The 144,179-nt window shown below is 36.7% G+C and overlaps 1 protein-coding gene across 3 annotated transcripts; it reads right to left on the bottom strand.

Annotated features, from left to right (window-relative positions):
- Window positions 1-24,734: 24,734 nt before the first annotated feature.
- GABRB2 (gamma-aminobutyric acid type A receptor subunit beta2) lies at window positions 24,735-140,734 on the bottom strand (the record flags this gene model as incomplete). Of its 3 annotated transcripts, none has more annotated exons than XM_083351328.1 (10): window positions 24,735-25,082; window positions 40,185-40,295; window positions 47,100-47,344; window positions 52,806-52,958; window positions 57,735-57,872; window positions 87,522-87,604; window positions 105,155-105,375; window positions 139,425-139,492; window positions 140,401-140,492; window positions 140,658-140,734. In XM_083351328.1, the coding sequence occupies 10 exons, from the start codon at window positions 140,732-140,734 to the stop codon at window positions 24,735-24,737; spliced, it is 1,536 nt and encodes a 511-aa protein (XP_083207454.1). The 3 variants fall into 3 exon arrangements, with proteins under 3 accessions (XP_083207454.1, XP_083207455.1, XP_083207456.1); XM_083351329.1 differs by lacking the exon at window positions 40,185-40,295 and adding an exon at window positions 29,534-29,584; XM_083351330.1 differs by lacking the exon at window positions 40,185-40,295.
- Window positions 140,735-144,179: the final 3,445 nt, after the last annotated feature.

The raw sequence follows: 144,179 nt of genomic DNA, 5'->3' as shown, positions 1-144,179 counted from the left end.
TACTTATACAGAGACATACAACAAGAAAATTAAATGTTAATAAGATGTGCCTTGAGCAGTATAATTAAAACTTCAGAGCATTTTAAAGTCTGCAAACTGTCAAGCAGCTCTGTTGTAAGCAGCTCTGCTGGTAACATTTGGGCTTTAAAGAATATATTCCAAGGGGATTCAAAGGTCCCTTGTGCTCTATAAGCATAATTCATGACAGGAATAAAATAAAGCAAGCCGTGCACTGAGCTAAAATAAATATGCCACTTGTAAGTACAAGAGAATTACACTAAGTAAAATTTGGTGAGTAATTAATGCACACTCTTTCTAAGCAAGACCTTTTTCAATATATAAATTGAGAAAGACTTATATAAAAATGCATGCATTGCAGACAGTTGCTGGGCATATCCCTTGCTTGCTAATGAGGCCAAAGACACCAGTGTGATAGGTGTTGTCAAGGAAAATGTTGCTCGCAAGAGATGGCAGTTCTGGATTGCTTCTAGGGAGGCAGCAGAGAGAATGATTGTTTGAAATAGCAAGCTAGAATTCCAGAGGCTAACTTGAAGCCAAAGTGATCACAGGGCTAATTTTAATAACAGAGACTTCTAGGGCAGATCAAGAGAGAGGACATCTCAGCACTTGTTGATGCCTGAATGCTGCTGCCGTGCATTGACACAGAGACCCTCACTCAATTGCACTGAGTTTTACTTACTGCTAATAATTTAGAAAACCTGTCACAAATGTGGGGAAAATGGCTGCCTGCCCAAAATTTATCAGTAAAATGTTTAGTTGATTTCATTTCTTCTCACGGGAAGTAATGTGATTTAAGAAGAGGAAAACCAAAATTCGCAGACTAAGAACTGAGTCCCATCATTTAGTAACTGTTTTCTTTTCTACTAGACCTTTAATATTTGTCAGCAGCAAATTCACATACTACAAGGGTACAGCTTGTGAACTAATCTATCTTCCTTCTTTCCTTCTTTCCTTCTTTCTTTCCTTCCTTCCTCCCCAACCTTACCCCCAAGCAGGGCTTTAAGCTGACAGATTGCTGGAGACATGGCAAAGGTGTCAAATTCTGCCGATGGAAGATGTAGCCTAATTTAAAACAGCGTTTTTCAAATTGAACTTCATCTCCCAGAATCCCACAGCCAGCATGAGGGATGGGGAATTCTGGGACTTTTAGTCCACAGGTCTTAAAATTGCCCAATCTGCAAAAGACTGAGTTAAAGGTTTCAAATGACCTAAATAGGAAACCAGATGCCATCAAGCTGATCGAAGTGACTCATTCCTGCTGTAGGGAGTGAGAACTGAAGTTTCAAGAATGACAGGCAGATTTATATAGATTAATGCAACCTTAATTTAACAGCAACACTTAAACTGGATTTCCAGACACTGGATTGCCCTGAATCAGTGTTGGTTTTGAGCATCTCCTATTTTTTAGAATTCCCCGGGTTTTCTTAGGAGAATAAGGTAACCTTGATTACACCAAAAGAAAAAGCAGTAAGCAGTAGAAGAAAGATTATATTGATAAAATAATTGTTCTGGATTACATAAATCCAAAAATAAGTCCATCAGTAAAACTCCTGCATCTCTGCAAAAGTCCTTACATAACAGTTCCACACAAGGGAACTGATTGCTTTGTGTGCACAGAACAGTTTGTGCATTTCATAATCTACAAAAAGTGCTTTGGTTAAAGAAGTTGATGTCCCCATTTATACAACTGATCAAAAATGAAAAGAGGAAAAAAACACAATCCTAATTAAATATTTTCCATATTGAAATAACTTAGAGTATGTATTTGAAATCACATACACATGTTTGAACTGCAAGCAAGTCAAGCAACAAAGAGCCTTGGTGGAGCAGTGGGCTAATGCCTCCTTAAGTAACACCAGCTGCCTGCAATTAGTGCAGGTTCGCATCCCACCAGGCTCAAGGTTGACTCAGCCTTCCATCCTTCCGAGGTAGGTAAAATGAGGACCCAGATTGTTGGGGGCAATTAAGCTGACTTTGTAATAATGCCGCTTGGGGTGTGTGTGTGAAAGCCCTAATAAACAGGCATATACATAGAATGAAGGCTACTGCTAAGCTTGTAAGCCACCTTGAGTCTTCGGAGAAGGGCGGGATATAAATGGAATTTTAAAAAAATCATTGTTTATATCATATTCTTGATGGTTGGGTTCCTATGGCAACAACAACAACAAAGCAACCTGGGGATAAAAGGCTGGGGAAAATATTCTGAAAAAAGGGACTAATAAATAGTTCCATGGACTGCCAAAACAATGGGCTTTAAACATAAGTAGAGCCATGGCAGTCCTACACAGTCTGAAACATATCAAGCTGAATGCAGCCCATTAGCCATACAAGAGGCTTGGAGAGACTGATGCACTGAAGTTATTGGAGCAGAGAAATAACATGTTGGGGGGTGGTGGTGGATTCCTTCAGACTGTTATAATGGCCTGATTCCTACTGAATATCAAATTTTTTTGCCAGATGGTTGGAGGCTGTCATATCTAACACTTAATTTGAACCAGCTGGACAGGACAGCTGGGTGAGTTGAAACCACTCTTATTTATAAGACCAGACTTCCTCATCAGTTAGAATCCCAAATGCATCCCACCCCTGAAGCATCTTTGTAAGAAGTATAGTTATTAATCTTAGAGAACCCCAGGTTGAATGCTGTATATCAGATTGCACAGGGGCTCCATAGGATTCAGCTTTTGAGACCATGGTCTTATGTAGACCTCCCTGATAACACGGCCCTGGAAGTCAATAGGATTGTTTCTAATAGACAGGTATAGATTGTCTTGTGCATTGCTTTCCCTTCTAAGATTTACCCTCTGTGTTGCTGGAAAATAGGGCTGTGCAGGCTTCAAATAAGATTAAGAAGAAGTGCTCTGGACCTTTGCACAGGCATGAGCAGTTCTCTATTATTTATTAAAGCACACACACTTCATCTTTTAGGCTTCCACATGAGTCTGAAAAAGAGGCTCTTTTTTAATTAATCAAATCATTAAATCAACACATCCTTAATTCAACTGTTGAAAGAATAGTATCTTTGGGCTTGTGCTGAAGAGTAATATCGATAATAACAATGAGAGGGGCTGTTTGAATGAATCACAGAATGGTGCCATGCAGAGGGACCTCTTCCAAAAAAATGTTTGAAATATACACAGTCCTATGGGAGAATACATTTTCCTTGCTAAAACAGCCTACTTCCCTTATTCCTTAAGCAGTAAAAGGAATTTGCTTCTTTCAGAATGCTGTCTATATTATATACATTGTATTAAGTTCTATTATCTTGGATAGAATGAATGGTACTGTACACCATCTTTAGTCAGTATAGCAGAATAACAGTATAACAGAGTTGGAAGGGACCTTGGAGGTCTCCTAGTCCAACTCCCCTGCTCAAGGAAGAAACACTATACTATTTCAGACAAATGGTTGGCCAATCTCTTCTTAAAAACCTCCAGTGTTGGAGGACCCACAACCTCTTGACGCAAATCGTTCCACTGATTAATTATTCCAGCTGTCAGGAAATTTCTCCTTAGTTCTAGGTTGGTTGTCTCCTTGATTAGTTTCCATCCATTCTTCTTGTCCTGCCTTGAGGCACTTTGGAGAATAGGTTAATCCCTTCTTTGTGACAGCCCCTTAGATATTGGAACACTGCTATCATGTCACCCCTACTCAGTGGTGGGATTCAAATATGTGAACAACTGGTTCTCTGTGTGGATGCCACTTCTGAAAGTCCATTCTGGGCCTGGGCAAAAAAAAATAGCTACCAGTTCTGCTGAAGTGGTGCGGACTGGCTGAATCCCACCACTACCCCTACTCCTTTTTTTCATTAAACTAGACATACCAAATTCCTGTAACCATTGTTCATATGTTTTAATCTCCAGCAAACCCAGAAGTTTTAATTCAACACATCTGGAGGGCCCAGAAATGTAAAATGATGAAATGCCAGAATAATTCATTTCATGAGGTAGATTAGAATGAGGCTGAAAAATAAGACTGAACTTTCTCAAGGGTCATTCACACTGATGTATAGTACTTTGCAAATTGTTAGGCAGTTGTACAAAATGCTGTAAATTAAGAATGCTTTCAGAAATAGAAGTGATAATAGTGTATTTTTTATCAATTAACAAAATGGAAAGTAAATGAACAGAAGAGAAATCCAAATCAAATCAATATTTGGTGTGACTATCTTTTGCCTTCAAAACAGCATCAGTTCTTCTAGGTACACTTGCACATAGCCTAATCCAAAATAGAGGAAAAATTACCAGTTTAAAGAATGTAAAGAATCTAAAATAAATGACAAAAAGCTAAATAAGAATGTAATTCAAGAAAGTTATAAATGAATTAAGGGACCAAACGAATTTGGAATATTAGAATTTTTGCTAAGACCTTTGAAATAATTAAGCAAACAAATTATTTTGTGGGAACATACATGATTTAATCTATCAGGAAAGAGATGATTGGTTAAAATTTGAAAATAAAGAATCAAAGAAACTGGAAACTTCATGATTAAAGAAATAGAACACTAGAATCCCAAATAGATTGAGATGGGCAGCTAGAGCAATAAATAAATAAAATAAAATGAAGTTCCAAGCAGAAAAAAAGGAAACATGCCCTTTATTCTTGAACTGAAAAAAGAACAGTGAAATTTGTAAAATGACAGAGCCAAGGTATGACACTTGAGACACTTCAAAGAATTTTTAAAAAATTGAGAGAGAAGCTTATATCTAAATTGACTGCATGTGTTTTTTTAAAGTAGATTCTAAAGAAGAAGAAAAAAGATGAGAAAGAGAACAATGTAGAAGAATTTATAGGCCAACAAGATGAAGAGGGGAAACAAACTCCAGTGATGTAGAAATATTGGAAAATAAAAAAAAATGTGGATTATAAGGCAGAGATGACAGAGAGTGGAAACACAAATGGTAAGCCAGGAAATGAAATTTGACCTGGGTGAGGATTTACTCCTGGGTTTATAAAAGAGGGTTTCTATGGCCTTGAAGCAATTTTTGAGATGGGAGAAAGTTTGAATGGATTTTCAATCTTGCAACACCAACAGGATGCAATAAAGATCAAGATTGTTAGAAACAAACAAGCAAAAAGGAATATAAAGTCTGATCAGTGTTAAAATAAGAAATATTTCTATAAAATGCACTTTTTGTCAGCTCTTGGACAAAAATGATGATTTTTGGAGACTGCATGGATGATGGGTATAGGAAGAGATGAGGTCTATACTTGTTGCAAGGAAAATTGAGAGTCACTTCTTTAAAAATTCTTTATTCTGTACTATTTATTTTCTTCTCACAGAAGCGTTGTTTGAACAGGGTCCGTAAGATTATCTGGAACACTACTCATCCTCTTCACCACCTGTTTTCCTTGTTGCCTTCTGGGAGGAGGCTTCATGGTATCTGTAGCAGAACATCCAGATTCAGCCATAGTTTCATTCCATACAGCATTAACCTTGTGAACTCTCAAGCTTCCTCCTTCCGTTATTTATTCAAGATGGACAACATTTAATATTTATTTGTTATGTATATGTAGGGGTGTGGGTCTATACATATGTTGTATATACGGTAGTATATTTAAGTGTGTGTCGTGTATGTGTTTCACTTTGAGAGTGGGCAACTACAGTAAATTTCATTTTTGATGTGTGCCATTGTGCCCACAGTAAAAAAATGACAATAAAGGTTATCTCATTTCATCTCATCTTAACTCATCTTATCTCATCTCATCTTCTTTTTTGCAGTTATTTATTTATATCCTGCTTTTATTGTTTTTATAAACAAACTCCATGCAACAAACATTTCTCATACTCCTTCCTCTTATTTTTCCTGCAATAGGAACCCTTTGAAGTGGATTGGGCTAAGAGAGAGTGACTGACCCAAAGTCCGTCAGTTGGCTTTCCATCCACTTGGTCTTGGCAGGATTATGTCTGTTCCTCCATATCCAGACCCACATAGACACTAGGGTAGGATATTGACCGCATTATATGGTGAGCCCTGAGTTGAGACATACAACAGGGTATTATTCAAGAAAGGATTGAGGAAGATTTCATTATTGTATAAGTGAACAGAATTGTGCTTGAGTGATTTGGGGAACAAGCTCATCTAGTCACAACAGAAGTTTACTGTTCACGGAACAGCTTTAGTTCTGCAGTTCATTCTTCTGAAGGAAAAGAGGACAACAATAATCTGTTTTCCCACTGTTCCTGAAGAGTTAGTCCAGAAGCTTGGGAGATATCTAGAACAATATAATAGTGCAGCGTTTATCAACCTTGGCAACTTTAAGATGTGTGGACTTCAATTTCCAGGAGTTGAAGTCTGTGTATCTTAAAGTTGCCAAGATTGAGAAATGTAGTAGTGACTAAAGACGTTGCAGAGGGAAGAGGAACTGGCATGTCTTCTTCTCTTTTAGGAAGTATTCCCTAGCAGTGTATAAGTGAATTCTGTGAATGGCATTCATTTATTGTCATTTCCATTTCCAGCATATTCTATGTCTACACCAACTCTTCTTGCAATTCAGGATATTCTTTATGCTGTGTAGATTTACCTATGCTCCTTTGGATGTTATGAGACCTGTTCTCATAAACATGCTGTCATTTACAATTGTTCAGCTTCGTGGGGAGTCAAAATGGCAAGTTCTGATTTCTACCACTTGTAAAACCTGAAATGGATGCTGTCAGTGTGAAGTAAGGGGGGGAGGCTCCCTACTTGTTTAAACATACATGCCTCAGCTAGTCCCATCCTATGCTACTACTGTGCAAGAGTTTAAGCAGTCTTGGGTCTTGAGCCTAATAGAAGGAAATGTTCCCAGTTTAACATTTTCTCATTTTTTGTAATTGCCTGAAAGGGAAGTACCAATTTGTGAAGTAAACTATGCATCGGATTCTAAATTTCCAAAATGATTAATACTGTCTGCCTAGAAAGTTACCCAAGGCAATGCTCAGTTTAGTAACACCCTCTCCAAAAGATCATAAATAGGTAACAATGGCATGCCAATAATATAAGAGCAGCAGCTTACTCTGTTATATCTGAGAATACAAAGTTTTACAATGAACAAAAGTGAACAAAAAATATTGCCTACTGTTCCTCACCAAGAAGTTCAAAGTTCTGCAACATCTTCTGGTGTACATCTCCAGAAATGGGGAAGTTCTTGCATATATCCTCAGCTGCATAATGTCCAAAAAGGTCAAAACATTGATATGAATCTAGAATCATATAGGAAGCTAATTTGGAAAAAAATGCAAAGCATATTGACTATTTGTAGACCTCCAGGTAACACTGAACTACAATTTCCAGCTGCCCTATTCAGGCTGCCCAGTGGTAAAGGTTACTGGTGGGAATTGTAGTTCAAATCATATTTGGTGGATCAAAGTTTCGCACCGATGCTCAAGGGGACATTGCATTCTGCATTAGGTGGAACCTCTGGGATATCTTCAAGGTTAACCTCACAGAGAGCCTTGTTCTCTTTTTAATTCAGTATTCATCTAAAAGAGAGGTTTTTTAGCAGTTGTCAGGCTGGCAGATATATTCTAAAATGACGAACATCACCATGGTCACCTTTATTTCCTTTATTGTTCTTTTGACATCACCATATTATGTTTAAAATGAAGATGCAGCCTGTAATAGAAACCTATTCTGCTGGGCTTAATTGTTTTATACTTAGTTGCGTATTCTTTTTGGATGAGGAAAAGTGAATTGGGGAATGTATTCTCTTCAGATTAACCTTGTGGGAGGAAAGTCAGTTTCTTTCTCCCTTCATTTGGCAAGCTAAAACATAGCACTTGGTTTTCAAAATATGATCAAGCAAAATATTTGGTAAAATGTTATGCAATAGCTGTTGCTTAGGCAACCACCACCTTGATACATGCAATGCAGTCTCAGCATGTTTATTTTACTTTAGTTTTATCTTATATGCTGAAAAAAGAAAATCCTATCTTTTAATAGGAAAAAAAGCAAAGAATTATTTATCATTTGTTAATGTAAGTCCCCATTAAGTTCAATGTGTCTATGGGACCAACATTGCAATGAGAAATTGTATTCTTTATCGTAAACATCTGCAGAGCTCAGCCACATATGCTGAATGAATGGAACTACAAATAAAGGTACAAGCAAACCATAATGGAGCCTGCCCATCAAGGTTATATCTTGTGACAATTGTAAGGGTTGGTCACATGATTGACCTGATTTTACAACTTTCCCTTTTTATATTGCAGCTTAAATCTAGGGAATACTTCCTCTAAGAGAAGAAGAGATGCTGGTTCCACTTTCCTCTGCAACCTCTTGAATCACTACTACATTAAGTAAATCACCTTTTTTTTTATAAAAGTTGGTATGTCTGGAGAAACATATTGGTAAGTTGACTGCAGTGGGAATGAGGTAGTTAAGAACGGTGAATGCTGAAACAATGAGGAGGTAAGATAATTTAAGAAAGAAAGGAAATAAAAAGAAAAAAAGGCAGTTGAATGAATCCAAGGAGAGTGACTAGATCAGGTGTCTTCAAACTTGGCCCTTTTATGACTTGTGGACTTCAACTCCCAGAATTCCTCAACCAGGCATGCTGGCCGAGGAATTCTGGGAGTTGAAGTCCACAGGTCATAAAAGGGCCAAGTTTGAAGACCCCTGGACTAGATGAGTAAGGATAAACAGTTGCAAAAGAAACATATAAAGGAAAGGAAAAATAGGTTTAATGGAAGGGGAGGGAAAACCCCAAGGAGTTTCTGTGAGAGGTGTGTTAATCTAAAGATGGCTCTGCAAAAGTGGACCCTTAAACTGGAGCAAAGAACAAAGGAGCTGGTTAATAGATTGGTTTCTTGGAGTCTCTTTGGATATGGAGGCAATGGTACATTATCCACATATGTTCTGGGTTGCTGCCCTCTGTGAGGAGATTGAAGAACAGCAGATTGGTGGGCAGGGCACCAGGAGATGATGGGATTAGCTATCTTGCTTGCAACCACAGAAGAGAATTTGTCTTGCCTTGGTTTTCCAAAAAGTCTAATATGATGGGTACATATAACATATACAATGACAATAACATTTACTTTTTTATTCACTCAGGCTGGAAATTATTTTTATACTTTGATTTAGGGAATACTTCTTTTCTTCCAGTAAGTAGAAAATAGCACACTGGAGTTCATTTACTCCCCCTTCCCCCTCCTACCCCAAATTATAAGACTTGGTCATACAAATATCACAGGGTGTTTTTTTTGCTAGTAGCTTCAAAACAAGAAAAGCAAAAATCTAGATCTCAGAAAGGATAGAAGCCGACCAGATAGCTTGTTGCCAGGGAAACAAGGCAGTGTCATATTTGTGATAGATAAATAGATATCCACCTAGGTCTTTAAGAGATCATTGTTCCACAATTTCAAGATTATAAATTATTGCAACTTGCCAAAGTCCATTAGGAATGGGGCAGGCTATAAATATTATAAAAACAAAGTAACAAACCAGTTTGTTTTTTACACTTATTCTTCTGGATGTATATTTCATTTAGGGACCAGATCTCATACTAGTATGAGACGTTCTTTCATTTTTGCAATGAAACAGTAGCTAGTTGCTCCATAGAATACAGGTAGTGGGTGAGTTACCTACTGATAAGGAAGGCAGACATAAAGTTAAGAGGACTTTGAGAAGAGAAAAGAAACAGGAGGCGAGTGAGGGAAGAGTGGCTTTTGAAGGAAGATATAAAGCTATATCATCATTAGATATGTGCAAATCCCTGTCAACTTCAAAAGAACTGATGTAACTCATCACAAGAGGAAGACCAGATTTTGACCTAATCTGTCCATCCTATGAAAGCATCACCACCATTACCTCTTAAGCCAAAGGGCATGGAAAAGCATCTTGAAAGGAACAGAGATCTTGGAATTAGTAGGCTGTTCCTCTTGAGTATCCCAGTTTCTTGTAATTGTAAGTTAATAAACATAGAGATACTGTATAGCAATGATATGCAAAACCAGAGGATTCAGCTTTCTGACTAAAAAGATTTTCTCCTTCTGAATATACAATTTTCTTCTCAGTTAGACTCTGGAAAAACTTCCAGTTTGCTTAATATCATTCCAGCTATCTCACTGGTTATAACAATTGATAAAATCTTCTAAACTTTTCATGTCCAATCTTAACCTGTAGAAGTCCAGATTTTCACCAAACGTCAGCTTGAGAAAGCTATCATTACTTCATATCCCTCTTGTTTGGATGTCCATTGGATTTTTGAAGAGATTCTCATTTACATCATGTTAAAATTACTAGGAAGAATGAAGGCTGAAATATCATAAAAGGCAATCGACACATTTTCTACAAGCTCCTGAAATTTTCCATAATGTAATTCACGGCCATGTAATTTGCACGGTATGTCTTGGAGTCACATTTGGTTATTCCTTCAGAGTCTGAGTCTTAGACAGGAATATGCTAATGTGCATTCACTGAAACAGGCAGAAATATCTTCCCAATAATGCATTTAATAGTTTGGTTGCGTGCTTGATTCATTTAATTAAAAATGTGTCTAAAATGCAGGCAATCTAATGTTGTGGAATCAGTGTTTTTTTTTTGTAAAAGAAAAAGGTGCCGGAACTCACACATGTCATACAACCTGCCTTGCCTATCCTACAAGGTTCCATCCAAAAAAGGTGCCGGAACTCCGTTCTGAGCGTTCTATGACAAAAAAAGCCCTGTCTGGAATACAGTTAATTATATGATATAAAAGCAACACAAGGAAAGAAATGTCCTAGGTTCCTATAGTTAGGAAACAGGAATGTAGAGATACTTGGATTTGCTGTAAGAAAAACTCCAAATTCCATATTAAATGTGGTTCTACAAGTTCTATGAGTTCTAAAAAATTCTTCATTTTTTAGAGGAGAGGAGAGGGAGGAGGGAGGGAGTTCCATGTACAGTCCAAACAATGGAGTAGAGCTTTCAGGAATTCAAATTAGTTGTTGCAAGGACAGTAAACATATAACTGTTTTTGTGGTTTCCAGCATCTAAAAGTAATCAGTTGGTCTTTCTCTTTTGTGCTATCCAATTGCCTTATTGAATACCACTACTGAGTTTTTTTGACTTTAGAATCAGCTAGGGATATTTCATGTTGCAGGCCAACAAAAGATGGAAAAAAAATCACGATAAACTAAGCAAATTCCAGTTAAGAGTTGAATTCATTTATACCAGTGAACTTATAAATGATTGATTTATGCTATTGACTGTAGCATATGTGTATGGGTGGATGTTTGTAATACCAGGCAGCATATTGTAAATTTGTGGGTTGTGTTACCTGGATACATGCGCTGCATATGCTTATAGCTGTTTTAGTTAGCCGGGCAGATTATAAAATCTTGTCTTCAGTATATAATATTTCCTGACAAGTTGCAGTTTGGTATAGAGGAGTCCAAATTTAATGAAAACTCAGATCTAAGTATCAGTTTTAATAAATACTGATCTCTAACAGTAGTCATCTAAAAAGTGTTCTTAATTAGTAAGATAGATAGTTTATAGATAACACAGTATAATAATTAAATCTATAGACAACTGCGGTGAGCCATAAAAACAGCATACCAAAAAAGTGCCTGCAAACCCAAAAGAAAAAAGCCAGATGAAATCTATAATGACAGTGGAATTATTCAGGGGCAAAAAAACCTATGCTGAAATGGGGGATAAATGTCAATCTAATGACATTTTCCTGTAACAACGTTAATGCTGAATTTGTCTCCTATATTAATATTTCTGTGTTTCATGTTTCACTTGTTTTTGAGCATCTAATCACTTGAAATTACTCATAGTTCTGAAGCAAATTTGAGTTTTTATAAACATGGATATAAACAGCACCTGTTTGTCTTCTGCACTTTACCCTGGAAATGACAATGAGAACATGGAAATCATAATGAACTCAGAGGCTCTCCTTTCCTTTGGAATAATATCATAGTGCAAGAAATTGTTCCACTGATATCTACTGGTGCAGAAGCTCCTTACTAATTTATAAGCTCCCAAAGACAATCTGCTATCATCTAATTATATATTTCTAGAAACTTTATATAGCTGCCATAGAAAACAGCCCACTGCCTTGTTTGTCTCAAGAAGTGCAAAGTAGAGGAGACTTGATTCCATTTTTATAATGTTTGTGACAATCATAGCAATGGACTGAATAAAAAGTTTGAATTAACAAGACATAGGAGAGCCTAGTTAAAAAAAGAATATTTTTAAATATTTTTAAAGATCCATTTATATACTAAAATTCAATATAAAGTGTATGTAAATGCAGAATTTTGGTGTCATGTCAGTTTTAGATCAGGTCTTTTGAGATAACTGTGATTTTAACAATGGACCAATTGGAATAAATGGAATTTTGATTGTCAGTGCGATATTTTATATAAGGAAATATCTTTATCTCATTATAGAATACCTAGTGTGGAGAAATGAAATTAATTGAATCTGAATTTGTCTACAAGACATTTTGGTGTACTCTCTCCATCCTGCTTCAATCATTCCTCCTCCTCCTCTTCCTCCTCCTCCTCCTCCTCCTCCTCCTCCTCCTCCTCCTCCTCCTCCTCCTCCTCCTCCTCCTAACTTTGGTTACACTGCTACTTCAGGGTTGAATGAATTCCTCTTTTTCCATCTAGCTCATTCTTACATTTATTCTTGCATTTCTTATTTTCATTTCTTTTTAATAGTCCTACTATCAGGTTTGATCTGATCTAGGCAGCCACATTTTATTTTTTAATTCAGTTGTGACAAAGGAGAGGGGTGACAGCACAAAAGGAGAGCAGAAAATATAAAGAGGGAAATTTAGAAGCTCCAGTTCAATTATATCACTAGATGAACACAGTATTTAAAATTAATTTTCATCCAGTGTTATCTAATTCAGACTTTGTACTTTATAAACCATAGTTTGTAGTAAACAAACAGACTTGTGTGTAAATGTTGCTTGGGTGTGTAAACGTTGTTATACAAATAGTCCTTGTCTTACGACCTGTCGCTTAGCAACCATTCAAAATTACAATAGACCCAAAAAAGGGGACTTACGACCTAGATTTGAAGTTCTGACAGTTGGGCACTTGGCATATTGGCCACATTTACAGCTGTTTACAGCATCCCACATCATGTGACCACATTTTTTGACACTTTTGCAAAAATCAGCACTTTTGGCAAAACCTCACCCATAACAAACAATTGGTTTGCTGTATGATCAGACTGTTCACTTAATGACTACTGCAAAAAAGTCATAAAATCAGGTGAGTCACATTACTGAACCATTTTTTGGACTGTTATGATATATGGCTGTAATGAGCAGGCTCCTACATCACGGACTACCTGCATAATATTCTCTATACTATTACTAATATGCATCAATGTTTGTTTCTTAGCTTGTCAGTGTCAGGGAAGTAACTTAATACTTTCCTATCAGAGGGCGATGGACCATGGTTCATACAACACATGGTAAACATCAGGTAAAAATAAACAGAACTGAGGCATATTCTACTGTATATAAAACTTTAATCAGAAAGCAAAGAAAAACCTAACTGACTACATCTTCTCATCAGATTGAATACAAAGAGAAAAAAAAGTAAAGTGAGAAAACTTTTGTAGACCTGCACACTTAACAGCAGTGCTAGGCATGAAACCACAACATGGCTGGACATGTGACAATCACCTTGGTTACATTGATAAGATTACTATGCAGCTGGCAGAGAAACAGAGTGAGATGTGCGGAGCTGACAAACACTTAAAAAATGCAGTGACATCCCCTTCTTTTGTTAGTAACGCAGATCTCAGATAAGGCACATCTTGTTGCGCAGATGCTCGTGCTGAGCGGTAGGAAGTGGTTTGTTCAGCATATCAGCAATCTGATCATGTGTAGGCACATACTGCAATTTAACAAAACCCTGTTTAACAGCTTGTCTTATATTTTGGTGACGGATGTCAATGTGTCTAGACCTTGAACCTGTAAAGCGATTCTCAGATATATAAACCACAGATTCGTTGTCTTCCAACACAGTGATCGGTCGAATCGGGTGTGTCCAGATATCTGTGACTAAAGCATCAAACCACGTTAGAGAATTACATGTATCTGAAACAGAAGCATATTCAGCTTCAGTAGAAGAACAAGAAACAAAATTCTGTTTACGCACATGCCAGTAAACAGGACATCCATTTAAAAACATCATGTAACCTGAAGTGCTTTTATGTGATTTCTTATCACTCGCCCAATCGGAATCTGCATAACAACATAACTCTGCATAGTCAGTATGTGTGGGTTCAGCTTCCTACTGCTCCTACACCTGTGTCAAGATCGCTGTTTGATTGGCAACTCTGCCTGCTGAGGGAAAGGCTCAGATGGGAGGGAAAGAAGGTAGCACAGGTGCCTGCAATTGTGCCAAGCACCTGCTCTTCCACATTTCCCCTTCCTTTTCCATCCTGCCTTCTCACTTCATTTTATGTCTCCTTCTGGTAATGTCTTCATTCATTTTCTTTTTCTGTTTTTTCCCTATTTTATGCTTTCCTTCTTTTTTAGAACTGGAAAACAGTTGGACGTGCAGAGGTTGAGTACTTTCTTGTATGGATGGAAAAAAAAAACTTCAAATCAATTGTGCCGTTCAAAACTTCTTTCTGTTCTGGTGGTCTAGGTGCCTTTTCTGTTTTGAAATACTTTGTAAATAGAGGGAGTGAAAGGGAATGAGCGGGAAAACAACTTTCATATGCCATTTCTGAAGAATACTGGCTGATGTACCAAGGGCGGTTTCTGTCTCTTAGAGCTATCCCTTAAATCTACCACCAGGGCTGCAAAATAGGAAAGATCAGTACAGGGGATTCAAACTGCCAGCCCGCAGGCCAGATGCATCATGCTGAAACCATGCCCACCCCCATTGCTGGCAATGGGAAAAAAGTCGCGATACATTGCGAGTTTGACACCCCTGGATCAGTAGATGGCAGCAAAGAAATATCAAGAATTCCAATTATTTGCTGCCATCTAGTGATCACCTGGAGTGTTGTCTGGTGCTTTAAATTCAACATTGCCCTAATGTTCTTTGTCTGGCTGTCTCAAATATGTATCAGCTACCATTCTCAATCTGAAGGTATTGAACATACATGCCCAAATATATCCTATATTCTATATATCCTATAAAGCAGGGGTCTCCAACCACCAGGATTGGGCTGCACAGTTGTAGGTGAGTGGTGGGTGAGACAGCGAAACTGAAATCATTCCTTCCCAGTTTGTGGAAAAATGGTCTTCTACAAAACTGGTCCCTAGTGCCAAAAAGGTTGGGAACCACTGCTGTAAAGCAGAATATATTCCACAATCAGTTTTGGAATAGATATTGTAGGACAAACTATTGGCCATGTAATCCAGGCAGGTCTTAGCATGAATTCTCATATGTAAATCCAAAAGGGAAAAGTTAGATTGATATTTAATGTCCCACCATTTTTCCCTGGAGTAAAAAAGAGATTTTTAAAATTATATGCTGTTGTTTGTAATTTAATAGAAAGTAGGTTTAATTATAATATGTAATGCTGGTTGGCTTTATAGCCCACCAGATGGTAGTGTCAGTTGTTTAAAGCATAAGATTCCCACCCACTGCTTTTAATGTTCTCATAGGTCTCATAACCTGGTCTGGCATTACTTAAGACTGGTTTTTTTTAGTCCCCAGATGTTCAGCAGTATATAAAATACTTAAGACCAAATCTTGCTGATGAGACAACAGGTGGCAGAGCTGGGAATATGTAACCTGTGGTTTTTAAACATAGCTGCACTACAATTACCAGCATCTTTCCCATTGACCATAATAAATAACATTGCTGCAAAATGGTATATCAACAATCATCTGGAGAGTCACAAGTTTCTAATCCAAATCTTGCCCTACATTAGGAAGGTTTTCCAGGGTTGTAACATCCAGTTCCTTTAATAAATTTAATATTAATTTCATATTGATGAAGAAAATAGACAGTATTAAAGACTAGTCATGCCAAATGGGTGTTACAATAAAAGACTGGTTTTATGTTACAGAATGAAATGTTAGATTTAAACTGGTGGCAGAGATCAGTGCTTTGGCTGATCTCAGAAAAAACTAGACACAGTCAGACCTGATTAGTACCTTGATGGGAGACTTCAAAAAATCATAGTACCATGGACTAGACTGGGAAGTCAAAGCATTCCAAGAGACGACAGTGGCACATCTTGCCACAACATTACACAAACATGTCCATATAGTCATCAGGAATCAAGCTTGACTGAAAAGGAAATCTTTCAAAGGAAGCACTTCCCTGTCCTTTGCTGTAGACCATACCATTAAATAGACACCATGTCTGCCTAAAACTACTTTTATAGAGATAGCCTATAGTAACAGAATCTTACAAAGCCATTAGGGGGAATCCTTGCTCATTTTCATCACCCTCCTCCATTATCTGGGCTTCTGCCATGTTTGCTAAGTCAATGCCTTTCCTCTTTCTGTCCCCATCAAGATAATTTTCTTTATTCTCTGTAACAATGATCTCAAGAAAAATTCAGCAGAGTCATGTTGGATTAGTATTGGATGGCTTAGTAATATAGGCTAGTCTGGGAAAGAAAGAAAAAGTGCAAACATCCTAATTTACAGGAATCCACCTCAGCATTGTTGCAAGAAAAGTCCATGGATCTGCCTATGAAGTCACCAGGAGTTGAATCCAATTTGAGAGTTTTAACTTTTTGGATTATTGTTAAATGTTATCATGGAAATAAGACCCCCAAAACTTGTGGAACTTCTTGTCAAAGGCAAGTGTAGAAGCTATTATGTTATTGTATAAGCATTATGGGTTATACTAATAACTGTTTCTTATTTTTCTGTGGTTATAACCCATTAATCTCCCATTTCTTTGACACTATTACTTCTTTTTCACTAGATTCAATATTTGTCATTCTTTCTTTGATATTCATTAGCATGAGAGTAAATTCACCTGAGATGCATGATTGGCTGTAATTTAATATTATGCTTAATTTTTCTTAATGTGATAATCTCTTTTTCTAAAAAAAAAAGATAAGTAGATTCCTTTTGGTTTATTCTTAAGCCATGGTAGTTAGCAGATATACACTTACATAATTTTCATATGGAGAGAAAAGAAAGAAAAGCAATATGGAATATGCACCAATTATTTATTTGTATTTTGTGATGTGACATTTGATTTGGAAATCTGATTTTATATGGAGCTCGGACACTTTTGCCAATCCTTGCGCATGTTATTTCTTTCCTATCCTAGTTTATTTTTCCATATGATTAAATTTCAAATGATAAATAATTCTGGGCTTCTATTCAAGTTGACATTACTCTGTGTCACATGTTAGGACTCTGGGAACCAGACAAAAATCCAATTTTGATTTAATTGTGAATCAAACTTATTTCAAAATGATCCAGTTTAGATTTCATATCAGGAAAGAAAGTGATAGGCCAGAGTTTGATTTTTTTCTTATGAGGAAATCCATCCAATTTTCCTTACATTAGAGTCAGTCACCTTGTGTACCTACCTACAGTTCTGTGAAAAAGTATTTATTCTTTTTGAATTTTCTGGATTTCTGCATATCTGTGCCACCAAGCTACAAATGATGAATAAGGGAAGTCCCACCAGAGTTTGATGCTTGTTTCATTTATTTCATAAACAAAGTTATCCAACAGGTAATATGCCAATGTGAAAAAAAAACCTAATGGTTTTTCATATCAGATTCTTTCTGTGGTTGTTCTATTTTTATTCTAATTTCTTTCACTTCTTTCTTCTCCATGTCCATTCCCTTCCCTCCAATATCCACTATTAAAAAAAACATATGGCTCATATTCAAAAACTTTCATCATCCTTCTTTTCTACATGGATTGTGTCTTTCTTCATATGGAACCAAATCAATCATACTTTTAGATTTATATTCATCCCTTTAGCATATGCATTTATGAATACACATGTTTGAGTACATATTTGAAACAGATCTTTGTGTAAGCACATACCATCACCAGTCTCATTTACTCCAGGGTTTCCAAATGGCCCAGTTCTTACGTTTATATTCACTCATCTCATTCCTTTCCACCTCTTCGTCTTGCAGAATATTTTTTCCATGGGTCACATTAATTCAAAATGTGCATTTTTCTCAAAAATAATTTCTATTTTTTCCATTATCATTCTGGCAGTAACCTATGGAATTCTGCTTTCATACTCACCCATATGTCATGGTCATCATGATCTGATGGCGATAGAAACATGTATCTGCTCCTCCTCATGGCTTTGGTCAGTTAAGGTTTTCACATAACACTTTTTATAACACAGAGAAGATACACAGCAAGTTACCACTTTTAGTCATGCCACATGCAGCAGTCCTTACTCATGATAAGGACTATCAATCAGTTTGGGTACATTTGCACCACTTTGCCATAAGGGCAGCCAAAATCTTTTCAAGCATGCCTACACAATTCTACACAAACCAGACTCACTCCTGTTATCCTTAAATGTATATGCATGGGTAAAATCTTCATGAAAGCTGCATTGCATGACATTGCATATACAGAAGAGAATTGACAAATGTACTATTTTGGCCTTTTACTTGTGTGGGGAAAAAAATAAAAAAAGCAAGTTCTTCCCCCCCCCCCAAAAACAGACCCAACTCTCCACTTTCGATTTTGCAGCAATAGAGTGATTTTTCCCCCTAGCCGTCATGTAAAGATTATATCTTATAAAATATAAATAATAATAAAAATAAATAGATTCTTTTATATTTCCTTTATTTATATTTTTTTAGTTTAAGAATTACACACTAGCCAACATTATTATATATTTACATGCTGAAACTGGCTGTAGTAAGTTTAGTTTCAAGAAAATATCTCTTATGTGCTATTCAATTTACAATAATCGTTTGACTACCTCTATTATTCCAGAGGTTAGCAGTCCTTCTGAGAAAAACATGAAAATCTGATGCAATGTTATCCACTAATATTTTGCATTTTCTAGCCATTGGAAAATGTGCATTATGTGCATATTAGAAAGGCTATAAGGTCATTAGTAAGTCTCATGGTTACTACATTATGGAGTAAATAGTACTAGGTTAAAAAAAAGAGGAAGAGGATGCAAAGACAGTACTAACAGAATCATTTAAACACCCATGCAAATTAAAATTGTGAAATCTCAAAACATGGTAAACTATGATAGAGTTCTTAGATGTCTTAAATGCTTGCATGAACTAAAACTATATGGTGGATCTTAAATGTATTCCCTGGTGAATGTTTCAATGGCACTATCAATGCAAACATATATAATGCTGCTAAATTTGAATTAGAGAACTTTGGTGATGAGCAAAACATTTAGAAGAAGTTGAATTTAACTGTAGGTAAATTGGAGTTAAGACTTAAAATAATAACCTTAATATAGATTCATTAGCAAAATACTTAAATAATTTGACACATAAAATGTGTTGCATATAACCTGCAAAGTTAATCTACTCCACTTTATCATGAATTAATTAACTTGGATTATAAATACCATTGGCAAAAGCTATAACATGGTAAGTACTTACTAACATTTTAGTCATTCCTCAAAGATTCTCTTGAACATTCTCTAGTGCATTTTTGTTAAACTTTACCTTTGGTGTTAAGCAATATCTTGATAGAGTTCCCTTTAAATATATTTCTTAAGTAATGATTCTTTGGCACTGGGTGGATTGGGTTGGGCTGGAAAGGAACAGAATGCTAAACAATGACAGACAAATCTCTTTGTACCAGACAGTCTCTAAAAGACAAGGGATGTGCATGATGTCTTTCTGAGAATAATATTACACTTATGAGAAAACCATAGTTCCTTTAACTCCTTAAATCTATATTATTATCCCTTTCACTTCCTGGAAGAGGAAATCATCAGTATTATTACTGTGTCTGGATAAAAGGCTGCCACTGTGGCCCAAACTATAGAAAATTTCTTTGTTTCTCAACCTAAACAACTTTTAAGATGGGGGCTTTCAGCTTCCAGAATTTCCCAGCCAGCATGGGTGGCTGAGGAATTCTGGAAGTTAAAGTCACGTATCTTAAAAGTTGCTGAGGCTAAGTAGCAATATTTTATTAAGGACTCATGGTACACAAGACAGACTACTCTCTAATTAGAAGTATGGTCTCTTTAAGTCACTTGATAACTTTCTCCAGGAATTCCTTTAGGTCACATTCCCTAGTTAATGGCAATTCTGAAGTCGTTTCAGAATTGCAGATTTAGTATTAATGGAAATCAAAATAGGCTCATGAAAAACCAGGGCCACAATTCTGAAGCTGCATGTAGCTCCAATTTTCCCAAGAAGCTCTGCAGAATTAGCAATTGCTTTATTCATTTCAATATCAGACACCCTCCCCAACAAAAACATGGAGTTGACTCCCTCTAACTTGCAGTGCTTCAGAGTTGCTAGTGTAAAAAACACACCTGCACATCTATTCTGAAGTATCCACATGTTCCTGAATCTCCATGTGCACCAGAGCCAATGAATAATGGCACTCATTAAGGATTTTTATTGGTTCTTTCTCCTCCCCACTTAGAGATGAAATGGTTACATTGATACTGATTGAATAATATGCCAATCTTATTAAGTATTTGTATATTTTGATATTGTCCTCTGAAATCCAAGTCTTATGCAAAAGGGTGTTTAAATTGTTCTGCTAGAAAACTGCAATTACTGTACTTAGTTTTAAAAAAAATCACTGAACAATTACTCTTTCTATTGACATTTCATTTACAGCTTATTTAAATATTTACATTTTAGGACACTAACCTAAACCATAAATAGAATCAACTTTTTGCCTTACATTAAAGTACAAATTAGAAGTTAAAAATGTTAAGAAATCTGATAATATTTACAGTTTTGTTTTTTAAATTATGATTGCTCACATTGTATGACCTGTGTACAGATAGCAAAATGTTATGATCACTATTTTTAATCTATTGTACCTGAACCCTCTTGTCTTTTTTCTCCCCAGAGAAATATGTCATAGTTTTGCTTTTTCTATCTAGGTGTTAGGACTTTTTAAAAAATTAGTAGAGATGTTTTCATTGAAAAATAAAAGAAATAGGCAAACAATGTGAGAGTTAGTCTCTGCTGAGATGGTAGAAGATACAGTACTATCGCAATATCCAGTGTGAAATGCTTCATAAGAATTATATGCATTGATCTGCTGATATAGAAATGCCCAGTTACCCTGTATAGTAAGATTTTAAGTACATTAATAGTTTGTTCTCAAAAAATATTCACATATTGGTTGACTATAGAAACAAATCTGTTATTAGCTTATTCCTTTTGAAATACCAATTGAAGATTCTAGCTCAAACCCAAACAATTATGAGCAGTGCAGAGGCTGCAGGTCTGCAATGCTAATTAAAAAGGAAGTTGGACTGAACAGGATGGCAATGTCTTTAGCTCAGCCCTGATCTTTCACTCAGGAGGATAAAATAGAGGCCATTTCTCTAACAACCCAGTCCTTATGTCTTTTCCTTTCCTTTCATCTGCTGGTGGCATCTGAAATTACCTCTCATCTTTCAAGTGTGGTCATCCTGTTAAGAATGGGCAAGGGGGACCTTCACTCATATACTGCTTCTTTAAAATCCCTCCATAGCACCAAACAGATGTAACAGAAAATGTGAATGTGGTCCTGTAGTTTTATTGTGGCTGCAAACACTTGCAGGAAATTAGAATTTGAAATGTCCCATCAACATAAAAGAGACACCAGTGTCAGAAGCTGCAAATATCGGGACAATCTTCTCCCCCACCTTACTCAGCAACCTGCCCACCTGGTTTACAATGTGCTCATATCCATTTCTATGCACAAACTGGTTTCATTAGATTAAAAGACTGTAAAAATGCATATATATGTGTGTGCATGTCTATGCATGTGTAGTTACACATGCATAAGATATAAACACATATATGTGTACACATTCAAGAATATATATAAACATGTGGAAATATGTCTTTATTTGTATCATATATGTAGATAATGGTCTGAGTTTGGCTTACTTAAATTAATTTCACTAAGTGGGAAATTGAAATCTAAGCTTAATTTTTTTTAAAAGAAAATGAATATTTTACCTAGCAGGATCATTTTCCTAGATATATTTAGCTTGCTAGCAATATGTATTTGCTTTCATGTTATCTATGCATTGTGCTTTTGTCTGGCTAATTTTATATATTAGAATGTAAAATTTCCCAGGTGTGTCTTTCCATACTATTATTCAAACTTTGCTGAAAGTATTCAGAATGAAATTACTTGGTTCTTTCTTTCTAGTCATTTAAACTACCATGTCTATAAAAACATAGCTTTCCTTAGACAAACATAAATATGGCACATGAGTTTTAGTTGGAAAATGCATATTAAACTTAGTAGCAGTCATATACAGAACATATTTACATAGCATTAATCTGAAAGATATGGTTAAAACTGTGCCATATTATATTGTTGTAATTTTGCGGTGAACTTAATATATGAAGAAAAAACACCTTAATTGCTGGCTAGTATGCATCCAAAACCTGAAAAAAAGTAATAATTAAAGGAATAATTATTAGGCAAAACATGGCTCTAAACAAAACAAAATCAGAGTATATTTCAGATAAATACAATGCTAATAGCTTATTTCAGTGTCCTTTGTGAAGTAAACTGTATAATGTTTTTTTTGTCTTTACCACATGCTGGTATTGAAGGAGATAAATCTTTTTTTGTGTTATCTTAGATCTCCATTTGCCAACCTCACTTTAAACCTCATTTTAATAAGTTCCTCATATGTCTGAGTTAATTTATTCAGAAATGTGATTTCTCATTTACTCCTGAAAGCATCTTCTACTTAATAACATAAATGACCTCATGGAGGTGAATATGCACTTTCTTTGTTAGCCCCCAGGGTAAAATTCACCCTCTCCTTGGAAAGGTTAGAAAATATTATGGCTTGTACTATAAACTTCCAGCTATGGTAAAGTGCAGTTTTAGGAGCTGATTCAGTAGTTTTTCTAAGGGTGGCCTGTTGAACCAATCTGAGAAGGAAAAAAAAGGATAGAAGGGATTCTCTTTTTTAATGTCTAAAAATCCCCAGGTTGATAGTTTTTACATTTTGGTTTTTATAAAATTAATGGGCAATTTCAGCAAAAGAAAAAAAATAACATAACATATGAATGTAGCAAAACCCATCTTATTTGTTCCAAAAGATGCTTTAGAAGGGGTCTTCTGAAACATTGTCCATCTGATGGAAAAAAAAACATGACAACAATAAGTGTGCTCAGTGCTGTTGTGCCTGAGTCACAAGACCAGCCTTTTCACAAACTGTGAAGTTCATAATTCAACCAAGTATGCTTGCAGAGAGCCTAGGAAGCTTGGTTTTAAAGTATATTACAGAGAAATGAAGAGTCCTTTGTGCTACTGAAACCATTAGCTGGAGGAAATATAAACATACATACAAAAAAGAAATATGATAAAAAGAATATGGAACATCTCTAGTTCCAAAGGATACTCATCCCCAACTATGATAATGCATTTATTTCCTGAAACAGGTGGATCTTCTGTTCCAGGAGGACACGGCTACTTATATGAATTTCATGTAAATTCTACTGAATTGATTGGACAATATACATGAACAAAGAGAGCCATATAATTGTAAAATAATTATATGAGGGGGAAAAAGGTGGAGAAGTATTTCTTGAACTGATGATGAAAATCATTCAGTCCCTTCAGCTGGAAAATACATGAGTAGCTCTCTCCCATTCATTGTCCTCTCTTTAAAAAAATTCTAAAACTGAATGGAAAGTATTGAGTGAAGAAGATAATCCAGTTCCTTACAATAAGCTTACTCTTTTGAGGTCTCTGTGTGCATATCTAAATAAATATCTGAACTATAAAATGTATGTTCTACTCAATTGCTTTCAAATAAGAAATACAACCCAAAATTATAATTTAGGAAATATTTTGTTGATCAAGATTTGTAATTTGCATGATATTTGATCTTGTGTTTGACAACATTTGGCACGGCTTTCTCTGTTCCAGAAGAAAGTACAAAGCACTGAGAAAAAACTACCTATTAAGTAATTGCCAGCCCACTCTCATTTGGCATTTATACATAGAAGGCTCCTAGATATTATATTTAATGGTGTACTGTTGGACATATTGGCCATCTCCAAAATAGCTCTATGGTTCACACAATGGTAATCAATATGATGACTTTACAATATCTCAGTTAAACACTTCCCAATTATGTGTAATTTGCTTTCATATTTTCCAAAAAGAATTCTTAATTCAGTCAACAGCTTGATACATGACTTCATAGTATGATGGCAGGCATTATGACTCACTGTAGCTTCAAATTTAAATAAAAAGGTAAAATATGAACATGATGTTGATTTTGATATAATATGACCGTACTCTTTTCATTCAAATAATGCTCTTTAACTCAGATGAGCCTAGAAGAAGAAGAAGTTCAAATCTAACTTTTTAGCTTCCCCTTTCAGTATCATCCAAAAATGAAGAGACCACATTTCAGGTCTGCCTCCAAACATCTAATGCAATTATATCTTTAAAAGCCAGATTGTATACACTTGTACTGTAACTTGATAGGCTTCACAGTTGTGCAAAATAAATCCAAACATTACTGAACAGGTTATAGAGTGGGCCAGCAAATAAGGTGTTTTAAAATAACTTGTCCTGAATAGATTTTGTTCTCCCGAAGTCCCACATTTGGCTGTACAATCAATTTTGAAGAGAAATCCAGTTCTTGATATTTGTGTGACTTTCTTTGTTTTTAGTTCACATAGTAAAGCCAATAGACAATATTGAAGAAAGAAAAAACAACTGGGAAGAATATGCGTGACCATCGATCTATGGCATTTACATCAGTCAAGTCAGGGATAGTAATTTTCAACTGAGAAGCACGTCTCCTTAACCGGCTTTTCTTTTGGGCCACGTGCCGTTCCAGAGCATTACGGCCAAAGCTGTGTCTTGGTAAGCCAGCCTTCCGATACTGGATACTTGAGGTATCATAGGCCAACATCGTGCTTCTAGGGTCCCCGAGCCCTATAACAGCTTCAGAGGCAGCCATCTCATTTTTAATTTCAAGTGTGCTCAACAAAATGTTCTCATGTGGGTCCATCTGGAAAACAGAAAAAAATGTCTTAATGTGTGAAATCAGCTACCAAACTCCACCAATTAATAAAAGACTGGATCTAAGCCATCAAACAGTGCTGATAAAAAGAGAAGCATATATAGCAGGGCTATGTGGTGCTTCAGATTTGAAGTCCACTAATGCTTTGGTGCATAAAACATTCACTTTCTATTTTTTTTAAATAGCTACATCCTTTCTTGAGACAGCAGAATTGCCATACAATTCCAGGAAAAGATGTGCTCCATTTAAGAGGTTTTAGAGAAGACAAAATGTGTGTCTCATAGTTTCCAAAGTCCCTTTTGCTTTCAAATCAGAAGCACTGCATAGTCCAAATGTGAACACAGGCTGGTAAATTATTATTTTTTGATAGCTCAGGCAAATAGATTATATGACACATTTCAGTACCTTTATCTGGTTACTGAATCTCAGAAATTTATAGTTTTGCTACTTTTAGCTAAATTTAGTTCTGAACATCTTAACAGTATTTTTAATGAGCTAAGGAATAATGTAGCATGACGTAATAATGCCGCTTGGGGGGTGTGTGAAAGCCCTAATAAGCAGGCATATACATAGAATGAAGGCTACTGCTAAGCTTGTAAGCCGCCCTGAGTCTTCGGAGAAGGGCGGGATATAAATGGAATTAAAATAAAAATAAAATAAATAGTGCAGGTATTCACCTAATTTCCTCAAGACATTTGTTATATTTATTCTGTTGTTTGGATGCAGGGCTAACTCTATTGAAAATAATTTTGAAACATGCATTTGGGTGGATGTGGGCTTACAATGCTCACTTTGGTATAAAAGACCATTAATTTTTCATTGTCAGAGAAACTCTTTTTTTGTTTAGACTGGTACCATCAAGTTATATTACTGTGGATATCATTGGGAAGAAAATAGAAAAAATCAATCCTGGATCATCTTATCTGACCAGGCATAGCATTTAGCTGTAATTCAAAAACCAAAATAACCAGGCATTTATTTTACAGTAAAATCATATTAAAATTTAATATTGCTTTTTTAAGTATTTTTAATTAAGAGACAAGCTAATCTGATGTAATGGTTAAGGCATCAGGCTAGAAATTAGGAGATCATGAGTTCTGGTCCTGGCTTACACAAATGCCAGCTGGGTGACCAGTCACTTTCCTTCAGCCCTAGGATGGAGGCAATGGCAAACCACTTCTGAAAAACCTTACCAAGAAAACTGCAGAGACTTGTCCAGGCAGTCTCTGAGAATCAGATACGATTAACGGGGGGGGGGGAGTGAGGACAGGATTATCAATGTTTCAAATGTCATGTTTCTTGCAAATGCTACTCTCAGCTATTCAGAACTAAATACAGGTTATGCAGGTTATACTCTCACTGTCTGTGAGTTATTGCTTAAAAATAGCATTAATCTTTATCCATGTTAGGAAAAATTGTATTCTTAGCATATAATCATTTGATTTACAGTTATCTGAGCTTTACATGTATTTTTTGAGTTAAGTTTATATTAAATTTAATGTTGATATGCTGTGTATCAGTTTAGGATATTATTTATGTTGTATTTGAAAAAAAAAGAACTTTAGAAAGATTTTTATTATATTTGCAAGTCAACTTAACAGATATCAAGCTGACTTATGTGGTATGCAACATTCTGGTTAGAGTGGAACAGTTCAATGCAATTTTCTCAAAACTACTGAATTTATTGCCTTTTAATAGGCTTGCTTTTTTTAAATACCCCAAGATTTAGAAAGAAAATGAAAATAGTTAAATTTTTTGAAGTACTGCCTTTCTCCAATGATTTTTTGCCAATAAAATCAACTCAGGCAGAAGTGGTACGCTCCAAGTCCTGTCTTTCAGCTAATGTCATTTTGTGGGACTCTGGAAACATGCCTTTTCTGTCATGTGATTTGCCCCTGGAAGATGCATATCCCCCCTCCCCCCCATACCCTTTGGCAACTCTCACTGTTGACCTTTCAGGAAAAACGTAAGGTTGTTTTCCCATGCATGGGGGAGGAGGGAGATCAGGAGATTTGACAAATCCATGATGTGCTGATTGACTGGTTTCCTTGTTTGTCATTTTAAGTTTTCAGTATTTATTTGTTATCTTGATATTATTTTGTATTATTTTAAGTTGTAAAAAAAACAACAGGCCCAGAGTTACATTCATGAGATGGGCAGTCATATAAATCAATTAAAATCAATAATCACATAAATTGTAGACAAAACACTGCTACTCTAGTAATTGGCTCTAGCAGCCCTGGTGACCCAACTGTGCTGAGTGGATCCACATATCTAAAAACAGTCACACACATCTCAATCAGTTATGCATCACAATGACAATGCTGTGCATCACCAGTGCTTTGTTTTTTAAAAGGAAGTACGTTGGGAAGACACATGGATGAAGGGACATAAGCTTGAAAAAAATATATATTCTGATCCATATTCCTGGCAAATTTGTAAACCATTTTTCAGAGTGCAACCTGAAAACTTGAGATCTGCAGTCGGTTTGGTAATAGATGAGTGTGTCAACCTGCCTACTGCCGTAGGAGACAGTGGCATAATTGCTTTATATCAGGGTCCACAAAACACATAAACATTGCACCAGTCTCTCAAAAATATTCAAACAAACAGTACTATGTATTGTGAATTTTACAGACATTGTTTCATGCATTTGCAGAGAATATGTACATTGTTATTGCATTAAATATGACATAGTCAATCATAGTCAACCCTGACTGCTCTTTAGAAGGCCAGATCCTGAAGCTAAAACTCAAATACTTTGGCCACCTAATGAGAAGGAAGGACTCACTGGAGAAGAGCCTAATGCTGGGAAAGATTGAGGGCAATAGAAGAAGGGGACGACAGAGAATGAGGTGGCTGGATGGAGTCACTGAAGCAGTAGGCGTGAGCTTAAATGGACTCCAGAAGATGGTAGAGGACAGGAAGGCCTGGAGGAACATTGTCCATAGGGTTGCGATGGGTCGGACACGACTTCGCAACTAACAACAACAAGTCAATTATTAAATTGAATTTGATAGTTCTGGTCAGAATGTCTGGGGCTGTTCCTTTATCATTTCCTATGAAACAAACATATTGATAACCAAGCATATCATGTCTGCATTCCCTTGAGAAATGTATATGCATAAGCATAGCCAAGTCATTTTTCAAGACATTACCACTTCATCCTTGAAACCAAAAGTCAGCTAGCCACTCCCCAAAAGAGGTAAATGGGTAGGGATGATAATATTTTCACAGTACAGACAAATGTGCCCAGTATTTCCATGTGCATTTCATGGAACTAAACACTGAAGAATTCACCATTTGCCAAATGGTAAATTATTTAAAATTTAAGTCATTATATTGAAACAGTTTAAAAGGAAGAAAGTTAACTCTGGGATACAGTTGTGAAACAAAAAAAACATATTCATTGATATCAGAAATCATAAAAGAGGAGCATTGGTTAATTCGGGGAAGAGTGGTTAGGTTGTATGGAGTGAATCATACAAGCAGGGTGGGCAAGCTTTCTAAAAGTTTATTTTTTATTTTTTAATTTCCAGTCAGCGTCCAAACCCTTTAACCAATCTTCAGCCTTCTTTAAATCTCATAGTTAATACAGTATGAATAATAAGCTGACATATATATTTAAATAATTTAGAAGACAAAGAAAATTGTTTTCAGAATATGTCATTTTGTATGATTCATATTTTATTCTTGTAATCAATTTTTTTTTGGTAATCAGACATTTGTCAGAAGACACTATTATTTGAGAAGGCTGGAGGTATCTGCTTCTTTTCTAAAAACACACTGGAAATCATTTACTAGCAGAAAATTAGTAATGGATGAGCCTCCACAGGGAGATAGAGATTTTGTATTTCTCTTTATAAACATTAAACAGATATCAGTTTTCTAAAATAAGAAGTAAATTCAGTTGATGAAAAGCAAATTGAACTAATTTTTGAAGTTGATCTGTGTTTTTGATTAGGAAAGAAATGCCGAGTTTCGGAACAACAGAATAGGTTCACCCATTTCTAATGAAAATATATGCTTGTAACAAAAGAAAAGCTTACAATACAACAGTGAAACACATTTATTCTGCAGGCGCTTTTCATCCAGAAGGATCCCAAAGCGTTTTACAGATTTTAGAAAGCAACATCACTTCACCAAGTGCAGTCATCTGAGGCAAAAATGTGGGAGCTATATAACATTGCCAAACAATACAGTGTAGTTCAATATAGGAAATGAAGAATGCATTGTCAGTTAGAACTAGGTAGTGATTGGGTAAATGATGTGGAGATGATTCAAAAGAATGAACACCCTTTGCAATTCAACCAAAGTTGGACAAGATTTTGGTATGAAGATGCCAGGTCACAAACAATGTGCCATTGGTCTGCAATGAGTTCAAGCCCTCAGTTTTACATCCCTAAGGATAAAACCATTAAGAAAGCAATAAAATATACCTTTGTTGAATACATTTCTGGACAATGATATGTGCCAATTATTCTTCTGTCCTGTAAGTTAATAAAATCAAAACCAGTTTCCTTAGAAAAAAATCAGTTGTTAGTTTTCATTAAAAATTAATGCACTATAGGCTATTATTGTAAACTATGCACACTAATTAAAAGCACAGGGCAGTGTGAGCCAACAAGCAGCAGAAGTACTGTAGGTCCTTATTTTAGAAATGCTGTTGTTGTCTTAGCCCTGACACTGTGGACAACATGTATTTGTAATGGAAATAAATATAAGTGAGCATATATATGCATGTATACACATGCACACATATATATCCAAACTGGTAGGCATTGAAACTACCCCAGCCCTCTCCCGTCAACATATGAATTGAAATGATGTGAAAATAACATTAAGAAGGGGCTTAAGGATTATACAGCAATAAGACACAGACTTTAGATGTAGCATAGGATAATTCCATAGGAAGAAAGCTGAAAAGATAAACATGGATGAATGGGAAAAACAAAATATAAAATGAATACTGCATTAATACTCAAATTAGTAATCATGGAAGCACCTTATAATTACCTTAAATCATTATATGGCAAATAGCACAATGGAATTTATGCATAGACCAAAAATCAACTTGTAAAATTGTACAATACCCTGAGATACTGCTGATATTTTTCTTTAAATACTTACTTGGAAAGGCAATTCCAATGAGTTCCTAGAAACTCCAAAATGATGGCTATCTAAAGGAGTTGCATGTAACATTTTAATATATCAATGAGATGAGATCTAATATCCGAAACTATGTTCATTGATAACAAAGGGAAGTAATTACTTTTCTCTGGGAGTAATTTTACATAGACTATTATTTCCTGCCTGGCTGAAATTTCTGCACTGTTCACTTTCTTCTTTAATATCAAATATGCATTACATAACTAGCATGCTAAGATATGTGAGTTGTGCATTTTTGTTGCTTGCAAAGCATAGGCTGAAAAGTCAAACCATTCACAAAAGTTCATCCTGATTTTTATATTAAACGGAACAATAAAACATTTGTGTGGGAGATGGATGTAATATTTAAATTGTCTATCCTCTAATTCTGAGGTCCCCAACCTTTTGGGCACCAGTTACGTGGAGAGAGTTTTTTTCTGCAAACCGGAGAGGGTTTTGTATGTTCCCTGAATCCCACAGATGGGGCTTTGCTTGTTTGTGTGGCCCGGTTGCTGGCATGCCGCAGCCTGGTACCAGGCCATAGACTGGGCATTGGGGACCTCTGCTCTAATTCAAAGTAATAGAGGCCTTAACTCCCAAGTTGTTATAGAGTATAACTGAAGGTGTTAGTTAGTTGTAAAGTACTATGTAGCTCAAGGTGTCAGTATCTATAATGTTATCTATTACAGGGAATGCAAGCTAAGGATCTCTAGTCACTGAAAAATATAGCCAAAGGACCCCTACATTCTCTGTAGGAGTTCTCCTTCTGCGTAATATCTTGCCCTTCTAGCCTTGCAGAAGCTGTCTGCTCTAGAAGGCCTGGGGACCTGAATTACTATCACTAAATGTGGTAATAAGTTTTAGCATAATCTTATATAATACAAAAATTTTAATTATTATATTTATATGTATTCTATCATTTGAATTATTTCTTGCTGTTGCCTTTCTACCTTAAAAAAACCCCCAAAACTTCCTGCATGCTTTCTTTTCTTTCCTTTTTTTAAAAGATTCTAAACTCATTTACTAAAGACTATTTTGTTTCTCCTGGTTTTCTGAACAATTCTAGAACTGGCAGCTAGAGACCATTAGAATCAAAACAATTTTTGTATTCCTTTTTTTTTTTACATCAGCTCAGCCATTACTGTCACATAATTTATTGCAATATCCTTTTATGCATTACTTTACAGATTTTTGCCCTATCTTTTACATAATTTAAATACATTTTGAAATAAAACTTAAACATTTAAAGTCCAATTGTATCCCCAAATTTGCCTTCATAGATGTATTATCTAATTACCCTTTATTATTTGTAAAAAGATAGCTGAAAAATAAAGCTAGTTTTGATAAATAAGGCAGAGTGAATTAGCCCTGTCTGAATGTCTATCTTTTCCTTTTGATTGCAGAGCAGATGCAGATATAATGAATCATGTCAAAACCTCTATTTTGTTGGATTTCAGAACTATTTCACAATATCTTCCCTTTCCTTTTCTCTTCTTCTCCCCTTTCCTTACCTTTCTTTCCTTATTATCAAAAATGTAGCAATCTATTTATCACAGGAGATAGAAGGATTGTGATAAACACAATAGGCATCTACTTTAAACCAAAATAATGAAACAAAATGTATCCCATCAGCATAATGCAAGCCCTGGCTGTTTGTACTTGTGTCCTCACTTCAGAAACAAGTATAAAAGTCACAGGGCGTGTGTTGAAATGTAGTGCCACCTCTTTCCCACATGTCTTGTGCACAACTTACTAACATCATACACAACACTGCCTCTTTCATAGTATCCTTTCAACTTATATAATATTCTGTTAGGGTAACTATTTCTTTATTTGATTTATTAAAACTGCTCAACTCAAAAACAATTTGGGCAGCTTACAATGTGTCCAATATGTATGCTAAAACTCTATTAAAAACACATGACTGTTGAAACTAAAATAGCACTCCCTAACATGTAAAAAAGGACTTGACAGGGATTCTAGAGATCCTAAGCCTAGGTCTGGGAACTGAATCAAGTCTCAAGAGACTTGTGGAGAGTGGGATCTGTGTATATCTCCAGACAGATGCTATTCCAGAGGGTAGGACAATTTTTAGAATCATTCCCATTGGAAATATATTTATGTTCTTTCTAATAGGCATAATCAAAACAGCTTGGAGTGCAGCCAAGCAAACCGAATGACTATTCTATTCTCCTAACATTTGAATTGCTGTTCATGTATAATTGTATATGACTTGGCTTTGCAATAACAACTAAATTGATCACAGTTTCATAAGAGAAGGAGCTACACACACACACACACACACACACACACACACAAATGTGCATGCATGAACATACAGACACTGAAAGGTTTGTGCAAAAAACATTCTGGATGACACTGGATAAATTGAGTCCTATAGGCTGTCTTTCAGAAAGGCAATTGTATCTTATGATTCATTTCAAAGATCCTTCTGTAGATCACTATGCCACAATTCTACTAGAACAAATGCCAGAGGTGATCAAGTGCAGAAAGAGTTAAACAGGTACTTAGATATGGGTCCTGAAATTTGACCTTAGCCAAGAGATAGAAGATATTATTGACCTTATTCCCAAAGAGCCTGAAGCTCTAAATAGAACTTTACTATGTTTCCTGAACTTTTGAATTAGGAATACTTTTAAAATCAAATTATTTTGAATTTGAAACATGTTTTCAGCATGCACCCCTCTCTTACTTTAAGTATTTGGAGGGTGTAAAATTCTCAGAATAGCAACATTTTACACTTGAAGCATCTGTTTCCCACTCAAAACAGGCTGTTTTGAACTCAATGTTTTGATCCAAAACATTTGTATTTTGTATGTAAATGTAGGGTAAAAAAAAATCCTCAGAGATAAAATATGTTGCCTGAGAAGAGTGCTGCCATGGCAAGAAGTATTTTATTTTCCAAATGTACTGGAAGATAAACTTTCTGATTATGTAAAAGGACTGTTATAACCTTAGATACTGTATGTGAATATCCTAGAACAGTGTTTCTCAACCTTAGCAACTTTAAGAGAAGTGAACTTCAACTCCCAGAATTTCCCAGCCAGCCATACAGGCTGAGGAATTCTGGGAGTTGAAGTTCACCCCTCTTAACAGTTTCTGAGGTTGAGAAACAATGTCTTAGGATGAAGTGAAAATGGAATTCTGGGATCATTCTGATTCATAGAGTCTTGCACAGCTAATTTGACTTTTTGGGTGATGTCACCAGGATTACTGTTGCAGAAATACAGTGAAATTACCATCTACATTTTCTGGAACAGTCTACGGGTTGCTACTGTATCCATCACCCTATATATAGTTTTACCACATTCTTACATAAGGCTAAGGGGGAAAAAGCAAACAATGCTATTCAGGAAACTGATGCTTCAGAGCAAATTCTTACATAACAGTGATATGTAATGATCAATAATATTTTTAGGTTGGTTTTTTGCATTATTAAGACTGCAAATTCAGTGTCAGTAGCATGGAATAAATAAAATTCACTTATTGAATAATATTTTTACTTCTACAACCAAACTTAACTTCTGTGTTATTGTTTTGAACCACTTAGATCTGGGGTCTTCAAACTTGGCCCTTTTATGACTTGTGGACTTCAACCCCCAGAATTCCTCAGCCAGCATGAAGTTGAAGTCCCCAAGTCATAAAAGGGCCAAGTTTGAAGACCCATGACCTAGATCAATTTCTACCTGATGAAAAATTAAATTTTTTTCTTGGGAATTTATCTTTTTTTTTGGAGAATTGTTAAAAACAGAAGGAATCTGTTCTGGATAAGAAACAAATGCCATTTGGTTTTAGACTCAGTTGAATGTGTGTTATTCTGATGCTGTATGAGAGAACCAATGAAATGCAGTTCAACACAATGCAAGCATTGGATTAGAACTCCATAATATCATGGTTTATTTCCACCCTAAGCTAGATAAAGTTGGGGATAATTGATATTGGGGATAATTGATATTTTTTAGTCTAACCTACCTCATATTTTTTATGAAAAAAAGTGTGAGGAAGGTGTGCTGTGTACATTCTCTTAAGTTGCCACAGGTAAGATAGACCAGAAACAATCTACTGTTTTTATCAATTGAAATAATAGCTAAGTAACAGATTGCCCAAGGAAAAAAAATATTAATAAGGCTTTTGTGTATATTGCTCTGTGAAGTCTGCTCCTTTTCCTGCATTAAAATTCTCAATTGTTGAGGAGCTTCTCTTCTTTAAAATGCTCAGAACAAGCAGTTGCAAAAGGTTCGCCTGGTGCGCCAGTTGCGGCCCTATCTAAACCGGGATGCCCTGTGTACAGTCACTCATGCGCTCGTGACCTCTCGCCTTGACTACTGTAATGCTCTCTACATGGGGCTTCCCTTGAAGACCACTCGGAGGCTCCAACTGGTACAGAATGCGGCCGCGAGAGTTGTCTTGGGAGTTTCCCGGTACTCCCATGTTACACCTTTGCTCCGCGAGCTGCATTGGTTACCAGTTGTCTTTTGGGTGAGGTTCAAGGTGTTGGTTACGATCTTTAAGGCCCTACATGGCATGGGTCCGGGTTACCTCAGGGACCACCTGCTGCCGGCATCGACTCCCCTCCGCCCTGTGCGTTCCCACAGAGAGGGCCTCCTCAGGGTGCCGCCAGTCAGGGAGTGTCGACTGGTGGCCCCCAGGGGGAGGGCCTTCTCTGTGGGGGCCCCGGCTTTATGGAATCAATTGCCGGTGGAGCTCCGGATGGCACCAGACCTTCGAACTTTCCGTCGGGGCCTGAAGACCCATCTGTTCGAATTAGCTGGTCTGGCCTGATGGGGATTATGGGTTTTTTAATTGTTTTTAATCTGTATTACTGTTTTATTGGGCAAGGGTTTAATTCTTTTTTAATTTTTGTATAGTGTTTTTTGTTTTTTATATATGCCCTGTGAACCGCCCTGAGTCCTACCAAGGAGAAGGGCGGTATATAAATCAAATAAACTGAAACTGAAACTGAACTGAAATCACAGGAGGAAAAAGCATTTCCTTAATGGGATTTCCCCTTTGTATACTTTCTAATCCAAAGGAATTTTGGACAAAAAAGAAAAAGAAAAATAGTCTTCAGACACTGTTAATTTTTCTGAAAGCTGGATAAGTCTTCCAAACCAGAATAAGATGAGGCTAAATTTGGTGTAGTAATGGAAGCAAACAAAAGGAAAACTTGAATTGGAATGTGGGCTGAATTTAGCTGCAGAGGGAAAAAAACACCATATTTTTCATAATACAGTACAACATTATTGGAAATACAATTTCACAGCAGCTCAGAATTCAGCTGACTATTCCATTCTTAAATCCAGTTGCCTCCTAAAAAAGCACCCTTGGGACAACGATGACCTGGATGACTGAGAATCTCCATCGACATTTAGCTATGCACTTTGGGATGAACACCCTTCGAATGGTGCGGGATTATGAATGGACTTTCAGACAACATTATAGAGTACAAGAACAGGGCAGAAAACATCCTGCAGCCAGAAGGCTCCACATACATTTGCACTACTCAGAAGAAGAAACCTCTGAATGGCCCCAACAACTCTTTTGTTGTCTGCAAGGAGTATATAAATCCTTCCATTCCCCACCATCTGGTCAGAGTTGAAGAAGCTTCTTGGATAAGAAGCAAAATGCCTTCAAAGATAAACAAGAAAGTCCAGTTGCCTCCTAAAAAAAGCACTTTGGAACAACCATGACCTGGATGACTGAGAATCTCCACAGTCATTCCTGTTGTGATTCAGCGTCAGCCTGTGGTTTCGGCAGCTGAGTCAGACAATTCTGAAGAGGAGGAGGAGGAGGAGGGGTTTGGAGAGCCTTTGGTTGCAGAGGAAAGTTCTAATGCACCGCAGAGCTCTCAGCCAGGCCCCTCCCGTCTTGTTCCTCCTCAGACCCAGCTGTGTGAGCCTGAAAGATTGGAAGAATACGATCCACAGCTGGCTCTGTTCAGGGACGCTCGAAGCAGGAGGCAGACTAGCAGAAGTGAACAAAGAAAAGCAATGAGGCATCTCGGGAGAAGGCAAAGAGAAGCCATGCCTTGAGACTGTTGTTTAAAAGGGGAATGTGTGGGAGGTGCTGGTTGCTGAAGGCAACCATTTGAAGAGCTTCTGATATAGTCTCGATCTGTATTTGTTTAACTCTGTTTTGTTTAGTTTTTGCAAATAAATTTGGTTGGCTTAATTCCAGCCTATTGAATATAAAAAAGTGGTTGTCCCTGACATTCCAACAGGGCTGGTCATAGGCTGGAACAGAACAATTCCATTCTTAACCACTCTGCCCTCCCTTCCTGGAAGTATTAACTTCTATTAAGGCTTTTCCTTCCTTATTATCCTTTCCGAATTGATGAAATACTGAAAAGAAATTATGTAAAGGCAACTAAGATACTATCTGTCGGTATGTCCACCAGCATAATAATCCTCTAAAAATGAAGAGAACTGGACCAACTTTGGCATATAGGAAAAACAAGATCAAGCTTTAAAATGGTCCTACTCTGGTTGGGGACTATCACCCTTGTGAGGGAGTCCAAACAATAAACACGCCCAGAAGAATTAGCTCTACTTTTATTGTAAGGTTACATTAAAATAATTTTGCAAGTATATTTCTCCCTCATTGCCTTTATAGCCGAGCGAGAAAGGAAAGTCCCTTCTGTGATATTTGCCGTGTCTACATTCCTGTTGTGGGCTAAGCTATTGTTTATCTGACCATGGTCCTGATGTGGATCTTCCCCTTGTCTCCCAAGGTCATTTCCACAAACTGTTACATTGGGTGTGGGAACTTTTTTTAAAGAAATATATTTTCATTTTCATTTTATTAAATTTATATGCTGCCCTTCTCCCTGAGGACTATTCCCCACTGCATCCCTAAGGTAGAGGCTGTTGGGCATTGACTCAGAATATTACTGATTCCTCCGTTTGAAGTCCCATGCCTTCTTTCTTGCTGGTCACATAATCCTGACCTGTTCTTAAGAAGTGGGAAAGAATCCCATGATTCTTTTTATGAAAGATGTTCAGAAAATGCTTTCCTTATTTTATTTATTTATACACATCTTTGTGTTCTAAACATAAACAGTAAAACAAGATTAAACATATTATTTGGCCTCCTATCTAAAAGTAATTTATTTTATTTTTTATTTATTTTAATTCCATTTATATCCCGCCCTTCTCCGAAGACTCCTTCCCAGGTACTATGGTTTTTATTTATGTTGCACCCCTTGTCCCAAAAGTTTGGAAAAGTCAGTCTTACTGTTTTTTTAAAATGATTACAGGAACATGGCTGTCCTAATGTTAGTTGAGAGAGCAGGCTATTCCAAATAATTTTCATCCATACCTCTATTCTGAGTGGCCATTGGTCTTATTTTATAAAGAGGAGTCCCCTAATTTGAATTCCAATTAAATGTAATATTTAAGCTTATGACAAAATAAGGAAAGAACAAAATACTTGAATTTGCCCATCAATATAATACCTAAACAGCACACTCAGCAGAACAAGAGTCTATGGTCATACTCTCTATAACATGGGTGTCAAACTTGATCATTTCACGTGAAATATTGTGATTTATCATGATGTTTTTTGCCTTTAAGGAGCTGGAGTGGGCATGGCCTGTGCGTGATGCATCTGTCCCATGGGCTGCCAGTTTGACACCCCTGCTCTATAATGAGTTACATTGCATGCTTATTTCACTCAGAGATTGTTTGTTTCTATATCTGCACAAATGTTATGGGGATCTTTGCATCCCACCTTATCTTTCTATTTCTTGATAGAGTTACCCAAAATCATGTCTTCTTACTCTACTTTCTCTAAATCTTTTGGTGAATCTATTTGTTTCCCAGTGCATTCACAAAATCAAAATGGGCGGTTATGTATTATATCTAAAATAATTGTAAAATGATTTAGATAAAATGTCTTTATCTCTAAACCAGGGCTTTTCAACCTCTTTACTCATTGTACCACTTTTAGGATATGGCAATATCCAAGTACCACCAGTCGCCTAGCAAGGTGTCAAAAACTTGAATACCAAAAAACAAAAAAGGAAAAAAGTGATGAAGTACAGATAGTCTTCAACTTACAACAGTTCACTTAGTGACTGTTCAAAATTACAATGGCACTGAAAAAAGTGCCCCCCAAGCCACAGCCGAGCAGACACCTGCCTGCCCGCCCGGTGGCACTCTTCCTCCTGTCCGAGGTTTTCACTGTTGTGAGCATTTCTGTTGAGGATTGGCAGCAGGTGGGGTGGGTGTGGGTGTTTGGTTTTTATTCCACCCCCCCTGGTCTGCTGGGTGGTTGCAGCAGGTTTTGGTCACTTCACATGACCCTGGGACACTGTGACCATCATAAATATGAATCAGTTGCCAAGCATCTGAATGTAAATCACAAGACCCTGGAGATGCTGCAACATTCCAGCTGATTGGTGCTTCTTCAGGGCTCAGCAGAAGCACCAGGATCAGTGCCGAGCTCCAGCTGGAGTCTGGTGCTGATCTTGGCGCTTCCACTGAGCCCTGACAGCCCCGAAGTGCCAATCAGCTGGAAAGCGGCACTGATCCTGGTGCTTCCGCTGAGCCCTGACAGCCCTGCAGCTCCAGCCATCTCTCGCTTGGGTTTGTGCAGTGCTGCCACCAGTTCAGCTCATTCCCCTCCCCTGCTACCACTTTTCTAGGATGGTTGCGTACCAACTGCCAGGTGCCAATGTACCACAGGTGGTACCTGCACCACTGGATGAAAAGCCCTGCTCTAATCCATATAGCAGATAATAGATAAAAGAGAGGGGAGTTATAAATGAGTCTGGCTCACAAGTGAACCAATTTAAAATTGTTTCAGGTAACAAGTTAAACAATGTTTGCTTTCATATGATGAAATTTTGCAGCTCCTATGTATATCTGATAATCAAATCTAGTAGAAGAAATGAACACTATCTGCCACAGATTTCTATAGTGTTTTCATCTATTATTGCTTAATAAATTCTTTCATTAGCATATGTGTATTGTTTTTTCCTAGTCTATTACATATTTGATCATTATGACTGCAAATATGCTAGTAGCAGATTATGGCAGATTTACTAAATTATTTAGAGCAATATTAAGGAAAAAATTGTTGGTGCTCCCAAAACAGAAAATGAGGTGAATTTGTGCATGTCTCAGAGGCCACAAAGAAACTATCCATGAAAAAAGCAAAGCTAAGACATTATTGTTATAGAATTATACACCCTATATGGAGAATGAAGAGAAAAAAGTTCACTGAAGACAGCAGAGTTAAATGTAATCTGAAGCAAAGCAAATCTAAGATGGGAGGTATAAGAATATGAATTAAGATTACATGAACATTTTAAGTATAAATACATTAAAAGTGTAAAAAAAACCCACAGTATCAGTAGGAATGGGTGAACAAAGCTAAAACTCAGTATGGTGGGAAATAGGTTATACTAAACAATTACTTTAAAAACACACATACATAAACACACACAAAAAATATGACTTAAATTTAAGACAAACATAAATACACCTCTAAAAGGGACTTTTCAATCATCTATACTTGATGACAAAAACAGAGTTTAAATGAAGACATTTTTCCTGAAAGATTGAAATAAGATCATTCTGACTCTATTCTACAACCTTAGTTAACTCTTCTGTAATTATTAAACAAAAGAAGGCTATAGTTGATATAGAAAAATAGCACAAAAGGCTAAATCAACATGGCTTTAAAATGTATTCGGCTGAATCAGTTAATAAACTTTGGCATAGCAATATGTAATTTGTTAATTATTCTTTGTTTGTAAAAGTTACAATATAATACATAATGAAAATGTAATGGATACTTTATCTGGGTTTTAGTAAAGCATGCCATAGAGTACTATACAATATCTTATGGTTAGAAGGCCAACATAAGATGTCTTGGACAGTTAATACAATCAAATGGATCAAAAACTGGCTATCTAACCGTTTTAAGAGGGTAATCGTAAGTGGCAGTCCATCTAGTTGGGGAGAGATTTCCAGTGGGATCCAGGGATCGCAATTCGGTCCCATTTTGTTTTATATCTTTATAAAAGATCTGGAAGACAAAGTAGAGAATACGCTAAATAAATTTTTTAGATTTGACTACTTAGGGAATGGTGAGCAAAACTAGAACTAACAGTAGTGTAAATCATTTAATTCTATATGTCTCTGAAATTGGATGATAGATTTTACATTCCATTATTTCTAAACATAGAGACAGAAGAAGGTAACAGAACATGAGAAGCTTAACAGAAGGAAAAAGAAGGCGACTTTGCTACATAGATATGTTCCCTCCATCAAATATCTTTATGCTAATAGTACAGATCACATGACAAAATAGAAGAGGCTACACAATCTCACATGAAGCTTGATTATAGGTACTAAATATATAAAGAACTTGGGAAAAATGAAAACAAAGAACAGGAGAGTCAAGCACAGGAGATTCAAAGCCAAATGTGGAGGAATAAGTTCCATTAAAGCCAATGGTAAAACATGCTGAAATATTGAAGTGGCAATTCTTAACATAAAAAACCCTCTCTGACAAATACTCAGTATAATAGTCTTCAGACTATGTTTCCAAGTTATTTCAGTGCAGGGTTAGCGAAGAAAAATGGCATACTTAGAACAAAACAAAATGAAAATTCATAAAAAAAAAATGGAAGGAGATTTTCCACATGAAGACACTGAAAATTCAAAGTGTAAATTATAATTTAATTCAGCAGATCAATGCATGCATTTATTTGGTAAATTTATTTTGTTTTCAGAACTGAATTAAGAGGAGAGTTTTAATTGAAACAAACACAAAAACTGCATACTATTACACTGAAATTGTACAACATATAAGAGCAGAATGTGAGGTAAAATAAAACTCTGCTGTACTTGCCATCTTTTACTATGTTGTATTATTGATTTTATAGTAATTTGTTTGATTGTGTGAGACATCCAGAATTATTTTAATTTTATTTGGCATTCTTGGACTGTTTCCCAGTATTTCCCTTTTCTCGATATACGGTAGTTCTTTTAATATCAACAGATTTGATATCACTAATTTTAAAAGAGAATTTCTTGTTAGAAATCCATCATGTGTTCAAGACTCCAAGATTACTTTGCCATTCTTACATTTTAGGACTGAAAACAAAGTTTGTTAAATTGTGTGATTCTGCTCCTTAAATGTCATGAATTAACAAATGTTCCCTTTGTGCAAGACAATGCTTAATATGCTTAGGGACCACCAAGAATTTCACAATTCAACCCTGAGCTACAGATATTGCCTTCTATTGAAAGATCTGCTAGTTTTAGGAGTTCCTGATAGGTGCTAGATGTATGCCCATGCACACTGCGGAACACTTTTTCCGCTGTAAAACTGAAATACTACATAGCCCTTGTACTAATCTTCAACCACTAGGCTACTTCAGTTTATTAGATCTTTGCTTATGTCATACATCTTAGCAGACACTTCAGTAACATATATGCTGTTTTTAATGGTTTTCCTTTCATTCAAATAGTAGCATTCTCCCAACTGTCCAATCAAAAGAAAATAAAACAAAGGAAACTGTATTTTATACAGAGCACCACCATGTTGATGGAATGGAGACCAGCTCTCGAGATTAAGTTTGAAAATATCTTTCCTTTGGAAAAAGTCTGCTGCAATCACCATATAGTGTTGATGTTCTCAGTGTTTGCACATTCAGCTGAAAATTCTGGTTTGGATGTTTAAACTTGGGGTATTGTAGATACCAGATATGGCCAATGTATGAATACTAAGTCAATTAGGTTGCCTTAGAAGACTTTTGTGGCTCGCTGAGATGAGATTTTCCTCCAAAGTAATTTTAAAGAAGTTTAAATTATTGTAAGACTGAGATTTCAGAACTACTGAGCAGTTCGGAAAAGCATGAATCTTCTGAAAGCTTTTCCTTTGTTGAGATTTTGTTACACCACTGCATACCTGGATGGGGTGATGAGATTGGGGGCAGTAATGGAATGACTAAAATTTAGGGCTGTGCATGATCTGGAAATGCATCAGATCTCATGTGAGATCAGAACTGTTTTTCCGGTCTGTGTGATACTAAATCCCCCAAAATGCTACCTTTTAAGAGTCTCATTAATCTCTACAAAGGAAGATTTTGGAAGATATTTGCAAATCAAAATATTTACCATAGATCACTATCTGTTAAACATCCCTAGAACGCATATTTACTTATCAAGTAAAACTTCTGAATCTACCTTTGTGAAATTTGACATGATTTCTTTCCATAAAACAAATATTCAACATAATTTTTTGTAGACATTGCCCATCAAGAGAGAACAGTAATTAACATATTCTACAAAAAAATAGAATTTAGTTTAGAGATGCAAAACTTACATCAACAGGCATTTTGTACTTTGGATTACAAAGGAGGAAGTCAGAAATTAAATAATCTATATTATTTTTAGTTTTTTTCTTTTACTTTTTCTAAACATTTATAAATACCGGTAATAATATAGTGGAGATTTTAGAATTAAACTTGAGCTTTCTTTCTTTCTTTCTTTCTTTCTTTCTTTCTTTCTTTCTTTCTTTCTTTCTTTCTTTCTTTCTTTCTTCCTTCCTTCCTTCCTTCCTTCCTTCCTTCCTTCCTTCCTTCCATTTATATACTCTCTTATCTTACAAAAGCAATTCTGTGCAGCACATAACAATGAAAAAAAGGGACGCGGTGGCTCAGTGGGTTAGGACGCTGAGCTTGTCGATCAGAAGGTCGGCAGTTTGGCGGGTCGAATCCCGAGTGCCGCGTAGCAGAGTGAGCGCCTGTTACTCGTCCCAGCTTCTGCCAACCTAGCAGTTTGAAAGCACGTAAAAATGCAAGTAGAAAAATAGGGACCACTGCGGTGGGAAGGTAACAGCGTTCCGTGCGCCTTTGGCGTCTAGTCATGCCGGCCACATGACCACGGAGACGTCCTCAGACAAGCGCTGGCTCTTCGGCTTTGAAACGGAGATGAGCACCGGCCCCTAGAGTCGGAAACGACTAGCATGCATGTGCGGGGGAACCTTTACCTTTACCTTTAAAAATCCATATTTTCATATATTTATAAAAATATATCAAATAAATCATATATAAACATTATAAAAAATCATATACACAAATTCTAGGTAATGTGAAGGATAACAATAGTCACCTCAACAACAGAGGCATCTCAGTCTCCAGTGCTATGGGAGTCCCAGGCCTGATAACATAACCTGTCTTTGAGGGCCTTTTGGACTGTCAAAATGTATGAACATAATCTAATTTTGAGATGACGGATATTTCTTAAGGCAGGTGCCATTTAGAGAAGGCACATTTTCTAGGAACCACCAAAGCTAGGTTCCGAGTTGATGGGACCCACAACTTGCCCTCTCCCCTAGATCTAATGGGGATGACCTGATAAGAGTGGGGAGAGGCGGTCCCTCAGATATATACTTTCTTTTGATACTTCTTTTAATAGAAGTATTACTAGTTGTGATATTGAATAATAATTGTACAGCCTCAGTAATTATCTTTTTATTCATAAATCATTTTTCTAAAAAATATAACTTTGTTTTAGGTAAAATAAAAAGATTATAAGAAAACTAAATAATAATAATAAAATAAGCACAGACTACTGCTTATATATTTTTTAAAACAAGAAAATGAATATCTATCTACATTTTTATTTTTTATTTTTTTATTTTAATCCCATTTATATCCCGCCCTTCTCCGAAGACTCAGGGCGGCTTACAATTTAAGCACAAACCAATGTGCTTAGCAATAGCCTTCATTCTATGTATATGCCTGCTTATTAGGGCTTTCCCCCCCCCAAGCGGCATTTTTACAAAGTCAGCTTATTGCCCCCAACAATCTGGGTCCTCATTTTACCTACCTCGGAAGGATGGAAGGCTGAGTCAACCTTGAGCCTGGTGGGATGCGAACCTGCACTAATTGCAGGCAGCTGGTGTTACTTAAGGAGGCATTAGCCCACTGCTCCACCAAGGCTCTTTGTAGACCTCTATATGCTGTATCATTGTTAAACAAAATTAAAATTGTATTTTAGCTAATTTAGAAAATGTTCTACAAGTAGTCCTCAACTTATGATCAAACATAGTTACAATGGCCTCAGAAAGGATGCTTTATGGACTTTAAAGCACTTTTAAAGCACTGCTGTAAAATGTCACACTGCCCCTCTGTAGTCATGTGACTACATTTCAAGTGCTTAACTGTTGGCTTGCATTTATGACCAGTTGCAGCATCCTACAGTTACATGACTGTGATTTGCGATCACAGGTGGAGAGAATTAAATGATCTGTTTAATGCCATGTGATTTGCATAACGACTGCCATGAAAATGGTTGAAAAATCAAGTCTAATCACATGAGTTACTGATGAGCAACTTATGGCTGAAATTTTGGTGTCAGTTATGATTGTAAGTCGAGGACTGACTGTATTCCATAAAATCCCAAGCATAAATCTAATAGACATAAGACCTGATGTAAATGGAACACTGCAATTAATTTTTTAAAAGATGCATTCATTTTTAAGTTTGTAAAGGAGCCAAGTTCCCAAATAAAAGAATGTTATTCTTTTAAAGTTAGGCAGTTTTCATTCCGTTCTTTTTATACTTCCTTCTTCATTGTTTTATTTCAGAATTTACATACTATTTTTCCACCCTGAGACCCTCACATTATATTGTTTTGTAAGAATGTTGTATAGAAGGTATCTCTGGGTAATTTCTCAACTTAGTGGCTTACATATTGCAGAACACTATTTTTGCCCTTTCTGCTGCATAACTCCTCTTTTCCAACTTCCACTGGGAAAAATAATGACCAAGCCAGCCACAATTTTAAAATGTTAATTAGGGCAGAAGACTATTGTCTCTCCAGCAATTGCCCCCCCCCACTTGCTGTAAAACACTAGACAAAAAAACACACAACTATAACTCAAACTCATTTGCGAGAACATATGGCGCTCTGAACATCCCTAGTAATAAAAAATTAGATGTGAACTGTAATTAGGATTTTAATTTTTATGTGTATTTTTGGGAGTCTGACTCACTGGAGGAAATAGAATTTTCCTCAGAGTTAATATTTGTAGCATATGCTGAATATTGTGGAAAATATTTTTCAGTAGGTTCAGTATTGTTACTGAAATACATGAAATGAGCTAGATATCCAAAGGGATACAGATATAGATCTATCCATAAGTTATTTAAAGTTGCATTAATTTCAGTTTAATTCAATTTAAGGGTACCAAGTTAAATCAGATCAACAGATCATCCCTCCAAACTCCATGAAACTTAGCTTTTTAAGTAAACATGATTATGTTGTGTAGTATATCTTAATTAATGTAATTTATCAATGTTTTCTATTTTCTTTTCTTGTGAAATGCCACTAATGAAAGCAATATATCACCTATACTGAAAATTGATGAATAGCAGCATATCTTTCTCTTCCCTGCCTCTCTATACTGCATAATTTATTTTAATAAAACTATAGAAGCTAGATAAGGCTAGCCAGCTTTATGCAGATTACCTTGGTCTGCTTGCAACTTATAAATAAAATGATCACAGCACTACTATTATAATACTGGGGCTGGAAAAAAAGGAATTTAAAAATATCTGGAATTATACAATCTTCAGTTATATTTCTGATCTCCTTTCCTTAATTTTCATGCAAATATACTGATAAACAGTTTGGATTTAAAACATTGTTTATAAATTCTAGTTTTATATACACACAATTTTACAAAAATGTATATTGTCTGGATTTATTCTTTACTTCAGTGGAACTAGATTTTCACTGATATCTTTGTTGTAAAAATATATTGTTAACATGCTAGCCTATAAAATAAATAAATGAAAACACACACACACACATACACACACGCATGCAAACATTGTTTGTTTTTCTCATAAGATTTCATGCAGCTCTTTAGCAGTTTTAGCCATCATTTTGGATTGTAAAAGTCCTTAAACATCACCCTGAAATATGATAAAAAATTGAATGTGCAATGTATATAGATCTTGCAAATCAACCTTGAGAAAAAAAAGTTCCATTAAAATGACAATGTAGGCTCCTAATGCATTAAAAGATGATTTTTCGAGATGATTACTTATTTTGTCATCAGAATAGACACTTTCTTACAATACTACTTTTTTTGCCTAACATAATGGAACTCTTGAACATTTCTGATTCAGAGTACTAACTAGAATCTTGTGAATTGAATGGTTCCATTAAGAAGCAAAACTATCAGGAGCACTTCCAAGAAATAAATTTATTCTTATTATAAATTGCTTATGTGTGTATGTGTGTGTGTGTATCTTATTTACCTACTGCAAATGGTTTTTTTTGTTACTTTTGCTATTGGTTATTATCTGTACTGTGTCTCTATCTTGTAAACCACCTAAAGAACAATGTAATTAGATAACATAAAAACGGTAAACAATTTAAAATCTATATATATTCATATGCAAAAGTTGAGCACATCAGAAGTGTGAAAAAAGGGAAAAAACAATTCTAACTAAATTGTTTGCCTTGCTTTAAAAAAAAAGAATAAACTTCAGCATGTCTTATTCATTTTAATGCTTTGAAATGGGCTTATTTGACCTCTCTGTAATGAAAAGCTGTAGATCAGTTTTCATTTATATTTTCATTAGACTGGATAATTCTCCAGCTGTAAATAAGGGTAAATTTTCATTGCATTGGAGCTTCTGATCATCTGGAAAACCCTATCTTAAAAGCCAAGCCGTTACTCTCTTATTCCTATGTGACTTGTTTGGCAGAGGGTATCGCTTCTGAAAGGCCTGTTAGGAAGAAATGAATTATCTAATACTGCAACTGGGAGAGGGTACTCTATAAACTTCCCATTTCAATTTACCTTATTGACATCCATTCGTAATTTCTCATTGTTAGCACTGGCAGCTTTTTCTGCTGCTTTCTTCTGGCGCTGTGGTCCCCGGCCAAAAAAGATGTAGTTCACCAAGGCATATTCCAGGAGAGCCATGAACACAAAGACAAAGCAGCCCATCAGATACATGTCGATGGCTTTCACATAGGGAATTTTGGGTAGTGTTTCTCGTAGATGGGTATTAATGGTTGTCATGGTCAGCACCGTGGTAATCCCTGTAAAAAATCACAAAACTCCAATTTAGTATGCATTTATGTTTCCTCTGTTTTTCTGTGTGTATGCATGCATGTGTGTGTGTGTGTGTGTGTTTCTTGTCAATGTGCAGAGGTCATTGTGGTATAGGGTGCAATATGGGGTAGATCTAGAAAATGAGAGAGGGGTAAAAAGAAAGTACATCCCTACATTTTATTACTGCTTTCCTTGCTGTTGGTTTTATTCTGGCGGTGCTGAGAAAAATTTGAGTATTATTAATTATGCAAACCAACATCAAGGAAATGCAGTAAAAATTTTGGTTTAGTGGTTCAGTTACAATGAATGAATTTACTGCCATTTAATAGACTAATGCTTGGTAAACTTAGGGTGTGTCAATTAAATTGAAGTTTTACTGCAAATGACAGCATTTATATCAATTATGGACACAAATGATGCAAATTTGGGTTTAATTGACTTCTGTTAAAGTGCAAGGAAATTTTCCTCTCCTGATGATTCGTTAAACAGAGATGTTACCACAAGCAGGATGGAAGCGGATGTTTTTCTACTTCATGTTCTTTATAGTTAAGATGTTTGTATGTGTTGCTTTCTGATTTGAAACATTTGGTTTGGTTGTCAGAAAAAAATATCTTGCTTAGAGTTCAGGAGCTTGAAATGGAGCTCATGGATTCTTACATTGAGGGAACAGTCAACAGTACATTTAACACATATTACATTATAATAATATTTCTTCTTATAAGCTATTTAAACATACACAATTGGTGAATTTGTATCTTTGATGCACTGGAAAATGCATAACAAAAGCCAATTCTAATAAAATTAAAGGGTTCATTACAAAATAAACTGACAAATTTACATATAGTACTTTCTAACTACAAAACTGCAACATATATTAAAGCTGTGTAAGAAATCAGAACTTTCTTTAAAACGTTTTGTTGGAAAGAGTTCACTCTAATGTCTGATTTGTGTGCAGTGATGCAATATCTCGAGCAGTGATCAGAGAGATGGTCGGCTTAAGTTCAAACGGTTTATTTACTTCAGCCCGGACAGCTGACAAACAGTAAAACGAGCCTTTATATAGGCAATGGTCAAAACACATCAACAAATCAGGGACGGGTGCTTTCCCACCGAGGGATTCATGTCCAATGGCCAGCTGGCAGCTTTTGACAGTTCCCCGGTGATAGCGCATGCGCAGCTGGGCCGGGGGAATCAGCTGGCTGGCGCTCCGGCTGGGAAACAGTGTGTATCCCTGGCCGGCATTCTGACAGCTCGCAGCTGTCAGTCGGCTGGGGGGTTCTGCGCCTGCGTGGCTTTTGATAGCTCGCGGCTGGCGCTTTTCTGGGAGCTACGCACGCGCAGCCTTTTGACAGCTGTCAGTGTCAGCGGCTGTGGCGCGCATGCGTGTTGGGATCGGCAGCCTTTTGACAGGTGTCAGTGCGGCCGCGTGGAGCGGCCTTTTGACAGCTGTCACTGTCAGTGCGGCCGCGTGGAGTATAGTACAAGTGATATGACTGCAATGGTTAGATTAGGATCTGGGAAATACAACTCAGGACAAAGCACAGCGTTGATTTCAGGAAGTTTGCTATCTCTTAAAATATTATGAACTGAAATTGAAGGATGAGTACTGTGTGCACCATCTCATGATCTTGAAATAGAAATGGAATCAATAAATAACAAATATTTTTATTTATTTTTTAATTTTTAAATGGTACCTTAACCCCAAAGAACCTCAAGGTTGCATATTAAGTATAGTAAAATACTCTAAAATTGAAATGCAGATCAAGTGAAACAAAAAAACAAATAACATTAAATACAATTAGATTTAAAATATCTGGGCAAATAAGTAGCTGGAAAAAAAAAATCCCTATAAAACAAAACTTCGTCTATTCTGATCTGAGATACAGTATAATCTAGCTACATTTTTATGTCTCTAGAAAATAGTAGAGAGCATTAAATCTATGAACAGAGGAAAAAGTCCTAGGTCAGACAATTATTTATTTACTGGTAAAGGTAAAAGGTAAAGGTTCCCTCGCACATGCGTGCTACTTGTTTCCAACTCTAGGGTCCGGTGCTCCGTTTCAAAGCCGAAGAGCCAGCGCTTGTCCGAGGACATCTCCGTGGTCATGTGGCCGGCATGACTAGATGTCAAAGGTGCACAGAACACTGTTACCTTCCCACTGTAGTGGTCCCTATTTTTCTACTTGCATTTTTACATGCTTTCGAACTGCTAGGTTGACAGAAGCTGGGACGAGTAACAGGCGCTCACTCTGTTATGCAGCACTCGGGATTCAACCCGCCAAATTGCCGACCTTCTGATTGACAAGCTCAGCATCCTAACCCACTGAGGCACCGCGTCACTTATTTACTGGTATAAGATATAAATTCCCAACTCATCCCTATGGGTGGTATGTGTTTTCCTCAATCTCAGATCTTCTACTAGAGACCAACCCAACAATTAGTTTCAGATATTTATTTATTTATTATTGGGACTTATATGCCGCCCTATCTCCCGAAGGACTAAGGGCGGCTAACAACAATAACATATAATAAATACAGAAGTTAAGATAAAATTAAAATTAAAGGCCTCTGTACAATAAATTAAAATTAAAATTAAAATAAATTAAAAATTAGAGTTAAAAATTAAAAACATAATTAAAATCCTTGTCAGTCCAGGTCAGCCAGGTGGAAAAGGAGTTTTTTGAGGCCATGGTGAAAGGACTGGAGATCTTGGGCCATCTGAAGCTCATGGGGGAGCTGGTTCCACAGGGCTGGTGCTCCCACAGAGAAGGCCCTCCCCCTGGGGGTCGCCAGCTGACATTGTCTAGCCGATGGTACCCTGAGGAGGCCTTCTCTGTGTGAGCGTACTGGGCGATGGGAATTCGTTCCTGGCAGCAGATGATCCTGCAAGTATCCCGGTCCTAAGCCATGTAGGGCTTTAAAGGTAAGTACCAGCATCTTAAATCTCACCCGGAGGGCAACCGGTAACCAATGCAGCTCACGCAGGAGGGGTGTAATATGGGAGTATCGTGGTGCTCCCATCACTACCCGTGCAGCCGCATTCTGCACCAGCTGAAGCCTCCGGGTGGTCTTTAAGGGCAGCCCCATGTAGAGAGCATTGCAGTAATCTATACGGGAGGTAACAAGTGCGTGGGTGACTGTGCGTAGGGCATCTCGGTCCAGAAAGGGGCGTAACTGGCATACCAGGCGAATCTGGGCAAATGCCCCCCTAGCCACGACTCCAATATGATCTTCAAAACTGAGTCATGAATCCAGGAGGACGCCCAGATTGCATGCTCTATCAGCGGGAGGTAACATCTCTCCTCCTATAACCAAGGATGGAACCTCTTGGACTAAATGAGATGCCGGTACGTAAAGCCACTCAGTCTTGGCCGGGTTGAGCCAGAGCCTGTTCTTTCCCATCCAAATCTGTACCGCTTCCAGGCAACGGGACATCACATCGAGGGCATCACTGGGTTGGTTCGGGGTAGAGATGAAAAGCTGGGTATCATCAGCATATTGATGATACCTCACCCCGAAGCCACGGATGATCTCTCCCAGCGGTTTCATATAGATGTTGAACAGGAGAGGCGAGAGTACCGACCCCTGAGGCACCCCACAACTAAGGGGCCTAGGGGTTGACCTCTGCCCCCCTGCCAACACCGTCTGCGAACAGCCTGAGAGGTAGGAGAACCACCGCAGAACGGTGCCTCCCACTCCCAACCCCTCAAGACGACGAAGCAAAATACCGTGGTTGATGGTATCAAAAGCCGCTGAGAGATATAATAGGACCAGGACAGAGGAATAACCCCTATCTCGGGCCTGCCAGAGATCATTCACCAGCGCGACCAATGCCGCCTCCGTGCTATACCCGGGCCTGAAACCCGATTGGTACGGATCCAGATACTCAGTTTCCTCTAGAACCAAAGGGAGTTGCCGTGCCACCACGCTCTCAACGACGTTCGCAAGAAAGCGAAGGTTGGAGACAGGACGGAAGTTATTTAAAATAGCTGGGTCCAATGCAGGTTTCTTAAGGAGGGGCCTTACCACCGCCTCTTTCAAGATATTATGGACAATGCATCCTGCAGTCTATATTAAATATAGTTGCCCTCAGTCCTGACTGATTCAAAATAACAGGAAGCATCTGTGAGTTTCCTTGCCTGTGTAACAAGTTGTTATTCATAGGTAACAAACCTGAAATAGCAGCAGGACAATAATACATAACTGTATAACTCCTGGCAACTACTTTTTATAGCATTATTTTGGGCAAATTTCATAACTTGTAGAATTTGAAACTAGCTAATTTGAAATTAGCAGAAGACAACTTAATCCTACTAGGTAAAGCAGGGGTCTTCAAACTTGGCCCTTTTATGACTTGTGGACTTCAACTCCCAGAATTCCTCAGCCAGTGTGCCTGGCTGAGGAATTCTGGGAGTTGAAGTCCACAAGTCATAAAAGGGCCAGGTTTGAAGACTCCCAAGGTAGAGTATTGTCTTATGCTCATCTGATAATTAAAGTAAGAGAAGGACAACTGAATCTTATAATATTCTTGGGTAAGAAATTCTAGAAACTGCCTTCTATTGAATCAGAATCCACCTTCTATTGAAACAGCATATAGGTCTAATTCAGTATTATTTATCCTGATGAGCACCAGCACCTCAGGGTTTTAGGTGGGTGGGAAGGAATATTTATTATATCTGCAACTCAAATTATCTTTAACTCTCACACCATTCACAGCAGTTTTAAGGTGAGGAGAGGCTGCCTTCAGATATATAGCAAATAGACAAGACACACAAGGGTTGAGGGATGGAAGGAAAAGGAAGGGCAGATAGACCAATTCTTTAAGGAGGTATCTTATGTCCAATTCAAACCTGCTGAGTTTGCTTGGCAATTGGTGGTTTCTCTAACAATAATTCTTGTTCTTTTGTCCCATAGCTGGCAGTTGAATTTGAATAGGAGTTTTTCCCAGCCTTATTAATGGTATTAGTCAGGTACTGAATCTAGGCCTTTTTATCTGAAAGTGATGTTTCCCTCCCTGAAATATGCAAATTTCCTTTGCAATTTAAGTGGTAAAATCAGATGAGGAATCCGATAATTTTTTTTTCACATCAGTAACATAAAGCAATACTGTAAAAGTCATTCAGTGATCAGGATTAGAACAAAAAGTTTAATTTTGTTTAAACACGTTTAATTTTTCAGCTGAAATATAATTAGTCAAACATGGAATCTTAGACTGGAGTGGCAATGAGACTACGTAATAATGCTGCATCACACCAGAACATATTTCATATAGTCCAGATGAGTTCACATTTCAGTTAACTTAACTACTTTAGATAACATGGAACGAATTACTTAAGTACAAATGCCGGCCAATAGAAAATGTTCCACTCATACAATCATGCGATCTAAGTATATATGTTTGTATAGGTAACATATTCATTGTGAAGAAATTAAAAAAAAAATACCTACCTAAAGCCACCCTTGCAGCTGATGCATCATAATTAATCCAGAAAGATACCCAAGACAGAATAGTAATCAGAATGGAAGGCATATAAGTCTGCAGAATGAAATAGCCAATGTTTCTCTTAAGTTTAAAACTTAGGGACAACCTGGGATAGGAACCTAGAACAAAAACACAAAAAAAGTTTTCAAATACTGTTTAAGAACAAGTATCATATAAACAGACAATTCCAGACTATTATGGCTATTAAGATGAAAATTCCATTAACTTAATAAAAGAACAAAGAACTTACACATCTTAACTTATACCCAAAAAAAGTTTTCAAAAGGCAATGAACAGATACAGCGGATTTGCATCTTGAGTGTGTGTCAGTACACTGCCAGCTTATCCAAATGGGTGAGATATGGCAACAGTATATAGTCATAGCTTTCATAGAACACTTTTCAGTAATATAGAAAAAGTGAAGACTACTATCTGTGTTACCTGTAGCATTACTTATTTGGTCACATGTGTAATAATCAACACCCAGTTTTATCCCAGCATGCTTATGTTCTTTTTACAGGCTAAGATCCTTAATCTAGAACTACCTTGGTAACTGAAAGCCTTGACTGTCCAAAGCCAAGAAGTGTATCAGAGGTCAATCTCTATGGGTTCATCTGTTGATGACTATAAAATATGGAAAATAATGACTTGAAATGTGAAGGAAGTGAATGGGAAAGAGCTTGAATTTACAAATGAAAGGAAGAAAAATTTAAGTTGTATAGTTGTAAAACTAAAAGAATGTGGAAGGATTAGAAAATCTGAAAGAAATGGTGCCATGCCATAGACTAGATTAGATGCATACATGTGGTAAAGTGAAGGTGTGGGCTTAATTATGAATAAAAAGTTAGAATATATATGTTAGAAAATATTTTGACATCCAAATTGTTACAAAATGTTTATGAGGAATAGGAATCCATAGATTGGTGATACTGCAGTGAATAATTATAATGGAAGAAGGAGGATGATCACTGAAATTTAATTAAATTTAATGAAAGTTTGATAGAACTGATGAATGGTACTGGTGGTACTTACTCAATGAGGGAAAGACTATTTTTTGGTAAATTTATTGAGGAAAAAAATGGACATTTAAAGAAGAAAGAATCTTTCATGCAAGTAGAATGACTGCAGGAAAAGAAAATACAAGTCCTGTTGGAAATTAAATTAAATTTCCTAACAGAATGGATATGAGGTAGAAGTGATGAAAATGGATATGGGCGCTACTTGGAACAGTCTAAAAAGAATTATGTTGCCTAATGGCATAGAACTGTGTGTGGAGATATGCTAATGAGAAAAGTTATGCTAAAAAGAAGAATGACTGGTAAAATGATGAAATGCTGTAAATGAAAAAAAGTAAGATTTTTACTAAAATGAAAACAACACAAAGAAATTGAGGAGCTGCCACAAAGAAGAGGGGGTCAAATTATTCACCAAAGCACCAGAGGGAAGAACAAGAAACAATGATTGGAAACTGATCAAAGAGAGAAGCACCCTGGAATTAAGGAGAAACTTCCTGATAGTGAGGACAGTTAACCAGTGGAACAGCTTGCCTCCAGAAATCATGGGCACTCCATCACTGGAGATTTTTAAGAAGAGGCTAGACAGTCATTTGTCTCAGATGGTATAGGTTCTTCTGCTTGAGCAGGGGGCTGGACTAGAAGACCTAAAAGGTCCCTTCCAGCTCTATTCTATTCTAAATTATATAATATCTGCATAGAGAAAAAAAGAAATTTATAAGAAACATAAAGACTAAAAGAGGCAGAGAAAATACAGATAATAAAGGAGATGGCCAGGTTGAGCCCAAGGGGGGGGGTCAAACTCATCATCTCCTACAGGTAAATTTTGACGAACAAAATTGTGTGTGGGGGGGATGATTCTTTTTCTTTGGTGGGTCAGTGAAAAAGGCTACATAAGATAAGTAAATATCAGAGTGAATAGAATCAAAAATTAAAGTAATGAAATTACTTGAGATAAAACTATGATGATGGAAACTTATACAGAAAGGTAATTGCAGCTGAGTACAGAACTGAAAATGCTTTCACAAGGCTTAAGGTTTAAATAATGTAACTAAAAATTATTAAAATACAAATGTGGTTAGTTTACTGAGTGGTTATGACTTCTTTAACATAAATGTGAAGATTATGTATATGCCTGACAATTGTAAAAAAAACACCCTCTTGCTGCTCCTATATAACGGTGCTCTAGTGGTCCAGTGGTTAGAATGAAATACTGCAGGTTAACTATGCCCACAGTCTGGAGTTTGATCATGATGGGTTGAAAGTTGATTCAGACTTCCATTCTTCCGAGGTTGGTAAAATAAGGACCCAGATTACTGGGAGCAATATATTGCCATTGTAAACTGCCCAGACAGTGCTGTATAAGTCTAAGTGCTATTGCTATTACTATTTCTACACTAATGTAAAAATTGAAAATGAATACAAAAAAATATAGGGTGCTTTGTGTAACAAGGGCATTTGGGGATAGGTTTAATAGTTTTCTAATTAAAAGAGTACAAAAACTAAAATCAAACCTTTGAAAGAATAATGTGTTTGTATGCTGGGCAATGAGTTTTCAGATCTCTTCAACAATCACACACACATACACATGCACACACGTATATGTATATCTTATATGCCCTGTGAACCGCCCTGAGTCCCCAGGGAGAAGGGCGGTATATAAATTAAATAAAACAAACAAAACAAACAATATGTATATGTATATCTTTTAACTCTTTCCTCTGGCTCTGCCAGTCCTTCTCCTACAAAACTGAAGTTTATTTTATACTACACAACCTATGATTGACTGGGTTATCCTTTCAGAGATATTTCCTTATTTAAACAGAGAAACAGAATGATCATGGCTGAGCAAAAAAGCAGCAGGAGTAGGAATGACTTCTAACTTCCTGCTGGCTTCTCCATTGATTTTCCTCATGGGAAGCTTACAGGGAGGGTGGGAAGCATGTGAAATCTCCCTCCCTTCCACCCTTCCAATGGATGTACACTTCTGTATGCAGGTGATGCCATGTCATTGGTTGTAACCCCCAATGATTTGCAGCAAGTATAATTTAGAGTGTATAAAACAACAAGGAATACAGTTCTGAAAACGAAGTCAAGAATCTAGGGCTGTTGAATGAATGTAGACAGAAAACGAAAGAGAATAAAGGACAAAAAAAATACACTGAGATGGTTTGATCACATAAAAGAGTGAATGACAATCTATTTGCAGAACAGATCCAGTATATGAAGCAAAAGTGAACGGTTAAGAGAAAAGGGAAGATGAAGGAAGTTGTGGCTGTATGAAGCTAGGGGAGACCTTAAAAATGTGAAATTTGAAGAGACAATAAATGAATCAGAATATGGACATAGTGGAAATCAGGACATTTTGCCAGGATGGGAAAATATGGAAAGATATTATGAAAACTATGCATAAATCAGATTTATTTACTTTCTTATTCTTAAATCATGGCTTTAATTTCTTTGGTTTATTATTTTTAATTCTCTTTCTGCACTTCACTTAACAGTACTTACCTTGAAAGGGAGTAGCATGATGCATTTGTCTATGTCACATACAAATATGCATGCAAACACACAAGCACACACTGCTAGCACATGAATAACATGTGCAACAGCCATGGTTCAACACAGGTGCAGGAACGATATGGCAGAAATATGTCATGTTCACATCCCTATGTGCTCTGGAGTATTTTTCAGTATCAAATCTAAAGCACTGCACAGTTATAATTAATAGACTCTGCATAGTCATATGAAAAAGTAAAGAAATCTGTAGGAAAACGTAGAAAGGCATGGCAAGTGAAAACATCTTGAAGTATCTCATAAATTGTCTGGATCTAAACTTTCTTCAAGAGTTCAACTCAGGTCTCAAATGGAGATTCTAATCCTGCCACGTCCAAAGATTTGTGCTCTGTTTTAAGAACAAACCAAAGCTGTATTCTACAGATTTGCAATATATAAAAATAATACTTATGATTTGGTTTGATTGGCAATCTGGAAAGGTATTTCTCAACCAAATATTACATAAAGTAATTTCTTGCTCTGCCAAGGACTGCTTGCCAAAATAAAAAAAAAAATAACCCAACTCAATTAGATTTAGATGTTTGAATAATAGAATAGAGGGCAGCTAATGACTACTCTATAGGGAGCCATTAAAGATTGGAAAGAGATAGTATATTTTTCAATAATGAAAATGACTGGATAAAGTTGATGGTTTTTTTTTACTTAGCTTTGAGAGGAGAGTACCTCCAGAAATCAGAAAATAATTTCTTAGCTTTGCTTGTTAACTGTTCTTTAGAAAGTGCTGAATAAGGCATATAAAGTTATCTAATTTCAAGAAACTCTTCAGAACTCTAAGAGATGTGAACCAAGCATAATTCACAACATTTTAAAGCAACTGCATCTTTTGTCTCAGCTGCATGGTTGCTGTATATAGCTGCTGCATTGTCCCGGAAAAAGACACAGTTGCTTTAAAGAGTTGCCAACAAATACTAGATCCTTGCCCTGGCGCATCTTTATATAACTATTGAAAAACTTCAAGATTTATTATTTACACAAGCCAACCCTATTAATGTTTACTCAGAAATAAATCTGTTGTATTCAGTAAAATTAATCCCTGGGTAAACTTGCAGAGAATTGCAACTTCAATCTGCTTACCACCTCATAGTTATATTCAGAGAACAACTGCTATTGTTCATATTGGATAGAAGTGATGGAAGTTTCAATCCATAACTATTGGATGTAATGCAACAATCCACTAAATTAACCTGTTGAAAGTTTATTGAAAGCCCAAATTATTTTGTAAACTATACCATTGTGTGATATTAAAACAGTTTTAAACAGTTTTATATTGGAGAAGCATTCTCTTTCTCAAATTTCCTCACAAACCTGTTGAGAAAACAACTTTCTTGGTGATAAGTTTGTAATCCACTATAGAGAACTGTGGCAGTTCAATCTTTGTCACTCCTGTAACCGCATTATCACCCCCACGCCAGTAAAATTCAATATCATCAGTTGTGTAGCCATCTGTTTAAAAAAGAAAAATAATAACGAGCAAAGATTTAGGATATACTTCTTTCACATTACTATAACTGTAATAAGAATAATGTGAACATTTTATTTGGAACCTTGTAAATATTTACAAAACAAAACCCTGTATTGCACATATCCTACATATTTTTCAGTCATGTTTAATTTAAATATCAGGCAACTGTAAGGTAGAATCCAATTAGAAATATAAATCAGAAGCAAGCTGGTAGAAAGAAGGAAGCATACCTCCTCTGTTGTGGCAGGAAAGATCCATAAATCCTTGCCTTGCGATAACTATCTACTCTCATGACTGTTTTTTTTTCTTGAGGTATGAGAGCCAGGCATCCTATTTTACAAAGCACAAAGTAGGCTCCCTGTATGATGGCATCCTGTATCTCAAGGATTTCTTAGTTCAAGTCAGTATATATGAAAGGTAAAGAACCATAAGGAGGAAAAACACCAGCTGAGGCCTTGAATGGTTGAATAGGCAGTATTATTACTGAGCCGTGGCGTGCAGTAGTTAGAATGCAATATTGCAGGCTGACTCTGCCCACAGCCCAGAGTTTGATCCTGATGGGCTCTAGATTGACTCAGTCTTCCATCCTTCTGAGGTCAGTAAAATGAATACCCAGGTTGTTGGGGGCAATATACTGCTAAGTTTGTAAGCCACCCTGAGTCTTCGGAGAAGGGCGGGATATAAATGGAATTAAAATAAAAAAAATATGACTATGTAAACCATCCACAGAGTGCTGTAAAGCACTATAGGGCAGTATATATATAGGGCAGTATATAGTCTAAGTGCTATTGCTATTGCTATGCCCAGGTACTGATTAATCAGCAGCTATTTCCTTAAACTGTCCCCCACTCAGCCTTAAAGCACATTCATATTTTGCCTTATTCTTTTTACTGGGAATGCAGTTTTTCCACATCATCTTTTGCAGCTTTTATTGTCTTTTCACTTGCCTTATCATTCATTCATTAGGAACATAGAGCTGAGAATATGAATACAAAAATGAGTTAAAATTCTGAACTAAATAAATACGTAGACTCAAATACCAATTTACCATCTGTAATGATTATCTAGAAAGTGGGCCAATCTGCCTGAGAAAAAAAAAAGAAGACAAGATAAAAGAAAAGCTAATGTGATGAGGAGCAGCCTGGGAATGCAAAGTGGAGTGGTTGAAAGCAACCACCACTAGCTGCATATTGCTAAATGAGTATTTTGTACTAGGCCATGTCCACTGGGGTAACTCTTTTATGAGGGTACCTGTACTTTGTGGCTTAATCTCCTTTTTATTTTTTGTTTGGCAAATTATTACAGTTTGAAAAACCAAGGCCATGTTGCCCCTCATGTTGCTGTGGCAACATGGGATAGTGCTTTAGGTCAGCTAGCCATGAATGCTTGTCATCCTTCCCCAAACTGATACATTAGTTTCTAGCCAGAATGAATATTGGTAATGTTGTTTGGTGGATGATAGGAAGGCACCACATTGGCAGGAAGATCATACCTTTAAATTTAGGATTACATTTTCAATCAGAACAAATTTCCCCCTCAAAAAAGTTAGGAAGAATCTCATAAAACAACTATGGATGTTGAGAAATGTTTATGACAGGTCTGCGGCACTGAAAATCAGATATTTCCTTTAGTTTTTCCATTAATGAGAACTGACATTTACCTCTTGAAGTCTTTTTTCTTCCCAGAATGTGCCACATTCTTATTACTGCTTTAGATATGATCATTACTAGGGATAATACAATACTTCACTCAATTAGACCAAGTTATCCCTATGCTTTACTGCATTTGATTCTTCTGGTGAATGAAAGGACTTCAGCTTCTGAAAAGGAGGTTCTCTCTCATACACTTTGGTTGGTACACCATCAAAAATACAGTGAATAAGCTGAGAACATGGTAAGTGACAATCAAGATTTTGTGAACATCTAATGCATTACGGCAAGAGAATATCATTCTCTAGTTAGGAAACACACAGGAGATATGAGTCATGCATTCAGCAGCTGTCAGCCCCAAAGGAAAGTGTTTAAATTGAAGTATTTAATTACACAAACATATTATTTAATCTCCCATAAATTCTAAAATAATCTTAAAAAGTAATAATAAGCACACACAATTCTTAAGATCTGTGTTATGTAGGTAAACAAAGCAACAAAAACAGAGCATTATGTTCTGTATCAATAGCTGTTTAGCAGTAATTTTATGCTATTGAACTAGCTTTAATTCTCTTTTAACAATTATTGGCTTAATTCTATACTGAAGATTCTTTAGTTCAGTTTTTTATATTTGATGTTTGTTTTCAATCTTGATCACATGTTAGTCTTTGGACATTTTTAAAAAATATTGAAATCGTTATTTAATGAAGAAGTGGTTCTTCAAGTGGTTCTTTATCATGTTTGGATTTTGTTTCTGATGAATTCTTTAACCTGGATTGACCTTGATTTAGACTCTTGCTCTTCCAGGCACAAATCTGCCTTAGTCCGCAATCTCCAAACACACAGATAGAACTAAGATCACTTTTAAAAGTTAATATATAAATGAATATGTGCATGTATTTAAAGATTCTGTGGCTGTCCACCTTATATAGCACAACCTACGGCAGCTCACAAAAAAGCAATGAAAACATAACAAACAATAAACCATTATCAGAAACTTCTGGTATCTCTGCCTCTTACATAAGGGTGATAGACAAAGCCAGCTTCATCCAGTCCATTCTCCTAAAGTGGAAAAAACAAAGGTACCCACTGGTCCAATTCTTATTTTGGTTGACAGTAGCCATGACGGAATCCATACCTATAAGCCCTGGGATCTCTATTAAAGATCTAGTGTCAGCCTATCCAAGTGTATAATCCCAGGAAGAAGATAGCGGAAACTGCCAAGATGGTTGCTGCATCATATGGGTGGCCAGGCAGCAGCCACAGGAGACCTGCTGGTTCTCCCACAACACTCCTGCTTTGTTTCTTCTCTTACTGCCATCACCTACCTAGGCATAAGTGTCCTCTGTTCCACTAAGGACTCCAGTTCTCATGATTTAGCCACTGCCACCTTGCCGTGCCAAACCAGCTCAATTATTAGAGGCCATTTTTGTCTCTACTGCTGTCCATAAAATGGGTGAAAACAGAACCATTGCTTTCCGGCCATTCTTCTAGGAAGCCACTGGAAGAGGGGCTCTTGGGCTTGGTTGTTTTCTTGCAGACATTTCATTACCCAAGCTAGGTAATATCATCAGCACCATCATCAGCACAACATCAGCAACCAAGCTCAGAAAGCACTCTGAGCTACAAATGTTCTTCTTTATTGGAAGCCACTGAATTTCAGGTGCTGTTTGTCAGCTGAGCTACAAGCAGCTGATGCTCAACTCCAATAACCCTCGATTGTGCTCTGCTTCCAGAAATAAACCTGCTGCCACTCTACTTGTTTGCCACGTGGATAAATTCAAGCGTGGTTCTGCTCTTCACCACTGTTTCCTCTATCTCTCCCACTGGCTCAAACTGTTTCCAAAAAACTGCTGGCAGCCTGCCACCATGGCGGTGACCATATCTGACACAGCATCCATAAAATACTCATTCTTTCAAAACCAATGAATATAGCATATTCATCACAGCACAACAAAATAGAAACCAGGTGAGTAGAAACAGCAATAGCACTTGAACCACCCCACAGTGTTTTACAGCACTCTCTGAGCAGTTTACAGTATCAGCCTATTGCCCCCAACAATCTGGGTCCTCATTTTACCAACCTCAGGAGAATGGAAAACTGAGTCAACATTGAGCCAGTCAGGACTGAAATCCTAGCAGTAGGCAGAGTTAATCTGCAATACTGCATTCTAACCATTGTGCCACCATTGCTCCTATGAGTTCTAGTACTACCATAGTTATGCATGAAAGCCAACTTTCTCACAGTCCAAGCCACTTTTACAGGATTGTCATTGTGGGAAAAACTACCTTACTTATTTATATATCAAACTTCTTAACCACCCATCTCCCTCACAGAGTGGCTCTACCTCTAAAGTTTTTAGTCAGCAAATAAATAAATGGCTCTGTGTTTTACTGTGACATTTTAGTGGATTTTGCCATTTCGGTTAGAAATAAATCACTGGCAATTTTCTTTCATATTACAACTTGTTTCCTTTATGTATCCTAATTCTCCCTCACTTCTATGCTTATTTTAAATAAGAACAATAACAGAAAATAATTTAAAACGATCCTTCCCTTCTTCCTATCCATTGTTGGTAACTGAACTTTATTTTGACATTTCTTTATGTTGATTATTCTCAGTTCCTAATAATTTAGAAAATCTGCCATAAATGTGGAGAAAATGGCTGGCTGCCCACTATATAAAACTTATGAGTAACACCTTTTGCATTTAATTGATTTCATTTCTTCTCAGGGGAAACAAGGGTGATTTAAGAAGGGGAAAACCAAGATTTCCAGACTAAGGACTGAATCCTATCATTTAGTTGCTATTTTCTTTTCTCCTGGATCTTTAAGATTTGTCAACAGCATATTCAGACCACAACATTGCAGCTCCTGAACCAATCTTCCTTCCTTCCCTCCCATCCATTGCCAGTAAGAGAACCTTATGTTGATGATATTTCTTAGGAAGACAGCCAGATTGGCATAGTGATTAAAATATCACACCAGAAACCAGGAGACTGTCAGTTCTAGTCCTGTCTCAGCTGTGTGACTGTGCCAGTCTCTCTCAGCCCAAGGAAAGATGCAATGGTAGATCACTTCTTAAAATTTTGAAGAAAAAAAAACCTATAGGGAGTAGTAGTCACCAGACATCAACGGCAATTTAAAGACACACACATATAAATTCCCAGGAACAGCCATTATATTTGAGCAAGAAGAATATATATGAATTACTAATTTAATTGACAAGCTTACCCTCCAAAGTTCAAATATCACTATACACAGTTGGAGTTTATATTTCAAAGGAAAACAAATATTCACAATATTTTTATAAAGTTAGATAAAGTTAATTGCTCTTATATCCAGTGGATGTTTATTGCATCCAGGCTGAGTTAAAAAGACAAAAGGAAACCAGCCTTCTACTGTCATAGCTACTTAGTAAACAATAAAAAGACTGCAATGTATTGCAGTCCCATGTTTTTCTGATTAGAGCATTCCATATGTTGTTTGCTGCCACTGTAATTGGGCATTATACTAGTAAATTGGGCTGACTAGATTTTTCTGTCTTTTTTTCTCCATCTGCACATCTGGCTGTTATATAGTAATTCATTCTTCTGCAAAATACGAACATTGTGCAAAGTAAAACATGTGATGCAATAGGGCCAAAGGAAAATATAAATAATTTCCATGACCTAGTTTGGACTATAACAACAGGAGAAATGTAGAGATGTTTGTAGTTGCTTCTTAAGATACCCTTTGAAATTTTATTTTTACCATTCTCAACACATTCTCTCATAGTATTGTTTTTTGTGATTAAAATGTAAGGTCCCTAATCCAGATTTGAAGCAGAAATACGATCTTCAGCCAGAAACTACAACATTTTTCATTACACATCAACTTCACAATTTGGAATATAAAAATTGAAATGTTTTTCCTTATAGACCTCATAAAAAGTTCAAAACTCTTTATGTAACCAGAAGGGTTCAATATAAAAATGTTAGGAATCATTATTCATTGCATTCTCCAAAAGGACTTCCTCATTTGACCTCACTATGGCAAATGTAGTTTAGGACTGCAGCAATTTCTGAATATGTAATGATTTTTGCAATGTGAGAACTTGAATATGTAACTACATCAAAATCAATCCAGGCAAACAGTATTTCTTTCTTCCATTAGTACATGTATATATAGCACACATAATAAATACAAAGAAATTATTTTACACCTATTTTACTCACTGGGCTATTTGCATAAACAACACTTTAGTTTTGTGTGGTAACAAAGGGACATGGGGGAAGGAGATTTAATTTTCCCTTTTCCCATACATGATAGCCTTATTCAAGAGAGCTTTGAGCCAGTCTTGACTTCTGCCAACAAGTCCCTGAAGTTTTCTTGGCAAGATTTATGGAAGTGGCTCGTCCTTGTCTTTTTCCTAGTGGTGAGAGAGAGAAACTGGCCCAAAGGCACTCTACTTGATTAATACCTAATGCAGAACTAGAATTCATGCTCTCCTAGTTTCAGTCTGGTACCTTAAACCACTATATCAATTATGCCAATCTAGTTCTTATTCTGCCAGTATAAAGAAAAGCTTAAAATTCTGCAGCTGTTGTTATTAATGAATTAGAATGTGAAAGAACAACTGTTAAACTATCTACAAAGAATATTAAAGTTATCAGGTAGCCGTCCCTCCAAAAGTATCTGGTATTTTGGATGAGAAAAGTAGGTAAAGAAATCACCAACATCAATCCGTATTCTTTTTTTAAACCTGTTTTCTTCAAATCAGGTAACAACACATGCTGTAGCCTAATGCAGGTTCTCAAAGTTTGTAAGTGAGGAAGGCAAATTTTCCAGCCATACCATCTGGAAAGCCTGAAGCAAAAATGTAATTATGTCACACTGAGTATTCTTATAAAGCTCTGCGAACATAGGAGCATAGGCTTGCCAGGATGCATAATTGCGTGGAGCTCTGTTAGTATCCAGCCGAAGAACTACATTTCTACTTTGAACATAGGCAATAAGGATGGGGCTCCAGATTATGTTCTCATTATGGTTCAGTTTTTAAAAGTCTGAAGATGTCTTGTACATATACCAAAACTTCTGGCTGCTTAATTTTCCTTATGAACATTTATCACATGCTACTATATTCTGTTTCATATAGCTCATTCCATATGGAAAATTATTATAGTCTTGGCCACATGTTAAATACAGGGACAACTGTGCTGAAGACAACTGAAATTAACTCCCCATCCCTCTTTGTACAAAATAAATTCCAAAGCAAAACTCTCTGGCTGAAAAAATAATAATGAATGGGAATAAAATAGCTGTAATTCATTGTGCCAAAGAACTGCACTAAAATATTACAATGAAATACACAAATTCCAAACTATTTTTTTCAAAAAAATAGTGCAGCATATAATAGAGAATGTAACCAGATATATTTACGAGAGCAAGTTTGGTGTAATGATAAAGGTACAGGCAAGATCGGCAGTTCCAATCTCACCTTAGGCACAAAATCAGGTGAGGGACCTCAGTCCAGGAAGGAGGAAATGGCAAACCACTTTTGAAAAACCTTGACAAGAAAACTGCTGGATGTCATTCAGGCAGTTGCCAGGAGTCAAGACTGACTTGAAGGCCCACACATAGAAAAAACAAAACAATAACAAAACCCAACAACACCTCCCCCAACCCTTACTAATTCAAGTTTTAAGGCTCAAAATGAACTAAGGCTTGCGACCAAAGTCAAAAATAACAAAAAAAAAAGCTTCTTTCAACATATAAGAAACAAGAAAAAAAGTTAAGGAAATGATTGGTCCATTAGTGGGGGAAAGTGGCAAGAAGGTGACAAGCAACAGGGAGAAAGCAAAACTATTTAACTCGTTTTTTGCATCTGTCTTTACACAAAGGGAAAAAACAGTCCAACCTACCAAAACCAGTGCCATAAAAAACAGAATAGAAACGCAAGTTAAGATAGGCAAGAAAATGGTAAGTGAGCACCCATCCAGCCTAGACGAGTTCAAATCACCAGGACCAGATGGATTACACCCCAAGGTTCTCAAGGAACTAGCAGACGTGATCTCAGAACCACTGAACTATATTTTTCAAAGATCCTGGAGCACTCGGGAACTACCAGAGGACTGGAAGAAAGCTGATGTAGTTCCCATCTTCAAAAAAGGGAAAAAAATAGATCCAGGAAACTACAGACCTATCAGCCTGACCTCAATACCTGGGAAGATTCTGGAAAAGATAATCAAACAACAAATCAGCGAACACCTTGATGCAAACAAAGTTATCACTAAAAGCCAACATGGGTTTGTCAAAAACAGATCATGCCAGACAAATTCATGGAGTTCATGGCTTCCATGACAGCCATGGGCCTGACCCAGGTTATTGAGGGCCCGACTCATGAGGGGGATCATACTCTCGACCTGGTGTTCCTGTCTGGACAGTGGTTGGATGATCTGGGAGGGGGTTCCCCGTCCATCACCCCTCTGTCATGGTCAGACCATCACCTCCTGAGGCTGGTTTTCCATCATGCCACCCCCCGCCGCTGGGCGGCGGAACCGACCAGGTGGTTCCGCCCCAGGCGCATAATGGACCCGGATCGGTTCGAGAGGGCGCTTGGGCCTATTCCTATCACCCTTACCCACAGCCCAGTCGATGCCCTGGTGGAGGCCTGGGAAACGGCTGCCACCAGGGCACTCGACTGCGTTGTACCCATGCGACCTCTGACTCGTCGCAGATCCCGTTGGGCCCCATGGTTCTCTGTGGAGCTCCGGGAGATGAAGCGTCGGAGACGAGGTCTAGAGAGCGGTTGGAGATCCAGCCGATCCGAATCCGACCGATTGCAGTTAAGAACCTTTATAAGGTCTTATCTTGCGGCGATAAGGACAGCGAAGTCTAACTACTTTGCCGCCCTTATCGCGTCCGCAGATAATCGCCCGGCCGCCCTGTTTAGGGTGACTCGCTCCCTCCTTAACCAGGAGGTGAGAGAGGACCCCTTGCAGGGATGAGCCAAGGAGTTTAGTCATCATCTGGTGGACAAAATCGCTCGGATCCGGACCGGCTTGGACTCTGACTGGGCAGAGTCTGATGTGGAGGAATCAGGCGGTCTTGAGCACGTTATCTGGACTGAGTTCGACCCTGTTTCCCCTGATGATGTGGACAGGATCATGGGGAGACTGAGCACCACCACCTGTCTGTTGGATCCGTGCCCCTCCTGGCTAGCTTATGCGGCTCGGGAGGGAACATGAGGCTGGTTCCATGCAGTAATAACTGCTTCCTTGAAGGAGGGTGTCTTTCCTGCCGCCTTGAAGGAGGCAGTGGTGAGACCCCTTCTCAAGAAGCCTGCTTTGGACCCGGCTGTTTTAAACAACTATCGTCCAGTCTCCAACCTTCGCTTTCTGGCGAAGGTTGTTGAGAGTGTGGTGGCGCACCAGCTCCCTCTGTTCCTGGAGGAAACTGATTATCTGGACCCGTACCAATCGGGCTTCAGGCCCGGACACAGCACGGAGACGGCATTGGTCGCGCTGGTGAATGATGTCTGGAGGGCTAGGGACAGGGGTTGCTCCTCTGTCCTGGTCCTATTAGATCTCTCAGCGGCGTTCGATACCATCGACCATGGTATCCTGCTGCGGCGTCTCAGGGGGTTGGGAGTGGGAGGCACCGTTCTACGGTGGTTCTCCTCCTACCTCCAGGGCCGCTCGCAGTCAGTGTTGACAGGAGGGCAGAGATCCGCCCCGAGGTCTCTCATTTGTGGAGTTCCTCAGGTGTCGGTTCTCTCGCCCCTCCTGTTCAACATCTATATGAAGCCGCTGGGCGAGATCATTCGTGGTTTTGGGGTGGGGTATCACCAGTACGCTGATGATACCCAACTTTTTCTTTCCACCCCGAACCAACCCAGTGATGCCCTCTACGTGATGTCCCGGTGCCTGGAGGCGGTTCAGGTCTGGATGGGGAGAAACAGGCTTCGTCTCAATCCCGCCAAGACTGAGTGGCTGTGCATATCGGCATCTCGGGTTAACCAAGTTATTCCATCCTTAATGATGGGGGGTGAGGTGTTACCCCCCGTTGATAGGTCTCGCAACCTGGGCGTCCTCCTGGATTCACGGCTCAATTTTGAAGACCATATAGGAGCCATGACCAGGGGGGCTTTTGCACAGGTTCGCCTGGTGCGCCAGTTGCGTCCCTATCTGGACCGAGACGCCCTACGCACAGTTACTCATGCGCTTGTGACCTCCCGTTTGGACTACTGTAACGCTCTCTACATGGGGCTGCCCTTGAAGACCACTCGGAGGCTTCAACTGGTGCAGAATGTGGCCGCGCGAGTTGTAATGGGGGTTTCCCGATACTCCCATGTAACACCTCTACTCCGCGAGCTGCATTGGCTTCCGGTTGCCCTCCGGGTGAAATTCAAGGTGCTGGTTATCACCTATAAAGCCCTACATGGCCTGGGTCCGGGTTATTTGAGGGAACACCTGCTGCCGGCATCAAATGCCCTTCGCCCAGTGCGCTCCCACAGGGAGGGTCTGCTCAGGGTTCCGCCGGTGAGAGATTGCCGGCGGGTGACACCCAGGGATAGGGCCTTCTCAGTGGGAGCGCCTGCCCTCTGGAACCAGCTGCCGGTGGAGCTGAGAACTGCCCCCAACCTCCGATCATTCCGCCGGGGCCTGAAGACCTGGCTCTTTGAGCTCTCGGGCCCAGGCTGAGGAGAAATTTTTAATTGGGGTTTTTAAGTGTACAGGGTCAATTTAATATTTTTTAATTTGGTTTTTAACTTTTGTATGTTGGATTTTTTAATTCCGTGTAAATCGCCCTGAGTCCTCAGGGAAAGGGCGGTATATAAATGTAACTAACTAACTAACTAAATAAATAAATCTTATTCCATTCTTTGACCAAGTGACAAAACTAGTGGACCAGAGGAATGCTGTAGATATAATTTACTTGGATTTCAGTAAGACATTTGATAAAGTAGATCACAACCTACTACTTGATATGATAGAAAAATGTGGGTTAGATAGCATCACCACCAGATGGATTCGTAGCTGGCTGACAGGCCGTACTCAGCGTGTGGTCCTCAATGGAACTGCATCTACATGGAAGGAAGTGTATAGTGGGGTGCCCCAGGGCTCTGTTCTGGGCCCAGTGCTCTTCAACATCTTCATCAACGATTTGGATGAGGGGATAGATGGGAAACTCATTAAATTTGCAGACAACACCAAGCTGGCAGGAATAACCAATACTCCAGAAGATAGGCTTAAGATACAGGAGGATCTGGACAGACCTGAACACTGGGCACTATCTAACAAAATGAAATTCAATTGTGAAAAAAGTAAGGTTCTACATTTAGGCAGGAAAAATCAAATGCACAGGTATAGTATAGGTGGTACCTTGCTCAATAGTAGTAACTGTGAGAGAGATCTTGGAGTCCTAGTGGACAATCACTTAAATATGAGCCAGCAGTGTGCTGCAGCTGCCAAAAAAGCCAACACAGTGCTAGGCTGCATTAACAGAGGGATAGAATCAAGATCATGTGAAGTACTAATACCACTTTACAATGCCTTGGTAAGGCCACACCTGGAATACTGCATCCAGTTTTGGTCACCACGATGTAAAAAAGATGTTGAGACTCTAGAAAGAGTACAGAAAAGAGCAACAAAGATTATTAGAGGTCTGGAGACTAAAACATATAAGGAACGACTGTTGGAATTGGGTATGTGTAGTTTAATGAAGAGAAGGATGAGGAGTGACATGATAGCAGTGTTCCAATATCTCAGGGGCTGCCACAAAGAAGAGGGAGTCAAGCTATTCTCCAAAGCACCTGAAAGCAGGACAAGAAGCAACGGATGGAAACTAGTCAAGGAGAGAAGCAACCTAGAACTAAGGAGAAACTTCCTGACAGTTAGAACAACTAACCAGTGGAACAACCTGCCTCCAGAAGTGGTGAATGCTCCAACACTGGAGGTTTTTAAGAAGAGACTGGCCAGCTATTTGTCTGAAATGGTATAGGGTTTCCTGCCTGAGCAGGGGGTTGGACTACAGTAGATGACCTCCAAGATCCCTTCCAGCTTCTTCTTCTTCTTCTTCTTCTTCTTCTTCTTCTTCTTCTTCTTCTTCTTCTTCTTCTTCTTCTTCTTCTTCTTCTTCTTCTTCTTCTTATTATTATTATTATTATTATTATTATTATTATTATTATTATTATTATTATACATTTTTTTCCAATTCCTTCCTCCCTCTTTGCTTTTATATTTGGATTTTAAAGGTAGGACTGAGAGCACATATCTGGACCCATTTCCACATTTAATTCCCCAAATGGTCTAAATCATATTATTAAAACTTTGAAAACAGCTAAATTTAAAGTATGAGTTTAAGCAATATTTTGAACAGCAGGATGAGGAAGGTTTAGGATAGATATAGGAGCAGATTTGCTTGTTTTGAAAATAAGTCTGGAATGCTGGGCTGACAATTACCTACCCTGAAATTGTGAGTATGAGGCATGTTGTTGTTGTTGTTGTTAGTTGCGAAGTCGTGTCCGACCCATCGCGACCCTATGGACAATGTTCCTCCAGGCTTTCCTGTCCTCTGCCATCTTCTGGGCTCCATTTAAGCTCACGCCTACTGCTTCAGTGACTCCATCCAGCCACCTCATTCTCTGTCGTCCCCTTCTTCTATTGCCCTCAATCTTTCCCAGCATTAGGCTCTTCTCCAGTGAGTCCTTCCTCCTCATTAGGTGGCCAAAGTATTTGAGTTTTAGCTTCAGGATCTGGCCTTCTAAAGAGCAGTCAGGGTTGATCTCCTCTAGGACTGACCGGTTTGATCGCCTTGCAGTCCAAGGGACTCGCAGGAGTCTTCTCCAGCACCAGAGTTCAAAGGCCTCAATTCTTTTGCGCTCAGCCTTTCTTATGGTCCAACTTTCACTGCCATACATTGCAACTGGGAAGACCATAGCCTTGACTATACGCACTTTTGTTGACAGGGTGATGTCTCTGCTTTTTAGTGTGCTGTCTAAATTTGCCATGGCTTTCCTCCCCAGGAGCAAGCGTCTTTTAATTTCTTGGCTGCAGTCCCCATCTGCAGTGATCTTGGAGCCCAGGAAAATAAAATCTGTCACTACCTCCATTTCTTCCCCATCTATTTGCCAGGAATTGAGAGGGCCAGATGCCATGATCTTGGTTTTCTTAATGTTTAGTTTCAACCCAACTTTTGCACTCTCCTTCTTCACTCGCAACAAGAGACTCTTCAGTTCCTCTTCACTTTCTGCCATTAGAGTGGTATCATCTGCGTATCTTAGGTTGTTGATATTTCTTCCAGCAATCTTAATTCCAACTTTTGATTCATCTAGCCCTGCCTTTCTCATGATGTGCTCTGCATATAAGTTAAATAGGCAAGGCGACAGTATACAGCCTTGCCGGACTCCTTTCCCAATTTGGAACCAATCAGTGGTTCCGTGTCCAGTTCTCACTGTTGCTTCTTGGCCCGCATATAGGTTTCTCAAGAGACAAATAAGATGTTCTGGTACTCCCATCTCTTTAAGAACTTGCCACAGTTTGTTATGATCCACACAATCAAAGGCTTTAGCATAGTCAATGAAGCAGAAGTAGATGTTTTTCTGGAACTCTCTAGATTTCTCCATGATCCAGCGTATGTTGGCTATTTGATCTCTAGTTCCTCTGCCTCTTCGAAATCCTGCCTGTACTTCTGGTAGTTCTCGATCCACATACTGCTGGAGTCTAGCTTGTAGGATTTTAAGCATAACTTTACTAGCATGAGAAATGAGTGCAATGGTGCGATAGTTTGAACATTCTTTGGCACTGCCTTTCTTTGGAATTGGAATGTAAACTGATCTTTTCCAATCCTGTGGCCACTGTTGAGTTTTCCAAATTTGCTGGCAAATTGAGTGTAGCACTTTTACTGCATCGTCTTTTAAGATTTTGAATAGCTCAGCTGGAATACTGTCACCTCCACTAGCTTTGTTGTTGCTCAGCTTTTCTAAGGCCCACTTCACTTCACATTCTAGGATGTCTGGCTCGAGGTCAGTGACCACCTCATTGTGATTATCAGGGACATTAAGCTCATTCTTGTATAGTTCTTCTGTGTAATTTTGCCATCTCTTCTTAATCTCTTCTGCCTCTGTTAGGTCCCTGCCATTTTGGTCCTTTATCATGCCCATTTTTGCATTGAACGTTCCCTTCATCTCTCCAATTTTCTTGAAAAGATCTCTGGTCCTCCCTATTCTATTGTTTTCTTCTATTTCTTTGCACTGTTCATTTAAGAAGGCATTCTTATCTCTTCTAGCTATTCTCTGGAATTCTGCATTCAATTGGGCGTATCTTTCTTTTTCTCCTTTGCCTTTTGCTTCCCTCCTTTCCTCAGCTATTTGCAAAGCTTCCTCAGACAGCCATTTTGCTTTCTTGCATTTCTTTTTCTTTGGGATGGTTTTGGTTGCTACCTCTTGTACAATGTTGCGAACCTCTGTCCATAGTTCTTCAGGCACTCTGTCTATCAGATCTAATTCCTTAAATCTATTTGTCACCTCTACTGTATATTCAACGGGGATATGATTTAATTCATACCTGACTGGCCTGGTGCTTTTCCCTACTTTCTTCAGTTTAAGCCTAAAGAGTATGAGGCATACATAAGCCAATAAACCAAAATAATTTTCTCATATAATCATTTCCTTGCCTCCGATGTTCTGCCCTGCCCAACGAATCTCTGCATTATTATATAAGAGTATGTTGCTATGGTGCACAGGCCCTTTGTTCTGATGACCAAATATTTTGCCAGACACCTCTATTTGCTTATTATAGCTCATCAAAGTCTCAGTGTGACAAAACAAGAGGCAAAGGTACTTCTTGATCTTGTGTGAAGGAGCTGTATTTTGTAAGGAGGTGTTTAACTCCCTTAGATCAATATATTATCTATATTTTTCTCAATTGTATGTGAATAAGTATAACATAACATGACCTCTTATAATGGAAAAAGAGATCTCTATTCAAACATTCATTTAAAGAACTCATATAGTACCTTTGTATTCCTTCATGCAAAAAAAGAATTTCAAAAGAATAAATCATTCTACAGTATATTAATGCAAAGAACACTATACTGATTTATACAGGGGTATGAGATCAAGGCTGCAACAATCTAGAAGACTGATAGATAGAAGCAAGATGTTATAAAAAATATTAACTCTACGTCTATGCTTATATACTTCCAGAGTTTTGCAGCCCAGATCTGGTACTGGTAAATCTGTTAAGCAGAACAAAGGAAAAAGAACAGCACGAAGGAGTTCAAAATTAGGGGTTATTTATTATGTCCTGATCTAAAAACTCTTGAGAGAAGAAACATGTGGAGTGTGTACCACTTTGATTCACACTAAGAACATCTGGATGGCTGTCTATTTATTTATTTATTTATTTATTTATTTATTTATTTATTTATTTATTTATTTTTATTTATATACCGCCCTTTTCCCGAAGGACTCAGGGCGGTGAACAGGGCAGATATATAAAAATACAAAAATACAAAAGTTAAAAAAGAATTAAACATGTGCCCAGCTAAAAACAATAAATACATATAATAAAATGAGAATAAAAAACCCAAACCATCCCCCCATCAGGCCAGGCCGGCTTGTTCAAATAAGAATGTCTTCAGATCGCGACGGAAGGAGCGAAGATCGGGCGCCATCCGGAGCTCAACCGGCAACCGATTCCATAGCTCCGGGGCACCCACAGAGAAGGACCTCCCCCTGGGGGCCACCAATCGACATTCTCTGATCGGTGGCACCCTGAGGAGGCCCTCTCTGTGGGAGCGCACAGGGCGGAGGGAAGTTGATGCTGGCAGCAGGTGCTCCCTAAGGTACTCTATGTCTATGTTCTGTAGATAATTATTTTTTCTTTCACCTTCATATCAAACCATCCTATGTAGCAGATTAATGATTCAAATTTCTTGATCTCTTTGATCTCTGAATTATCTTGTATGGGCAAAAGGTACAATGGTATAGATTTTCAACTAACGGGTATTTAAATCCTACATAGCCTTTTATTGTTAGATATAGCATTGCTGCTGGGACTTACTGTATTATAAAAGAAGACACATTACGGAGAGACAGTACCACATTTACTTAGGACTTGGAAGTGTTTTCCAAATAATGGGAATGTGTAAGGACATATGATATCTTCCTCCTTTTTTGCAGTCTGATTGGCCATCTATTTTTTCTTGCTTCTTTTCCTTTATTAAATACTATATTACATCATGTGATGTTTCCATGTCTTTATCCCCTCCTGCCTCTTTCCTTCTGTTTGTCTTTGTTTTTGAACTATGATTTAACTCAGATTGTTAGGACACCAGTTATGCCTACTACTTTCTTAACACACATTTTCCAATACAGTATATTTTGTGTTTTTAAATCCCAAGATTGTTGGAGAATTGGGTCTGTTAGCAGGAGACCTGGTTTTAGGCCCAGCTTACAAGTGTTAATCATGGTGAAGGAAGCATACTGACAGACGCATATAGGCAGACCTGAAGACACAAGAAAAAAAGATGAGGACAGAAAAGTCAAATCAATAAATAATATTGTCATTGCTCTGACTTACAAATGGTTTTCATCATCAGTCATCATTTTGAACTTATCAATGTGCTTTCTTTAAGCTGTATTCTCAAAAAATATGTCAGAACAGCAGTTTCAACTCATAAGAGAGCCTTTGGGGATAATTTGTGCTTTAAAAATGCCACATGTCTATGTATTGAAGACAATTTCCTTCCAGCTGTTTGCACACCTACAGCAATTGGACATTCTAGATGAACTCTCACTCAGCAAATTAAACTAATTATCTGCTCTCCCCAAATCCCTAATCTCTTGAATAATGGAACAATAAAATTCTTTTTCTTGTCAGTTACCATCAGTAACTTACCTGTTTCTGTAAAAGCACTCATTTAATTGTTTAGAACATTAGTTGTTTTCATGTTGTTAAATTGCTAAAAAGATTTAGCTCATTTTACTTTCCAGCACAGAGGTGGAAATACTGTTTTGGAGAATTATTATTTGGAATATGTAAGAATATTGGATGCGCGTTCAGTAGAAATATGGCTAAATCCTGAATCCAAAGTAGACTTGGCTAATTTTGAAAATCTATGGATTCCTGATTCTTTTCAGTATTCAGCAACGCAGAGATGCTTTGATGAGATGGGCAGCATGTAAATTTAATAAATACATAAATTTTCTTGAACATGTGCAAAGAGAATAGCAGTACACATGCAGTCCAACCCTCACCTGTCCCCAGCCTCCATATATTCAGGATGGACGCCTAAACAGCTAATTTAATATAAAGACAGCTCTCCATGTGTATTTATTTAAATGATTTATATGGATACCCATCTCATAATATTGCTTCTGGGCAAAATACCAGGATTAAAACAACAGCTACAAGCAGTGACTCTTGAGGTAAATAATACATCCAATAAGAAAAACTCTATCAGTACCACAACTTGCCTATCTTCCTGGCTAAACAGCTGGGGAAACAGCTCGGTCTTCAAAATCTTCCAAAAGGTGAACCATGTCACAGCTATCCAGATCTCTAAGGTGGTGCTATTCTACACAGCAGGTCCCAGAACCCGGCTTTATTTAGATTCCAGATCAGAAAAGAGCTGTACTTATATTCAATTCAGCCCTCGTATAGGGCTGTGTCCATGGCCTGATTCTGTACCCTTCACAGATTCACAAATGACTGGGCAGGCATTGAGTCCATCCCTGTAATAGTGTTGAAACTAAATCTTCAAAAGCTTTGTAAACAATTTAGCTTTTTGGAGGGCTGCAAAGGGGCAGATAAGATATCTACAGAAATTAACAGGTTTGCTTCTGACTTTCCTTATACGGAAGATTGGAGAGAGAAGTGTAAGTGGCTGAAAAATTACAGAGAATGATTCACCAAGAGGTCTAAAGGATGCTGAGTCTTATATAACAATGTGTTCATACGCGTTTTAAAGCCTTTGATAGTCCAATTGCATCTGAGAAGTATATTTGAAGAATTTTGGAATCAGAGAGATCAGAGGTCTGCTTATGTGTCACTTTATATACTTAATTTTTTTATATCTCCAAGGCTAGCCTTTCCTTTTCTATATGTTCGTTTACATCAGGACTGTGCAATAGTTTGCAGCCTGCTACACTCAGTTTTTTGTGCTTTCTTTGGGCTGCCCTTTCACATCTATCTTTGGAAGAGGTAGTTGAAAACTGATTTATGAACCTGGTGGTTTTCAGATGGTTGCTGTCAGTCTGTGGTAATCTTAGGACATCTGTTTTGTCCCCTAAAGTCCTCTAGGTTTACAAAAAGAGCATCATTGACCCTGTCAATTCCATGGGTACTCCAGACACTTCAAAAAGTTACTGGAGGGAGCTTAAGTGCCACAGAACTAGAGAAGTTAAGTTTCATTTACTGTATCTACTGTATAATGCCCTCTTGTTATGGATGAATAGTACTTCTCCAGTTCATTTTACCAAATTCTGATAAATTCTACAATTCCTTTTTAAAAGTCAGTGGTAATTTATTTATTATATATGGGCAGTTCCAACCTACACCACTGCTCTATTCTTAGATCTTTTGTGCAATTTGACTTTTACACAATATGCATACATGTGAGTAGCTGATCACCATTTGGCCCATGTACAAAAAAGCTAGCTACCATGTTTCATTTAGTTCATTGTTCCGATATGAGTGTCTTCACTTTCTATAATTTGTTCAGTGTTCATTTAATTTACAGTCAGTTTATCTCCAAATTGAGTTGTTACTCAGCTTTCCAGAATGACTGAATGAATTCTAGGCCCAGCGTTTGTTTTGTTAAAAAAAGCATACTTTGTACATATAGTCAGTATGAAAGCAATTAATGAGGAAAGCAACATATGAAAAGTCTTGGGGACTGGGGAGGACAGAGATAAGTTTCACTCTACAGAGAGATCTCCTCTGTTTCTAAGTAGAGCTGTCCATAGTAATTGCTTTCATACTGACTATAAAAATAAAGTATAAAGTATCCTTTTTTAAGAAAACAAACTCTTGCCACAGAATTCATTCATTCATTCTGCATAGTTTAGTAACAACTCAATTTGGAGATAAACTGACTGTAAATTAAATGAACACTAAACACATTACCTGTCAGAAACTGAAGACAGCAGAACAATTTTCACCTAGTTCTGAAGTGGATGCCTGCAGAAGCTCCTCCATCGCTTCTTCAAAGATGGCTCCTTGTAGAAGAGGCTGCAGGTCCCCTCATGGGAATTCTAATTTCAGTGTTTGAGAAGCAGGGCATTTTGCCAGGCACTGAAAATTCTGAATAACTCAGAATAGGAAAGGAATTCACTACAGCAGCTCTGCTGGAGAAAATTGCAGCAATCTTCCATTGGCTCCTTTTGATACCCCTACTCATATGGTAATAGAATAACTAATTTATACTTTAGACATTGGCTCTGAGCACATTCTTCATTTGAATGTTAGTAGGTTTACTTTACTGGAGCTACCCAGTGTCCTGTTTTGACACTGTTTTCTTAGCTCTCTTCAATTTCTGACCAGGGCCCAAAGTGCCAATTCCAAACTGGCTTAAGAACCATGCTGAATTCTATTCAGAGGATTGCCAGTCCTTGACCCAGAATACCAGAGACATTTTTGTTTCCATTTTTGTGCCTATGCAGAGAAAGGGAGAAGCAGGAAAGATACCTAGATATACACATTTTCAGTTTGAACTAAAAAATAGGAATATCTATTATCCTAATAAATTAACAAATATAGTAGTTTGGGGAAAACATGTTACATAAACTTCTCCATGAAGATATAATAGAATCAGCTTATATTTTAAGCTTCCATATGCCATCAGAGTACATGCTAAACTTGAATAAAAATTACATCACCATCTTCACAGAGGATTTCAATGGTTTAAACTGATTCATTCCTTTGTCCATCCCCTCCAAGCACTTTTTTGTGACATTTCGTTAAAACGTAACATTCTAAGGAATGACAGTTGACATCCTTTCCAAAGCTACTTCTAGCACACCTCAGCATATGCTACTAAACAAGAGATGCCTTCTAAATTTAGGTTTTTAGTTAGAAACAAGTGGAAATGCTGTGAGACAGTAACTGATGGATTCACCAATTGAATAATTATAGCCTATATTAAGAAAGCATTATTCAGTCTCTGTTCGGAAGTCATTCTGATCTCTTTGTATCATGTTGTTCTTACCGCCCACTGTATAAACTTCATATCATAGCTATTATTATTTATTAACCACCAGGCAGGATGAAGGCAAAGACAACCTACTTCTGTACTGGTTTCAAGAAAATTACATGGGTGCCTCTGTATAATTATCATAAGATGAGCTTGTCCTGAAGGCTTCTATTTTTTAAACAACAAGCACTTAAAACAGTTTTTACACTCCAGCTTTTATATTCACAAAGTATGGTTTTTAATCTACCATAGTAAAAATTATGATGAAAAGTACAGGTTCCAATATTTTCTCATCTCATTTGTGTGTGTGTGAGTGTGTGTGTGTACATATACAGTACATATATGTATACATTCTAAGTAGTAGTAATCAGCGCTTTGGTCCTGAAAATGTACTCTGTAATCTGGCATTTTTCCTACCTAAATCCTCAGGAAAGCAAATACATTTAAACTAATTTTAAATGCTTGGTACAATATGTGTAAACCTAGCAAACAACATAAATAAATGGGGCAAAAAGAATCAGCTATAAACACAGACAAAACAATATTTTCACACAAGAAATTCCCAGTACCAATGGAAAATTCCTTGCCAAGACAAATGACAGTTTCAAAGAAGCAATTTTTGGCAGGACCACAGTGGACTGCTTTTTCCTAAAACAATGTTTTCATTTATACTTTTCCCTAATATGAAGAATGTGAAAAGTAAGAGAGTGGAGATACAGAAAGTAATCCAGCGTATTAAAATCTTGTTGTTTAATTGTTTGATCTGGAAGTCATGGTATTTGATTTTTTCAATTCCAGCTAGAATCTCTCTAATGAGTTTTTTTTTTTAAAATAACTTTTAGCTACAAAGCTTCCTGCAAATGAACTGTATTTCTGGAAGAAAATATAAGGATTTAAATGTATACTATTGACTGTGTTCAGCCAAGTAGGTCTTTAAGAAGCTATTTACTAAAAGTTAGAATTGGGTTAACATTAGTTTTCAAGGAAGGTACACCTGGAATTTAAAGTAAAACAATAAATTCATTAAAGACAACTGTCAGGACCCACCCCAACCCACGTCTTAGGAAAACAAAAACTCTTGGAGTCCGTTCTAGTCCAAAAGGAATCTTTACTAGGACATGCTTGGTTGTGGGAATACAAGACAGGACTTAGTATTGTTTTACAAATTGAAATTTTATAAAGGGTACCCGGTTCAACCCCCCTTCCCTCAACCCCATTTGGTCAGCCCCCATCCTTCTACTTCGTGTCATCCCTTTCATGGGAAAAAAAGGAACTTTGAATCTTAATGGTTATTGCCTTCTTCCTCTCCAGAATTAAAAGAAGACACAAGCCAGATGCCTTCTTCTCTAAGCCTCCCTTTTGCTTCCCCCAGTTCAAAAGGTTCCCTTGGCCTTTGAAATAACCTAAGGCAGGCTGAATCCACATATGCTCCTCCTTCCTCGGGAGATGGCAGAATCCATAGTGGGGGGGATAATGTTTTAAACATACATTTATGAATGTGATATAAATGGCTTCTGACAAAAACATTGCTGCCCAACCCAAATTTAGTTTCTGGTTACTTAATATCTCAACCAATATTTATAGCCCCTTAAAATCAGTGACTTGGGACTTGGCCATAAATCTATTTGCTTGGTCAGATAATGGTTTATCAGATCTACTAATCTGAATACTTCTGGAGGAAGAGCAGTGCAAAACTAACATTATTATTATTATCAATAACAGTAATAATAATAAATACTATTGAATTTATAAATGTATAAAGACTTAATTGAGGATTAGGCTGGCTTTGGGCAGAGAAACTACATTTTTACTATATTGGTCTCCTTCTGAGATGTAAAACCAGCAGGAAATTATCTTGCACATTTTCTTGATCTATCTGTAGCTTTGTCTTCAACAGTAATATCCTTGACAGAGGCTGTCTTAGTTAGATGAGAAAAAGAATAATTTTATCTGGGTGGCTGTCTACAGAAGGTTTTCCTCACCAAATGGTATTTGGTAGGTTGCTACTGACTTTTATTTTATTCATTAATTCAATTTATACGGCAACCCAATTCAAAGCAACTCTGGATGACTTACAACAAATTCAAAATCAAGATTCATGATGCTGTTTAAGAGCTTTCTGAAAACATAGTAAGATAATTCAAAGATTAAGGGTGAAGTACAATCAGTATGGTTATAATATAAAGCTCTGCTTCTCCTTTTCATTAGGTCTAGGTGAGGCAGTAAAAGTACTTAATGTACATATAACTCTATTCATACACCAGATGAAAGTTAATAAATTGAAACTCAAGCCAGATGAGATAAATGTTCTATTATTTGCTGTGGAAATGTTTTCACTCCCTATAGAGTCACAGTTACAATTTGTGGGTGCATCTAAATTCATCTTTGTTGTAAAAGAGGGCAGAAACATTATTTTAGGTATGGCTATGCTATGCTTCAGAACTGAAAGGAGAAATATGATTTGTAGTATGCGGGGAAATACATGTACCACAGCTTGAAATATATTAAAGCAGTAGAATCTTTTCTGGTCTCATATGAGTGACATCCACAACTACCCTGTGATCCCAGGAAACCATGAGCTTGTTTAAGGTCTTTCCAACAGGTGCTGTATGCTATTCACATCTGAACCCTCCTCCTCTTCCTCCTCCTCCTCCTCCTCCTCAATTTATTGCATAGTTCTTACTTATTATTACTGTTATTATTTTAGTCTGTCAAGTTGGTGCTACAGCTAAAGTACTATAGAGACTGGCTCTGTCATTTAGTAATCCATATCTTTATGATCTCCTTTTTATTTTAATGTTTTATATCAGTCTGCATTTGAAGACGATCTGGAACCTAAAGTTATTGCAAAATATTACTTTTAGGATATAGATCTGGGGATTATGAATATATTACAACCTTTCTATTGATTTCTAGTTTATTCCTGATCTAATTTATTTCTGATGTGAGTTACTGATGTTATTTTTAATGAACTTCTTTATCACAGTTATCTGGAGGAATGGATTTTGCTGTCTGTTTATAGTAGACTTTTTAGACTATCCTATGACACCACAGTCCAAATGCCTCCTGTGTGAATTGTGGATTCCTGGCTCTGGAAAACCTTCCCCCATGAGATATACCAGCATTTAGGGGTTTTTTTTTAAAATTCAGGTGAAAAAACTCTTACAGGGCCTAAAACAATAAAATGTTTAAATCTGTATTGCAGCAGAGCTTTTAAAGTTACTTGTTTTTCTATTTTTTATTTATACGTTATATAGTTTGGTAGCTTTTAGTTTTAATTTAAATTTTAAATTTTTGGAGTGTCATAAACCAATATGGGATAGCCCTGTTTTCAAGAAGGCCTTGACAAAGCCAATACTTTGAAAGCATAACTATTTTATGTATAATATTCTAGAATTCAATATACTATAGGAGATCCTAGATAGGAGAGGGACTACTCAGAATCAATGACCAGGATATGACACTTAGTATTTCATGCTTTAGGTATCCAGAGAGCACTTAAGCAGGATATGGCAGGAAAACCTATTGTTAAGGTGTTCTGCTAAATGAATATGTACACTTAATGTGTCTTGCGTTTGAGAAGCTGATAGAAATATGGTCTCTGTGGTGGGAGAATGGTACACTTTGATTTGCCTGTTGCAGGTACAGTAAAAATTTGATCATCTAGCTAAAGAAAAATGTTATGGTTGTACAAGAAAAGGACAAAATATTATAATGTGTTTTTTAAAAATTGAATGGATTATATACCATTTCAGAATAATAAACTGAATTGTATCAGTTTTATACATTTGATATGGTCAAATGACTTGATAAAGATTCTATTCTATTCTATTCTATTCTATTCTATTCTATTCTATTCTATTCTATTCTATTCTATTCTATTCTATTCTATTCTATTCTATTCCATTCCATTCCATTCTATTTAATAAGCAATGGATTTGTGTGACTTTTTTGTTTGCTTTATTCCAACATTTTGTTAGTAATGTTTGATTTCTAATATTTCAGCTATATAAAATAGTTATTTCCCCTTCCAGAACAACCATCCTCCATGTTTAAGGCAAAACAATGGAGAAGTGAATATATATCTAATATTATTATTAATTCAGATATCAAATTGAGGAATAATCATTTTGCTATGATTACTTGAAATCATTTAGATTTAGTAATTCCAAACAACAGACTTGCCTATTTACAACATAGGGAAATTGTAGTTACAGCATTGACAACAATATTAGGTTTTCTCTTCAATGTGACTGCCCTTTAGAAAGCTGAGCCAGAGTGAAGCCATATACAGTTGCTTCATGACCACTCAAAGTTACAGTGGCCATGAAGTAGGTGCTCTATGTCCTGTAAAGCACCCTTGCCATATCACATGTTTGACAGCTCAGCTTTATGACCAATTGTAGTGTTTCATGGTGATATGACTGCAATTTGTGATGTTTTCAAATAAATAGGTTCACTTAATGACCATAGTGTTTACTTAACAGCTGCTGCAAAATAGGCTAGAAAATTACTTCTGGTCATGTGGGTGCCATGACCTATGGTCATAATAACTTGATAGGATTTCCAGTCCCAATTAAACTACTAAGTCAAGGACTACTTAAATTCTCCTCCTGCATATAAATCCTATTTGAATTTGTAAATAAGCCACAACTATCTCAATGCATTTTGCAAATACCCTGTGGCATCTAGGTAACCTTAAGAAAAGAACTTTGAATTGAAAAGCTTATTTTCTCAACCAAAATCTCAGGGAAAAGGGGATGATTACAATGGTAGCCCCTTTGGTCTATTATAGTGAACCAATCCTTGTTGCTTTTCAGGAAGAGGGAAGATATTTTAGCATGGTAGCATTCTGAAATTCCAGGGACAAACATATTTCTGAGTGCCTGGCAATGGGGCAGACTCGTTTGTTACATTTTGGAAAAAATGGGAAGTGAAGCTCTGCTCTGACTGTGTATGAGATACTTTTTGTAATAATGAGTTTATCTCATCTTAGGGAGGTAATGGTTTGATGCAGCATCAATTACACATTGTTAGTCTGCAGCATAACCCGATTTTATAATGTTTAGAATCCAAAAGTGTTTCCATGGTAACATAAAATATTACCAAACATGGATCTTGCAATACTGGCCAAGAAAGGTATATAATTCCTAGGCATCTCAAAAATTTTTCCTTAGGCTGGTCGATGCCAAATTTATGATTCTGCCTTTAACAACATTGACGTGGGAGATAGAGCTACTGAGTCATATCGTTGGGAATGAATGGCCTGAAAGATGTATGTCCTTGATTGTGTCAATTATTTGTTGAATCTGTAAGACTTCTGAACAAGCAATAATGAATAATTACTTGGAATAGCAGTTGCTATTTTCTAATCTCTTTTTCTGAGAGTAAGTTTGAAGATTTTTCAGATTCAGGTGTCCATTTACTTTCCCAGGACCAGAGAATTGAATCATGGATTGTTCTCCACTTCCCTGGTGTTGAAAGATTTGAAGGGCAGAGATTTGGGTAAAAGAACTGAGTTGGGCCAGGAATTTTGTTTTGCTATAATGGGAACCCGACAAGAGTCAATGGGCTTGCTTTAGCATACATGATGGCTGTACAAATAATAATAAATTGTCACTCAATTTAGAGAAAAGGAAGGAAGGAAGCCGAAGGAGAAAGGGAAGGGAAAGGTCTCAGTTAAGTGGGTTTACAAAATCTTGATAATAAACCTGCTGTGGCAGTAGAAAAGGAACTAAGAGGAATCAAGAGCTGTGTCTCATGACATGCATAGATATATTGCCAAAAGTCTTAGCTATGATATATTCCAGTAGGCCTGCACAAATGCAAACTCCTAAGTATGACATCATAAAGACTATGATGAAAAATAGATATGTTTATCAGAAGTTCAACAAGCTCTTTTCATGCAGAAAGAAAATCCATGATGGTTAATATACACGGCTTGGGAAAAGCTTTTGAGATGTAAGAATTATAACTATTAAAAGACGATTGAAATAAATAAATTTAACTTTTTTAAAAAAAGCTTTCATGATTTTCTGGTGTAATTTATAGCTCCTGTACTATGTTTTTACATGTAAATTATGTTATTTAAAAACCAGAATATTGTAGGCATGCATTAAAGTTTTTGCCTGCTCCAGTTTCTACTTTTAATAAGAAGATTCAGTATTTTGTGAACTGTGAGGGGAAAGAAGCTTGACTTTCCAACCTGTATCTAATAGGTTAAATTGGAAACTGAAAATAGGGATAATGAGAAAATAATAGTTTCTTAATGAGCAAAATATAGGGTAATGCCATTGTTTGTACCAAAGTTTTTCAGACAATAATTTAAAGAATTTGAACTACATGCATTAAAATAAAAGTTGGGGAAGACATAGGCAGAAATGTTGGGGAACATTTATAGGTCTTAGATGGAAAGCAAAACGGCAAGAAGTGGTTCATCAGAAGTGGATCTGATTTTGGTAGTGATTCCCAGGTTCTGAACTGCATGCAAGCCGTGTGATTTTGGATTGGAAGCTCATATACATTAAGTGAAATTCTGAGAAGACATGCATCCAATTGCACTAAACCATTAACATTAAGGACTTCAAAGCAAAACTATATGTTCATATAATCTTGTATTGTTCTTTTTAAAAATGCTTCCCAATGGTCTAAAAATCTGTTTTTTCTTTAATTGTACAATTTCTGTTTTACTTTTTTGTTTCACTAGGTTTATAATGTTACCCTCACTCTATTGGCCACCCACCTCACCCCCTTCCCATTTTTTGAAATTTTGAACAAACGTGAATATCCAGATGTCATGCTAGACATAAAAAATAGTGGTATTCTCTAAATATAATGTTCCTTGAATTCCCTGTTTCATTTTCATATATTTATTTTATTGAAACACTAAGAAAAATTTTAATATTTTTGCTTTGCCCTTTAAGTAGAGTTTTATTACAGAAGGCATTTTCAGAGCTTCTTTATGACCTAATTTATCTGTTTGGGAAGGTATTGCATTTCCTTTGCTCAGTGATACTTAGTACTGAGCTAAATGAAATCTAAGATATTCCATCCCGCTGATACTCTATAAAAAAACACACAGCTGGCAATATACTTTGTAGATTGTACTAATGCTTTCTCAGGCAAGTGTAAGTAAATTGAAAACTCTTTTTTCTTAAAAAGGTCATGTTACTCTTTTTAATTCTAGGTCATTATGGCTTATTTGATGCACCTATAGAATTTAAAACAATCAAGAGTCCCCCTCTCTGAGGGAGAAGGGCCCTTAAGAAATATGAAATATAAATAAATAAGTTAATCTAGAACTAATACTATTCCATAGATTATTTTATTACTCTTTCATCTTTTTAATAGTCATGTTCCCTCCCAAATTAATTATGCATAAAACATTGGATGAAATTCAGATTTACTGCCATGTACACCAGATTCCTTAGGAGGCACAATGGCTCAGCGGTTAAAGATGCTGAGCTTGTCAGCTGAAAAGCTGACAGCCTGGGTTTGAGACCTGAATGCCATGCAATGGTGTGAGCTCCTGTTCCTTGCTCCAACTCCTGCCCAGCTAGCAATTTGAAAACATGCAAATGCAAACAGATTAGTAGGTATAAATTCAGTGGGAAGGTAACAACATTCCATGTGCCTTTGGTGTATATAGCCATGCTGGCCACATGGCCATGGCAATATTGTTCCCTTGGCCAACAGAAAGAGATGAACACCATGCCCTAGAGTTTGACATGACTGGATAGCAGATAACTTTACCTTATTCTAGGTTCAGTGAATTCACTGCCAATTGAAAAAGAGAATATTGATGTATATGGGGTAGACTTCTGACATAGTATAAGTAGATTCCTAATTTTATAGAAATAAAATGATCTTATTTCCTATCCACTTATAACATGGAAGAAAACAGAGAAAGAAAGTGGGTTACAATGTACACTTAATAAGACTACCGATGATGCAGCACAATCTCTTTTGCTGTTTTGGAATTCATCATTTAAAAAAAAATATATTACAGTGCTTCCAGATTGGGACAGCCTATCCAAAAGAACACCATGCGCTACTGAGAATTATTGCATGCTGCAGCACTTTTAGTTGATAGGCTCAATTTAAGCAAGCATTTGTGTTGGAAAAGAGGGTGCCATTGGGGTCTTAGATTTGAATTTGTAGAAAATAAAAAGTTTATTTCTATCGCTGCTCTTGTGTTCATTTTACCCCATTCTTCTGGATTAAGATTAGTAAAGATGGCATCACTTACCCATTCCAGGGACATGACAGGGCATTATAGGTACTGAGAAGACCTTAAGAGGACAGGACCTTCTTTCCACCATCTTTTGGAACTTAGCAGACTCCCAATATATTAGAACCACATATGCTAGGATTCCTAAGTACCATACTGGGAATTCTGAATTCAGAAGGCACCATTTTATTTTAAGAATAATTTAAAGATGAAAAAAGCTAATGACTAAAATACAGACCTGTCTCAGATAAAAACAAACAGGATAGTTAAGTAGAAAACACAAAATTTCTGATGTCTCAAGAAATATATAAATTGTATTTTTTGAATTTTTCACACTACTGTTTTAATTTTGAGAATATTTTCATATAAATTTGCAACATTGTTTGGCTATCATGATATTATGTTAGTATTCCCTTCTAAATCAAAAGGTTTCAGCAATTTTATACCATGTCATTTCCCTTGAACTGATGACATTTTTTACTAAACGTCATCCAGAAGGGACAAGATGAAATTACAGTGGGAATGGAAATCAAATTCTGATTTTGCAAAGGTTGAATAAGACACTCAAGTCTGAGGCCTTATTGGCACACTCTCTTCTTGCACAAATGCTTGCATAAATTGAGTCCATCAACTAAAATGCTATAGCACACAATAGTTGACAATATTTTATTACCTATTATAGAAAGACAGAATTAATTATACATGCAATAGAAAGGAATCAAGTACAATGAATCTGTATAGTGAACCAGGAAATAATTATTTAAAAAGCACAGAAAATACCACATATTTCTATGATGAAAATTAATTACCAGATGACAAACATCACTGGATTCAAGAATAAATATAAAGTGTTTATTAAAAAATAAAGCAAATATCAATTCAAGATCAGTAGCATAAAAATGAATTGATATTAATCTCCACACTCCTCTCATTAATGTGAAAAAAATGAGTGAGCTTTTACTTCATCAAGCAAACCAAACAAAAGCTCTTAATCCTTATGGCAGAAACATTAGTCCATCCAAAATATATTATATCTATAATATATCTATGTAGACATACAGTAGATGCAACTAAATTAATAGAATGTGTAAGAGAAAAGTGTTAACCCAGCTGAATTGAGCAAACAATTGTAATGGAAATCAAGGTGCTGATTATCTCCCATAAAGTCCTTCATGGCATAAGATCTGATTATTTGAGGAATCACCTGTCTCCTATAGTAGCTCCATGTCCCATACAGTGTAATAGTATTGGCATGCTTTGGGTGCCATCAGTTAAATAATGTGATCTGGTTGGAACCTGTTATGATGCCTATCCACTGGAACGCCTTCCACCTGAGATTCATATGGTTCCTCCCCTGTCCCAGTCCCTGGATTAAAATGGGTGGTAGATCCCTTGTGGATGTTTTGGTTGTTTAATAGACTATTGTTTTTCTCCCGACTTTCTTTTGGATTACTGTATTTATTCTGTATTTCTATTATTTTTTTAATGGTTGTATCCTGTAGGTCATCTGAGTAATATGGATTACCACTGACAATTAAACAACCAAAAATAGCATTTACAAAAATACTTACAGCTTTCTATCTCTAATGTGCAGTTTTGTTCATCTAAGGGATATCTTCGTAGATCCATCATGCATGCAGCTGTTGTTGTAATTCTAGAAAAGACAGGGATGAAAACATTTTTTTATTTGTTCAATCTGGTTAAAATCTAGATAAAAGACTGGAAAATTGATGCATCTATTCCATGTCACTTAAGATTAGAGAAAGATATGTATGCTTTCAAGAAAGCCATGTACTGGTTTTGTTTCACTTTAGTTGTACATTAGTTTTGTACTTTTTATTTCACATTAACTTCATATTTTCTGGGCAGATAGACTAATAACAAGGGGAAAACATGAAACAGCCCAAATCATAGAATTCAGTCTATCAGGATCTATAGAAAACATAGTGATAAGATCATATTGGTTTGGCTGATTCCAATAAACACATTCCTGAAGGTAATTTGGTTCCAAGCCATAGACTATGTACTACTACAGGGTATTCAACTGTCTTCAGTTGCATTTCCGCTTTATTTCCATCATTGTGTCTATATATTCATTTCATTTTCTGCAGCTCATCAGTAAACTAAGGACCCTGTTGGGATCTGTGAAAGAAAGGAAAGCTGCTTTGGGGCAATCTCTATTTCCTTTACCATCTTATAGTTCTAAAAGGTAAAGGTAAAGGTTCCCCCGCACATGCGTGCTAGTCGTTTCTGACTCTAGGGGCCAGTGCTCATCTCCGTTTCAAAGCCGAAGAGACAGCGCTTGTCTGAGGATGTCTCCGTGGTCATGTGGCCGGCATGACTAGACGCCAAAGGTGCACGGAACGCTGTTACCTTCCCACCGTAGTGGTCCCTATTTTTCTACTTGCATTTTTATGTGCTTTCGAACTGCTAGGTTGGCAGAGGCTGGGATGAGTAACAGGCGCTCACTCTGCTACGCGGCACTCGGGATTTGACCTGCCAAACTGCCGACCTTCTGATCAACAAGCTCAGCATCCTAACCCACTGAGCCATGACAAAAACCCATGGTGATTAACTCACAAACCTCTCTCACAGAAAGACATTTTAATTTAGCAAGTTCCTGTGTTTTTAGGTCAACATATTGGAGTTAGAGAGAGGAAATAATTGTTTAAGTAAGAAGTTTGCCAAGTTTGTATGAATCATTTTTCAATTGTATTAATGTCAATGATTAATTTGTGCTAGTTTGTATAGCATCTCTCAGGAGCATTATACCTCTACCTCCAATAATTGGAAAATGTAGTATTGTCTCTTATTTATAATCACTGTTTTAGTATTCTCTCTCAGAGATATGGAAAAGCAGTGAAAGCAAGTAATTATTCTGTGAAAACCAATGTGCAGTTTTGGAACTCTTAGAGCAGTACTTTTCAAACTTGGAAAATTTAAAATGTGTGGACTTCAACTCCCAGAATTCTCCAATCAGCATACAGCATGAAAATATCTTAATCAAATAACTTAATACCAGCATTAGCAGGACATTGTATCTTTGCTTGTGCAGCTGGCCTGCAGTTTAATTTAAAAAGAACATTGCTATGATTGTTTTTTTTCTTCAAAAAGTTTGCAATTCATTTACCAAATTTCAGAAGATCAAAAAAAAAATTGGAAACATAGTAAAAACAATGTCCCCTTAAGGTCAGGTTCAGTCCTCTATGATTCCATAGAAATGTCTATGTAATTATTTTAGCAACAATAGGGAGATGATTTCACATTGCCTTTCAGTTGGGTAGAATCCCATAATACCCTGGAGATTTCTAATAATGTGCTGGGACTATTTCCCTTCTTTCTGCCAGGTTCTAGGCAGACTGCATTACCAAAATGAAGATTCAAGTTTTCTTTAACAAGATTTATTAACAGGGAAAGGGATCAAATTACAGATACTTCAACAAATGAATTTCTTTCATTTTTGAACCTAACTTATTTTTCAGCTCATTAGGGCAGTCATTTCTTCAAATTCTTTCTAATCCGTTTTTGAACTGGTTGACTGGCTAGCTGATGGTTATATATTTGCACTTGACTGCATTTGACCAAAAGACTTTTATTAGAATCATTATCAGCAATCATCAATGCATAAAGACTGAGTATAGTGATTTTCCTATCTAAAACAATTAAGAAAACTGCACTTGTAGCTCTGCCCAGCATTCTGCTTCTTGGAAACAATTCTCTTTTTAACAGTTGCATGGGTTGGCAGCAGTCCCAATTATAATATGTGGAAATTTGAGGACAAAATTGTCTTGTTGATTATTTTCTCTCGTGCATGGAGAGATCAGCTTTGAATAAAAATGTTTTATCTTTTTTCTATTGTCTTTAATTTGCTGAAAGTTGGAAAAAATAGTATGTCTGTCTCACAGCCCCTTGTGAAAAATATAAGAAAACTTTTTTTTTTCATCATTTGCAACAATCACCTAAGTAGTTTACAAAATCCCAGAATTGTATTATTTCAATTTATATTATTTTGGGGTCATCTCACAGCAACTGCTTTTCATCTCATTCTCTGCCTTAGAAGAGTAGACAAAAACGACACATCTTTTATGTGAGGCTTTTTACTTTCAATTAATTTTACAATTTATTTGTGATTTTTACCTTTTCATTTTGTGTTCCGCATTTTTAAAGGTTGTTAGTCTCCTGTGAACTCTTTGACAATATCCTCATTTGAAGTGAACAAAGAAATCAAAATATTTAAAGCAACAAAGACAATTAACACTATTTGTTAAAGTCATTTGTGTGATTGGACAGGCAGGCCTCTGAAATTATGGAAACATTTTAAAAGGGGACATTTCTTGCTAAACAGTGCCAGCCTAGGGTTTGGGGCTTTTTGGTTTTTGTCAGAATAAAATAGGTATTTTCAAATTTTCTTTTGGGGGGATGGAGTAATAATAATGTGTTAGCAAGCTTATATTTTATCTGGTTAGTAGCTAACCAGTCCATTCGTTTGTAGCTTATTCACTGTTGTTGTGAAACGTTTCTAGAGCTATTTTGTCACTTAAACCAGATGGGCCAAACATAATGCCCCACAATAGGTGTCATGGTAAAGCTATAATTTCATCTTTATCTATCCATTTCAGTTGTCCTTTACTTAATACTTGATAGCTGTTCTCCAGTTCAGGGACTAGTACAGAATCTAAAATCAAACATTTCTTCAATATTAATGTGGTAAGAATGAAGCCAGATTTTAGCAGAATATATTTATGCCTGGCAAAATACATAAGTACACAGATCTATTGCTGGATAATCAGTCAAAGTTGGCCTCATAGCTCTTGGACCATCTGGTTTAAGTGACAAAATAGTTTATTGGCTCAGCTATACCACATTGGAGGTGATAAGCCAGGAGGGGAAGCCAGAAGGAGGTTGCTGTATAACCTAGATAATAGAGCTGGGCACATGTTCAGGTTAAAGATCCACATAGAATAAAACAAAACAAATGAACAAATAAAAGACCTTGTTTGAATTGACTATGTCAAGCTGTAGAATGTACTTAGAAAAAAGTGGGAATTCTAGAACATCTTGATGACCTCTTGAGGAAACTATATATAGATCATGAAGACACATTATGCAAAGAACATGGGTGAATCAGATGAGCTCCAAGCTGGCAAAGAAGTGAGACAAGACTGTATACTCTGCATTTATTCAACCTATATGCTGAATATATATTAAGAGAAGTTGGATTGGAAGATGAGTGCAGTTTAAAACTGGAAGAATATAGCCCCAAATGCAAAGGATCTGCAAACTGTAGTAATAAAAGACAAGGAGCATAATAAAACAATGGAATTCAAATTAAATATAAAGAAAACCAAATTATTGATATCAAGCACAATAACCAGCTTTAGAATTGACAATAAAGATATCAAAGTGGTAAATAACTTCTGCCTTTTAGGATCAGCCATCAACAATAAAGGAATAAGTATTCAAAACATACACCATTGATTAGCACTTGGTGGAGCTGCAATTAAGGCCTTGAAAATATATTTAAATGCTATGATTTGTTTTTACCTACAAAAATCAGAATCATTCAAGCATGGTATTCCCTGTGACACCCTATGAAAGCACATATTGGACTTTGAAGAAGCAGGATAGGAAGAGTATTGCTGCTTTAGGACTTTGGTGTTGGAAACAAATAGACAGCCAAGAAAACAAAAAATGGATAATTCAACAAAGTCACACACAGGACCAGACTCAAATTATCCTACTTATCCTACTTCAGTCACTTTATGTGAAGATCTAACTCTCTAGTGACAGTTCTAATTCAAGGAAACGTGGAGGAAAACAGTAGAAGAGTATGACCAGGAGCAAAGTGGATGGACCCAATTACAGTGGGATGACTGCACCATTCAAAGATGGTCATGGAGAAAAATCTATCTATTTCAAAAGAAAGAAAGAAAGAAAGAAAGAAAGAAAGAAAGAAAGAAAGAAAGAAAGAAAGAAAGAAAGAAAGAAAGATCAAAGCGTTGCATAAAATATATTTCTATTCAAACTTAGAAACTTTCAATTTAATTATATAAATTAGTATTTTTGGTATTATCCTAGCTCATTTATTCTTGGTCCAACTCTTCTTTAAACAGTTTCCATAACAAACTTCTTTAATATTCCTCTAGCATCAGAAATATGCTATGCAAAATGTTTAGGACATGTTTTTCTTGCTAACATTCCATCTTTATTAGTCTAATAATCTTCTAATTTTACTTTACATTCCTTTTCTTCACAGCTCAATTCATCAGTATCACCACGCCAATGAAAGCAGTGAAAACTATGGCTAATAGCTTCCCACTACTGTCAGTATAGAATAGTTCAGGTTTTGAAACAGCAGTGAAGTTGTTCAAAATATTATACATGTTATGGTTCTCTTCCATTTTTTTAATAGCCACTGCAGCGCAGCTCGTACTTTTTCATTTTATTTCCAACTGCGCTTACTGAAACTTCCTCTCCAATTAGAAATATGCATCTAAAGCTTAGGATCTTAATTCATACATCTAATAAAGATTGAAGTTCAGAAAAAAGATGAATGCTGAAATGAATGTGTTAATCTTTAAAGTGCTACAAGACTGTTGCTTTTCCATCTTTCTTACCCCTGAAATACAGAATGTTGTTGTAGTCCTGATAAAGGTAAGATCTGAACTGCACAAAATCAGATGAATTAAGATGAAAGAAAATTACTAAGTGAAAAGATACAGGCCAGGAATGGGTAAATGACGTCTTTATTTGCCTTTCTCTCCTTGCAAATGATATTGCTTTGAAAAAATACAAATAAATAATTTGCATAACTTTAAAAAAACTTTTTTGAAAAGGTAAAATTATTCCCTTTATTTCCTCATTATTAGGTGGAATAATGGGACAAAAATGAAGGGACAGAGGGGAACAAGGGAAGAGAGAATCTGCAGCAAATTCTAGATTTCCACTCTTTCAAAACTACATGTGATCCAGAGAAATATGAAACAGATTCTCTTCTAAATGATATTTAAAGTAGAAGGAAGAAGCAGAATATTTATGCACTCATTTAGAAATCTATTCATTGGTTAGTATACATACGAATATCTCAGAATATTTTGAATTTTCAATGTAATAAAATTATGTATGCCAAGCTTATCCAAGAAGCTCATCAATATTTAGGACTATTCATTCATTAGGTTTCATCAAGTCATTTTCAACTCTTAGTGACTGTGTAGATTTTCTCCATGATGACTTATGTAAATAGGACTACAGGTAATCCTTGAGTTATGACTGTTCATTTAGTGACAGTTTGTAGCTATGACATAACCCCCTCCCCCTAGTACTTATGACACAGTCCCCAAGTTACAAATGTTGCAGCACCACGACAGTCATTCACCCTTATGAATGACTGACTACATAAGCACTGGAACATTCGCCCTGCCTATTTCCCCACCCACCCCCACCGGGTCTCCACAGGCACTGGGCCTGTGGATACTGACCTTGTGAAGATTTAGCGAGCCTTCAGTTTCATAGCCTACTTTGGTGCTTCAGGCCTTTGGTGCATTCACAGACAATGGAGGCTTAAAGTATCATGAGACCACGCGTAATCTCATGATACTTTAGGCCTCTGTTCTAAGCAAATCAAGGCTTTGCAAAATGGATGGAAGGCCTGAAGCACCGAAGCCTTCCCTCTGTTTGCAAAGCCTTTTGCCATTTTTGCAAAAAGGTTTTGTGGCCGAGAACAGAGGCAAAGGACTTTCCTTCCGGCCTCCCTTCTTGGGAGCAAATGCTTTTTGCAAAGATGACTGCAGCCTATAGGGACACAATCTTTCATTCCTGCAGGCCTTTTGCTCAAGGCAAAACCGTGGCAGAGAGGCTGGAAAGGAGATAGCTCCCTTGATCATTGAGATCTACGTAAAGTAAGTGACCCGGTTGGGCAGGATGGGAGGTAGGTGGAAGCATGAGATATCTCAGTGGGTCAGGGGAGGCCTTGAATGGTTGGAAGCACTAGGTCCCCCATGGAGTTCCCTACGCTGAGATACCTCATGCATTGTATGACCCATGCAGTTGACTAGCGAATGCGTGGGTAAAAGCAGCAAGTGATCATGTTCAAGTTACATGATTCACTCCTACAAATCCTCGGGTTACAAATGTAATTAACAGGCTCCATTACATTCATAACTTGAGTATTACCTATTCATTAAATTAAACTAATTGTTTACTTAATTTAGTATTATTTATTCTGGCAGTCAGAGTTCTTTAAAAGAGATGTCTTTCACTTCATTGGTTACCTGATTTTGGTTATCAGGATTGGGATCTGAGATCTGCATGTAAAACATGTACTCTGATATTGAATTTTCTCAATATTCCCTAGATTTGAATGTGCAATTTATGATTAATAGGAAACTTTCAAAACTGATTAGAAGAATGCTTATTATAAACTTTCATCTCTGAACATTACTTAGTGCTCAAAATATAGATATGAGAAAGTTTGATGTTGAAATATATAGTCATAGGTTAAAATGGCAATGAAGAATTTATCCATGAAACTTTACAGGTATTCATTATTCTGAACATTGTCTGTTTTATACATCACATCAATCAGTTCAAAATTAAAAATTAATCAAGTAAAATTGAAATAGAGGTGAATAAGGAATATAAAAGGGTAAAATTGAAGCATCCAAGGCTTCTATAACTTACGGAAACTACTTCAGTTCAGTGGTCAATGGCTAACACTAATCTCACATATTCATCTCATATAATGATACATAAAATTTACATTTTTAATCTCTTAACAAATTTCTGCATGAACAAAAGTTGGTACAAACTCTACAAATTTAAACATGACATCTTCCTGCAAACTTGAATGGCTGCTTACTATTTATGCAGTATTATGTAATATGTCCTATGTTGTACAGTTAATATGTCAGGTGTGGATTTTGAAAACCTTTCCAATTGATTTAGTGATATTTCCTTTCTCCTTTCTTTTCTTTACTTCTGTAAAGTTGTTGCAAGACCCCAGAATTTGATGGATTTGACAATTAATCTGATGAAAGCATTTATAGGTGAACAAATACTCTCTCATCCTTGAAAATTGTGGTGATTGTTCTATCAATTTTCAACAAACATGGGTTCCTCTAAGCAGTTGACTGAGCATTTCAAAATTAAGATAATCACTTTTCCACCTTTCTTGTAGAAAGGTGGAAAAAAATAAAACAAAAATAGAAAGACTTTTAGCCAACTACAAAAATGTAGTTATATTTCTACCAAATGAGATTTTCCAAATTACTGACAGGGTGTCCAAGCTTCTGTAATTGCCATATTCTTCATTTTGTTATTTGAGTTTGTAAGCAACTGCACATAAATGGTAAAAATATGCTCAAATTTGAAGAAAGATGTGCCATGTAAATATTTTATTTGTCTACGAGTTCACTGAAGCATATTGCACAATTCACTTAGGGATTCATCCAAACATATTGTATAATTTGACCTGAGGTGCTTCAACATTTGCATGTAACCTGATATGCAAAATGGCAGATAAGGAGATAAAAGAATATGTAAGAGGAATAAATAATTAGCGAAACAACCCTGGGCAGTTCCCTCACCCCCTTAATTATTTCCCTATATATTTTTATTTCCTCATATTTTGTCCTAACTTAGTATGCTAAAAAAAGTATGAGGTGTTTAACATAAAAATATGTTACATGCAGAATTCCATTTGACATACTGAATTGCCAAATATTTTCCAAGGTTTATTACATTTAATTTAATAGCATATTTGCAGGCAGGTAGATTCATATTTATATTCTCTTATAATTTTCATCATAATCATCAACACATATAGCTACAATCTATGGACAAAAGAATACTAGGAAATTTCCAAATATTTACATCCTTAAAATAATCTCTAGAGAATACTTTGTCTGCGTTATATAACGAATAGCCTATTGCTATTGCATTCATAAATAAACATTAATGACCTAAACTATCATACATTTATGAACAAATGTTTTCATAGCTAGGTACCAAGTTTCATCCTTGGAAAATTGGGTAACTGTCAGTTCCATAGGAAGAAGAAGAGGTTTTAGAAAAGAATTCATTTCTTAGTTTGAATACTTCAAAGCAACTTCAGTTTTACCCACTGCAATTTCTTTTGCCTTCCTTTGAGCAACTTTAAAACAAGGTTATTTAAATATCCAAAAATATGGCCATTAGAAGAAGTAAGACTGAGAAATCTTTGAATGATTATTCCACTTTATATTATAGAACTGTGCTTTAAACATTCTAAAACAGCAAATATCACTGGGTACAAGGCCTGAAATTACAAGTCCTATTTCCTGTCTTTGATTTTCCTACATTTGCATTTATAAAAACCACTTTGAAATCCATACACATAAGAAGAGAGATGGATTATTTGAGACCCTAGAGAGATAATGATGAGATGGTGAATGAGATGAAAAGCTTATCAAAAAGAGTTCTGTAATCCTACAGACTATAGTATTATTTTTTTTCTGAACTGGCTTTGTGAGACTGTTTAGTGACATTGCTTACATGGCTTCCCAAGTTTTAACAAAACAAAACCTAATGCTCAGTCTAATTCCTATGTTATTTACAAAGAGGAAAAACAATTAACCATAAAAACACATATATCAATAGAACATTTTCTTGTAATAAAAGTATTGTAGCATCTTAAAGACTATAAATCTGTTTTTACATAAGCATACCCATTTATGAAAGTAGACATAAATCATAGAATCTTATGTAAAATTAATTTCCAGATAATACTTGCTTTTTTGTTGATTGATTTTGTATTTTATGTTAGACTTTTATCTTTTCATATTTAGAAGTTGTCCAGCAATATTTCCTACTACAGTGAAAAGAAACATTTGAGAGTACTTCCAGATATATGGTTATAGAACTATCAATCAAATATATATTTGCAGTTGGTAGATTTTCTGGCAGATTTTCTGAGTAAGAAAAATATATAGTAGAAGTAGGAAATTATGTAGCAATTACAAATATAATTCCAGCGATAATTCATGGAGAACTAGTCATTCCTGAAGGAGCTGGGACGACATAATGGCAGAGATAGGTGGCCAGACAGAGAATTTTGGCAATGCAGTCTCTGCAGAAAAAGAAGAGATCATGAGATTGTCCACAGGTAATCCAAACATCTGGTCCTCATGAACAGACTGCAGGAATTGAGGTTTTTGAGCTTAGCTTGTGAGTTGAGCGGCTGAGAGTTGAAGGATGTCAATCAAGCTTACAGCCGTAATGCATATGGATGTAAGGTTCACCTGAGTCCATTTCTTAAACAATTTTAACTAACTAATTTACAAGTAAAGAGAGAGTAGTAGGATAAGAAAATTCCACTTGGTGAATCAACATTCTTTCAGGATTACAAAGGGAAAAAAGGTTTTAAAGATTTAAAAACTTTTGGCACTCCCCCCCCCACCTTAATTAGAAGAAGGTATAAAAAGTTTAAAATGGATACAGGCGATAGTTATTTTTAAGAATTACTTTTTGTTGAAAGTTCTTTTGAACAGATTGGAATTAAAATAGAGAAATGAACTGGACTTTGTAGAAATTTATTTTGGTTTACCATTAAGGAGTGCAGAGAACTGACGAATGTTACAAAACAAAAACATAAAGGTACTATTAGCCAGAGTGTGATGCTGGGCGTAAATATAGAGATGGTGACTCTGTATTTACAGAGTGCTATTTGATACAAAAGAATTAAGGATACAGAAAGACAAAGTAGGAAAAAAAGGAAGCTTGTTTGAGAAACATTCATTTTGGGATAATATTATAATGGTAACCACCAGAAAAGCTGTAAAATTAGTAGGGGGTAGGGATATATAGAGCAACATGCAGAGAGAAGAATTACGCCATATTTCATTCAGAAAATATTTGAGCAACTGAACAGTAAGTTAACTGAATCACTTGATACTAAACTGACAGCTTTTGAAGGAGAGTGGATGAAGGATGAAAGAGGAGATGAAACAGGAACTTAAGAAGATGAAAAGGTCTGTGAAACAACTTTCTGGAGATGTAAAACAAATTGGTGGAAATTCTGGAGAGTAAGACAGTTAGACAGCTGGGAAGAGAACTAAATAATTTGGCTCTATTGGAACTGAGAGAGAAGGTATTTTGTTTGAGGTTTAGAGCCATTTCAGAAGATTCTGATAAAGATATTTGAAAAAAGTTTACTAAAGCTTTTACAATTTTTTTTGGACTGGGATGACAAGGCTACAAAAAAAATTGATAAACTCTATAGAATAAATACAAGATTTGTGAGGATAGGAAACATTCCAAGGGATGTTTTGGTACCCTTTAAAAAGAAGATCAAGAGATCAAATTTTGTAGCTGACTGCAAAATTATCAAGACTGAAGATTGATAATACAAATGTAATTGTTCTTGCACGAGAGAAAAAAATATTCTTTTTTGACTGAGAGATTAAAGCAGAAGATTCAATTTCAACGGGGCAAATTCAAAGGTGTGATTTTTACTTTTAAAGAGCAGAGATTTTCATTGATTTTAAAGAGGAATTGGAGGAGATTCAAATAGAGGTGTCAGATGAGACTATACAAAAATTACTACACAAAAATTCCAACAACTGCAACAGAAAACTGAAAGGGATGATATTGATATAGGCGTTATAGGTATAGGTTTTTCTAAAAAAATTGGCTTCATTATGGAGTACAAATGCTTAATGTAAATTATAAATGAAGCTAATGTTCCTCAAAAGAGAAAAGAGATAATTATTTGAAAAGAAAATTAAACAAGATATAATTTCCTGCAAATATATTAGGATAAATAATATAAAATATTTGATTTATAAACATTTGGGTAAATAATTTGCACAGACTGATGGACATAGTAAACCTGTTGGGGAGGAAATTAATTAGCATGGGAGTAAGATTACTGGGAATTTATGCCCTAAATGAGGATAAAGTAATGTTCTGTAAAGAGCTTTTGGAGAGATTAATATGTTTCTCTTATGAAAATTATGTCTGATAGGAACTGGAACTCTGTCACAGTGGGACAGAGTTTCTGATATTAAAATCAAGACAAATTACCAAACGTTTTCTTAGATTTGATGGACAATTTAGGCTTGGTTGATCTATGGAGACAGAAAAATGGCAATTCAAGAAAGCACATCTATCTTTCTGAAAGTCATGGATCCTTTTAAAATACAGACATAAGTTTGATTTCAAAGAACATTGCTACTAAGGTTTCTAAAGTAGAGATATTACACAGACTGAACAATGGGTAAATATGTGGTTGAAAGAATTTAAATTTACACTATGTTATAATCTTAAACATAATTTTTATAAAATGATGTGCTGTTGGTATATGTCACCAGAGAAATTGTCTAGAATGTATAAAGTCACTTCAATTTTATACTGCAAATGTGAACCACAAGAAAGCATATTTTATCATATTTGATGAACTTGAAAAAAAGATAGAAAATTCTGCATTCACACAAACTGATTCAGACGATTTTAAGTATTAATATACAATTGAGACCAGATGTTTTTCTTTGGAGATTGCTGGACAAACAAACATGAAAAATTAGGCACTTGATGATGATGGAACTTGCAGAGATAATTAAATTGACTTCTTGGATCAGAGAAAAGATAATGTCTACATTTATTGCTGATTTGAACTCTTCTTCTGAGCCAGCTATAAAACTGTCAATAATCCAAAGCAACTAGCCATAAAGTTTAAAATATTAATAATAAAGAGAAGTAAAAGCTCCAAAGTCGAGTGTACTGGAGATAGATGATGTAGTATCCCTCCCCCTCTGTTGAGAGAGCGCTGTTCAATTTTGAAAATCATCATCTATCTCCAGTCTACAACATAGTCCTTTCAGTGGTTCCAAGAAGGCTTCACACCCATTTGCACTGCTCAGGTGATCCTGACAACACAGATAAACCTCCATATGGCGTCAGTGACTTTCTAAAAGAATTAAAATGACCAGCTCTCTGCAAGGAGTATAAATCCTTCCATTCCCCACCATCCAGTCAGAGATGAAGAAGCTTCTTGGATGAGAAGCAAAATGTCTTCAAAGAAAAAAGTCCAGTTGCCTTGTGAAAAAGCTCCTTTGGGAGAGCTATGACCTGGATGACTGAGAATTTCCATAGACATAGATAGGAAATAATAGATTTTCATTAACAGAGAGATAATACTAGGAATTTTCTTTTTTTCAGTAAGGGAACCTTTGATCCTGGCTAAATATCTATAGAATCTAGCTACTAAAAAAATATTATAGGGCTTTTGCCCTAGAGGGCCCAGAATATTTTAACATACTGTGTTCAACTGTGTTGGAACAAAGTTACCACTATGTTCATTTTTCAGACAGTCTTGTTCCTGATACTCAGGAGACAATGGCTCTCTTGACCCCATGTTGTTGTAATGATTTTATGATGAAATTTTATGATGAAATTATATTGAACCCTGCTTTTAGCACACTATAATAATGCTATCACTATGAACAGTTGCCAGATTATGTTTCAAGAGCTTGTATCACTAGGACACAGATAGTGAAACATGACAATACTGATGAGAAACAAATCATGAAATTTGACAATTCTATTTGAAGTTTTATGTTATTTTATAATAGGTTTATTATAATTACTCTTCTGAAACAGCATTTTTCTTTTATGTATATGGCAAAATTGTTTTATAATTTAGTTAGTTTTGGATATTTAATCTTTCAGCACTATTCCTTATATTTTATTGCTACATTTAATTTTCCCCTAACTTAATCAGTAATTTTATGTATTTTCATCTGAGCTCTGTAAATCCCACTACAAATTATGTAACTGTGCTTAGTGATCATAATAACAAAGATGTACTATTCTGAATACTAACTTTAGAGTAACTACTAAAGAATTAAATAAAAATGATTTCTAAGTATGTGTGAGGGTATAACTATATTTTTAAATAAAAAAATTGTGAAAGAGAAAGTGATTAGTATAAATAGTTGTTTTTTTCTTAACTAAAATATTAATTTACTCATAAATGAGGTCATGTTGCTGTTTACAAATGCTAATAAAAACATGTCCTCATTCTTACAGTTTATACTATTAATATATATGGAGGTTGTTGACTCAAATCTTAACTCACTCACTATTTGAATAGCATTGGGCAGGCCACTTAATCTCAGTTTAAGTTACTGAAAGAAGTAAAAAAAATCAGGTATCTTAAATTGCTTTGAATCAATTAAAAAATCATCCAGAAATATAAAGTTATTTATTTATTTGTTTATCAAATTTATATTGCTGCCATCTCAAGAAAAATGACTCTGGGTGGCATATAATATGATTAAAAAAATATTTAATAACAATTACTAAAAAAAATAAAAACTGAGCAGAGAGAGAACAGCATATATTAATAACAACAGGACCACCTCAATATCGCACTGGCTCCTTCAATTTATTCCTCTCAAATATGAATCGGATTTCAGATTCTTTCTAAAAAAAATCAGATTTCTTTCTGGAAAAAAATTGTATTCAAACATTTATTCTCACAAAGCAAATAAAAGCTGAAAGGAACATGCTATTTTTATTACACATTCCAAGACACTTTGCTTAAAAAAACAAACATTAATGTAGTAATCAGTGTGATCTTTCAATATCTACAGTATATTTTTATATAATGGTAAAAGAAAAAAGAGAAAAGGCTGCATGTTGTTCCTTTCCCTGTGGTTTGAATTTTGACATCTCCCTCTGGTCCTGTAATATACTTCCCATCTGTTCATACATCTGGCAGATTAAAAGGAAGTGATGTCCTGGCGTTCTAATACATTATATGAGATTTGCACAGATGTGTGGCAGTATACAGGGCACTGGAAGTCACTCAGACATTTGGGTGGAAAGTAAAGAAGAAACATATATGTCTAAGTTTAACTACAGTACACTGCTATATAATTGTATTCCCATTCTTTTCCTCCTAATTGTATACCACGACCAACACCAAAACATGATTGCAAAAATATTTTATTGCAATGGTTTTAATTGATTATTCTTAAAGCAGACTGGAAATGCCCCTTGCCATGGATAGCATTCATGTTCCACATCAAAGCTCTAGCTGAATTCTGAAAAGGGGTTTTAAAAAAATGTTTAGGGAAGAAAAAGCTATCTAAATACTAAATGAAGAAAACCTGATTCCAAACTCGTTTTGATATAAATCATGCTGTTTTCAACAATACTTACCTATGCAATAATATTGGAATCTTGAATGTTATCGTCTTTAAATATAAGACTGATATTACAAGGAAGTTTAATTTAATTTAATTTTTTAATTTAATTTATTAATATTTCTATACCGCCCTTCTCCCGAAGGACTCAGGGCGGTGTACAGGGCAAGAATAAAACACAGAAATTACAAAAGATAAAAAGTAATTAAATACATGCCCAATTAAAAAATACAGTTAATACATACTAAAAACCCCAATAAAAATAATAAAAACCCCACCAATCCCCCCTCAGGCCAGGCCGGCTTGCTCGAACAAGTATGTTTTTAGATCGCGGCGAAAGGAGCGAAGATCGGGCGCCGTCCGGAGCTCAACCGGTAACTGGTTCCATAGCTCCGGGGCACCCACAGAGAAGGATCTCCCCCTGGGGGCCACCAGTCGACATTCTCTGACCGGTGGCACCCTGAGGAGGCCCTCTCTGTGGGAACGCACAGGGCGGAGGGAAGTAGACGCCGGCAGCATGTGTTCCCTAAGGTACTCCGGACCCCTGCCATGTAGGGCTTTAAACACCATTACTAGTACCTTGAATCTCACCCGGAAGACAACTGGTAACCAATGCAGCTCACGGAGCAGAGGTGTGACATGGGAGTATCAGGAGACTCCCAACACAACTCTCGCAGCTGCATTCTGTACCAGTTGGAGCCTCCGGGTGGTCCTCAAGGGAAGCCCCATGCTTTGACATTGGACTTAGTTTGTATTGTGTGTGCCTTCAAGTCAGTATTGAGTTCTGTGACTAGTCCCTGCAGTTTTATTGGCAAGTGATTTGCAACTGTCTCCTACCTAAGGCTGACCAAGAGTGACAGGCCCAAGATCGCCCAGTTGGTTTCATCTAATCCTAAAGCAAGTCTAAAATTTATAGTCTCCTGGTATCAAGCCTGATGCCTAAACCACTACAACTGGTTCTCTAACTTAGCTTAAGGAGACCAACTTGGTCACATAAATCAGCAGTCACTTCTTTGATGGCAGTGCTTCTGAGAGTTAAATCAACCGTCCCCAATATGGTGTCCTTCAGATGTGTCAGGCTTCCAAAATTCCCAGAGGAAATGCATTTATGGCTGCTGAAATCTAACACATCTGGACAGCAATCTGATGGGAGGAGGTTTAGAGAAGGCTAAGTTTTTAATCTGCCTTGTTAACACATTTTTTTCTGATTAGATTAGATGGATTAGAAAATAGGTTTCTTTTTTTTCTCTTTTGCCCAGCTTTCGTAAACCCGTTAAAGTTCATGTATGTCAAATGCTAAATCACTGCATGAAGAAGTTACTACACACAAAAAACCCAACTTTTCTCTTTTCTGATGGTTCTTCCTATATATATGTTTACTTTTCTGTTTTTACAAGTCAATGTATATAGGTGGATTCATGTAAGGATTTTACATTGAGTTATTTTGTGACTCACTTAAATGTTCTATGACAAACACAGGTCTGATAATCCACACAACTCCTGGCTGTAAAATGGTGTGTGTTTGTTTGTTTGTGTGTATGTTTTTGTGTGTGTGCTTAAATTTAGAGACAAGATGGGTCAAGAAATGCTAAACACTTTTTGGCTTTTATACAAACTTCAATTTCAAATTATTCCCAGGTGCATTTTTCATACCATGTTGGAAAGTACAAATGTAGGGAACATTTCTCGACAAATGAAAAGGCAAAGGAATGAGTTAAAAATATTTTCTTGGTACTTTATATATAAAAAACCTCCCAAAGGTGAATATATATACATATATATATATATATATATATATATATATATATATATATATATATATATATATATATATATATATATATTACTGTTTTGTAACAACAAAGCATCTTTGCTGCAGAATTCTTATCTTGAAATTCACAGACATCAAACCATTCTCAATATTCTGCCACAGTATAATTCTGATAGGGACGTGGTGGCTCAGTGGGTTAGGATGCTGAGCTTGTCGATCAGATGGTCGGCAGTTTGGTGGGTCGAATCCCGAGTGCCACGTAACAGAGTGAGTGCCTGTTACTCGTCCCAGATTCTGCCAACCTAGTAGTTCGAAAGCACGTAAAAACTGCAAGTAGAAAAATAGGGACCACTACGGTGGGAAGGTAACAGCGTTCCATGCGCCTTTGGCGTCTAGTCATGCCGGCCACATGACCACGGAGACGTCCTCAGACAAGCGCTGGCTCTTCAGCTTTGAAACGGAGATGAGCACCGGCCCCTAGAGTCGGAAACGACTAGCACGCATGTGCGGGGGAAACTGTACCTGTACCTGTATAATTCTGATATCTATTTTTAGCTGTTACATATACATTTTGATTTGCTGCTGCTGTTTTGCAATTTCTTATTGTGTGACAAGAACCATTTAAAGGAAAAAGAAGTATCATCTTCCAATCCATTTTTATTCCCTTTTAAACATTACTTATATACTAGCACAGAAAAGCTAATATTTTGGAAGCAAGCAGCAATAATATAGGTAAAAAATAAAGATGAGACGTAGTATTCTTTCTCCCCCTGAATCATTAAGCAAAGATCTTTATATGGAATTGTACATGTCTGTAAGATGTTTCTTCACTAAAATGACTTGCATTGTAAGTAATAAAGCCATTTAGTTTTGTTACAAGCAGTGCTTTTTTTGTGAAAGAAAAAGGGGCCGGAACTGACACATGTCATACAACCCGCCTTGCCTCCCCTACAAGGTTCTATCCAAAAAAGGTGTTGGAACTCCGTTCTGAGCGTTCTATGACAAAAAAGGCCTACTGTATATTAGCCTTCCTCAATCTAGTGCTCTCCTAAAGAGTTGAATTGCAAATGCTATAATGACCTTCAGATTATGGGGCTTTAGTGCCAACCGTTTTGAAGAGCACAAAGTTGAGGGAAGCTGGCAAAATTATACACAACCTACATGACAAAAGAAAACTAGAGAAAGAAAAAGGGAATTAGTCTTTTGGTTTATATACAACATGCCACCATTCAAAATGTTTAATGCTGACCTGAGACCATAGAGAACTGTCCCATCTGGATGTAAACGAATCATTCTGTTCTTCACAGTGACACCATGTACAAATGACTTCTTATCATTCAGGAAGTAGGTATCAGGAACCCAAAGCTGATCTGCTACTCTATTGTCCAGTGTAAGATTTAAAGGTATTACATTATACGAAAGCCTCTTATCCCTCCATGCTTGTTGAAAGTACATGGTCAAAGTATAGTCCTGAAATGATAGAAGAGAGAGGGAAAAATAGGTTGAAAATTTTACTATTTTTTATTTTGCTACTTGAAATAACCAAACCAAACCAAAGGGTACTTCTTCAACTGACCACCATTGTCTGTAAAATTACTGTTTGAAAAAAATAAATGCTGTGTTATCCTCCAAAATAGAAAATATAAAAATATTTGGCACCAGACTCTATCAATACTAGAATAATATTATCTCATATTTTTAAAAACACTTTCTTTAATTAAAACAGAAAGCATGGAATAATGGCCACAGAGTACCATATAAGCAATTATCCATAAGCATTATTTTTCTCTTTAAGAATCAACAATATTTGATTGAAGTTTGGGAATGTAATTTTCTGGTTATTAATAATAATATTTTATGTTATCTATCTATTCCCACATATCTAATACAAAATTGCACTTAGCTCAATCAAGTAAACAAATTATTATTGAAAAGGTTGTCTCTATAAAGAATATCTTCAGGCTTCTGACAGAAACAAAGATTTCTTGTCAAAGAATTCAAAAAGATACATTGCATAACTAGAGATTATGTGAATTACAGTTCAACACATCTAAAAAGCACCACATTAGAAAAGGCTTAATTAGACAAAAAGAGCAGCTCTTTCTGACATTCCCTGAAGTCGGGAGATGCAGTTATCTTTGTAAATTAAATCTCTTCTTCTGTGAACATCTATTTAGTCCACCAAGGATGCTGGGAAGAGTAAGACACAGTATCCTATGGTTAGTCCTCTAGACATCAGTACCTTCAGATATGGCCTGTCCCACATTAGCACAATACTGATTGCTTTATCTCTCATATTTCATGATACTCAATTGACTATACTAACCCGAACCAGTTAAAATGTTATAGTCTAAATCAGTGCTTTTTTTGTAAAAGAAAAAGGTGCCGGAACTCACACATGTCATACAACCCGCCTTGCCTACCCTACAAGGTTCCATCCAAAAAAGGTGCCGGAACTCCGTTCTGAGCGTTCTATGAGAAAAAAAGCCCTGGTCTTAATACAGAAGAAAGGCTTAATCAACAAAATGATTTAAATCATTTGCCTAGGTAGTTTATAATCCATAGGCTTGGGATCCCGAAATAATCTAAGGGATATTTCAGGCAACACAGAGGGCAATTTTGTTAAGGCCTTGTTTCAGTGTGGCATTGAAAAAGACCACTGGCACTATTGCTCCTGACTGCCCTCAATAGCTAAGGGAAGCTTGAAAAATTGTCCGGCGTTATGAATGGCCCCAGACAATAAGGAGAAGTGGCAACTGTCTAGAGTGAATCCAAAATAAACTTGCAGAAAAATAGCCAAGCAAAAAAAGACTACATAACTATGTCTGTCTGTAGTAAGGATGGGTCAAAGAGGGTTTATTTCTCTACCTTTATTACATTTTATCCTAATAGACCTTTTGCAGACTTTGGGCAGACAGCTCAAAGCTATCCCAGAAATGAACTCAGCTGACTACTCAGCAAACTGCTGCAATAAATTTGCAAAGAACACTGAAAGTGTATTGCTTTGCATCCACTTCAGATTAGACCTTGCTGTTATGCTGAGGTTATGGGAGCATCTTGATCATACATAAACAATTTTGGGGAGGCTGAGGAAATTGGCAACATTTTCAAAATTTATCATCTGGTACAGATCTTCAGTGAGGGTAATCAAGGTTGTTTCATATTAAGAGGCATGGCAGATTTATACCCACTGGCCTCTCTTGAAGAGATCCTTAATGAACCATCTGATTTTAGATAGCTATCACTCTTTGCAAATTTGTCTTTATTAGGAACAGTAATAGAGGGGATACTACCCATCCAACTCTAAGTGGATATGGGGAAAATTGGATTATCTAGATAAAGCTGGGTCTGCTTCAGGATTGGATATGGTACTAAAATGATCTTGGTTACTCTGACTGAGAGAGTAACCAATTTGACATGGGGCTTAAGGCCTCAGGGTACAAATTGGGAAATCACAAATTCTAGTCCTCCCTTGGGCATGAAGCTATTTTGAGTCAGTCATTCTTTCTTAGATCTAAGAAGAAGGTAAGTCAAAACTCTGCTGAAAATGTTGCCACAAAAAATTGCAGGGACTTGTCCAGTAGTCACTAGGAATGAATACTGACCTGAAGGTACAAATCAAACAAAGCAAAGCAAAACACTGACTGAAGCTCTTTACCAGAGGACAAAGATGGAGAATATCACTATATTGATCTTATTAGTATTCTGAAGAAATGTTGACACTATTGATCACTGGTTATACCGGTAGCTGGAACAATTCGGTTGGGAACTGAGGAAAAAATTCCATCCTAATTTAATTCTAGAATTCAGGGGAAAAAAATTATGAACTATCTCCATCTACTTGACTGCACTTTGCTCATTGTTTGGAGAACGTTAGCTAACAAGTGAGTAAAATATTACAAGAAGTTATGTAAACAACAACAACAATCTCTGTACCTACTGAGATTTCTGGTGAATAAATTACTTTTTCTTAATGACAACTGATAGCATTATTCCCAATGTTCTGATCTTGTAAAAGCTCTTAGTATTCTGCCTTGAAATAAAGCTCATGTGTTCAGAGAATTTTCTTTCAAGGTCATAACTGAACACATTTACATCCAGAGAATGTTGTTTTGAGATCATAACAAAATTCTCTGTTTAGTTGCAACATTAGAAGATAGCGACTGTTTCAAGCAGTGGTGTCTTCAAAGTTCTAGACATAAAAAATAAACTTGAAATTAGTCATTCATCTGTTCCATACGTGAAATGGAGCCTTTATATTCAAGAGTGTTTTGAGGCTGGAATTACATACTTTGACCTATTTGGGTTCTGTTCTGATAGAAAACAGAAAACAGCCAACTGGGACTATTTTGGCATAACGTTTCAAGTGGGACTCTTTTGTTCATAGCTCAAAATAAGCACATATTCCATTTTGTTTATATCTTTAACAATCTCCTTTTATCGCAGCTGTTGAATGATCCAGAGAAACAGACCAATTGCTTAGCACTAGATGTAAAAATTACCATATCTAATAAAAACAGAACCACGAAAGAGGGGGAAAAACTAAGAATAATATTTTTCCTTAATAAGATATCAAAATGTACTTAAACAAAATTACTTTTCTGAAAGCTAAATTTATTTTCTGAAAACATAATACATGCTGAGTAAAGTTTGAGGAAAGAATGAACGATGTAAATACATTCATCTGAAATACCTCATACATTGACTTTCAGATAAATCCTTTTGGTCAAAACTAAGGCAATCCTAATACATCTAAACTAAAAGAAGTAATGTTACATTCGTTATTGCTGACCCAAAGGATAATGAATGAAGCCATTCCCTGTCTTTCTTTACTTAAATCTAGACAAGCCAACTATTAAACTGACCAGGGGAAAAAAAATACTTGATTATACTTGTGTTATTGCATGATTTTTTTCTCTACAGAAACCCTCCTTTCCTAACAGATTATTTATAAAGACTTTGTTTTATTTCCAGACACCTTTTTCTAGGATGCTTCCATCTTCAAGCAGAAAAGCACAAACAGTACCTAAACAGTTATTAGATATTCATTCTGTAAGCTGACAACCATGCGTTTAAAGCTAATGTGTTATGTCTTTTGCTATATGGTGCACAGTGCTGCAGTTACAGACGCATCCGTGCATAGGAATCTTTTCCATTTAAATTTCTGAGATCCTTATTTTGAATCCCTAGCTTTGTTAATGCTCATTTTCTGAAGTGCACTTTTTTTTTGCTGCATTTCAGTCAAGGCTTACCGGTAGTTACAAATCTGCCTGTTAAAATTTTACTTAAATAAATTTGAGTGGGGGTGGGGGTGACAAATACAAATCTTTAGCCCTATTAGTTTTGACAGACAGATACCAGTCTCCTTGCAAGAAAGAAATAATAAAACGACTGGCTTACTGGTGACTTATCCCCAAGTCTGTATCCATGTTAGATTTGGATGAAACCTGAACAGAGAATTTTAGATTTTGATTAACAAAGAGACAGAACCAATGTTTCAAATCTCTGCCACAATATCCTCATACTTCCTCTTTTTACCATTCCCAAATATTTGTATCATTTACTGGTCCCACTTCATAGGGTAGCCTTCCTATTGGCACATTTGGATACTGTCTCCTCAGTAGTATTTTCGCCTCAATGGTAAGCACAAGTATGTTTATCTATTTGTTCAAAATTGAGATACTAGTGCACATCCTTGTCTGATATATCATCCTTGGAAGTAGATTTAATCTCCCCCCTTATTACAAACGATTCAGTCACTACCTTCTAAACAATCAGAATCAGGAAATCTCTTGAACAATGGGCAAATTTTGTATCACAGCATAACGAGTAGAAATTCTTGGACCTCATAGTTTCTTTGGGTGTTTTTAGTTCGCTCACTAATAGGCTTTTATTGAACATTTATTTATTTATTTATTTGGTTTATATACTGCCCTATTCCCAAAGGACTCAGGGCGGTTTACAAGGCAAAAATTAAAAACAATCCAATATAAAATTAAAATAAATTAAAATAAATTAAATTAAGTCTAGCCACAAAAATTAAATCACAATTTAAAAACATTAAACCCCTCAGTCCAGACCAGATAGTTCAAAGAGCCAGGTTGTTAGGTCCCGGCGAAATGAACGAAGGTTGGGGGCAGTCCGGAGTTCCGTTGGCAGTTGATTCCATAGGGCAGGTGCGCCCACAGAGAACACCCTCCCCCTGGGGATCGCCCGCCGGCAATCCTTGACTGGTGGTACCCTGAGGAGGCCCTCCCTGTGGGAGCGCACAGGATGGGAAATTGACGCTGGCAGCAGGTGCTCCCTTAGATAATCCATCTGAACATCTGAGCTATGATTTTTTTCTCTGAACTTCTATGTCTTTGATCTTTAACTGTTTATTTTAATAAACTTTTAATCTTTCTTTGCTACCTCCTTGCACTTTTTTATTGTGCAACAAGAAGGTTTCTCTTTTTTAATATCTCTTATATATTTGATTTATATATTCCCCCTTTTTCATAATTTTTTTACAAAGCAACCCCAAGTAACATGAGTTGGGCTGAGGAAAAATGATTCGTCCAGGTCACTGAATGTCTTTTATTTTTAAAACAGCATTTAATTGCTGCTATTGTTTTAACTGATTTGGTTTCATTTTTCTTCTGGTTTTTTCATTAAAAGAAATTCCAAAGCAAGATTTTACATTAGCCTTCTCCATCCAACATACTTTTTTTCAGGCAAGTTGGATAATTCAAGCATACTGGATGACTATCCGGAAAAATGTTTTATGAAAACTGAGACTAATTTAGCTGAAGGGCCCCAAGATATGTAATTTTTTTTTTACTTTCTGAAGTTCGAAATTAAATTTTAACTTGAACCTCTGCTTCTGAATGTGCTCTTTGCAAGTTTCATTCCAAATGGATCTACAAAAAACACAATCTTGAACATATACTTTTAGGCCATATTATATATGTACTGTGTGACTTCATGCAGAGATATCATTTGTAGAGGAAACCTGCACTCACAGTGCAATCAATTCATACTTCTGCTATTCTGAGCCAACATGTAGGTTTCCTAGGCAAGATTCTTAATACTAAAGAGAATAAAATAGGATTGAATGGAGTGTGTGACTTTTGAAGTTAATGCTGTGGATGTTATCTGATGCTTGGTTTACAACTAAGTTTATAATTTTACCTTTGACAGGGGTGACTGAAGTCCCCTTTGCTTTCTTTTTCTTTGTTCCCATCTAGTTTTGTCATTTTGGTCATTGTTAGTCTTTTTGTTATTGATGTTGTTTCCTTGCTTTTAAATGTTTTTAACAATTTGCCAACTATCCAGGTTTGCGCAAAGTTATAATTTATGTTCTTCTTTTAAACTGGGAATTGCTACTTAATACATAGTACCTTGTAGGCCATTCCTACCTCTGTTCCCTAGATAAATACAAATGAGTCAGGTACTTTTGCAATATTTTACAACACCCAATTTTAAATATATAAAGTGTAAACTGTTACAATGACAAACAAAGCATGAATTTGTGTGCACATGCCATACTGCAAATCCAACATTGTTCTCTGAGAGAGAGAAATACCGCATAAGGGAGAAAGGAAAAAAGAAAAATGTATAGCCTCAATTAACTACTAATGAACTGCATGGCTATATCAACTCCAATCTCCCTAACATTTCCCTTAGGAAATCATCATTCTACATTACAGCTCACTAGATTATTTTGCAAGGTTTATATGGCTCTTTTCTCTCTTTGGATATCCTGTACTCTGAGATAATACACACAATATTAAACTATCTGCCTGCACTGGAAATATGACTTTTAAAAGTTGCCAATATTTCAAAGGAACATCTAAGTTGGAATACTAAACCGTCCTATCACATAGTTTGCTTCCTTCCTGGGGCTGAGAGAAAGTGACTGGTTCAAGGTCACCGAGCTGGCTTTGTGCTTAAGGCAGGACTACAACTTATGGTCTCTGTGTTTCTAGGCTGATGCCTTAACCACTACATCAGCTGGCTCTCTATTAACATTTACAATATGGGAAACAAGCAATATGAACTTAAACTCCAAACAAGGTAACTTGGTGAGAAGTCTCTGATGATTGATAGCAACTGAGTGATACTACTTATTCAAAAGCAACCAAACAATAAAAAGGAGGTAATTATGTTGTACACAATAGGATAACCTATAAAGCACATGAAAGGAAGCAGACCATCAAGGAAGAGTTCAAAGAGCCAGCCTGGAATTGCAGAAAAGGTGCCAAAAAGCCTAAAGAGAGGTTCTTCAGATACCTTTGAAACAAAAGGAAAATAATGGGTATACCAGCTGTGAAATGGTATAATGTTAAACAAGAAAAGATTGAACAATTCAAGTTTTGTTTTGATAAGTCTTCTAAGATAAGTATGTCCAGTTTAATGAAAAGAAAGACTAGGGATGATACGATAGCAGTGTTCCAATATCTCGGGGGTTTCCACAAAGAAGAGGAAGTCAAGCTATTCTCCAAAGCACCTGAAGGCAGGACAAGAAGCAACAGATGGAAACTAAAAAGGAGAGAACCAACCTAGAACTCAGGAGAAATTTTCTGACAGTGAGATGAATTAATCAATGGAACAACTTGCCTGCAAAAGTTGTGGGTGCTCCAACATGGGAGGTTTTTAAGAAGAGATTGGATAACTGTTTGTCTGAAATGGTACAGATCTCCTGCTTGAGCAAGGGATTGGACTAGAAGACCACCAAGGTCCCTTCCAAATAATTGTGAACAGCAGGATTGAAATTTGGGATTGATAGCAATATACTCAGTTTGTTTGTTTGTTTGTTTGTTTGTTTGTCTACAGTTCAGATCTCTGGGATCAGGTCAATTCCATCTGACACCAATGGAATTTCCATCTGGCTGTACTTCTATCTGTTGTCTAGAGAAAGGCTCAAATGCCAGTTAACTGCAGGTAGACAAATATTATATCCTATTGTCAAAAAGGTGGAAATTGCAGAAAAGCACAGACCATTTAACCCGATATCAATAATTGGGAACCTTCTAGAGCAGATACAACCATTTTGGAACTATGCAGAAATGGTCAAAAATCTATAAAGTTTTGTTGACAAGTTCTGACAAGCCAACCCTTTATTTTCTTTTAAAAAAATCAGATAAGTTCATAATTTGTAGATATGATAAACTTTGATTTTAGCAAGGCAGTTGACAAAGTACCCCATGGCATTCTGATTAGGAAACTACTTCAAGTGTGAGCTGGCTGGCATCGCAGTTAAGTGGATATGTAACCGCTGAAAATTCATATTTGAACAATCTTCATTTCTTGAGGGATTTGAGTGGAATACCTTGGGCCTTAGGTCTTGGGTCCTATATTATTTAGCATTATTTTATCAACTGATGATATGCCGGAAACATTTTATCAGGGCTGCAGATGACACAAAACTGGGCTAGGAGAGTTGATGCCCCTGGCACATGAACATATATATATACTTTTGCCCTGTAGAGATTGTAAATGTAATGATTGAAAAGCCAAGGATTATTTTTCTATTTCTTCAATCAAACAATTCAAAGTTATTAATGAAACACACTTATGCCTCAGTGTAAGTCACTAGTTATTGCAAAACAAGTATTATATTATCCTATTTAATTGAATATAACTTAAGAGTTACCAGTTCTCCTCAGAAAAGAAAAGTGGCATAAGAGGGAGTATAAATGCAAATTTTAGACATTAAAAACTAATTATCATATTCTAATTGATTCAAAAGGACAATAAATCCTGAAACCTATCACACAGTACTCAAGATGCAATGCATTATCATTTTCTTTTACCTTTATTCTGAATTTTAACTGGAGGAAAGATGAAAGGATACAGGGGGTGGGGGCAAATAAAGAAAATAAGAGAACTGCAAAGCCAGAAAACAATGTGCTCCTTAAAGATATAGAACAAAGAAGTATAAATATTCACTTGTATTTAAAAATTATTACATGGAAAAAACAGATAAACATGATTATGTGTTTTTAAAAAGTAATAGTTCCTGGTAGCTCTTAAATAAAGAAAGTTCAATCTTTAAATTGAATTGTAAAGGTATATTATTAGGTTAGTGAATAATGAAGTCAAGAAGAGAGAAGTGTGCATTTTTTTTCTTTTAGAAAAAATAAATCATGTTGAATGGAGAGTCCTTGGCTTGACATTGGTAGAAGTAAAATTATCTCAATACTGAGATTGATATAAACTGAATATGAGTAAGTATGAAAATAACAATGTAAAAAGAACAAATATATTTATTCTGTGGTGGTAAGACCTTACTTTAAATTCATTATCCAGTTTGGAGCATGGTACTCCTTATTTCAATTAACTGAAGTGCCCCTTTCAGAGAAAGACAGGAAAAAAAATATTATTAAAAAAACTGATGTATATGGGGGAAAACTATGTGGATATATTTCAGTTTAAGAAGATCCAAGCTAAATTAGGGTTTCTCTCTGCAGACAGTAGAACTAAATGCATCATACTTGCAAAAAGCCATTGTCATCTGAATGATCTTATAAAAGACACAACTCATATGGTGAACACACTGAATAAGACTTAAATGTACACAGTAAGACTCGAATGTGCATCAACTGGAGTTTTTAGGCATCCAGACAGTTAACCCGCAAGAGATAAAACAACATCTCTACTATGTTCCACAATGCAACACAAACTGGTATTAAGTTACAGCAAGACATTCTGGTTGAACGTCTAAAAAAAGCTAGAAAAGAAAACCTAAAAAAAGTAGTTCAAAACCAAAATCCAGATAGAAGATATATTCTACATCTCTCAAGATGTTCAAGAAAATGTTGAATGGCCATCTGTGGCTAAATGCCTTAATTCAGATTACTGGCATAAGAAGGGGACTGTATTCTATAGCCTTAATAACCCTTCCAACTTTACGATTGTCTGCCAGAATGAATTTCCTTTATCAATTCATAGACATCAGCCTTATCTCCACAAAATAGCATTCCAATTTATTAGTCTCCAATGAAATAAGAGGGATATTAATTAGCTGATTCAATCTGGTTTACGTGAATCAACTATTCTTTTTAAACTTGATAGTGCTGGATCATGACCAGCAGCCACCTGAGGAATTTTTTAGGGTTTTTATCCCACCTTTATTATTTTCATGTATAACTCAAGACAGTGAACTACCTAATATGCCTTCTTCCTCCTTTTTCCCCCCACAATAACAACCCTGCGATATGGGTTGGGCTGAAAGAGTGACTGGCCCAAGATCAACCAGCTGACTTTCATGCCTAAAGTAGGATTAAAACTGTTTCGGGTTTCTAGACTGGTGCGTTAACCTTTAGATCGAACTGGCTCTTTAATCACATGATAGCTATGTCACATCTGCATGACTTACAGCCACCTCATCCCTCAAATACCTTAAGCCCTCATCCCTAAAGAAGAGTGAGTGAACCATAGTGGTCCCATTTCCACCACCTCCAATTCTGGTCTTGGGAAGCCATTCATTGCCATGGGAGACCCTAGTTCAGTTGAGGGAAGGAAAGGACTCAGTTATAAGAAAAATAGGTTTTTACACTGATTCTGTCGCTAGGCAGATTAGATGACTGTTTTGATGAAGAAAAAGAAGGTAAATTCATGATAACCAATGTATTGAAACTCCTTTCAGGGATTTTTGTTCAACCACCAGCCAGGAGAAATTTAGCATGCCATGGGAATCAAGTTATTGTCTGCACGTGTATAACACATTAAACTTAGCTTTAGCTGGATTGACCTCATTTCTTAGTACACACAATACACTAATAATCAAACCTGACTGGCTTCTTGTAACACATTAAGCAACATAAAAGCTAATCCAAGTTAAAAACTAATTTGATTACTAATGGAGTTTGGCAATTTAAAGCCAAAATAGTTCCTAACCACCCTTTCTGGACACTGTGGTGCAAATCAAATCTCAAGCTGATCTCCTTTCCATAAAGAAGGTTTTTTAAAAATTTAAATAACAATCCAGTCCAAAACTATGCTTGAATTGTTCCAGAATTCTTGAACAGCAGCAGCATGACAGAAGTGGGATTTTTTTTACACTTTTTAAAGTGCACAGACATGTCCATGTTTACACTATTTGTGTTTTTTGGGTAGACAGTGATGCATTGACTACCTTAGCGTAGAGAGTAGGAATGTATTCATGAGAGAAAACGAACTAAAATTACTTTCAACATTACTTACATGAATTCTTCCCTTGAACTTGCAGTTTTGTATTTATTGCAGTTTTGTATTTATACAAAACTTGCAGTTTTGTATTTGATTACAATGCAAAGCATTTCAGTACACATAAAACTACTGTAAAAGAATATTGCTTATTTAAAAGGTCATGATAAACTAGAAGCTATGATTTTTCTCTGCATTAAGACTATGTAATAAAAACTGGTCAAAAAGCAGAGAATTTAAGTGCATTACCACCTCAGAGTGTTTCTATCTGCAGATCCATAGAGATGAGATAATCATATTGATTGGAAAATCCTCTAACTGCATTGTAACCTATATGACACCTAAAACCAAGGGTTAAATAGTGCATTTTACTTCAAATGTTAACATTGCACTGTATCTAATGCCACACTTAATGATATACTTCCCTTCATGCCTATAGGCAGGAATTAACTCTTCATTTTAATATAGTAGATTAACTTGCAATGGTGCCGATTAGGAGTGTCCTAAAATTAAAACCATCCACTCTTAGTAATCATAAAGGTAAAGGTAAAGGTTCCCCCGCACATGTTTGCTAGTCGTTTCCGACTCTAGGGGCTGGTGCTCATCTCCGTTTCAAAGCCGAAGAGCCAGCGCTTGTCCGAGGACGTCTCCGTGGTCATATGGCCGGCATGACTAGATGCCAAAGACGCACGGAACGCTGTTACCTTCCCACCGTAGTGGTCTCTATTTTTCTACTTGCATTTTTACGTGCTTTCGAACTGCTAGGTTGGCAGAAGCTGGGACGAGTAACAGGCGCTCACTCTGTTACGCGGCCCTTGGGATTCGACACGCCAAACTGCCGACCTTCTGATCGACAAGCTCAGTGTCCTAACCCACTGAGCCACCACGTCCCTCAGTAATCATAAAAGCCCCCCAAATTAAGTCTGCTTGTAGATAAGCCTTTTCAGCTGTGTTTCTAAAATTTAGTTTCCAATAACATATGTGGGAGAAAACCAGAGTTTCAAGAGTCCTGGGTAGTAGGATGGTGGTTAGGAACCATCATGAGGGAGAGGCAGAAAATATCAAGATTCTTCCTGCAGTCAGTTTTTCCCTCCTTTTTGCAGACTAGTTTGAGGAGAGATAGAATTATAGAGTATTGACAGGAAGCATTCAGAGTGGTTACACTTTTTCAAACATGCTGAAAACCTTAAGCTGTATTGACCTAAGTTGAGGGTGTTCATCTCTAATTTAACAGCGTCTATTGCACTCCAAAGAGGACACAAACACTTGGCTGAATTCATGTTTCAGAATGTAGCATTCGTTTTTTCATGGGATTATAATGGCCATATGATAACAAATGTCCCTGAAATTTATGGGAAAAACGTAGACCAAACAAAACAAAGACCCAACAAAATCATCAAACCATTTCATAATAAGGTAGATTTAATTTAAATCATTAGCCAAAGACCTTCAATGTAGTATTTAAATCTCAATTTAAATGTGTGGAAGATATCATAATCAGTATTTCTTTTAATTTTTTTCGGTTTAATATAATAGTATTCTTCAATCCTTAAAGAGAAATACAGAATTCAGAATTAGAAAGCATATATCATATAAAGCAATTAATTAAACAGATCTTGTTCAAATTAATTTTCTTCAAAATGAAATGGTCTTCATTACAAGTAATCAGAGACACTGATGACATCATTAGAAACTGAGACCATTCGAGTTAATGAATTATTGATAGATTGAAAGATGTTTTTGCCATGGCACCCCAGGAGAATCATCTTTTTAAAAAATCTGGATAGCTTTTTCCAACAAAGAATAGAGCGCAAAGTAAAAAACAACAACACACAAGCAAAATTATTTTGAGTGTACTACTTTATTAATAAACTTTTGTAAAAAGTAATTTCAGCTAAATTATAAAAACTTCAAATATTGGCAGAATAGTTCAGTTTTATTTTCTTTATTCAAAATCTGGGGGAGGGGATCAAGCTTTTTTTCCAGGCCTCAATTATTTTGAAATAATTACTCCAAAGGAAGAACACTCTTTTAAAAAAATCACCAGAAAGTACTGCTGAAAGTATTTCAGCAATGTTTAAGAGATTTCCATCATATCATCACTATAATCTTCTTGAAAACATCATCAACAAATGTTTATCTTGAGATTTATCATAATTGGTATTGTAGAAAGATAATTGTTTACATCATTAGCAATTCTTCCTGTGAGCAGTTATAATCAACCTTGTTATAACTACTGAGAATGTAAAGAAAAAGTTGGAGGCATTGCTTTTCTGTTTATTATTTTCACCCCCATAATTTAACTTTCTCATTGTTCATTTCCTTTTTTCAGATTACACCCAGTTTCTTCCAAACTTCAACAATATTAGAAATAAAAGTTGCTTCCCCTTATTGAAGATTGCAGAGTAGGTTTTAGGACAGTTATCAAATAGTCAAATTTTCTTTTTAGCTCCATACTGAGAACTTTGGTCCTGATAATTTCTGTCTGTTCCTTCAGCATCTTGTTTAACAATGCCATCAATAGTGGAATTCTTGATGCAGCACTTCAAACCATCATGTTCCATTAAGAATCTTGTGGGAAAGTTATTAGTTCCTCCTGCTTCATTTGGAGCAGCTACTACAAAGTGAAATAACCAATGAAGAAAGCTGTTTTGCCTTAGGTTGCAGATAAACACACAGAGATACTGTTGCTAAGAAGTTATTTACTACAGCTAAGCAGATAACAGTAGGCAAGGTAAAAAAAAACACAAGGTCTATGCAAAGAGTACTTCCCTGAATAAATAAATCTGTTTGAAGTTCAAACAGCAATAGTCTGGTCCAAATTCATTCCAGGAATCAAGAGCTGAATTGGATAGTCAGCTGGCCCAATAGTCAAAGGTTTAAGAATACACAGCAGCAAGAATCACAAGCTGGAATGCCAAATGGTTCATTTCAACAAAGGCTGAAGGCAAAGCAGTTACATAAAATTGTCTGCAGGAAGCTAGCTGCAGTTATTCTTTTGATCTTTGCTTTGTGAGGAGTTTCATAGAGTGGAGCTGTTCTGCTTGCCATTGCATGCATCAAGACTTGAGGCTTGGTGGTTGTGCCTCATCATTCAGTTGCTCCAGCTGATCACAAGATGCCTATGATTGATCAGTGTCCTCAGATCATCATGGTTTGAAGATTCCCAAGTCTGACAATCCATAGACATGTTATCAGAATAGGAGTCAGAGTCTAGCCCTAAACCTAACCCTAACCCTATTTATGTTTCCTCCTTAATATTTCTAATGTTGACATTCCAATATCCAATCTTGGTAGTGCATCTTGGTTTCAAGTTCTGTCACTTTCAGATAAAATTTTATAGTAATATCACTCATCAATTTCATCAATGATTGGAGCATTAACTTGGATAATTTTAACATTAAAGTCCATGAAAATCTAACTAATTCTATTTTGACTTTGGTTGCATCTACCAAAATACAATCCTTGCTATGAAAACAACAGTTTCTTTTTTCCTTTTGTATCGTGGGTAGCATACAGCATTATTTTTTTATGATTTTTTCCCCAATTAATGCTTCCTTGCGGCTTCAAAATTTTTTCCAGCATGTCAACATCAGTAAATAAACATCTGCAAGGTTTTGAACTAGCTGTATCATAAGCACTATTAGTTAAAGATCTGCAACTGTCAGTCTTCAGTAGCATGTCAGAGTACCTGAGTACTCCTCATCCAGCATTATATCATTAATTTATATTGTCTATCCATGTGGTTTTATTATTAAATACAGGAATTATTCTCATTGTCTTCTCCCAGGCAGTATGAAATGATATCATTATCATTGTAACTAAATGTGTTCATTCAGGCCCAAGATCTTTTTATATCATTTTATATCATTGCTACCCCCTGTAGATGCCTGTTTGCTTTAGTGGGCAGAGGGATGGCCTCACATGCTGGGTGACCCTGGTGGTAATATATGGTAGTCTTGGCATACACTCTCAAGGTTCTTTGCTGTTTCGCCAACACAAATCAAAATTAAATATGAAATTCATTTTTATAACGTGAAAGACATCTTTGAAGCAAATATGAATCTTGTTCAAAAATATATGACAGGCCTTCACTTTTGATGAAAGAAAAGCAGTTTAAAGGTACAATATGCCAATTTTAAATTATCCTAAAGGTGCACATATGATCCAGGATATCTGAGCACATGTGAATATAATTTCAACTAAGAAAATCCTATTTACAGAAAGACACAGGCAAGCAAAGTGAGCATATGTATCAGTTATAGGTATATTCTATCAGGACCTTAGCAAGTTATTATTTACCATTTCTAAACTATATATGATATAGTTAACAACAACAACAATAATAGAGGTGGAAGGGACCTTGGAGGTCTTCTAGTCCAATACCTTACTCAGGCAGGAAACCCTATACCATTTCAGACAAATGGCTGTCCAGTCTCTTCTTAAAAACTTCCAGTGTTGGAGCATTCACAACTTCTGGAGGCAGGTTGTTCCACTGATTAACTGTTCTAACTGTCAGGAAATTTCTCCTTAGTTCTAGGTTGCTTCTCTCTTTGATTAGTTTCCATCCACTGCTTCTTGTCCTGCCTTCAGGTGCTTTGGAGAATAGTTCGACTCCCTCTTCTTTGTAGCAACCCCTGAAATATTGGAATACTGCTATCATGTCCCCCCAGTCCTTCTCTTCATTAAACTAGACATATCCAATTCCAGCAACCATACTTTATATATTTTAGCCTCCAGCTCCCTCATCATCATTGTTGCTCTTCTCTGTACTCTTTCTAGAGTCTCAACATCTTTTTATGTATATTACCATGATGATATAATATTATCAGTATATTATCATCAAAGGTGGCTTTTTCTGACCCATTGAGACAAACATGAATGTTTTAGAAAACACATTTTGCAACCCTCTCACATTTGGTTTTAACTGTAACAAATGTAATTGATATTTTCTACATGAATATTATAGATTAAACCCAACTGAACAATTGACTGAATTTGGTATCTTCTGGGAATGACTAGATATTTAAAAACAAACAAAAGTAAATAAATTTAAAAGTTCATTTTTCCCATTAATTTTCTTGCTCTTACATCTTTTCTTAAATATGTTATAAGTACATTTTGTGATGCTAATGGACCCCTATAATTCTTCCCTATTTAATTGCACCAGAACTTACCTTTAAGAACAGAAGCCAAAAGCCAGGATAAAATCTACTTTTTCTTATTTATCTGTTATTGCTGTAATACTTTCAGTGAAAAATTAACAAAATGGGGACAATTAACAAAATTGTCCACTCTAGGTGATATAGAAGTTATTTAAGATATCATTCTGGTCTCCTTTGAAAAAAATACAGATTTACACAATATCTATTCATCACTGATTTTATATGTAGTTGGTCAATTTAGGATTAAATTTTAATCACTTGGTAAAAACTGATGAGAACATACATATTTCCATGTACTCTAGTTCCAAAAGTTGATACACTTCCAGAGAAATTTAGAAGTCAGGTTTTAAGTACATCTGAAAAGATGCTTTGATTTCCACATAAAATCACCTGCTAGTCCTAAACATGTTGGAAAATGCAAGGTGAACACTGCAAAAGAAGCAGTCTTCTTTACAGCTAGATGTCCATTCCAATTCCAAAGTTATGTTACTATTAGTGCTGTACAGAGGTCAGATCTGAAGGGTAAAATGTGAAATGGAGAATTTGTGGGTGGCCATATAACCCTTGTCGGGAATATCTTAAATTAAATGTGTCTGGCTCATAGGATCATATATCAGGTACAGAGAGTAACAAAACAAGCTCATAAAAAGAAGCAGCTGCTTTAAACATTCCCAACAGGGATTCAAACTTTAGTTTTTATTAAAAAATGCTAGTCCCTGCTTTTTCTGGGATTTTTTTTTAAGAAATAGAGCTAAAATATAATCATACTAGTCATTCTATACCACTAAATAGATGCCTCCATGCCAAAATGTCAAGTGTGGATATATTCTGTTCTCAAAAGTCAATCTTAATAAGAGGTTCATCAACATGAAATGTTGCACTTCAATTTTTTTGTGTGTCACATGGAAAAACCTTTACTGAAATTTTTATTTTTAATTTGCTTATTGCATATTTATATATGCTAAATGACAGATTAAGTGCTGAATTTCATAACCGAGCCTTCATCCATATGTCTTGAAGAACATATTTCAGCATAATGACATTGAAGTATGACTAGTATCTCATGGCAAAACAAATCTGTGAAGCAATCTACAAATAGCAGGGGATGGGGGAGAGGAGGCCATCTAAAGATAACTGAATACATTCAAAATGTTTTTACATTCAAAAGTTTACCTTAAAAGCAATACAGAATTGTGTTTTGAATAAGCAAATGTACTAGAGATATAAGCAATTGTGACTTAGGTTGTCACTTTGGCTGGCTCAGACTTGGCAGAATTTACCCAACTGCTCAAACTGAGACAGCTAGTAACTATATCATGCATCAGAATGAGGTCACAAGTCACTTGGTTTTCCTCTGCAGTAATTAGGATGAAGTCCCATCTTCTACCCTCCAAAGTTTAAATCCGGTGTTTCTTTTTCCCACCTTTTCCACATTTAAGTGGAAACTTGCTCTGTGTATCTTGTGTCTACTGCCATGTAGCAGTTAATTAATGGCATAGCTTTGGAAAGTTTAGCTCTCAATATATTTCTCACACAGTGGGGAAGATGCCTTTGCCTGCCCCACCACATACAAAGACACCCTGCACAGTCCATTTTTCTTTTTTCTTTTGGTTTTAACATCCTACCAAATTCCTTCTCACTTCTCAGATTGATGAACAGGAAGAGGAAGTCTGACTCTTTAAGTCAGGTCCTTAAACCTCTCCACAGGTGAAGGCTGTGCCTATCTAAGCCCTGTTTCACCTTTTGTGTTCTCACAATGCTGTGGGACAACCATGCAGCTTGGGAAGCCAAACTCCTTAAGGCCATTGCGTGACACTTTTGCAGCATTTCTCCTGGGGCTACAGGCAAGAACCTATCCCTGATGCTGTCCCCAAAGTAATCAGATTCTACCCTTTTGCCAGTGGAAAGGCACACTTTGGTATATAATTCTCCCCTAGTTCCATTTAAAAAAATCGCTTTGCTGCAAGCTCGCATTGTGACGGTTGTTTAAAAAATATGTTTTGTTCCTTGTCCTAAAAGGAAGCTAGCTGCGAGAAGAAAAAGCGAAGGGAAGGAGCAGGGTGTTGACTAATTGCTGTTTTAGCTTCTCTGCCATTGGTGACTTCAAAGAAAAGCATGGTGAGGATAACAGCATGGAGATGCTGCTTACAATTACCAGTAAATGTGAGGAAGAGTTCCCTGACATGCATGTATATACAGTACATGTGGCATGAGTCCAGACTCTGCAGTTTGTAAAATATTCGATCTATGTAACTAATGGCATTAGTGATTTCTCTTCAATTATATTTTCCCCATTTGGTTTATTCCCAAATCTATATTCCTCATTATTAGCGATTGAAAAAGTTGTATACTTTTTCCTTGCTAACCTTTTCTTTTCTTTCTTCCATTAATTGGTTTCCATGTTTTTTGTTTATACTATATCTCAGTTCATTAGGGACCTGTGCTTCCCCTTCTCTGTTAAGTAGTATGTACACAGATACACTAATACAGACAATAAAAACAACAAACAAAAAACCTCTAATGTAACGAAGCTTTTAATTGAGTCCCCGCGTCGGTAAAAAAAACTGGCATTGCTTTTGGTAGATCTTTCTTCCTTCAGTCACATGCTAAACTTCTAATCTATATTAAAGTATTTTAATGCATAGCAGCAATGAGATACATAAATCAGAACAACTTGAAGGAAAAACCTATTTAATATAGTATATTCTCTTTACTGCCTGTCATAGATCAGATGTCAAAATAGAAGTGAAATGTTATCTAGGTTTCTTTCATGCTTCTTTTAAAATGTGAAACGACTGACAGATTTTAAAAAACCTTGTTATTCCAGTTGAAATAAATTTCAACTGTTTCATACTGAAGCAACAGTATGTATATATGTATGTATGTATTGTATATCAGTTAAAATATCCTAGAGGAAGAAAAAAAACAGGAAGGATTGTAAAAATAATACATTGGCCATGCCAGCTTGAAGCATTTGGAGAAGTTTTCATATATATTTTTTATTTATTTTTTAAATTCCATTTATATCCCGCCCTTCTCCGAAGACTCAGGGCGGCTTACAAGCTTAGCAGTAGCCTTCATTCTATGTATATGCCTGCTTATTAGGGCTTTCACACACACCCCAAGCGGCATTATTACAAAGTCAGCTTAATTGCCCCCAACAATCTGTGTCCTCATTTTACCTACCTCGGAAGGATGGAAGGCTGAGTCAACCTTGAGCCTGGTGGGATGCGAACCTGCACTAATTGCAGGCAGCTGGTGTTACTTAAGGAGGCATTAGCCCACTGCTCCACCAAGGAGCAGTGGAGCATATTTGATGATTCATTGCAAAAATATTAAGATATATTTCTCTTTTTCCCCCCAAATGATAAAATAGAAGTGGGAAAATTTAAACTGATGTGAGTTTCAAAAGATGGATGTAGTGAAGGCACAGTCCATAGAAGACAGAAAGATTCTTATGATTAACCATCGGGAGAAAGATATTTGTGTACAGGATCATATTATTTTGGAAGGATTTCATCTGCAGAAATTCAATAATTTTTTTAAAGATGATTGCTGTAACAGAAGTACTTTTCCTAACTTTGACAGCTGTGTAGTACTGGTTAGAAAAGGCTTTCCTAGCCTCAATAATTCATGTTTTAGTCATTTCCTCTTTAGGTAACTGAAATCTGCTTCACCTTATGCTGTCCTTGAAAGGGGTTTACAAGCCATGCCTGTATAAATACTGTATCAAAATTGCTTTCAAGTATGAGTTTTCCAGAAAATGTTATATATCAAACCTACATGAACTCTATTAGCTTTCATTCTGCATTCTATTGCAGCAGAAGTGTTTAATCGAAAAGGCTTTACCAATTTGGAAGTCAGGCTATCCAAAAGTGATCTTTACCCATGCAAGTTGTCCTGTAATTTATAGTTTTCTCTAATTGTTCAGTTTTATTTTTTAAAATGTCAAGGCAGTTTAGATTAGTGTGTATAGCAGAGAAGTGCCTCCTTTGTAGTGAGATCCCAACTATGAAATTACCTTTATTGCAAAATGAAATACTTTTCTTCCTTTTAGTTTTCTATGGTAATTAATTTCTGCTTTGGGGGGGGAGTTGTTAATTATAATTCTGCTATCAAGTTGACTTATTGAATTTATTTTATTTTTTTCTTCATCATCACCACATGGCCTAGCTTGGGTTGAATGGTAATTTAAATAGACCACTTACAAAATTAGCAATGAGCTTTCAATAACCAGCAAAAAATTAATTATCTAAAAATCTAATTATATATTACTAATTGGGAAAGGATGTTAATATATCACTCTGAAAATTACTTGGCTAAACCAGAATATCAAGAAGAAGATGACACTTCTTCTGGGATTTTTCATACTTTTCCTAAAATTATCCAACTGTCCACTTACCCTGCAGGGAGGGTAGACTCTATTAATGCTCAAAATTACGCAATATTCATTCTGTTTTCAATGTTAATACAAGACACAAGGTTATTTAACACAGGTCTCCTAGGAAATGGACCATAGTAACAAACACTGAACATAGGTGTGAGAATTCTCATTCCATGTGAAGAATCTGACCGGTATGCCTTGCAACAATAAGCTACCCATTTCTGCTTCTCCCATTGCTTTTCAGAAGATGTGCCAAGAACATCTAATTATAAATGAGGTAGCACGAACCTGTTCATAATCCAAAACCAATTATTTTCTTGCCAGAGTAGTTTAGCACACCATAATCCTTAGTTAAAATGTTGTCTTATCAGATTCAAGGATATTTTACAAGTGGTCTTGATAGCTAATTTAAACCATCGACAGAAGCAAAAAATTTAAAAGAGCCTGTAGAATGTTATTTTCAGTGAGGTTTGATCCCCAAAACTGAGTTACCATAACATTAACTTGTGTTTAAATCTAATACTATGTTGTGGGAACATGGGTGTTATGGCAGTTCCAATCATATGTTGAGGAGTGTAAGGAGGAGTTTTCCCAACTTGTACTTGTCAAATACATTAAACCAACTCCTAATATTCCCAGTGAGCATAGGCATTAGAATTTCAAAAGTTGAAGTCCAATAAGGAAACAAGTTGTGGAAGACTTTTCTACAAGAACCTGAAATCAAGTACCTCACCTAAAAGATTAGCCAGAGCAATCTGATGGCCCTATTAAGTGCTGTAAACATTATCTGGTTTGCAGCCTCATAGTGCAATTTAGATTATGCCAATGGGATTATGTTGTATATGCAACACATATCCAAAAAAGGATTTATGCGCTGTTTGCCCTCAATGTATTAAAATGAAGGAGTTCCGAATAAAGGGATAGTGAATATTACTACATTCAGTATCAATTACAGCTAATTTCATTGAAGAATGTTTGCTTTCATTTAACTGCATTTCTCCCTTTCCCCCTTTTATCATGATGCATGCAAAATCAATCTTAAAATTTAATCCAAATTATTTGCTGCGACCTTCAAAGCATAGGTATGCATTGTTTGAAGAAAGTGTGGGCATTGTTTATTACTATAGTTTCTTATTTTGTCTCACTACAATCTTAGAAATACATTGAAAGACTGCAGAATGTTTTGGAGAACCTTTTTTTCAAGCAATTGCTATACATGCTGAGCTCTTTTCTTTCCCAGAAAGATACAGCACAAAACCGATGTATGTTATACAACAGGAAGGTACATCTGTACACATAAACATTACTGATGCCTGCACCTCAAGTGTCATTTCATTTTCCTGCCTCAATATATTATTACAACTGAAGTGTGAGAATGAGAGAACAGAAAAGCAGAATTTACAAGCAGGTTTGTATAGAAATTCCTAAATTAAAGTATGTATATATATACAGAAGAAGGAAGCAGAAGCCACCAGCCTGATGATGACGGATGGGATTCCGTCGAAACGTCGCCCCTACACCTTTAGTTCTACGCGGGGAAAAACCCGAATAACCAAAGATGCATATATATATATATATATATATATATATATATATATATATATATATATATATATATATATATATACATATATATATATATATATATATATATATATACATACACACACACACACACACACACACACACACACACACATCTATCTATCTATCTATCTATCTATCTATCTATCTATCTATCTATCTATCACCTTATTTGTAGACTTTGCCTATGTTTGCTATAATCTATAGTAGCTCTTGACACTTCATGCTATGAAGTCTTAGACATGGATCGCAACATGTATCCCCACCCTCGATCGTAATTAAATGTAAATGATACCCTTATTCTTGTATTTACTATGATTCCATCGTATCTTCTCAGAATTAGGACAATTCATCAGCAATATCTGGTTTTGAAATTGAACTAAAGTTAATTGTGGTGCCTCCAGCCTGACCTTCAAGATTCTAATTCTGAATAATCTACCCCAGTGGTTCTCAACCTGTGGTCCACGGACACCTTGGGGGGCCATGATGTCATCACAGGGGGTCCGCAGAGGCTTGAAGAAATAGCAATAGCCATAGCACTTAAACTTATATACCGTTTCACAGTGCTTTGCAGCCCTCTTTAAGCAGTTTACAGAATCAGCATGCCCCCAACAATCTGGGTCCTCACTTTACCGACCTCGGAAGGATGGAGGGCTGAGTCAACCTTGAGGCTCTCAGAATCGAACTCCTGGAGTGAGCAGTGAGTTAGCCTGCAATACTGCATTCTAACCACTGCGCCACCACAACACCATCATGGTGTTATGATTTAAATCAGACATGTCAAACACAAGGCCCGGGGGCCGGATCCGGCCCGCAAAGTGGTTTCATGCGGCCCGCGAAGCCATCCTGGAAACAGTGAGGGAATGGCCCCCACTGCCTTGGTCCTGGCCCAGAGACCCTCCTTCTGCTAGAGACCCTCAGATCTGTCCCAATCCTGCCCAGGCCCCCATAGGCACCCTTGATGCGAATGATGTAGAGCTGGCCACGCCCACCCAGTAGGCCATATGCACTCTAGCCACGCCCACCCAGTAGGCCACGCCCACCCTGGCCATACCCACCCGGCCCCCTAAGGGCAACCGCAATGCTGATGCGGCCCTCAATGAAATTGAGTTTGACACCCCTGATTTAAATCTTGAGTTAAGTCTTGATGGTCCGTGTGGCCACAAAAGGTATTTAAAGGGGGTCTTTGGTAAAACAAAGTTGAGAACGAGTGATCTATCTGGTTCTTTTTCCATTTTCCCCCAGCTATAATTATGAAAGCATGGAGCCCTGCCCTCTCTTTAAAAACCAAACAGAAGGTTTATATTAGTGAGAATGTTCATATTGCTAATGATAAAAGGTTGGCCATTAAAAAAATAAAACCCATTAATAGCAGGAAACAGGCTACAAAAAACATTGAATTACTAGATAGAAAAGAGAGGCAATATGACTAATGCAAAGCTAAATGGATTCTCTGTGCCTATTTTTACTGCAAAAGATGTAGCACAAATTCCTGTGCTTGAACTGACATTTCCAAAAAAATCTAAGCAATGAAGACAAACGATGGCAAACAAAAAAAGTGCAAACTTCTAAATTCTTCTTAATGTAATGACAGGAAAGTTTCACTGAAGATTAAAGAGCATAAATTATGAACAGTTATCCCAGTGCAGTAATGTAATCATTGGAATCCCTCAATGAGCTGTGTGGTGCATGGCATTTTTTAATTTGCTGCTAATTTAATGCAGCACTATGCAATAGCCAGATTTACTGATAACATCAAGTTGTCAAGTGCTTATAAGTAATTACAAGGAACTGCAAAATAATTCAAACAGTTGAAACGAACATTAAAATATGACCCAATGGGGGGAAAAAGAAGAGTGCGAGACAATGCACATTAGATTTCACGTTCTTTGCGCTAATAGGTTTAAACTGGAAATGACAGTTCAAAAAAGAAAAACAGAGATTATAGTGAACAGCTCAATGAAATCAATGACCCAGTATGGGACTGCTCTGAAAAAAAATATGATCAAGGTTCCTGGTACCACTAAATTTTGAAAGAACAATGGAAAGGGGAATCCAAGCAATAAAAGATTTGTCTCCAGCTGGAAGGTTTTGGACTTTTTAAAGTAACCAGGTAGGAAATATGATGGAAGCATATAAAATTATATTAAGGATAGGAAAAGAGACCCCTCAGAAATATCTGTATCTATTTTAGCTATTGATAAAGGTGAAAGTTGCAACACTCAGAACACAGAAAGGAAAACAGTTTATCCAGTTTGGTAGTAGGTTGACTGTCATAATATAAGCTGGCGACCAGGCACCTAGATGGTTTTGAAAGGAAACCAAATAAAGGAATGAATGATCAGAGTACCAATAGCTAATAGCCATGATGGATATTTATTCTGTCCGGTAGAAGAAATAACTTATCTCTGTGTACTGTATCAGTTCCACTTATCATGACCTGTCAGGGCTTTTCCTATCATAAACAGGAATGTTTTCCTTTTGCATCGTCCCTCTTCCACTATTGTGACAGTATTGGATACAGATAATCCCTGACTTACAACCTTTCAATTAATGACCATTTAAAGTTACAACGGTGCTGAAAAATGTGATTTACAACCAGTCCTTGGACTTATGACCATTGCAGCATCCTCCACGGTCACGTGTGATGGTCATTTGCGACCTTTCCACAAGCAAAGTCAATGGGGGAAGATGGATTCATTTAATGACCATGGAGATTTGCTTAACGACAGAAACAAAAAGGTTATAAAATTGGATGCAACTGACTTAATGACGACACTGCTTGGCAACAGAAGATCTAAGCCCAGTTGGGGTTATAATGGTATAATGGTATGCCACAGTACAAACATAAGAAGAGAGGTATTTAGAATAACCTTAGGCAAAATGTGGTCCTTTGGATGGCTTTGCCTAAAGGAAGAGGAAGAAGGAAATGCTGTTGTTGTTGATGATGTTTTTAAGAACACTCCTTTTCCTTTGCCTCTGCTGAATGAAGAGGACGTTGGGGAAGTTAAGGTATAATTAAGCAGGAGGAAATCACCTCCAACTCAGATTTATCCTATATTAAATTCTCAGAACCAGTTCTGGTCTGACCTGGACAAAAATAAAAAGTTTCTGGAGTGAGGAGGCAATTAAAACATAGCTTCATACCTGATGCTATCACAGACAGAAGAATTTAACCAGCATCTATGGGTCTCATGGTTTTATTGTAAACATTCCTGCTAAGGTCCTGAGAACAAAGGCCACTAAGAAATCAAGGCTTCCTCCTAGAGATATCAACATAGGGGTCTGCATCTTCGGAAAGAACTTCAGTAACTTGTGGAAGCAAGTTAAAACTGTTTTTTTCCCCAGAGAGGTCCTTGATATATAGAGTGTTTATATTCAATTTTTGTTTCCTGATCTTTCTCAAGGTGTTTTTGAAGAGAGGTTTGAGAAAAGTTTGCAGTTTCAATTATTTTGAAACAGATAGAATTCAGTTTTTAAATCATTGTAGTTACTGTTTTGTCATATTGCACTGTGCATCCACATGAAGCCTACAAGGTGGGAATTACATTTTTAAAATAGCAGAAATAAAATGAAACATCACATAGTTTTCAAAGCAAGTTGGAATAGATTCACCAAGTGCCACTGTTTTCCAACTTTACTGGACTCAGTGGAAAATTAAATAGTCTATTTTTCTAAGGTTAATTATATACCTTTTCTAAAGCACATCATGTTCTAATTCCTAAAGTGGAAAAGGTCTGGTAAACTAACAGAAGTTAGAACCTAAGGAATGTCCTTTGACTTATCTTGTCTTGCAGTCTCTTCTCTCAGTGGCCAAACAACTAGACAAGAAAGTGCACTAATCTCCCAGCAGATAGTTTTCAAAGGCAGTTATGCTGTCCTCCAGACTATAGACATTAATCCTCATGATTTTCATAAATTGGTCCAATGCTGTTTTGAAGCCAGCCTACTACAATTCCCGCTAAACAAAAAAAACCCCATAATTTTCACTCATGGTCAAGTGTTATCCAGGCCTTCTTACACATATTCTGAGTCTTGAAATATTCTTAAGCTAATTACTTCTTAAGTTGCCTACTTCTCTAAAAAGTATTTTAAGAATGTGGAATCTCCATGTAATTCTTCCTTCTAGTTCCCCATCTGCTTTCTATAATTTTTCCCCCTTTGATTTGCTTCATTAGTTTCAATGTTAAACCTTAGATTCAGGTAATTGTATTTTATTTTAATAAATTAAAATAAGATATGCTGTTTTGCCCACATAAACAACTTCTGTCACTCCTGTTTCAGTGTCTTTTTTTTAAAAGTGCATTTAAAAAGAAACAAAAATCATGATTACTACCACTACTTGTATTGTAAGGTTAGAGAGCCAGTTTGGTGTACTGATGATGGCATCAGGTTTAAAATTCAGAGAGTGTGAGTTCAAGTCCCACCAAGACAGAAAGCCAGTTGGGTGTCCTTGGGCCAGTCACTTTCTCTCAGCCCTAGCAAAGAGGCAACAGCAACTTCTGAAAAATCATGTCAAGAAAAATGCAGGAATATGTCCAGGCAATCCTGCAGAAATAGACATGATTGAATTGAATAAAAAGAACTTGTAAGGTTCGCATCCCACCAGGCTCAAGGTTGATTCAGCCTTCCATCCTTCCGAGGTAGGTAAAATGAGGACCCAGATTGTTGGGGGCAATTAAGCTGGCTTTGTAAGAATGCCGCTTGGGGTGTGTGTGAAAGCCCTAATAAGCAGGCATATACATAGAATGAAGACTACTGCTAAGCTTGTAAGCCGCCCTGAGTCTTCGGACAAGGGCGGGATATAAATGGAATTAAAATAAAAAAATAAAATAAAATAAATAAGGTTAACAGAATCTTGCAAGTCTGAAAGCATTTCTCCCCTTCCTTGTTTTTATCTTCCAGATAATTGCAGAGGTCCCTTCTGAGACACTTTCTCAATCCTTTGTTGGATTGGGATTATCTCTTGTCTAACCATTGCCCTGACTGTGGCTCCTCTTCCTCTCTCCCAAGGTTATTCTCACAGTCCATTTTAGCTACAGTAAGAAGTTTCAAATTCAACACAGCTCTTCATTTCACCTGGACTGGAAAAATTTGCAACCAGAAAAAAATGTTATCTAGTTATCTACCTGAAGTCATGGATTTATTAACAGATATGGTTTACATGGCCACCTGCCTCACACACGTGACTGGGCAGTGATCACCCTCTGAGGAGGATAAATGAAACTACATGCGTTGGAAAAAGTCATTTATATTTGAGCATATGAAATCAAGATCCAGCTGTGAGAACAAAAAGAAGAGAATTGAAATGCTATATGAAAATGAAGGATTTTGTGAAGTTCTACGTATTTCAGACCAAATTTCTATCCAGTGGCTCTTATTTCTCCAAACTGGTCCATACTATCTGTATAAAAAAATGAGCAAGTACAGTCCTTTAAAATTGCTTAAATCCTACTAAATAGTAGTATGAAAGCCTCTTTGCTTTGTATTGTATATCAACTGATTGACAGAAGCCCAACTGTCATTATTTTTCTGGCTGACATTTCTCCACTCACCAATTAAAGTGCAGAATGGGACAACTCCCCATTAAAGTGAGCGTTCCAATCTCCCCTGGCATCTCAGGAATTTGAAGAGGAACTGGGACAGAAGAATTTGCAGATTCTAGCCAATGAGTTTCACACAACCCAGATTAAGCCACCTGCAAGAATATTTCATAATCTATTCTGGTATTATTCATTGTTGGGGTTCCTTCGCTGAATAGTTCTAATTTATGTTTCATAACAAACCTGCCCACAAATAATGTTGGATAATCATGCTATCAAAGTAACAATGTAAAAACATAGCTTCCACTTTTCAAGTAATAATACACTTCCAGGAAGCCAACCAAGTTAAGTTAATAGGAAGTAAGTTGCTGCCTATGGATTCGTTTAAAATAAGCCCATTAGTCTCTATATTGACACAGGAGAATTCGTAATCCTATTAACTACTCAGCTGTTTTATAATATATGATAGTGTATGAAATTATATACTATAGTTCTAACCAAATGCCACATTATTCTAGCATTAAACATTCTGATTCAATTACTTTTCAGAAACAACATTGAAGCAAAATATGCAGTGAGTCCCATTCCATCAATAATAAGATCTTTCTCTTTCCACATTTAAACTCACTCCTCTCTCTCTCTCTTTCATCACAACATCAGCTTTGGTAGACCACATTCACTAAACCTGACTCTTTAAGTGTTGTCGTACATAATACTCAAGAATGGCTTTGTCAATACTTATAGTTTATAAAATCATGATGATTGCTTTCAAATCAACTTTGTTTTCACTCCTGGTGACTCCCTGGACTAGTCTCTGCAGTTTACTTGTTAAGATTTCAGAAGCAGTGTGCCATTGCTTTCTTCTGAGGGTTGACAGGAAGAGATTGGTCCAAGGTCAACCAGCTGGTTTAGTGCCTAAGATAGGACTAAGGCAGGACTAGAACTCACTGTACCTTAACCATTACATGAAACTGACTCTGGGAGTTAATTATTAGTGTGTATATTTCAAATCTAACTTCACTGTTTATGTTCTATTCACACACACATAAATGCACAGATTTCTGTTGCAAGATTGACTTGCCTTCATGCACTATGTATCATAAAATACATTTAGTCCTGATAATAATGATGGGATTTGTGATTGTTAATAAATGACAATTGATAACTCTGAGTCCTCACAATAACTCTCATTCCATGATAACCCTAGGTCTGTGTCCACAATAGATACGTTTTACCTTGTTTATTTCAAAAAATGCTCTGTAAAGATGGAAAAATCTGAAATCATCAAGCTATATTATGCTAAGTGGGATAAAAGCAAAGTTGACCTTGAATATACCATTATTCCTATTTAATGCTTAGAGGAAACTTAAATTTCAAGGTATTTCCTCTTCCAGTTATTTGAAAACAAGAAGGCAGGTTTATCTTTGATGGAAAAAAGCTGGGGGGAGGGTTAAAAAAATAGAGGGGAAAAAATGAGGACACATGAAAGGAGCTTTTTATTCTCTGTCTGCTGATACTATGAACTAGTAGAACAATAGTGATTTTTCCGCCCAGAAGCAATTATTTTATTCATTTCATTTGATGTATCTCATGTTTTGTTTTGCAGCTCATAGCTGGTGAAAGCAACACCTAGAAGGCTTTGTATGACCAAATCTCAAGGACTCATATAAAAGAGACCAGGTGAGAAAGTCAACTCATTCTTAATATAGTTAGCTTTAAATCTGTATCTCATAAAAATAAAACTAATTTGCACCACATATTTATTATAAAACAGATGAATTACTATGAGCTGAACTGGAATAAAAATACATTTATTAAGCTAATGGATGTATTTGTATATATCTGGCAAAATACTATCTCAATGTCTTTTTATGAATAAATTGGTATCAATAAATTGGTAGAAGCTGGATTTAAAGTTAAAACCTCCCATTTTTAAAATCTGGTTGGTCAAAGGTAAATAAAATGTAACAATTGCATTTAATAATTAACAGAATATATTTTTTATAGTTTGGTCATCATGTGATATGCCCAAATACCATAAAATAAAGAAATATTCAGTGGAATGGAACTGTAACCTTAAAAGAAAATATACAATAATTAGAGTAAAAAAACCCTAGTCTCTCACGAAACCAAGCAAAGCTATTTTGGCATATTATTGGCATTTGAAGTAGAAGCTGAAAATAGTTGCAACAATCTGTTGGGCCACCAATTCCTCATTTTAAGTATATGAGAATTATTTCAGACAACACAAATCCTCTTTTTGTGCAGTGAAATGCCACCTCCACAAAATTAATAGAGAAGGAATTATTTTGCATACAATGCAACTTAACCCAATGTTTTCTTAAACTTCGAAGATGGATTTGCATGCATAATAGAGAAGAACATGTAGCCTCTTAAAAAAATCTATATTTAGAAAGAAGAGAGAAAAGATAATGAAGAATTCTTGAATACGAAAGGCATTATTTTTTCTTCTTTTTCAAAATCTCAGCAATTTAATGATACAATAGTAATATTTTAAAATAGCATACCAATAAGTGAAAATATAGCACAGCAAAGGGTCAGGAATGGCTCTAAATTGCTCTGTCTATATCTAGACTACTTCAGCCTCCCTTGTATTCAGTGATTAAGTCCATTTGGCCACAGTTCTACATAATTCTCTCTCTCCCCCCCCCTTTTCCTAAACTAGTCAAAAAAGCCTGCATTTCTAAGTATTACTTCTCTGAATATATGAACTTGCTAAGAAATTTCTGAGATAAGATATATTTTCAGGAAGATCCCATCAGACATTGTAAATTATGAGCTTTATTCTGGTTTTATGGTCACACTATTTTATTCCAACGGAGACCTGTAAAAAATGTCTCAGATATCTCTTGCAAAATGTACAACCTCAATCTAAAATACACATATTAAAATAGGTCCCCTATGCGAGAATGGAAAAACAGATTTGATTATTGTCCCAAGTTGTTTTTTTTTTTAAGATCATACATTTTTACATAGAAAAGGTTTATTCCAGGGGGGAAAATACTCTTGGGAAAAAACCAAAACATGTGGGTTGTTAGCAAAAAATAACATAAAAAATAAAAACCTTAAATTAATGTAGTTAATTTACACTTGTTGAAATTCTTGTTGATACTGAATGTTATCAATGTTAAAATATTGCAACTGCTAAAGATATTATAATTGCTTTTGACAATTGTATTTAGGAGAAATGACTATTTGTTGTACTAAATTACTTACATGCTACTTCAAATGTATCTTCAACACATTCTTGTATATAATCGCTAAATGCCCTTGACAATCAATATAACTTGAGATAGAAAGTTTATTTATGTTTCTGCATGAACACAGATGCTCAAATATATATGAGAAGCATCTTCTTAACTTCTTTGAGCAAGACTATGTAAACAGTAAATTAATGCCAACATTAAATGATAATAAATAACCTTTATAGCTGTGGTTGGCAATTGACTATGGACAGAAAGGTGCCTCTAGAATATTATCTTGCATATGCTTGTCAAGGTCCTCTAAAAAGGATTTAGGTGTGACCCAGAAGGAATCAGTCATTAAGAATGTGTGAGTTTGGATCAATAGGTTTAGATTATAATGCATTTATGATTTTATATACTAACCGTGTAGGCATGTAGTGATATCTTTTTGTACATTTCAAGGGAAAATGATTTAGGAGTAATCTTCCCATGTGAAGAGAATTTGGTTGGACAAATTGAATTTAGAACTTGGAGATCTGATGAAATTAGCTTTTCACCTACACTGATTCTTTAGCTAGAGTAGAATACAGTGGAATCAAATGAAATCTACATTCTAGTATGCCTTTCTTAGAAATTTTACTGCATCTTTTTTAGTAAAAAAGATTTAATAGAAAATATGTGATTGCTCATATCTGTGGCAGCCATTTTTTTAAACAAAACAAAACCTGAAATGTGCCCATAACCTAAAGGTTGAAGGCTACTGTGTTATCTAAGAGGTTTGGGCTGGTGATGGAAGAGATTAATCATTATTATAAACTTATAAACAATGGTTTTTTTCTTAAGAAAGGGGGGATCAGGTAAAGATGTCGATTGCTTTATATGGTGTTGTCAGAAACAACCATAGATTTATATTACGGTAACTCCTCTACTTTTTATACAAAACAAAATAAGAATGTATTCATTTACTGGTGAGTAAGTATATTGGTCAAAGTGATGCTGACTTTTAAGTAAATATTCCTAGAGGTAACTTCCAAAATTTCAAAACATCTATTTTGTCATATAGGCTAAGGTTCACTGATATCAACCAATAAGAAGGCAATCTATATCTGAAATGGTATAGGGTTTCCTGCCTGAGCAGGGGTTAGATTAGAAGACCTCCAAGGTCCCTTCCAACTTTATTATTATTATTATTATTATTATTATTATTATTATTATTATTATTATTATTATTATTATTATTATTATTTGTTGTTGTTGTTTTGTTGTTGTTATTCCTTATAAAGTTTAACATTCTATTATAGCACTGCCAAGGTTTAGGAACATACTATCATTACTGCGAAGGAAATATACTGTAAGTGAAATGTGAATCAAGCAGATCACCCACTATTATTCTTGCTCCTGAAAAAAAAAAGTTTGATACAAGAACAACACCACTCTTATATTAAGCAAGCCTCTGTATGACCTCTTAGATTCGCATAAATTCACTATAGCCAATATAGTCTATACCCAATAGGTTCTCCCTGAATTTTGTCCTTAGCCATGGTAAGAAATTAAGGGTAATTAATGTAAAAATATGATTTTTCTCCTCAGTCCTTTCCTCACATAAGCACAAGTTCTTTACATTGAATTTATATCACACTTTAGAATTCATTAGCATTCGTGTTTAAGCTTACCTAAGAGCTGAAAGTAGCTTTGAATCTGAATTAACAGCAACTTCAATTTAACTATGATACATGTGGGTGTAACTATAACCTTTAACTATGGATAAAGTCAGTAGAGAAAAGTTCAGCATGGCAAAAGAGTTGTTTGTGAAGAAAGGATTTAATGATCCATAGATTGTGCCAAATCTGAAATTAGTGTAAGGAATCTTTTTTTTTTTTTGCACACAGACATATTTCAACTCTAAATGACTTTACGAAAGAAATGAATCTAGTAGAGATGAAATAATTTGGAACATCAAAGACCTTGCATGAATAAAATTTAACATTAGCACAAGGATTTAGAGATGCATTTGATAATGTATCTTTTATACAATCTGTACTATAAAGACTTATTAATAAGTGGCTGTATATTTTTTGTAAAAAAATTGTTCTTCCACTCTTTAGAATACAGCACAGTAGTTACTGAAAGTGTTCATTAATGTCAAGTCAGTATTCTAAATAAATATTAGAAATATAGATATTTTGAAAAATACAAATTGAGCATTTTGTGTTAACTCTGATTTAGCTTTCACAAAAGTTCATGTTATTTTAATTTGCTTTAGATTAGACTTTGCCTTCTTGCCAGTATGTAGGCTTGCATGTTTCACAGTTCCTTAGTCATTGCCAAATTGCTTATTTTTTGAAAAATCTGGTAATTGAAAAGCTTTGTAAAAAGATTTATGCTGTCTTCACTATATCAGCAAGAATATTAACTTCTCAATAATTTTTGTTTCAGAAAACTAACATCCTACTGGTAACCAAAATTATGTTTAAATGGCTTGTGTAAAAACAAAGCACTATGTCTCTGCTAGAACATGCTACAAAAATCACTCTTATTTTTTTACAGTCTTTACAAATTGCTTTGTCACCATAAAAACTGGAATTTCCAATAAAAGCTTGACTCCGCAAGCAAGCTGAATTTTATTCCAAAATGCACAAACACTCATTCTTCCACTTCTATATCCAATGGTAATCCTGTATACTTCAAAACTAGCAACACATATATAAAATATTGAAACAGTCAACTCTAATCTCATTTTCCCCTCAACAACATTCTAAAATAATCACATACGTGATTTCAAAGAGTGAACAAAAATGCTACAGAAATACAAGATGCAGTGCACAGTTGTGTCAGCAGGGGGCAATCCTGCATGAGCAAAAAGTGGCCAGAATTGTTCCCTTAGGACTCTCTTTAACTGTTATGTCTGAAATGGTATCTGCTAAATATTACAACTGTCAATACATCTGACCAGCTTTTTACACTCTATAAATCATAATAGTTAAACAATCCCAATATAATAAAATGGCAAACATTCATTTGAAAAAAAAAAGAATGCATTTCAAATGTCCTTGTGAAGCCTCTCAAATTCATTTACTCTTGGTTTGCGTGTGAATATGTGTACGTATATGTCTATTATTGTTCAATATTATTTGAAATGCAAAATGCAGCCAAAGATATTGTTATTCCTTAAAATCCACTGGTCACAGTTTTCATATTCAGGAATCACAGGTAGCCCTAAATCAATGCACTGAGTCATATGAGAGGCAGAGAGAGAGAGAGAGGCAGAGAGAGAGAGGGGGGGGGACACCAGATACTGGGGAGGGGGTAGAAAAGGGATGGCCTAAAACATTGCTGCCAATGTAAATAAAAGGTGCAAAAAATACAGAACTTTCATTGGTTCCCCTTCCCTGTAACAGGATGTAATATATTCTAGACCTTAATAAAATATAGAAGGTGGAGATGGGTGAGAGTGAGCTGAAGTACTCACCATATTGACTTCTGACACCATGTCTATGCTGGCAATGTCTATGTTCATGCCAACCGCCACAGGAGGACCTGCAACATAAGACGGTCTGCACTGTGATCTTTAGCCATTTAACTCATTTCAGGGAAGATTAGCTCAGACTCAAGAAGGGGTGGGGCACAAGGACTTCTCAGTCTTAGTTACCCCCTTCCAGGGTCTCTCTCAGTAGCAGGAAGGCTTTATGTAACTAGCACACATGCTTATACCTTCTGCCCTATAGGTGTGCTACATTAATAACAGGGTGAAGGGTCTTTTCAGTTGGCCAGACAGAAGGAGACCCAACCAACTAGAGGAAATTAGGAGGACTTTAAAGCAAGTAGGGCTTTGATTCCTGCTTGCCGTGTGGACTCATCCTGGTGAACAGAGTCTTGCAAAGCGTAAAGTCAACCCATCCTAAATTCCAAACTATTCTCTTAACTGAATGTTCTCTTGGTGTGTATTCCAAGGGACTCTAATTTAAATTTAGGTTTAAAACATTGCAGACACGTGCACATGGAAAGATGTTTCTGAAAGTCCATGGTTGGTTGAGTGACAAGTACATTCACTTTGCAGTTTAAAATACTCATTGTATTTGCACTTTAAAATACTCATTGTAACCACAGGCATAGATAGTTTCATGAATGAGCACTGGATAAACTTAGGACATTAACATCTCAATAAACCTAATTAAAGTTTAAATTACAGAGAGCAATGTACACTGCCTGCCAACACATATTCCTACAATGAGGCCAATTACACACACACACACATGCACACACGGCATTGTATGTTAAAGAAAATTGGAGAACATCGACTTAACTTGGAGAAACCTTCAGAAATCACAATTCCCGTGCATTAGAGAGAGGCAGCTCCCTGACAATGTTTGAAACAGGCACTCACAACCCAGAGCATGGCAGCCTGGGTGTGCAGCAAGATTCTTCCACAAAAGCAATCGAATTACCTCCAAAATCTGGCCTCAGTCGAATGTCGTAGCCTTTCAGCAATCTATCCACAGTCTCTTTTACTAGGGACATATTGCTAGGATCATTAGCACTAAAGAGAGACAGAGAAAAATACATCAATACAGAGACATTTTCTGTTTTGTCTCTCTCTCCCCCTCAAAATGCATTTTGCACCTCCAGTTTAACGGAAGCATACAATACATTTCAAAGTGAAGGACTGGGGGGGGAACATAGAAGAGAATCTTTAATCACTTACCTCTGTGCACAAACCACTGTTATTATAAAGGGCAACGACCAAATCCCAAAGCAACCTTTTTTCCGAACTCTCAGCATCCCTTTAGCTTTTGATAGGATTTTAGGGTTTCAGTAGAAGAGAAGAAGAGATCCAACTTATTCTAGCCAGTGCAGTAATTCTAATGTGGAACGCATGCGCACGGTGTACCACAACATCAAAAGGAGCAGTGGTTGATGCTGGAGATGGTGCAAATTTCCTTGCCAAAAGAGAAAGAGGGAAGGAAGGAAGGAAGGAAGGAAAAAAAAATTAAAGGGGAAGAAAGAAATGCATCATTTAAAAGAGAGTAAGGCACAAGAGGCTAAACGGCATTTTGTTCCCCTTCTGAGTTTTACAATGGATGGGTTGCACTATAGCAACCCCAGAAGTTTCAAGAGTTGCAGGCTACAGTAGTTTTGCAACCTAATTTAAAAGAAAGAAACGTGCAACATCAAATTAGGACTTAAGAGGGAAAAAGGTTAAATGGGAATCAAGGCATACACGTGTATGTGTGTGTATGTGTGTATGGGGGGAGGGGGAGCTAGACTTTTTGTTCCTTGAGAATAGCAAATGGTGTGTGAAACCAGGGAGGGAGGGGGTCCGAGTTTGCAGTCGGTGGCTAGAAAGGATTCAGCCTATAGCATTTGGGGGAGGGGGCAATGCCAGATGATGACGAGTTTCTTGGAAGGGGCTAGATGGCTGTCTGCTCTTCCGGGGAGAAAAAAGAAAGAAAGGCGGTGGGGGGGGGGGGGGGACAGAAATGAAAGACCGGAGATCGTAGGTGGCGTTAGGCATGCTACGGTCTTAAAGATTCTTTACATCAGAGTAAAAAAAAGTACCAAAGTCAGATCTTGTCCAGTTTTTACATCAAGCAAAGGGTCTGATTTCAAAGGCCATCTCCGGCTCTCGCTTTAATAGCGCTTCCTCACGGGCAAGCGGGGGAGAGAGATTCCTGCCTAAATACACTACCTGTATCTGGGGGAAAAAAGGGGATGGAAAGAGAAGATGGGGTGGCGTGGGGCAGGGCAAAAAGGAGAAGTTATCCTCCCGGTGACCATGCCGCCGCCGCCGCCGCCGCGCATTTTGCGCTTGCAGTCTCCTTACCTTTGTCGGATAATAAGCCGCAGAAATGCAATATTCGGGGCTCAAATCAGCGCTTCGGAGAAAACCGGAGAGGAGCCGTAAGCTGATCTGGGGATGCTTTGAATGACATTTAAATCCCCAGTAGCAGAGCGAGACCCGAAATGCTTCCTTGCAAATATGCCTGCTGCCGTTGCTGATGCTGCCAGCTCCTTCCCTCCACCGCCACTTCCTCCTCCTCCTCCTCCTCCTCCTCCACCACCACCACCACCACCACCACCTCCTCCTCCTCCTCCTTCTTCTTCTGCTCCTCGTCCTGCAAAATCCCACTTGGAACGGCCGGGGATCTGTGCTGCTTCATTGAACGGTTACGGGGCCGGAGTGCCTTCGCCTTTGCCTGGGGATGGGCACGGGGAAAGGGGTGGGGGTGGGGAAAATAAGCGGAAACAGTCGGGATTCTTCAATTACGTCTCGAAACACTTAAAATTTGCTGCAGGAGAGACTAAGAAGCGGGCGGGGGCAGCGTGGCACACCGCGGGAGGCGGAGGGGCACCGGCGCGCGCAAGAAAGATGTGAACCGTGCGCGGAGAGGAGACGCCGAGAAGCCTCCACGGCTCCTCAGTCGACGTTTAGTCATTCCTCTCACACAGACCGTGACAGCTACCCAGCCCCCCACCGCCCGCTGCCGGTCGGCTCGGCTCGGCTCGGCTTTCGGCAGAGGGCTGGAAGCAGCTCCCGCGATCGGCCAATCCCACCGTTCTCCCACTCGCGTCGCTCTCGCCCCTCGCCGTAACCCAGAGGCGCGCCGTCAAAGCCGGCGCGAAAGAAAAAGGCCTTTCCCAGAGAGCGAGGCCGCCTTTCTCGGCAGCCCGCGCAAAACCGAGGACAGGGCGCCTAGATACATATATATATATATATATATATATGTTCCGCAGTTAGGTTCCGCAGAGGCCGCCGGAACAGAAGCTCCGAGAGCTAGCTTGGGGGGAAAAAACGGGCGGCGGCCTGCACGCAGCCGCTTCGCTTGACGCGGAGCCTCCAAACCGAGCTCGGGAGCTACAAGCCAGGAAGTGTCCTCAGGGCGCGCCACTCCTTCCTTCTTGCTCTTAGCGGGTCTTCAGCGAAGAGCCAGCCTCGGGCCCCGAAGAGCGGGTGTGAGAGAAAGCGGGGGCGGGGATATACATTAAAATGTCGGGGACAACTCTTCGCTGGTCTTGAGAGGGGAAAAGGTGCTCTGCTACCGGCAAGGCTTCCCACACGCGTACATAACATGGCACAATTAAGTCTCAGCCACCTTTTGTTGTTCTGTGCCGTCTTTTATCTGTCCCAGTTTTCCAGTGGTGTTTTCCTTCTGATTAAAGAAATGTTACCATGGATACAGGCTAACATGCTTTGCCAACTCTTTGTTTTGGGGATGTGGTTAGGTGACTCCCAGGAATTGGGACTCAGCTCAGCTCTTATAGGACATTTTAAGAGGATGAAGGGATGCCCTGCTTTTTAGTGCCTGCACTGACCTGCAGGAACATCATAGGCTGGGCAGTAAAAGAAGCTGGTTCTTTCACACTAGCCTCTCCCTCCTTTCCTGTCAGATCTGAGCAAATTCCTATTTTCAAGACACTAGCTCACCAGCAATTGCTATATAAGGCTACATAACAGAACAACCTGGTAGTTTCATAGCCCAATCCCCTTACATCTATTCTCATGGTTATTTTTGAACACAAGTTTAATAGTGTTCTATGTAAGCTCTAAAACCATGTCTAAAAGGAGACTCATGGTAGCTGATATCAGCTATTGGTTGGGCTCCCCTTGAATACATTTGTACGAACACTTGCACAAATGAAAGTGAATTTTAAGAGATGGTGAAACCCACTGCTTTAGCCATCTGTCAAAACACACCTCATTCTTCTCTCACATTGAGAGTAATTGGTGGATATTTTACCACCATCTAGGGCAGTTTCATGGGAGGAGAGGGAAGCAAAACTGTCCCTATACTTAAGATGACTTGTTCATAATATATCAGGACAATACTAGGGTAGGAATCACCTATGGAAGCAGCACATTTTATGCAGCTATAGGTTTTCAGGCAGATAGCTCATTCTCTCAGCTCTGAGCAAGAGCCAAACTGACATAGTTTAAATTGGGCTGGCAACAGCAGCTCACATCAGAAAAGAGATAATACACAGTGGGGGCGAGGAAAAGGCCACAGAGCAAGAAATACAGCATCCACAATGCATTGTCAGTATAGAAAGTGTCCCCTATTAGGAGCCAGCAAGTGGCTGAGGAAGTATGTCAAGAGGGGTGAACAACATTTGAAATTGCTGTTCCTAATTTGATCCTCAGCTCTTTCTCTGATGGTTTAAGCAACTGGCTCTTGGAGTAAGTTTATCTGGGGAATTGACCCAGTTACTCAAGTAATGACAGCTGATC

Source organism: Vipera ursinii, assembly GCF_947247035.1.
Source record: "Vipera ursinii genome assembly, chromosome: 2".
NCBI lineage: Eukaryota > Metazoa > Chordata > Lepidosauria > Squamata > Viperidae > Vipera > Vipera ursinii.
This window is presented reverse-complemented; position numbering and strand designations above follow the sequence as displayed.